Source organism: Dromiciops gliroides, chromosome 2 (assembly GCF_019393635.1).
Source record: "Dromiciops gliroides isolate mDroGli1 chromosome 2, mDroGli1.pri, whole genome shotgun sequence".
Taxonomy (NCBI): Eukaryota; Metazoa; Chordata; class Mammalia; order Microbiotheria; family Microbiotheriidae; genus Dromiciops; species Dromiciops gliroides.
Window position 1 is genome coordinate 249,321,182 of NC_057862.1, and position 144,179 is coordinate 249,465,360.

The 144,179-nt window shown below is 37.6% G+C and overlaps 1 protein-coding gene across 2 annotated transcripts; it reads left to right on the forward strand.

The window, feature by feature from the left end:
• Positions 1-13,383: 13,383 nt before the first annotated feature.
• PPM1A (protein phosphatase, Mg2+/Mn2+ dependent 1A) lies at positions 13,384-78,719 on the forward strand. Of its 2 annotated transcripts, none has more exons than XM_043988136.1 (6): positions 13,384-13,849; positions 60,736-61,589; positions 63,239-63,356; positions 68,070-68,178; positions 70,684-70,741; positions 71,704-78,719. In XM_043988136.1, exons 2-6 carry the CDS (start codon positions 60,756-60,758, stop codon positions 71,731-71,733), a joined length of 1,149 nt encoding a protein of 382 aa, XP_043844071.1. In that variant the 5' UTR covers positions 13,384-13,849; positions 60,736-60,755; the 3' UTR covers positions 71,734-78,719. The 2 variants fall into 2 exon arrangements, with proteins under 2 accessions (XP_043844071.1, XP_043844072.1); XM_043988137.1 differs by lacking the exon at positions 13,384-13,849 and adding an exon at positions 14,188-14,314.
• The last annotated feature ends 65,460 nt before the right edge of the window (positions 78,720-144,179 follow it).

Below are 144,179 nucleotides of genomic sequence, written 5' to 3' on the forward strand. Positions count from 1 at the left end.
ACAGTTGTTTCTTGGTTGCCTATATTCCTTCAATTTCTTTTCTTTTTTGGCTTATTGCTATACCTAGCATTTCTAGTACATTACTAAATATTATTGGTGACAATGGACATATTTGCTTGATCTCTGACCTTATTGGTGAGAGAAAAGAAAAGACTTCTAGTTTATCCCTATTGCAAATTATGCTTGCCCTTGGTTTTAAGTAGATACTACTTATCATTTTAAGGAAAACTCCATTTATCCCTATGCTTTTTTTTTTTTTTTGGGCAGGGCACTGAGGGTTAAGTGACTTGCCCAGGGTCACACAGCTAGTTAAGTGTCAAGTGTCTGAGACTGGATTTGAACTCAGGTCCTCCTGAATCCAAGGCCAGTGCTTTATCCACTGCGCCACCTAGCTGCCCCCTATCCTTATGCTTTCTAGTGTTGTTTTTTTTTTAAAAAATAGGAATGGTTATTTGTACAAAAATATTTATAGCAGTTATTTTTGTGGTGGTTAAGAATTGAAAATCAAAGGAATGCCCATCAATTGGGGAATGGCTAAAAAAGCTGTAGTATATGATGATGATGGAATATTATTGTGCTATAAGAAATGACAAGCAGGATGATTTCAGAAAGGCCTGGAAAGACTTGTACAAACTGACGTATAGTGAAGAAAGCAGAACAAAGAGAACATTGTGCACAGAGACAGCAATATTGTTTGATGAAGAACTGTGAAAGACTTAACTATTCTCAACAATACAATGATCCAAGACAATCCCAAAGGACTATTGATGAAACATACTATCCACCTCCAAAGAAAGAACTGATATTGATGGAACTCAGACTGAAGCATGCTATTTTTCACTTTCTTTCATTTTTTTCTTTTATTAAAGTTTTCATATACAAAATGACTAAAATGGTAATGTTTTGCATATTTGTACAAATATAACCTATATCTGATTGCTTACTGCTTCAGGGAGTGGGGAGGGGAGGGAGGGAAGAAGGGATAAAAATTGGAACCCCAAACTACAAATAAAAATATTTACTACTTTAAAAAATAGGGATGACATATTTTGACAAAAGCCTTTTCTGCATCTTTTGATATAATCATGTGATTTTTTGTTGTTTTCATTATTGATATGGTTGATTATGCTTCCTAATATGGAACCAGTCCTGCAATCCTGGCATAAATTCAGCCTCGTCATAGTATATCATCATTGTGGTATACTGCTGTAATCTTTTTGCTTGTATTTTATTTCAAATCTTTGCATTAACATTCATTAGGGAAATTGTTTTCTAGTTTTCTTTCCCTTTTTTTTTCTCCCCCTGGTTAAGGTATTAAAATAAAATTATTGTAATAGAAGGAATTTGGTAGTATTCCCTATTTATTCATTCAAATAGTTCATGCAATATAGAAACAAATTATTCTTTAAATGATTGGTTGAATTTTTTTGTCAATTCATCTGGTCCTAGTATTTTTTCTTAGGGAACTAATCTATGGCTTGTTTGATGTCTTTTTCTAAGACATAGTTATTTAAGTATTCTATTTCCTCTTCTGTTAATCTGGGCAATTTATTTTTTGTGAATATTCATCCTTTTCATTTAGATCATCAGTTTTATTGGCATATAGTTGGGCAAAATTGCTTCTAATAATATGTTTAATTTCATCATCATTGGTTGTATACTCACCTTTTTCATTTTTGATACTTGTAATTGGTTTCTTCTTTCTTTTTTAAAAATAAAATTAGCTAATAGTTCATTTTATTGTGGGTTTTTCATAAAACCAGCTTCTAGTTTTATGTTCATTTAAAATTTTTTTTAGTTTTATTAATCTCCCCTTTGACTTTAAGATTTCTATTTCAGTGCTTGAAGATTTTTAATTTGTTCTTTTTCTAGTTTTTTTCTTAGTTTCATGTCCACTTAATTGATTTGCTCCTTATCTACTTTTTATTGATATAAATGTTTAGAGATACAAATTTCCACCTCAGTACTGCTTTGGCTGCATCCCACAAATTTTGGTATGTGTCTCATTGTTGTCATTATCTTTAGTGAAATTATTGATTGTTTCTCTGATCTGTTCTTTAATTAACTTATTTTTTCCCATGATTAATTAGTTTCTAACTAATTTTTAATCTATGTTTCAAAGGCCTTTCCATTCAAAGTTATTGTATTATCACCTGAAAAGAGAGCATTTCATCTTTGCATGTGTTTGTGAGGTTTTTTATGAACTAATACACAGTCAATTCTTGTGAAGGTGCTATGTACAGCTAAGAAAAAGGTGTACATCTTTTTATTCCCATTTGGCATTCTCCAGATGTCTACCATATTTAACTTTTCTTAAATTATATTGTAGAAATATTTTATTGACTACTTGCCTAATTTGGGGGGCCTAATCTTACTGGAGGACTAATCTGGGGACTTTTGACTGGCTAGCTATCTGACTGCTATTAACATAGTATGGGCCATTTAAAAAATTTCTCCATACTGCTCCCAAATTGATAAACAAAAGATTAAGAAGCCTCTTAATTCAATAATCAGCGCAGAATTTATTTATAAAAATCAATGTAAACAATAAGGGTTAAGAAATGCAAATTATACAACCTGTCTGCTTTTAATATAATAAGGGCCATTGCCTCTCTTGCCTTAGGGTATGCTCCAGCTTTCTCTAACTTTCACTCTTTTTCTCCTTCACTCCAGCTTCCCTGCTTCACTTTCACTTCTAACTCCAAGCCCCTTTCACTTTGTCGACCCCCCTGAAAAGCCCCTTAGCGTCCTCACCTCTGTTGCCAACCCCCAGGCATCTCTAGCATCCCTTTCTCACTGACCTCTCTAGCCTTCTGGTGTTCTTCTTCCTTGCTCTTAGCCTTTTCTCCATCTCTGTCAGCCCCTCTCTTTACACAGCCTCAGTCTCCTTAGTGTCCTTGTAGCAGCCCCTCTTCTGTCTGTCCTCTTAATCTTCTGGCCTCCTTGTATCCTCCTAGACCTCCGGTGTCTCCCCTTCACTCTCTCCCTCCTGTATATATGTTCCTTTTCTCCCCTAAAACCTTGGGCTCTCTGCACCCCCGCACACGCCAAGCTAATCTGACAGCCACAGAATTGAGATGCTTCTACTCTAGGACACGGGGATCTGTACTTCTTTTTGGGTTGGAGGTTTCGGTGGAAGCACCAGGACCAGGGTAGCTAGGCTTTTTCTTTCTGAACTCCACATGTTCTTCCTCTCTCTTTTGCTAACTGCTAATATACTTTAATAAATGCTTAATGCCCAAAGACTGGTGCTATAAGCTTCTAATTTAAGGCAGCCACACATTAGATTTTAGTCATAGCAATTAGATTTTATTATTTTTTAATTTATTTTTTGTGGGGCAATGAGGGTTAAGTGACTTGCCCAGGGTCACACAGCTAGTAAGTGTCAAGTGTCTGAGGCCGGATTTGACCTCAGGTACTCCTGGATCCAGAGCTGGTGCTTTATCCACTGCACCACCTAACTGCCCCCAACAATTAGATTTTAAACATAACAACCAAATGGTATAAGCATTCCAATCCTTTTTTTAAAAAATAATATTTTTATTTATACTTTTGAGTTCCAAATTTTATCCCTCCTTCCTTCCCCCCACTTATCCCTCCCTGAGGTGGTAAGCAATCAGATATGAGTTAAATATGTGCAATTATGTATTGTACATATTAGTAATTTTGTACAAGAAAATTTGAATGACATAAAAAACCAAAAATGTGAAAAATAGCATGCTTCAGTCTGTGTTCAATCAATTTAAGTTCTTTCTTTCTTTCTTTGCAAGTGGATAGTATGCTTCATCATTAGTCTTTTCAGATTGTATTGCTGAGAATAGTTAAGTCATTCATAGTTCTTCATCAAATGATATTGATGTCTCTATGCACGATGTTCTCTTGGCTATGTTCATTTCACTATACATTAGCTCATACAAGTCTTTCCAGGCCTTTCTGAAATCATCCTGCTTGTCATTTCTTATAGCACAATTATATTCCATTACCATTGTGTATTACAGCTTGTTTAGCCATTCCCCAATTGATGGGTATGCCTTTGATTTCCAATTCTTAGTCACCACCACAAAAAGAGCTATATTAAATATTTTTGTAAAAATAAGTCTTTTTTTCTGTTTTATGATGTTTTTAGTATATAAACTCAGCAGTGATATTGCTGGATCAAAGTACATGCACAGTTCCATAACCCTTTGGGCATAGGTCCAAATTGCTGTCCAGAATGGTTGGATCTTTTCACAACTCCACCAACAGGGGATTAGCATCCCACTTTTTCTACATCCCTTCCAACATCCAACATTTTCCTTTTTTGTCATATTTGCCATGATAGGTGTGAGTTGATACCTCAGAGTTGTTTTAATTTGCATTTCTCTGATCAATAGTAATTTAGAGCATTTTTCATATGATTATAGATAGTTTTGATTTCTTTGTCTGAAAACTGCCTGTTCAGATCCTTTGACCATTTATCAACTGGGGAATAACTTGTATTTTTAAAAATTTGATTCAGTTCTCTATATATTTTAGAAATGAGGCCTTTATCAGAGATACTTGTTTCAAAAATTCTTTCCCAGTTTTCTGCTTCCCTTATAATCTTGGTTACATTAGTTTTGTTTGTGCAAAACCTTTTTAATTTTATATAACTGAAATGATCTATTTTACATTTTGTATTGCTCGCTATATCTTCTTTGGTCCTAAATTCTTCCTCTGTCTATAAATCTGACAGATAGATAAACTATTCTATGCTCTCTTAATTTGCTTATGGTATAACCCTGTAACGATTGGAATAACGCCACCTGCTGGATACTAACTGTAGAAGAGTTCTGCCCATGAAGCGAAGGTCTTTGAGGGCAAGACCAGGAGTCTTGTCTTTGGTATCAGGAAGTGACGCGGACTAGTGGGAGGAGGAAGGAAGAGACTGGCGCGGAGTCTCGGGCTCTTTCCTCTGGACTCTGGCGGAGAAGGGAGCTAGAAATGTGCTCTCCCTTTAATAGATAGGAATCTAGGCCTTTTTCTCTCTCTTTACCAAATTCTTATTCTCCTTAATAAATGCTTAAAAGTCTAACTCTTGCTAAAGCTTATAATTTATTGGCGACCACTCATTAGATATTTTAGACAGTTTAGCTAGAATTTTAGCCCTTAACAACCCTTTATGTATAAATCATGTACCCATTTTGACCTTATTTTAGTATATGGTGTGAGATGTTGGTCTATACCTAGTTTCTGCCATATTTTTTTCCAGTTTTCCCAGCAGTTTTTGTCAAATAACAAGTTCTTGTTCCAAAAGTTTGGGTCTTTAGATTTATCATTTACTAGATTATTATAGTAATTTACTATAGTATAATTTTTACCTATTCTATTCCACTGGTCCACCTCTCTATTTCTTAGCCAGTACCAGATTGTTTTGCTAATTACTGCTTATAATATACTTTGATATCTGGTACTGCTAGACCACCTTTTTTCATAGTTTTTCATTGATTCCCTTGATATCCCTGAGCTTTTATCTTACCAGATGAATTTTGATATGATTTTTTCTAGATGTATAAAATATTTTTGATAGTTTGATTGGTATAGCACTAAATAAATAAATTAACTTAGAGTAATTAACATTTTCTCTATTGTTTAGATCTGACTTTTTTGTGTGAAAAGTGTTTTATAGTTCTGGTCATATAGTTCCTGGATTTATATTGACAGGTAGATACCCAAATATTTTATATTGTCCACAGTTATTTTAAATGAAATTTATCTTTCTAGCTGTTGTTGCTGGACTTTGTTGGTAATATATATATATATATATATATATATATATATATATATATATATATATATATATATATATATATATATATATATATATATGATTTGTGTGGGTTTATTTTGTATCCTGCAATTTTACCAAAGTTGTTAACAATTCAAGTAGTTTTTTAGTTGATTCTCTAGGATTTTCTAAGTACAACATCATATCATCTGCAAAGAGTGATAGTTTTGTTCCTTCATTACCTATTATAATTCCTTTAATTTCTTTTTCTTATTGATATAGCTAACCTTCCTAGTACAATAGAGGTGAGCATCTCAATTCTTAAAGGAAAAATGAACTTACAGAAGGAAATAGTAAAAATATTCTACTGTGTGACCCTGGGCAAGTCACTTAACCCTCATTGCCCCACAAAAGAAAAAAATATATATATATGTTCTAGTGGGGAATCTCAGTTTACCCCCTCAGATCTAGATAAATCTAAACATAAAATAAACAAGACAGAAGTTAAAGTGGTCCCCACACACAGCTCCAAGCTAATTGGCTGGTAGCATTGATTGACATGACTTACAGGCAGTTCTAAGAATAGATGTAACATCTAGTCACATGCTTTCTCCTCAGGGGGCATTTCCCTGGTTCTCACAATGTCTTTCTCAGCAGGGGGCGGCACCCTGATTCTTACATGGTGCATGTGTTCAGTATTAATTCTCATTGTCTATCAAAATGTTGCTTACCCAATTATCTCTTCTTTTTTGGGGGTGAGGCAATTGGGGTTAAGTGACTTGCCCAGGCTCACACAGCTAGTAAGTGTTAAGTGTCTGAGGCTGGATTTGAACTCAGGTACTCCTGAATCCAGGGCCAGTGCTCTATCCACTGTGCCATCTAGCCCCCCCCCCCCCAATTATCTCTTAATTAAGTCAATTTTTGTTTTGCCTGAGACTGATTGCTACCCCTTTTTTGTTTTTTGAAAGGCATAGATAAGGCCTGGAATTTACCACATACTTAAGTTTCCTCTCGAACAAAAAAGGATACTTAGCAAACCTTTTGTTTTTTTGTTTTTATTTTGTTTTTGACTTTTGTTTCTTTTGCTTTCTTTTTAACTCAATTTTGTAAATATACCATTCAACTCTGATAACTTCAAGAATCTATTACCTTGACTGGACTAAGGGTAATGGAATCATTACAACTAAGGATATGGGTGGGGCCATTGGGCCTCAGAAGCTGAAGCTATCACATTTTTTTTTTCAAAGAACCATGGGTTTAATGAGTCTATTTATGGTATTATGTTTTTTTAAAAAAACAAAAACAAAAAACCCAAAGGGTTATTGAATCCTATTGCTTGGTTTGCAAGGCAATCAATGAACATATTGAGTCTTGCCGATTGAGGTTTTATTTCTTTTTGATAAATTGATTATCACTTCAAGTATCTGTGATTGTCATACTAGATAGACAGAAGTACTTAATGTCATCCAGTGGTTTCTACAAACATATACTGTTTCTCTGTTACTAACATGTTAAAGCTAGAGTGGGATGTAGTGAAGATGAGTATTTTTTTTTCAGAACGATCACTGGACTAGGAGTCAGGAGACCTGATTCTATTCTTCTGTCTGTATAATTAATGTGATCTTGGGCAAGTCACTTAATCTTTCTGAGAATGTTTCCATGACTATGAAAAAATGAGTTATTGGGAAGCTAAAGTGAAATAATGTATGTGAAATCCCTTTGTAAACTGTAAAACTGTTATATAAATATAAGATGTTATTGCCTTTTACTAGCTTTTCATGCATGTACAATTGATAAACATGCAAGACATAGTAGTTTCTGAAAGACTGTTAAACTAGCCAATTTTAAACTTTTCTTTCTCTTCCGGTTTAAAATCATCCATGATTTCTGAAGGCTTCCTATTCAGTTTTCTACTTAGATCTACTTGACTAGAGAATTTATCTCTTTGGGGGAAGCTTTTCAAACTCATAAATAGCTTGCCTACAAATTATAGCAAGCTATGAGGTTGTCTGATCTAGGCATTTCCCTGACATTTAGTATGACTAGTGTTTGGCTTTAAAAGAGCAAGATAATGAATATTTTTGGTTCTTTGGTTGTTGTTTTTGTTTGAGGTGGGGCAAATTATAATACCTTCAGATAATTAGACCAATTTGTCAAATTATTTTGTATAGACTCTGTTTAAAGTACTTATTGAATGGTAGATAGGAACGCTTCAGTCAAAACTGTGCTAGGCTTATAACCTAAGAATTAATTGGAACAACTCCCAAGCTGGAGAGCAGAGTAATTGCACTGCTTACTAACATTAAACATGTTTGATGGAAGATTTTGGGGGAAGAGAGTAAGGGCAAGATTAAGATTTTAAAATTTCATTTGGGATTTTGTTTGTTTGTTTGATGGGAAAGGGAAAACATTGAGAGAAAAAAAGATATTCAATTTGAGGTTTCCAAATAGTTCCTTTCCACCTAGAACTTAAGAAACAGGACATATTTTCTTGTTCTTCATCATCCTTTCCATAGGGAAAACAAGATCTGAAAATCTCTCAAGTAGCAAAAATATAAAAGGGTAAGTCATTTGAATCAAGTTATAGATTCTATCTGGTCTGCACAAACTGGTAACCACTGAGCTCACTACATCCAGAAGGTAGAAGAAAAGGAGGCTCCCTGATAAGAAGTTGATCAGGGTGATTCACAATCAAGATGGAACCTGACTTAGTGCTCTTACCTGGAGAAAATCCCAAGGGCAAGAAACTCAAGGACAAAGCCACTCCATTCAAAATCACCCATGTTCCTCCTGCTGCCAGGAAGGTGTTGCCAGTGCTTGGTGGTCAGCAAGCTTGCTTGCTGCTATCCTTTAAGAGTATTCACCAACTCATTCTTTTCAATAAAACCTCCAGCCTCATAAAGAAACAAATAACAACAAAACTGTGCTAGGTCATATCAGAGTAATTTGAACAAAATGTTTATCTCAGATCTTTAAAATTTTTATTTTATTAGGGACAGCTAGATGGTGCAGTGGATAAAGCACCGGTCCTGAATTCAGGAGTACCTGAGTTCAAATCCAGCCTCAGACACTTAAACACTTACTAGCTGTGTGACCTCAGGCAAGTCACTTAACCCCAATTGCTTCACCAAAAAAAAAAATAAATTATTTTATTAACACAATCTATTTTCTTTCCCTTTCACTTACCCCCATGTTGGAGAAAAACAAAAATAAAATCCTTATAATAAATATACATGGTCAAACAAAACTAATTCCCACTTTGACCATATCTCCTCTCCCCCTAAATGTCTCAATATGTCTATGACTTCTCTGTCAGGAGGTGGGTATTATGTTTCATTATGAGTCCTCTGAAATTGTGGTTGGTAATTGTGTTGAACAGAGTTCTTAAGTCTTACTAAGTTGTCTTTTCTTCTCACTTCACTCTGTATCAATTCATACAACTCTTTTCAAGATTCTCTGAAGCCATCCCTTTAATCTTTTATTATAGCACAATAGTATTCCATTCTATTCATATACCATAATTTGTATAGCCATTCTCCCAATTGCTGGACACTCCTTTAGTTTTTAGTTCTTTGCTACTACATAAAGGACTGCTATATCTACCAATCTAGAAATTACTTTGAATCTATGTTGTACATAATTTTCTGTGTACATGCATTTCCCCTAATAAAATATAAGTTCCTTGAAGGCAGCAAGTAATATATTTTTCATCTTTGTATCCTTTGCACCTAATCACAATGTCTAAAATATATGTAGATGTTTAATAAAAGATTGTTGTTTTCAGAAAAGTGGCAAATAATAGGCTAAATTCTGGAACTAAAGATTGTTAAAGTAAAATTTCAAAATTCTTTTTACCTTTTTTTGAAAAATATCCCCCCAATATTTTCCTAAAACAGTATAGAACATTTCATTCCAGAGCTGTAAAATTATTAAATTAAATTTTGTCAACAAATTCCTTGCTGAAGTGCCACCCAATTAATTGAAAATGAACATTAAGCCTTGTGTATTTCTGCTCAAACAGGGGTTTTAACCTGGGGTCCATGGCCTTTTTCTTTTTTTTAACATTTTGATAAATTTATTTTAATATAATTGGCTTTCTTTGTAATCTGCATACATAATTTTATGCATTTAAAAGCATTTTTATGAGTCCACAGACCTTACCACACTGCTAAAGAAGTCTATGACTCCCCAAAAAGGTGAGAACCTTTTTTAAACTTAATTTAAAAAGTTAAAAAACATTCAAATAGAGACTTAGAGGACTTTAAAAATAAGGAATATTCATCCATAAGTATATTACTCAGAAAGCATTTTCTAGTTCTTAACCAAAAGTGTTATTTTTAATAGCTTGTAAATTTCTTGATTTACCATAAATTTTTTTTGAGCCATACCTAAAGAAGGTTCCAGTTTATTGGAAGTATATGGTAGACCAACTCAGGCAAACTCTGAGTTTTAAAATCTCATTTTATTTTTTCCCTTATGCTTGGATTCCTTAATCCTCCTTTCCCTTCTCTGCTCCTCCCTTCTTCTCCTCCCCCCCCCCCCCCCCAGTAATTGTTACAGATTCTCCTAGTATATAAAGGCACTGGATGGGAGTAGAGATTTCATTGCACACTGCTATAATCCTTAGGATTAACAGAAGTGTTGTTCTGTTTTGCCCCATTGATGAAATTACTTTTGTCCGTCTACACTAATCCTGTGCAGTCAAAATTTACCTAATATCACTGACATTTTGTTGCTTTTGTACTTGCCACATTTATATACCTGTTAAAGTGACTTTTCTGGAAAATATGGATGAACAGGGGATTGGGATAGGGTGAGATTTTTTTTTAATCATATAGTAAAAAGTTCATTGGGGGCAGTGGATTCAGGAGTACCTGAGTTCAAATCCGGCCTTAGACACTTGACACTTACTAGCTGTGTGACCCTGGGCAAGTCACTTAACCCCCATTGCCCCACAAAAAAAAAGTTCATTGAGAGTCTCAAGTTTTTTGGGTGGGGGTAGATAAGTATTTAGTACTCATGGTCTCTCTGGTTGTGGTCAATACTTTAATCTTGGAAATAGAAGACCAGAAGAGGAATTTATCAGTAGGGGGGAAACAGTTGCAATTATCAATGACATAGATTTTGTTTTATAGACCAAAAAAAAAATGAAGTTTGGGTTTTATGAGTGATTTTTCCACAATGGCATTTTTACTGCCAACTGGCTCCAGTATCTTGTATAGTGCTCCTTCTAATCATGTGTTCAAAATTTAAATTGGGAGAAGCTCAAGAATCTTGAATTCTTTTTTTTTTTTGGCAGGTGTAAGGAGAAACAATTGGGAAATATGTTCTTAGATGATGCCAGAGCATGAAGATTAAATGGCGTTTCATCTATTTTATTTTTACTATTTGGATTTGGAAACTATCCATTTCTATCACTCTAAGAAATTCTAACCACCAAATAGGTAAGATATAGAAGGTGTTGGATTTATTAAATATTCTGACTGCAATTCACAGTTGGATGATTTTAGGTACTTCTTATTCTGAAAATAGAGGAAACAGGATTGTAATCTTAGGAAACAAATGTTGCCATTAGCTTTAAAAGTAACTGATAGATAATGGGTTGTTTTGATGGAAGGTTAGAGTGCCTAGGTAACAAAGTAGTTTTTAGCAGTAACTGTGTAGCAGGGCACAAACTTACTATAATTGGCAGCTGAGGCAAAATGAGAGTCCACCTAAAATGAAATCATAACCCTATTTTTAATATTTTGCTTATGAAAATTAAAAATTATTTTCCAGAACACCCCCTACTTAAAATGTGGTGTTTTTTTCTTTGTGGCAAAACTTCTTTAAAAAATTCCACTCCTTTAAAAAAATTCCCATTCTGTTATCATATCTGTTATATATGTCATTTTAATGGAAAGGTTAAGCTATTGGCAGAAGAGGGCAAGCTACATTAGTCAATGAAAGCCTATTCTAGTAATGTACTGCTTTTGATTTTTGATTCATTGGCTAACCCTTGTTATTCTATATATTGCTTCCTGAAAATGGGGGGGGGTAGAGTTTTCCACAGGGTTTAGTAGAAATGGGTATTAGTAGAATGCACATGTTATTTCAATTGTTTAGTTCATCCCTAATCCTAAATAGAAGTAGCTGTTATATTTTTGTCCTTCCTTCAGTCTTAAAAATCCACCCTTACTAAACCTCAACACTTTGAAGTCCTTTGTTTCATAGACATGTGACTAACACAAATAGAATTTGGAATTTCACCAGCTCCAGAGTGATTATCTACTAGGAACTCATTTGTGCCCTGTGTGCATACCCAACCAGTTGTGGGTGGTTGTCAGAGAATGAGGGTAGAGGGCTTTGTGTATTTGGAACTTATGAGGAAAACAGTGGCTTAAGCAAAGAGAGGAATGTTCGAAGTTTGTTGTTGTTTCAGTCGTCTGACTCTTTGTGATCCCATTTAGAGTTTTCTCTGCATAGATACTGACTGGAGTAGTTTACCATTTTCTTCTCTAGCTCATTTTACAGATGAGGAAACTGAGGCAAACAGGGTTAAGTGACTGCCCAAGGTCACACAGCTACTAAGTATCTGAGGCTAGATTTGAACTCATGTCTTCCTGACTCCAGGCCCCGATCTCTATCCACTGTGGCACTTTAACTGCCCCATATGAAGTTTAAAGGGGGTATGGATATAGGAGAACTAATGGGCATGGGATGGGATGGAATAGACAAGGTGAGTACCCCTGTTTGGCCCTTTGAGGAAGAACTATTGAGGATCTACTGGGTCAACCAATACCTTGGGCTAAGCAAAAATGCTGGGAGACCTGTAAAATGAGACATTTGTAATTTTAAGTGGGGGAGTGGCTAAGAATTTGTTACTTCCAGACAGAGTTGCTTTTTGGATGACTAGTTAAAAAGTATTTCGTGCCACACCGGTTTGGATATTTTGTATTTATGTTCAGAAAATCACTTGGAAGAAAAAGTGTTTTAAGGAGATCACTCTAGAGGTGTGCATAGGATGTGGGTACAAAGATAAGGTTTATTTGGGTTTCAGGTCTAGCAAGAGATGTGAAGGCCTAGTGTGGGCGGTTACAATTCATGTAGTCTTCATCAGAAACCAAGCTCTGCCTACAACCAGACTTCTGAAGAGCTATTTTGGGACCACATTCTACAGGGCTCAGAACAAAACATGCACTTTCTCAACCACACCGAGATCAGGAGACGATGCTACCGGCCAGGATGTGTGCATGGGGCATGGGGGGGGGGGGTTTGGGGCTGGGGGTGGAATGTGTGCCAAGGTGGGAGCCTTCTCCCTCTCTCCCTCCCCCCCCCCACCTCCCTCCAACACACACAGCGCGAGCGAGCTTATTCTCTCTACTCCCTCGTAGGGTGGCGGCGGGGAGGAGGCGGCGGAGTGAAGATGGGGTAGAGGAATTATGTCATTCCTAACCTGCCCCTCCTCCACCTTACCCTTGCGGCAGTTCCAGCCCAACAACATCCGGGTCTTTCCAGCTGCTACAAGGCGCCGCAGCTGTTGAGGGGGGAGAGGAAGGGGCGGAGGGAAGAAGGAAAGAGGGGGTAGGGAGAAGAGGAAGAGGAGGAGGGAGTGGGGCGTGAACGCGCGTGCGCGCGTGCGCGCTGGAGGAGGCGGAGGCGGCAGCGACATTAGAGGCGGGAGCGCGCTTGGGAGCTAGACAACCAGGTCTCGGTGCTTCCTCAGCCCCGAGCTCGGGGACTCGGCGGCGGCTGGATCGCAAGACCGGGTGGCTGGGGCGGGGGTGGGGGGAGGGGGGCGGAGAGACCAACCCGGGGCCGGCGGGGCCGGCCAGCGATGAATTCGCCGTTTGCTCCCCTCCGGGACCCGCTCCGCGCCTCCGTCCCGATGCCTGCGATGATCTGAGCGTCGGCGAGGGCGCCACGAGCCGGGGTCCCAGACACGTTCCGCCTCTTCCCCCCCATCCCCTTCCCTCCTCCCGGACCGACCCGGCCCGGCCCGGCCCGCGACGTGCGGTGACCCCCTCCCCCCTTCCCTTGTCCCCTTTCCCCCGCCCCTTCTAAGCCGGGCCGCAGCCGCAGCCGCCTCGGACCAGGGACCCGCTTCTTCTTCGGCCGCTTTCGGTAAGCGCCGCGCCGGGGACGCTGGGCCCGGGAGGGGGAGGGCGAGGGCGCTCCGGGGGCTGCGCGGTGGCGACGGCCGCTCCTCCTGAAGGGGGGGGAAGAGGAGGAGGCAGCGGCCTGGCCAGGCCCGGGGCCTGTAAACAAGCTGGGGCGGCTGCTCGGGCACTCCCGGGAACACCCAGCAACCCCACCCCCTTACCCGGCCTCCCCCTCGGAGGAGTCGAGCGGACGGAGGAGCTCGGGAGGCGCCCGCGGGAGAAGCTCGAGGGTTAACGCTTCCTCCTGGGGCGGGCGGCTGGGGCTGGGGCGAGGGAGTGTTTGTGTCGGAGGAGGAGGAGGAGGAAGAGGAGGAAGAAGGGAAGGCGACCCCCCCTCTCCGCCTCTCTCCCCTGGCTGCCTCTTCACCGGCCTCTTCACCCGGACCCCGCAGGTCCTCCCAAGTCTTTGGCTGGAAAACGTGGGCTTGTAAGGACCACCGGCTTTCTTAACTTTTCCCCCCTAAAGGGAGATAGGAAGGTGCTGGGTTTCGAAATGGCCCAGATCCCCCCCTCCAGCAGCCCTGCGCTGAGTCCTCCTGTGCCCCGACTCGTGGGGGAAAGGAGAGAGGTTTTGACTGAGATGATCAGACTCCAAACGTGGGAACAATTTTAACACTGGGGGCAGGAAATATGTATGGCTTTACTTCAGGTAGTTAGTTGATTAAACCATATTTGCCTTGGAATTTGTTTTGGGGGAAGGCTGTAGAGAATATTTAAGTATGGTAAGGTGGCTGGGGAGGGGAGTAGGTGAGTTAGGGGTTAGGTTTTAAATTTGGGTCTGTTTAATAAGGTTTTTAAATTTTGACGATCGGTTATTACACGCTAAACGGGAACCAAGTCTATTAAAATGAATTGTATTGATTTTTCTCTTAGTCTTTAAACCGTGTTCATAGAAAGGGGTGAACGCTTCTTAATGATATACTGTGTAGTTGAAGGCCAGTTGGTGCATCTTTGCATATTTTAAACAAATTGTCTAGGACACTTGCTTGTGAAAAGAATCTGTGTACTCATAAAAACCCATGAGTTTATTAGATTCTGAAAACGTGATCTAGTGAGCACTCCTCTTCCTTCTTTTCTTCTTCCTGTACAAAACACGGTGTTTTAAAAAAAGATCATCAACTACTTTAATTTGAATTTCTTTAATCCATGAAGCCTGCTTAGTTTTGTTCATTTGCCTGCTAATCCCATGGTGAACTGATGAGCAGGATATGTTTGAGAGATGATTTAAAATACAATAGTTAATGCTAGAATAAATTCGTAATTTCCCCCCCTAGTAACAGTCCTTGAGTGGGCTTAGAGATTTCAGAATTTTTCTAAGAAATATTTCTTAAACTTTGCAAGATTTGAACTTTGTAAACCTTTGAAGTGCTGCATAAATGTCAGTTATTAGTATTACTACCATTGAAAATAATGTGCCTAAAAAGCAAAGTGCTTTATATACATTGCCATTTGATCTTAGTAATATGTAGTCTGGTACTGTGCAGGAAATGTGGGATTTGGAGTTGGAAGTTTTGGGTCCAAATATGTGGACAACTTAGAATTAGTGTGATCTTGGACAAGTCATAGGGCCTTCATTTTCCTTATGTGTAAAAATGAAGGAGTTGGATTACATGACTTCCAAGATCCATTCCAGCTCTCTTAATTTCATGTCTTCAGGTTCAGTGAGCTTTATAAACTCAGAAATTTTTAGAGCTGAAAGAAACATTAGAAATCATCTAGTCCAGCATCCTTACTCTGTAGATGAGGAAATGGATCCAGAGAATAGGTTCTTAATAAATGCATGAGAAAAGTGTAACTCATCCAGCAATTTCTCATTAGGTACGTAAGATCATGTGTTTCACTTATTCAGAGGAATACAAACACAAAACTACATTCCTTCTATGATCAGGAATTAATTATAGAATTCTAATGTCAAGCCTTTTTTGTTTAGCTCATACGTATAGAGCACATTTCATAATTTTGTTGGGAATTACCTCAGTTTGTACATTTCAGCAAGTCATAGCATCATATCACTTTTCAATAAAGGTTTCTAAAGCATTAAAGTCATGATTAGCTATAATTTAACATTTTCCACTGTGTTTTCCTTGTATATAGTCTGAGGCCAAAAGAGGTTAAAGTTGGTAAGCCTAAACATATTTTGAGGGAAGGTTGGAGTTCTTTTGTTACCATAATTGCTTTTTTGAAGGATTTTTATATTTCAGGATTATACTTATTCATCCTTCATATATACAAACATATATCCTTTCAACATTGTGTTTCTTTGGTATTATCTCTGGAAAAAAGTATTCTTGTAGAGAACCTTTGCTGATTTTGTTTTCCTTTGGGAAATCTAGGGATATTGCTATGAGAAACTCTTGGGAGGAGGATGGAGGTAACTAGAGAAAAGTTAGACGAAACTACAGGTCTGTACAAGCAATTCACACTTGATAGTTGATATGTATGGCATTACACTACCACATTATAAAAGTTTTTCTGCCAATTCAAGCTGGATCTTGCTTATCTTGACTAGATTTACATATTTGTTATATTTCCTATAATTTATTATTTACTTAAAATATTAAACAAGTAACATATATGTTCATTTGAAGCTTGAGCCCTCTGAATTTGGTATTTGATTTTTCACCATGAAACTAGCCCCATCATAAAAAAAAAATTCAGAGACATTGATTCTGGCTCCTATCTACCTTCAGTACACATTAACTAGTGTCTGGTGGATGAGTGCTGCTCCTGGAATCAGAAAGACCTGAATTCAAATCTTCCTTTACACTACTCCCAGCCTTGTGACCCTGGACATATTACTTAACTTCTATACTTCAGTTTCTTCATCTGTGAAATGGGAATAATAATAATAGAACTTATTTCCCAGAGTTGTGAGAAAACATGTTTGTAAAACCATTTGTAAACTTTAAAGTGCCATACGAATGTTGTTGTTATTATTAGTTGTTCAGTTGTGCCCAACTCTTCATGACCCTATTTGGGATTTTCTTGACAAAGATACTGAACTGGTTTGCCATTTCCTTCTAAACTGAGGCAAACTGGGGTTAAGTCACTTGTCCAAGGGTCACACCACTAGTAAGTGTCTGAGGCCAGATTTGAACTCTTCTGGACTCCAGGCCTGGCATTCTATCCACCTAGTTGCCCATTAATAACTAATTATTATTCCCCTTTATCCATTCTGTAGTTCAGGTTTGATATCCTACTGGTTGTTCCTCATCCAGCACCTTCTTTCTTCCATTTGTACCTTTGCACAGCATGTTCCCCATGCATGGGATGCATGCTGCCCTCCTCCCTTTCAGAATAGCTAGCTTTAGTTTCTTTCAAGACCAAGACTCAATTTGGGCATCATCTTCTCTATAAGGACCTTCCTGACCATAGCACCCTTATTCCCACTCCAGCTGCTTCCTACTCCACATTCTCTAGCACTTAACTTTGTATGTATTTTTTATTTGTATCATTCAAACCATTTATTAAGCTCTTTGCCAGGCACACTGTTAGCCCCTTGAGATGATACAATGCTATAAATGAAACAATCCTTAACCTCAGCATAAATTCAATAGAAAGACTTAACACATTCACCTAAGTATGTACAAATTGAGAACTTTACTTATCTGTATACTTGTTTGCCTCCTCCCTACCCTGCCAGAATGCAGACTGCTGAGGGCATGTACTCTTCTGGTTTTTGTGTTCTCAGTAGGTGATTTATAAATGCTAGCTCATTGATTGACTAGCATCAGCTCAACCAGAGTTGTGTAAGAGTTGAGCAAGAAGGTGAAACAAAGTGTGCCACTGTCAAATATGTAAACCTTGGGTAAGGGGAGAAGTGTAGTAAGGCAACTAGGTAACAAATAAATGGCCTTACATCCTCAAAAGTAACATAATGGAAAAATTCATTCTTTTTTCATCTGAAACCATTTCTATGAAGAAATATTTTAAAACTCCATGACTAGGCCTGTAATAAAGCCAGACTTTAGTTCTTTTAGTCAATTGTATTTATTAATAATGATACTAAATACAAAGATAATTTCAGTCTCAGAGTCCTCACCTCATCCATATGAGATAACCAGATTTTGTTTACTTTAGTATTCATCTTGTTATCCATAACTTAATTTTTTTAATGTATGGAATAAAACAAGAATTTCCATTACATAGTACAATAAAAAAGATGATTGCATATGAAACTGTAAATCTCTTTGTATAACTTACTGTTCCTTTCAAATATACAACAAAATTATCATGTAAATTTCTTTTTTTTTTCTTTCCTCTCCCCTCCTTTCTCCCCCAGATGGCTACCATTAGACCGAAAAAAAAAAGTGTGTGTGTGTGTGTGTGTGTGTGTGTGTGTGTAAAATTATTCTATATATACTTGTATTTATCAGTTCTTTCTCTGGATGCAGATAGCATCTTCATATATCCCTAATAGTTAATTTGGGTATTTATAATAGTCAAAATAACTTATTCGTTAAAAGTCGTTCTTAAAACAATATTGCTGTTACTGTATACAATGTTCTCTTGGTTCTGCTCATTTTACTCATTATTTCATGCAAGTCTTTCCATGTTTTTTTTTTTTAAATCATTGAGCTCATCATTTCTTATAGCACAGTAGTATTCTATCACAGTCATGTACCAAAATTTGTTCAGCCATTCCCCAATTAATGGGCATCCTCGTAATTTCCAGTTCTTTGCCACCACAAATAGAGCTGCTCCAAACATTTCAGAACATATAAATTATTTTCCTTTTCCCCTAATTATCCCTAATAGACTAAATGGTGTTATTACCTGGTCAAAGGGTATAGGTAGTTTAATAACTCTTTGGACATAATTTCAGATTGCTCTCCAAAATGGTTAGATCAGTTCACAATACCACCAACAATGAATTAGTGTCCCATAATACACTTTTGCATCTCCTAGTTTTGTAGTAGATCATCTCATATGCAGTTTCCTCGTTTCTGAGACAAGTAGGAGGATCTAGGGAGGACGAATAAAAGAGGTGTGCTCCTGTTTGTACCTTTTCTAAAATGCATGACACTTTAAATCCTAATAAAAAGGAGGACTGTATCAATATATATTAATTTTTTTAATCTCAGAAAAAATATAAGGACAGTGAATGAGCAATGGACAAATATATCTGTATGTAGGCATCCATCATCTGCCTTATTAATATATTTCTCTAATCCTCTTATTTGTAGTCTGAATTATGTGATCTGAAACTGTACATAATCAAAATTCAGAGCTTAATGCTGTAACTATGTTTAACTTTTTTCCCCAAAAGCCTTCTGAAGTGTAGGTAGTTTAAATACTTCATTTTAAAAATGAAGAAATTAAGGCTGGGAAGTTCAATGGCTTGCCTATGGTCATATATAGTAGGGGCAATGAGGTGGTGCAGTGAATAGAATGCCAGGCCTGGAGTCCAGAAAAAGTGATCTTCCTGAGTTCAGATCTGGCCTTAGACACTTAGTAGCTTGTGTGACTCTGGGCAAGTCACTTAATTTTGTTTGCCCCAATTTCATCTCTAAAATGAGCTGGAGAAGGAAAAGGCAAGCCATTCCAGTATCTTTGTCAAGAAAACCCCAAATGGAGTCATGAAGAGTCAGACATGACTGAAAAATGACTGAACGGTCACATTGTAAATGAACCAAGTTTCATATCTGTCTTTTTTGACACCTAAGTCTATTACGCTTTCCTCTATACTGAGCTGCTAGCAAGAGGCTATGCAGATTTGAAAGACCACTAGATTGACAGAAAACACCTGTTTTTTTTTTCTTTTGAGGGATGATCTTTATTATTCTGTGATGCTTGCTGCCTTTTAAGTGTTAGGGCTACATTCCAACCAATACCATTTGGAAATAAATATTACTTCACTTCTTAATCTAAGAATAATCAGGACCTTTCAACCTTGTTTAACCTAAGAAATCTCTGGAATCTTAGAAAATAAAGAATGGGCTGAATTAAATGCTTTCAACCATCTGTCAGGGAAGTTTTAGAGATTTTTACATTGGGAGGTTGGTTGGGCTCAGGAAATCCAAAGGTCCCTTCTAGTTCTGATTCTGTGATTTAGAGAGCACAGAATTTGTTTTAACTGACTTTTAGAAATAAGAAACATTAATTGGAAAAAAGCTTTACTTAAGAATATTTTGAAATTTCCCCTCCCTCTCTCCCCCAACTCCAATTCATATAATCTTGCTGAGGCTTTATTTTTCATCAGTTAAAGCATGGGATCGGACTACATAATTTCTAAGGAACTCTCCACTTCTAAATCATGATCTTATGCTTAAAATGAGATTTTTTAAATGTAAAAAGTATGAAGTGAAAAACATTTGGCTTTATGGTCAAGTGGTTTTATCTTCTTTCTTTGAAGCTTTTAAAAATGTCAGATTAGGGTTGTGGATTTATGAGAGAAGAAAGTATAGTATTTGATGCTTTATTAAGTACTCTAAAATATAAAGTTTTAGGCTTTACTCTTAGAGGTCTTGAAAGAGAAATACTTAGGACCCACTGTGTGAAAAGCCTTGAGCCAGTCCCTAGGCAGAGGACAAAGGTTAAATAGAAACTACAACCACTTTATAGTCTAATATAGGGATGTGACAAATGCACAGATATCTATCAAACAATATTTTGAGAGTGTGTGAGCCCATTGAGAAAAGGTCATTACTGGCTTGGATCAGGGAAACTTTAATGGAGGGGGTGGCGTGTTTGAGTTCCGATTTGAAAGATTACAATGACAACAGCAATAGTTAGCATTTATGTGCCAGGCACTGTGCTACACACTTTACAAATATTGTCTCTCATTGTCAACCCTTGGAGCTAAGTCGTAGTACTTCCATTTTACAGTAGAGGAAACTCAAACAGGTGAAGTGACTTGCCCAGGGTCACACAGCTGGGAGGTATCTTGAGGCCATATTTGAACACGGGTCTTCCTAATTCTAGGCCAAGAGTACCACCCTTGTACCACCAAGCTGGATACACTAGAATTAACTCAATAGAGGGCATCACAAGCATAGAAAACTGTGATCAAAGGTATAGAATCAGGAAAAATGCAGGAAACTTTTAATGAGTACTTCAGTTTGACTAATGTTGCATATGTAATATAAGAGAGGTCTGAACAGGTAGAGTGATAGCAGGCTATAGAAATTTTTGAATTCTAGACTAAAGTCTGAACTTTATTCTAGGCCAGGGCTTCTTAAACTCTTTTTATTTGTGACCCCTTTTCACCTGAGAAATTTTTTTATGCAAACCCAGGTATATAGGTATACATAACCATTTACTGTTGCCAAATTTTTTTGTAGCCCCTACATTCAGTTACATGACCCCATATGTGAACAAGGCCCACAGTTTTAAGAAGCTTTGCTCTAGGTAGTAATCATTGGGAAGATTTTGAAGAGATTGATTTGATCAGATCTGTGTAGAAGGAACATTGGACTAGCAGGGGTTTGATAATAAATGGATTGCTGGAGAGAATACAGTGGAGGTGCTAGGATCTGTTTGCCTATTCCAATAGTCTAACAAAAACCTTTTGTAGAATGGTGATATTTCCAGTAGAAACTAAGGGATACTCTCCATTGGTTGAAGTCTTGCCTTCCTTCAAAACCTAACTCATGTGCCACCTTTTTCAAGAAGTGTTCCTTGACTCTTCTCTCTTTCAGCTGAATGTAGTCTCTCCCTCATCAGATTTCTCACAGTCCATATCCTGGATCACCACCATACACTTATTTTCCTTGTATCTAAGTTATTAGTGTATATTAAGACTAGTAGAGTAAAACAAGTAGTAATTAAGTGACATTCAGATCCATATTTGACTATAAGGTGTGAGAAAGTCACAGATAACCCTAAAGTTATAACATTGGAGGCAACATAAATGATGGGTTTGTGTGTCTCCTCCCTTCTGCCCCCAAGTACCAGTAGTCATGCATTGTAGTGGGAGAGATACTACTTTAGAGTTATAAAAGATGGTAGAGGTCATTGCATCCACCTCCCTTATTTGATGGATGAGGAGACTAAAGACTGAAGGAAGTTAAGTGACTTGCCTAAGTAGGACCCCATAACAAGTACGTGAGATTTTAACCCACGTCTTCCTGACTCTTAGTCTAGCACTATATCCACTATACCAAGCTGCATCTGACAAATCATGTAATTGCCTTCCCTCCTCCAGAATATGAGGGGTTTGCCTAGATGAATTTTTAAAAGTGAGGCCAATTGGGGTTAAGTGACTTGCCCAGAGTCACACAGCTAGTAAGTGTTGAGTGTCTGAGGCCGAATTTGAATTCAGGTACACCTGGCTGGTGCTCTATCCACTTCACCACCTAGCTGCCTGTGTGCAAATAGTAGGTACTTAGAAAATGTTTAAAATGAATTGTAAAGAAAGTTCTAAGCATTCCTTTGAAACTTGTACAGAGACCATTGTTTAAATTCTTCAGTGCCAATTTTACTGAAAATAATTGGGGTACTTAACCAGGTATTCCAGAAAAAAAATTTGAAGTATGCAGTGGAAATGGAAAGAACGCTGTCTAGTTTCAGTGCTGGAAATGAAAAGAGGTGAAGTTTAGGGGATGACTAACCAGCCAGTACAATTGAATTAGAATAGTGAAGGGATGAGTGATATGAAAAATAGTATAGAACATTTTAAATGTCAGGCTGAGGAGTTTGTATTTTAGGGAATAGGGAGCAATTGGACTTTTTTGAGTAGGGGTGGAATGGTTAGACCTGTGTTTTAGTAATATCATTTTGGCACCTGGAAAGGCGAAGGAGGAAAGGAGAGAGGGATAGATTAGACAGAGGAGGTACTGGTGACAGGGAGACTAGTTAGGAGGCAATTGAAAATCAGTAAGAGGTGATGGGGGCCTGAAGTAGGGAGAGAAGGGAACAGATGTGAGAGAAGTTTTAAGGGTAGAAGCAACAAGGTAGCTGATTAGATCTGGGCATTTGAGGTTGTGAACTTGAGCGTACTCAACAAACATAAAGAAATTGGGGAAAGGAATGGGCTTAGCAGAAAATATAATGAGCTGTGTTTGGGACCTACTGAATTTGAGATGCCTCTGGGACATTCCCAAGTGGAGATATTAGTAATGTATGGGACTGGAGTTCAAGAGAGAAATGAGGGCTAGATATAAAGAACTGGTAATTATCAGAATAGAGATAATTGAATAAAATAGTCATTGATGTGATGACCATCAAGAATGGGGGGGGGGGGAAGGGAGGGAGGGAGAGAGAGAGAGAGAGAGAATTGTAAGGGGCTAAAATTCTAGCTATACTATCTAAAACCTAATGAGTGGTCGCCAATAAATTATAAGCTTTAGCAAGAGTATTTAATTGTTTAAGTGTTTATCAAAGAGCATTAGGATCAGAGAGAAAGGTAAAAATCTAACTATTTCTAAGAGACCCCATCATCCGACCTGCCATGGTGAGGTCAGGAACAAAGAAGGACTCAACACCTCCTGTGAAACTGGGAACATCCCATTCACTCACGCACACACATCTCCAAGCTAATTGGCTGGTAGCCTTGATTGACAGTACCCACCAGCAAACGTCACTTCCTGACGTCAAGGAAAGCCACATGGCTTGCCCTCAGACGCCTTCTTCTCATGGCAGAGCTTTCCTACAGTAACTCTCCAGCAGGTGGCATCATTCCAATCGTTACAGGATGGAACCCAGGATAAAGCCTTCTGGGACACCTACCTACTTGTTGGGAGGAAGAAAATAATCTGGCAAAAGAAACAAACTGTCATTCTAAAAATTCACATCATATTTTCAAATTGGGAAACAATATCTGAGCATCTAGAAAAGTGGTAGGCTTATAGTGTGGTAGTAACTCAGATTTCTGTGGCAAGTTATTGAAGGTTTATAGAAGGAGCAAGAATGCCGTGATAAGCATCATTCCAAGTATGGATAAATTATTAGAGTGTGTATGATGGGAATGGGCTTATGGTGCTTTGGAGAATAGCTGATTAATTTTAGTGCATTTTTGAATCATGGTAGAAGAAAAAGATATGAATTAAAAGATGGCTGTAGGGGATTTGTGTTTGAGACTTTGATTCTCTCTTACAGAGCAAGAACGTCATACATTTCAGCAAGCTTTTCTTGTAGGAATAGGTCAGCTCTTGCTTCATTGACAGCTTATGAAAACTGTGTCTGCCATGAATGGGATAGATTTAGGGTACGAATGAATGTTAACTCTTTATATCCTCCACAAACCCTCAACATCTATATTCCAGACACTGTGCTAAGCACTGAGGATATAAAGAAAGGCAAAAATGTTTCATGCCCTCAAGGAGCTCCTATTCTAATGAAAGAGACAAACATGAAAATGCATCAGTTCATGCAGGATATATAGAGAATAAGTGGAAGGTAAGCTCAGAGGTGAAAGCACTAGCAGCTGGGGAGACTGGAAAAGACCTTCCCTAGAAGGTGACCCTTGACCTGAATCTGGAAAGAATCCAAGGAAACAGAGGTAGAGGTGAGGAAGGTAGAACATTCAGGCATAGGGGAAAGCCAGTGCAAAAGCATGCAGTCAGGAGATAGAGTGTCAAGTACAAGAAGATAATGTGGCTAGATCCCAGAGTGTGGGGAGCTATGTATGGTGGAATAAGATTGGAAAGGTAGAAAGAGGTCAGATATAAAAGGAACTTAATATTTTCCAGCTGTTGTATATTCTGACAATATTACTTCTCTTTTTTTACTACTTGTTGACCAGCCAAGTATTCGTCATGCTCTGCCCCTTCCCTCATCCCTGTAGTTCCTGGATTTTCTCAGATGAGCACACTTTCTTGTGCAGTGCTACTTCGACTGTCTCCTTTTAACTACTTTGTTCTTTTTAAAATAAGTATGCTTCTAGAGCCATATTCCAGCTATGGGCTTCATCTTGCCAAGTCTCAACAGTTCTAACGAAGTCAACTCTATATCCACTTCTTTTCTACTCAGTTACCTTTTCTAATCCGGCTTCTGACCTCAATTTTTACTTGAGACTGTTCTTTCCAGCTGTCTTTTAAATTGCTAAAGCCAGTGGCTTTTTCTCACTTCTTTTCAATCATTCATTCATTCATTCGTTCGTTCATTTATTTATTTGCTAGTGTTATTTACCTTTCTGCTATTCTTTTTTTTTTTGGTGAGGCAATTGGGGTTAAGTGACTTGCCCAGGGTCACACAACTAAGTGTTTGAGGCTGGATTTGAACTCAGGTCCTCCTGACTCCAGGGCCGGTGCTCTATCCACTGCACCACCTAGCTGCCCCACCTTTGTGCTATTCTTACCACAGTTGATTACCACTTTTCTTGTTTGAAACATGGAATCAGAATTGGAAGATCATCTAGTCATCTGGTCCTTTCAACCTTAGTGCTAGAATGTCTTTTACTTATCCATGATAGGTAATTGAATACCTTTAATTTGGCTCATTACTTCATTTCCTAAAATTTCACAGGTTTTTGAGGGTTAAACAAAATTGGAAGATCTATCTTGTTATATCCTATTATAATTCTAAAATAATCTAATCCTATTTTATTATAATCTCTAATAGTCTTTCTATGAGAAACAAATTTGTAAACCTCTTGTAGGATAGTTACTTAACTTGGTGCCCATTAACATTTATTTAAATATTGATACCTATTTTTCAACAAGATTAATTTTCTTTGTAATTGCATGTATTATGCACTTAAACATTATTCTGAGAAAAAGAGGTCCATAGTTTTCACCAGACTGCCAGAAGGTTCCATGACAAGAGTTTCAGAACCCTTGGTATAAAGGAAGGAGTACTGGATTTGGGTTCAGAGATGGTTTTGAAACCTGACCCATTTGCTAGCTGTGCTCATATTCAAGTCAATTTCTTCAGGTGTAAAATTGAGATATTTGCTTTGCATGCCTTACAAGGTTGTTGTGAGGAAAGTGCTTTGCTTCTACATGTTTTCCTCTTCTCTGTTTTGACATTTTTTTCTTCTGCTTATCCCTCTGCCTCTCTGATAGCTCCTTCTTGGTCTCCCTTATGGGATCATCATCTATGTTCTGTACCACTAAGCATACATATATCTCCAGGACTCTGTCTTGTGCTCTTTTCTTTCTTTGATCTTATCAACTCCTAGGGGTTCCATTATTTTCTATGAAGACTCTCCTAAGTCTATCCAGCCCCCATCTATTGTCTGAGTAGCAACCCCACATCCTCAGCTGCCTGCTAGACCTTTCTACCTGGGTATCATCTAGTCACCTCTAGTTTTAACAAGTCTGAAAAAGAAAATCATTATTCTTCAGTTTCCTATTTCTGTTAAGGATAACATGTTTCCACTCACCCAGATTCCTAATCTTAGAGTTATCAACAACTCTTCTACTCCTCATTCTCCCTTGCCCCTCTCCAATCCATTGGTAAGCCTTGTCAATTACAATTCCAAGTCGCTTTTTCCTGCCCTTTCTTTCCACTCACACAGTTATCACACTAATTCAGGTTTTTATCACCTTTCAACTGGACTATTGCAATAGTGTAATTGGTCTCCTTGCTCCTAGTCTCTTCTCTGATCAATCCATTCTCCACACAGCTGCCAAAATAGTTTTCCTAAAAGCTCCCCAGATAATCTCTGATCATGGGTTATTTGTGCTTCAGAATCTTCAGTGACGACCTTTTGCCTCTAGGATAAAATGCATACTTCTTTGTATAATATAAAAACCTTGTACAGTCTGCCTCTAACCTACCCTCTGAGACTTATTTCGTGTTATTCCTCCATTCCTCCTGCTCTGCATGCATCCAAACTGGCCTACTTGCTGTTTTCTGTAAATAAGATTCCATCTCCTAGCTCTGGGCCCCTGTACTTGTCATTCTGTAGGTCATATACTACCTTAATTTTTTTTTTTTAATTTTTTTTTTTAAGTGAGGCAATGGGGGTTAAGTGACTTGCCCAGGGTCACACAGCTAGTAAGTGTTAAGTGTCTGAGGCCGGATTTGAACTCAGGTACTCCTGACTCCAGGGCCGGTGCTCTATCCACTGCACCACCTAGCTGCCCCCATATACTACCTTTATATCTGCCTGTTAGGATCCCTGGCTTCTTTTCAAGTCTAGCTCAGGTGTTATCTTATACACAAAGCTTTTCTCAGTCTATTATATTGTAAGTGGTCTCTCCCTCCTGAAATTATTTCTTGTTTTTAAGACTGGATCTCCCTATCTCTTCCAGGTTGGAAATGTAGGGGCTATTAATATCCTGATCCCACTGCTGATCAACAAGAGCTTTGACCTGGTCCTTGTTTATCCCACCTTAGGTAACTGCTCCCAGAGGTAACTTACCATATTGGTATCAGATCTGGACAACCAATCAACACAACCTATTGCAGCTCAAAACTCCCAAGCTTGAGAGATCTTCCAGCCTCAAGTTTAGCATCACTAGATAGCTGGGATTATCTGAGTGAGCCATGACAAACAACCTCTGAAATAATTTTTATTTACCTTGTATTTTTTTATTCCTTTACATATGTCCTGTACATATATACTCTTTTCCCCACCCCCTCTTATAGAGTAGGCAACTTGAAGGTAGAGTCTGTTTTTCTTGGTTTTGTATCCCTAGTTCCCATCCTTCCAATTTTTTCTTTTATTGGATTTGTGATTTCATTGGAACAGAGCTGCTGGTTAGAAATTCCCTCCACCCATCCACACTGACAACTTAACTTCTCCGCAGTGTATAATCTTAATTAGCTAGGGCACTGAGAAATTGCTACTTACCAGGTTCATACAGCCAGTACAGGGCAGAGGCAGGGCTTGAACCCCCAAGTCTTCTGACTCTGAAGCCAGCCCTCTATCCAGTATACCAAGTTGCTGCTTTGCACATAGTAGGCAATAATGGTTTGTTTTGTTTTGTTTTGTTTTGTCAAGTAGTGTCTGAGGCTGGATTTGAACTCAGGTCATCCAGAATCTAGGGCCAGTGCTTTATCCACTGTGCCACCTAGCTGCCCCTGGCAATAACGTTTTTTTGAAATAAATTAGAAAACGCATTTAAAAAAAAGAAAACAAATGACTGCAGGGTATGTGAATATGGTAGAAGCCTTCTACAAACCAGCAGATTTTCTTAAATATTGATGTGCGAAGTTTTTTTACATTTGGAGGATAAAGTAGACTAACATTGTTGAAGTTGTGCTGAAATGATCGACTTTGGCAGCAGTGTATAAGTTGATCATCAATTGATGTGAGATCAGACAAATTATGTTACCTACTTATGAGGTGATCAGAGTTTGAGCTAAGAATTTATGGTGACGGAAAAGAAAGGATAGTTTTTTGTTAATATTTAAGTTTTTAAAACAAATTCTGAATTTAACAAATACCAAATAAAAGTAGCATTTCTATATAACAAAGTAGAACAGCTAATGAGGACCACACCTGAAATTTTTGATAAATTTGATTGTGTGGAAACTTGCTTTTCTTAAGATTATAATAAATTCAAGGTTACTTTCAAAGCTGTCCTGCTTATTATATTTCCTTCTAAATTGTCTTGTTGCCTCTGCATTTAAAGATATTTTTTCTTTTAAAAAAATACTATTACCCCCACTGTCTCCCTAACTTCCTTGCCTCACAATTTGGGGGAGGAGGCAAGAAAAAACAAAATCCTAGTGATAAACACACAGTCAAACAAAACAAATCTACACAATGATCATTAGATTTTGTTAATGTTTTAGAGAAGGAAGTATTTAAGGCAATATTGGTGTTGAAAGATTGTTCTGATTTTAAAGTTTAAGGGACAGGTGAAATAGTGGCACTATCCATATAATAGGAAGATTGAGGGGGGAAAAGTTTTATTTTTCTCATATTTGTTTCAAGGTGGTGGCAGGTATTTAATTAGATGGCCTCTAGATGGAGATCAAAGACAGAGCCAGGCAAGAAAGCTAGTCATTCCTAAATAAATAGTAATGGAAACCTTGATAACAGGTGAAAGGGGGTGTGGCAACAAAGAAGAATGCAAAGAAGGAAGTATTAAAAAAGTAATTAGGGAAGTAAAAAGAGAACATTTCCCTCCAATCTGGCTTATCTAAAACTTCAGTGTGACTAATACTTTTCAGTGTATAATTACATTTTTTTTTCTTTTCAAAGAAATCTCTTTTTATCAGTGAGGTCTCTTTTTTGGAGACAGTTTATTAACTTAAATGAAAGCCTTTACTAATTGCAGGACACTTTTAAAACAGATTCTTTAATGATAGCTCCTGCCCTCAAGGAATTGACAATATTTTATTGCTAATTACTGATAGGACTTTAAAATTTGCAGAATGCTTTATGTATATTATATCATTTGATGATCATCAAAACAATTTGTCCACATTTTAGAGATGAGGAAACTGAGTCTGAGGTTAGGTGACTTGCTTCTGTTCATACAGTTAGGAAATAGACTGGATTATCTCAGATATTCTTGACTCCAAAGTCTAGTACTTTTATTTTCTACAGAATACTATGTACCACAAGTTAGGGTAGTGAGTGTTGGGGAAAATTCAGATACATCATTCTAGGAAAATTTGAGGAAGAGAGAACATTTTAGCTGGGAAGAATGAGTGAATACTTCATGGAGAAAGTAGCATGAGCTGAACCTTGAAAAATGAGGATTTCAGTAGATGAGAAGACACATACTAGGCAAGGTGATAGGAGATGGAAGCATGTAGAAAAATATAATTTATGAATTAGTTATTACTAAAATATTTTTATTGGGTGGAGGAGGTATACCCATAATAACAACTGACATCTAGTGTTTTATAGTTTGCATAGTGTGTTCCTCACAATCCCATGAGTTAAGTAGTACAAGTGTTGTTATCCCCATTTTGTTAGTTGATGAAACTGAGGCTCACAGAATTTGATTTGCCTAGGCTCGCACAGGTGGTAAAGGCTGAAACCTAGATTTGAAAAAGATTTCCTGAACTCAAAGACCAGTGTTTTTACTTCTACTCTGTGAAGTTTCCATCCTTACTAGGATAAGAGGAGAAAGTATCATGATTTAATAAGTTTGTAATAGGACTATGTATCAGAGGCTTACATCTATTAGCCTTGGCTTTGTGGCTTTATGGACTTTACTGGTCACTTAATCTCTGTGTGACATAGTGACACACCCCTAGGACAAAGTATACACTGAACACTGCTTAAGATTTCAGAATACCATTATACTTTGTGGTGTCATACAGTCTAATCTGAAGAATATTATGGAAAGAAGTTTGTCCTTATAAACATGGTTTTCAGGTATGTTTCCATTTGTGACATGTTACATGCATAAACTGCCTATATTCCCCCAATATTTTTAAACAATCATATGATCATAGCTTTAGAGCTGGGAGTGACCTTAGAGGCCATTTCCTCCAACCCCCTCATTTTACAGATGAACTACTGAGGCCAAGAGAGGTCAATTGACCTGTCCAGGTATTATAGCTAGTAATATGTGGGAGGTAGGATGTCAGGGCAGGTCTTCTTCACTCCAGATTGTTGCTTCTCCAGTATGGGTTTTTTTAAATTTTTAAAAAATTTTTTTGGTGAGGCAGTTGGGGTTAAGTGACTTGCCTAGAGTCACACAGCCAGTTAATTGTCAAGCCTCTGAGTTCAGAATTGAACTCAGGTCCTCCTGAATCCAGGGCCAGTGCTTTATCTACTGTGCCACCTAGCTGCCCCAATTCGTGTTTTTCTAAGTCAATAGGGGGCCTAGAGGGATTTCTCTCTCTCGCTCTCTTTTTTTTGGTGGTGCAGTGAGGGTTACACAGGATCACACAAGCCAGTAAGTGTCAAGTGTCTGAGGTAGGATTTGAACTCAGGTTGTCCTGAATCCAGGGCTGGTGCACCACTTAGATGACCCAAGGATCTTTTTCTATTTGAGTTTGACGCTGCTGTAATTACACCACATTGGAAAACAAACATTTTATAAACTTTTTAACCAGTAGATAAGTCAACAAAAATATTGGTTTGAGATTGTCAGAAGATGAGAGAAATTGCTGTGAATGTTGGAAACCCCCTTGGTAATTTTTAAAGAAGACTAGAGCTACAGTGGCTTAAAATCTTTTCACAGCTGTTGTTGGTACTGTAACTGTTTTGAGAGAAAATAGATTAGCCTTTAGTTTTTCCTGTAACTAGAAACCTCTTAAACTAAATTTAGTTTGGAAATTCTCAGCCAGTAATACTTAAAAATGACTGCACAGTATACTGTAATAAACATATTGAAAGTGGACTCTATAAAGTACTATGACCAATTCAGACAAGAATAACATGTCTGCACAATGTTTCTAAAAGGAACCCAAGACCCCAATTTAATTAGCAGGATCTGTGGATTCTCTCTACTAGTATAATAAAGTTCAGTTCCTTCATACTTTCTCATCCTGTGATGGGGGGGGGGCAATGGGGGTTAAGTGACTTGCCCAAGGTCACACAGCTAGTACGTGTCAAGTGTCTGAGGCCGGATTTGAACTCAGGTACTCCTGAATCCTGGGCCGGTTTTTTATCTACTGTGTCACCTAGCTGCCCCATGATTTTTTAAAAATTATTCTTTTTTTGGGTGGGGCAATGAGGGTTAAGTGACTTGCCCAGGGTCACACAGCTAGTAGGTGTCAAGTGTCTGAGGTCAGATTTGAACTCAGGTCCTCCTGCATCCAGGGCCTGTGCTTTATCTACTGTACCACTTAGCTGCCTGCGTCCTATGATTCTTTTCCATGCCTTTCATAATTTATGCAAAACACAGAAAGTCTTCCTTTGGCTCTTTTAATATCTTGTATGTACCAGTGTAGCATTAGTATTTGTCACCTACAGGTGAGAATAGGCTCTTATTTTTGTTACTTCACTGATGCACTACCTTTTCTAATTATACATATCTTCTGATTATGTCCCTTATGCCTTTTCTCATGTGTAAATCATGTCCAAGCCTCATGCTCCAACATGCATCTTTCTGTTATCCTTTGGTTTGCTTGTAGTTTTGATTTACTATATACATGACATAACTAGGATGTTTTAGAGATGAACTTATGTGGGAGATATCTTATAACAGAAAGTATTAATTTCCAAAATGCAGTCTTGATCTCATCCTTCATTGTGGGTTTTGCTGAGACCTATCCAAAGATTATGTGATTAATTTTTTTTATTAATTTTTAAACCCAAGGATAGAATTTTACATTTGTCCCTATTAAATTTCATTTCATTATAGTTGACTCAGTGTTATAGTCTATAGAGAATTATTTGAATCTTGATTGTAATGCATCAGGTTAGCATTTTCTCTTAGCATTGTATTGTTTACATTTTTGACAAGCCTACCATTATGGTTTTTTCCCCCTAAGCACTGTTTCCTAAAGAATTCTGCCAAAGATCATCTTAAAAATCCAGTAAATCAATCAATAAGCATTTATTAAGCAATTACCATGTGCCAGGCACTGTGCACAACATAATCAGGGGTACAAAGAAGCAAAAGATAATCCTTCCTCTCAAGGAGTTTATAAATGGGGGGATATCTTTTTCCTATATATAGTTTGCATACTTCATAGTTGCTTTTACTTATTTTAAAAGTCAGGACAGGGGCAGCTAGGTGGCACAGTGGATAGAGCACCAGCCCTGGATTCAGGAAGACCTGAGTTCAAATCCAGCCTCAGACACTTAACACTTATTAGCTGTGTGACACTGGGCAAGTCACTTAACCTCAAATGCCTCACACACACACACACACACAAAATAAAATAAAAGTCAGGACAGCTGATTATATCTTGTGACACTTCTCCCATTCTCCAAGATCTTTCAAAGATCTACAACAATCACATCCCTAATTCTTTCAGTACTTTGGGATATATTGAACTTTATGCTACTAGTTGCTCTTTTACTATTCTGCTTAACCTTGAGTTTCAACTCTATCAGTTTCTACCTGATCTATATTTGAAGCTTTTCCAGCTTGGTAAAATAATTCAAGATAGAATTGTGGTGGGGGCAAAGGAAAGATCCTGAGAGAGTCCTTTAAACATCATCATCATCATAACATTTATATAGCACTTAAGAGTTTGCAACACATTTTACATGTGTTAGCTCATTTATTCCTCACAAAACGCTGATGTAGGTGCTGTTATTATCCCTATTTAGCAATGAGGTAACAAAGCCTAGAGAGGTTATGTGTCTTTCCCAGGGTCATGCAGTTACAGCTAATGAATATCTGAGGTGGAATAGTCTAGGAAATATTTGAGGAGGGAAAGAATACTTTGGGATGGAAATCAGGAAAGATTACATGGAGAAAATAGCACTTGAGCTGAGCCTTTAACAAAGATAATTCTTTAATTTAAGTTTGATCCTTTCTTTAAAACCCTTTATTGACTTTAATTTTTATTGGCTTGTGGTTTGTAAAAAGCATGTGCTTAATATTTTTGCCCTTCTGCATTTTGAAGTTTTTATGACCTAACATATGGTCAGTTTTTATAATGGTGCCATGAATGGTTTAGGAGTTTGGGGGCTTTGTTATTGTTGTTGTTGTATTTTTTTTTGTTTGTTTGTTTGTTTTGCAGGGCAATGTGGGTTAAGTGACTTGCCCAGGGTCACACAGCTAGTAAGTGTCAAGTGTCTGTGAGGCCGGATTTGAACTCAGGTACTCCTGAATCCAGGGCCGGTGCTTAAAATACTGTACCACCTAGCTGCCCCTGAGTTTGGGGGCTTTTAAAAAATTCCCATTCATTAATTTCTAGAAATCTATCCTATCAAAATGTTATAAAATGATATTCAGGCCCTTAATTTAAATATCTTTTTATTAAATTTGTTTAGTTCTGAAGGGGACACATTGAGGTTGCTAGCTATTATAGCTTTACCAGCTTTTATTGCCAGCTATTATAGTCTTTTGCTCCTTGCCATTTGTTTAACTTTTCCTTAATAACTTAGATGCTATACCATTCAGTCTATCTATATTAAGTATTGATGATATTACCTCATCTTTGCTTTTAAATTTTTACCTGAAGCATAACTTCTGCAATGTTGCTTCATTTTAATTTTGTGTGAATCTCTTTCACACATTTCTTAACAACATGTTGTTGGATTCTGTTTTCTTAACTCTTTTATTACCCTGCCCTATTTTATGTGTAAGTTCATCTCATTTATGGTTATTTGTTATTCATGATTATTGTGTGTTTTCTTTCTTCAGATTCTCTTATCCCTTCTCTTTTCCTCCTGGCCCCCTCATAACAAAGAATAAGTGTACATGAAGAAAAGGAAAACAATCAGCACTAGTAATCAAATAATTGAATGATTTGTTCCTATTCCTTGTCCAAACCTAGACCTCAGGCTCAAGTTTTTATACTTTCTTTCTCTTTACTCGCTCATCAGAGATAAAGTTTGTTTTACTTGTTCCCTTCTCAAGTCTATACTGTGTGTGTGTGTGTGTGTGTGTGTGTGTGTGTGTGTGTGTGTGTGTGTGTGTGTGGCAGTTGGGTTTAAGTGACTTGCCCACGGTCACACAGCTAGTAAGTGTTAAGTGTCTGAGGCCAGATTTGAACTCAGGTCCTCCTGACTCCAGGGCCAGTGCTTTATCCACTGCACCACCTAGCTGCCCCAAGTCTATACTTTCTGTACATCAGAGCTATTCCTTTTTTCTTTCTTCTCTTAAAACCAGCAAAAGAGGACAAATAATTCCCTCTATGATCCTTGAAGAGTCTGAAGATACATGTCTTTTTTTCCTCCCTGTATTAGAACATAAGCACATCATCTTTTATTCCCTTTCAATTGCTGAAATGTGTTTTTTGCCTTTCTAGGTTTGCATTTCAGTTTCTATTCAGCTTTGGCTTTTTCATCAAGAATTTTTATGAATCCTCTTCTTCTAAAAGTCCATTTCTCTCCCCATGTAGAATTATACATTATTTTACAGTGTAAGTTATTCCTGGTTGTAAGACTTAACCCTTTACTTTTTGGAATATTGTGTTTCAAGATTTCCTTTCCTTTATAATAGTCACTAAGTTCTTTTGGATGGTTGAATGGTTGAAGGCTTTGGATTTTAGACATTCCTTGGTGTTTGTTATATGGAGGTTTTTTCAGGTGATAAATAGACCTTTTTTCATTTTGGCCTCTGTCTATTAGAGCTGAGCAGTTTTCATTGCTTGATGAAATATATTCAGGTTTTTCCTTTGGTCATGGTTTTTTTGAGGTTTGATTTTTTTAAATCCTCTTTCATCCCATTTTCTAGGTTAGTTATTTTTGGTAGTTAGATGTCTTACATTTTCTTCTAATTTTCCATTAAAAAAAGCTTTGATCCATTATATCTTGTCCCTTGGAGTCATGAAATTCCATTTGTTTCATTTTGGTTTTGTTAGGGTTCACTAGTTGGGCAAGGTTTTCTACCTTTTCTTCCAAGCTATTCATGTTCTAGGTTTCCCTTTCCTCCCCACCTTCAGCTTTATTTTCTCTATCTCTTTCTTTCTTTCTTTCATTCTTTTTTTTATTTTTGGTGGGGCAGTGGGGGTTAAGTGACTTGTCCAAGGTCACACAGCTAGTTAAGTGTCGTGTCTAAGGCCGGATTTGAACTCAGGTCCTACTGAATGCAGGGCCAGTGCTTTATCCATTGCTCCACCTAGCTGCCCCCTTCTTGCTTTATTTCTAATAGCCTCTTTTATTTGTTGTCATGTTAATTTCTTCTGGATTTATTTTTTGGTCTTTTCCTGTCCCATGATATGTTTTCATTGTGTTTGGTACCTTCTGTTTATGTATGTTTTCAGTGTGTTTGGGCCTGTTTTCTCTGTAGTCTAGATTCTGATACTGTTCTCAGTGGTTTGATTCATATGAGGGTTACCCTCTGTCTTTATCCCTGCCTGATTTCTCAGCTTCTTTGTGGACCTCTAAGGGTTCACTCTTCAATTGGCTACTTTGTCCTTCAGTCCTTAAGCTGCAGTTGGCTCCATTCCTTGCTCTAAACCTGATGAACTCTAGAATGATATTGGAGATTACTCTTTTTTTGTTTGTTTGTTTTGGCGAGGCAATTGGGGTTAAGTGACTTGTTCAAGGTCACACAGCTAGTAAGTGTCAAGTGTCTGAGGCTGGATTTGAACTCAGGTCCTCCTGAATCCAGGGCCGGTGCTTTATCCACTGCGCCACCTAGCCGCCCCAGGAGATTACTCTTAAGTTTAGACCCCCTATATAGACCTCCTTGTACTGAATCTCTCAGTAAATGAACTGGTCCTGATTCCTGCTTTGTCTCCTAGTGCTCAGAGGAGGGCATGGCTGAGCCTTCTTTCCCAGTTTGGTGACCTTTTAGGGAAAGCTAGGATCAAGAAGGTGACCAAAAAAATGGGGATCAGCTCTAAAATATTGGAATATTTTCAAATCTATACAACTTGATATAGTTGTATCGTAAAAAGGATTCTTTCCTTCACTAAAAGATTCCTTTAAATCAGAGATTCTTAACCTAGAGTCCATGGACCCCCAAGAAATCTGCAGATAGATTTCGAGGGGGGGGGGTGTCTGTAAACCTGGATCAGAAAAAATTACATTTTTTTCCACTAACCTCTAATTGAAATTTAGCATTTCCTTCAGTTAACTGCCAAAGGGGTCCATGACACACAAAAAGGTTAAAAATCTCCTCTAGATACTTATGGTACAAAGAAAGAACATGGAATCTGGATCACTTAACCTCCTTAGGCCTCAGTTTCCTTTATCTTTAAAATTAGGTAGTATTAGATGACCTCTAACACCCTTTCTCATCCTAGCAGGTGATCCATAGTATAATTAAGCATTTAATAAATTATTAACTGTTGTATTTGGTCCATCAAAATAATAGTACTTTAGAATTGGAAGGTACATTAGCAATCATTGAACCCATGCTATATCTCTACAAGAATTCATGATTAAGCATTCCTGAAAAGTAGTCATCTAATTTGATATAGATATACAATAGACTGGAACCTACTGTTTCCCGAGGCAGCCCAGCATGTTTGGGTAGCTTTCATTGTTTAGGTTTTCCCTTCATGGAACCTAAATTATCCTCCCTGTGTCTTTTGCATATTGCTCCAACTTCTGCCCTATGGGGCCAAGGAAAACAAGTTTAATTACAGTTTCACATGATAGCCCTTCAGATGTTGCTCCAATCCTTATTCCCTGATTTCCTTCAAATGATTCTCATGTGGCATGCTCACAGAACCTCCATTATCCTACTTGTCTTCTGAATATTTTCCATCTTGATATACATCCTAAAATATGACACCTGGAATTAAATACTGTACTCTAGATATAGACTGAGCAGAATAGAGCACAGTGGGATTTTCACCTACCTCATTCTGGATCTAAGATTACTCTATAGCTTATCTTAGCTGGTATACCCCTGGCCATGTGTCCTCTGTCTTGTATTTCTAAAATTGACTTTTTTAATCATAAAAATATTTTATTATTTTCCACTTACATGTAAAGATAGTTTTTAACATTTGTTTTCATAAGATTTTTAGTTCCAAATTTTTCTCCCTCCCTCCCCAAGATAGAAAGCAATCTGGTATAGGTTATATATGTACAATCACATTAAACATATTTCTGCATTAGAAAGAAGAATGAGGACAAAAGGAAAAATCCCTCAAAAAGCAAAACAAAAACAAAAGTAGAAACAGTATGGTTCAATCTATATTCAGAATCCACAGTTCTTTTTTTCTGGATGTGGAGAACATTTTCCATCATAAATTCTTTGGAATTGTCTTAGATCATTCCACTGCTGAGAAGAGCTAAGTCTGTAACATTTGATCATCACACAATGTTGCTGTTACTGTGTACAATGTTCTCCTGGTTCTGCTCATTTCACTCAGTGTCAGTCCACTTAAGTCTTTTCCAGGTTTTTCTGAAATCTGCCTATTCATCATTTCTTACAGTATTCCATTACATTTATATACTACAACTTGTTTAGCCATTCCCCAAGTGATGGGCGTTATTCCCTCAAATTTCCAATTCTTTGATACCACAAAGAAAGCTGCTATAAATATTTTTGTACATGTAGGTCCTTTTCCCTTTTTTATGATCTCTTTGGGATACAGACCCAGTAGTGGTATTACTGGGTATGCACAGTCCCATAGCCCTTTGGGCATAGTTCCAAATTGTTCTCCAGAATGGTTGAATCAGTTCACAACTCCCTCAACAATGCATTAGTGTTCCAATTTTTCTCCAACTTCTCCTTTTTTGTCATATTAGCCAATCTGATAGGTGTGAGGTGGTAATTCAGAGTTGTTTTAATGTGCATTTCTCTAATCAGTAGTGATTTAGAGCACTAAAATTGATTTTTTTTAACCTGAGTAGAGAACTGTATGTTTTTCCCCAATAAATTTCATCTTGTTATAGTTGTCCCAATGTTCCTTTGTCTTTGAACTTTTTTTTATCCTAACTGATAGTAAGCAGGCTAGCCATTGCTTTGTGTCAGCTGCAGATTAGATAAAATTACCATCTATTCTTTTCTCTAAGTTATTAATAAAAATCCGCAGGTCAAGAACAAACTTGAAATTCTACTAGCACATTCTTTCCAAGTTGCTATTAACCCATTAATGACTACCTTTTGAGTATAGCCATTTAACTGAATGTGTATAAGTGTGCTATCATCTAGTCCACATCTATTCTTATTTTCACCAAGAATAGCAGGAGAGAATTTGTGTAGTATTTTGCTAAAATCTAGATAAACTAGATACAGTATTCCTCTGAGTTCCATGAGTTACCTGTCAGATAAGGAAGTGAGGTTAGGATAGCATTACTTGTTCTTGATGAATGCATGCCAACTCTTTGTGCTCAGGGTTATTTATTCTAAATGCTTTCTAAACACCCCTGTAATAAAGCATTCTAGAATTTTGCCATGAATAGAAGTCAGACTCACTGCCTCATAGTTGGCAAATTCTCACTTTTGGTTTGAACACTGATGAAACTTTCTTTTTCAGCCCTGTGGCACCTTTAGAAGAGAGAAGTATTAAATGCTTTTTTTTCTCTGTTGGTAAAGGTATTTTCCTCTTCCAGGAGTTCCCTATCCCAGTAAAATTATATGTTTAGTCCCTATTCCCAAATTCTCAAGTATTCGGTGATCCTTATTCTTGTCTTTGCCACGTTTTTACCCACGTTTTTATTATTGTGCCTTCCATTTTTAAAGAATACTTCATTCTTTACCCCATCTTCATTCATTTGTAGGAGGGAGGTCAGCATGTACTTGGAGTATAGATAGTTACTTGGCTGTCACATGCTTTATGCTGCTCATTCCAAAATTTGCCCAGCCCTCCATAATTTTTGAAAGTATGCTCCTTAAATCCCCTTTCTTGTGACTAGTTCCTATATCTTTCTTTCAAATGCTGTCTTCAGAATTTGAAGATTCCACTTGAAGATCTTTCCATTGTGATCCTTTTTGGCATGATCTCAAGTGCCTTATCCAACATGGTTGCTGCTCTCCACTCATCTTCATGTTGTCAATGTACTTTTAATAATGCTTCATATAGAATTGAGCAGGGGGCGGCTAGGTAGCGCAGTGGATAAAGCACAGGCCCTGGATTCAGGAGTACTTGAGTTCAAATCTGGCCTCAGTCACTTGACACTTACTAGCTGTGTGACCCTGGGCAAGTCACTTAACCCCCATTGCCCTACAAAAACAAAACAAAACAAAACAAAAAAAAAGAATTGAGCACACCATTCTATGTGTTATCTTCCAGGACAGGGTTTAAAAGAAACTTAAGTCTAATGAATGAAAATAAAGCTATTGTGAGGTTGCAATTAAATGAAAATGCTACAATGAATAAAAATTTGATTTACAGATTGCTTTTCAGAAATGTCATATTTACAAGGTTCAGTCAAATTTAATTCCATCTTTCCATAGAAATTAGTTAAATAGACAAAGAATCTTAGAATTGGTGTGGACCCTAGAAAACATTTGCTCTAACTCATTTTACATATAAGGAAATTGAGGCTCAGAGATTTTAGTTCATTTTGCCACTAATACAATACAGCTAGCTCCCCAACTAATGCGTAGAGCTAAAGAATCCCTGAAGTGGTTGCATGTATTCAGATTTGTACTTCTCGAAGTTATAATTGGAAATTGATTCTAGCCCAATGGAAATATGCAATGTACATTTGAATAATTCAACTACATCAGGGGATTCTTTGTTCCAACTAATCTAGAATTTATCTCTATATAACTTTAGGCAAGTAACTTCAATGCTCTGGGCCTCAGTTTCCCATGTGTAAAATGAGAGGTTTATTACTATGTTTACCTGGGTTGCTGCTGTAGGAGAGCTTTCACAAGTACAAGTTAGAGGTATCAGACAAAACTTTGCTGTGGTTTGTTGAAACATATGGAATGAAATCTTACTTGGTGTATTACTCTCTAAATGAGGTTAAACTGTATTTTCTAAAGTGAAGTACACCTTGTGCTGCCAGTGCCTTCTGATTCTGAGTGCAATAAACGTTGATTCTGATCGTAGAATTCTGTGGCTTAAATACTTAGTGCTGTAAAAGTCATGTCTCCGGCCTTTCTGCTGTTCTTTCAGAAAGTTGATGTTTCTAGGCTTGAACTTCAGGGACTAGAGAATGTCTACAATCAAGGTCTGTTAAATCTTAAAGCCAGGATTAATCTGTCTGTGGAGTTTTTATAACTGCTTCAGCTCTAAGCTAGTGACACAGCTTATTCTGTACAAATAGATAGCTTTTGTTAGGGAATTTTACTTTATCCCCCTTTCTTTAAATTGAAAATAAAATCAGCCTTTACTTTTGAAACATTCTTGAGTTGATTTAAATGAAAACCCTTTCCAAGTATTAGTGCCAAATTTTTCAGGGGGGAGGGGACAGGGCAGTGAGGGTGAGTACTGTATCTTCTTTCATCTCACCCGTTAGGTTTTTGTAGTCACTTAGCTAAATTATAAAATCATTTTTGAAAATATTTGTCTGTTTACATGTTGAGTTTAAGATTGTGTTACAAATGCAAGTTGTGCTTGTTTATAATAATTTTCTAATCTTCATTTATTCTGTTATAAAGTATAGACCATTGGTTTAGGCTCTGTAGGAACAGTGATTTTTTTGAACTTAAAAGATGCCTAAAATATTAGTACGGTATTTCTAACCAAAGTGCTTATAGAATGAGTCTTCTCATTCATCTTTGCTTGTTTTCCTGCAGAATTTGTAGGTGACAAGTTGTTATACTGATATCCTAATGCTGATGAAACAGATTTGAAGGGAATATTCATATTTTATAGTATCATGTTTAGAGCTAGAAAGGACTTTGAAAGGCCATATAGTCCAACCCTTCATTTTACCAGATGATGAACTTGAGGACCAGAGAGATTAAGTAACTTGCCCAAAGTCGCAGCAACAGATCCAAGATTTGAACCCAGGTCTTATTATTCTACATGGATGCTGGGGATTTTTCCCATAGGCATTATTTCCAAGGTCATCTCTAGCTTGTCTTCAAGGTGATTGAATTGCAGTGTGGGTACAGTGGAAAGAATATTGAATTTGGTCTTTAGAACCTCGCTCTGCCACTTAATGTACTGGGCCACCATTTTCTCATCTATAAAATGAGGGAGTTAGACTTAATGGCTTCTCAGCTCTACATCTGTACTTCTATGACCTTAGAAGGCATCAAGTCTTACTCCTTCGTTTGACAGATGAAGAAATTGAGGCCCAGAAAGCAAAGTAAATTGCCCAAGGTCAAGTAGTAAGCTGCAGAGATGGGATTAGAATCCGTGTTCTCTGACTCCAGAGCCACTGATTTTTTTTAAACTGACCTGTGATGTTCCTTCTAGCTCTAAATCAATGATCTGATGAACTCTGAATAACTAGTTATATGGAAATGAATTTATTTAGGGGCTGCTAGGTGGTGCAGTGGATAGGACACCGGCCCTGGATTCAGGAGGACCTGGGTTCAGATTTGGCCTCAAACACTTGACACTTACTAGCTGTGTGACCCTGGGCAAGTCACTTAACCCTCATTGCCCAGGAAACAAACAAAAAGAAATAAATTTGTTTAATATCATAAAAAATAAGTGTTCATTGTGGAGGATTTCTTAGGTCCTTTCTCCATTTCTGTTATTTTCTCCTTAGTTGGTAACTTTCCCAGGATATTTTTTTAAGTTTTCCTACATAAATATCTAAAAACAATCCCATTAATAACTTCAGATTTCTCATTTTCACTTTTACAAATTCCTTTACACCTTGGATTCTTAGCCTAGGTTCTTTGAACTTTAAAAAAAAATTTTGATAACTGTATTTCAATAGAATTTGTTTCCTTTGTAATAATACTATATATTTCATTTTATGCATTTAAACATAATTCTGAGGTGTCATGGGGCTTTACTAAACTGCCTTAGGAGTTCATGACATTAAAAAAAAAGGTTAACCCCTGCTGTCTGATTTGTTGATATATTATTTGAGGCTTGGGGAGAGAAGAGTGTTTGAGGTTCTATGATGTGTCATAGACTATTAGCATAGTGTTTAATAACACAGTATTTAATTACTATGATAACTATCGTTTTATTTTTGGGGGCTATAACTTATAGCACCTATCTAGGTTTTTCTCATTTGTCAATAGTGTGAGATTTTCCGCAAATGCATGATTTCCAAGTAATACCTATTTGAGATTTTTTTCCAGATGCCTTATTTCTAAGATCATCCCTATTTTAATCTTTTATGCCACTTAGTAATTTCACATTTCCTTTATTTGAAAAGGAAGTGTGATCACACTTTAAAATGTTACTTTTTAAAACCTTACCCATCAGCTAAATGTTTTCACATACATGAGAACTGTTTGAAGTTCTTGTGCTTGCATGTTTTCTGAGCTCTACACTGAAATTTATATATTTTTTAAAAATAGCATGTATAAGTTAACAAAACATAACTTTCTAAGCAGTCTTACTTTTTAAACTTTAGATATTTACATTTAGGAGATTATAGCTATGATTTGAATCATTTATTACTATATGTATGTGTGACGAAGATGAAAATCGTTTTTTAGTTGGCTTAAAATGTAGTTACTGCATAAAGGTATATTTAGAATTATGACATTAAAAATATTAGGAACCATACTCTTAAAATGCTTTAATTTCTTACAAGAATAAGCATTTAAGCATATGAACAAAAACAAGTTTTAAATAACTCAATTCAGTGATTTGTAAATATGTGTGTATGCATATACATATATACATGGATATGTAAATTTCAGTTATTTACCTTTCAAAACAAAAAGCATATATTATTTTTAAAAGGTGGTAGAGTTATCCCATATATTTATCACTCATTTGTTGCTGTAAAATGTCTTGATTTATTTGCGTAGATGAAGTTGTGCATATTGTTCTTTTGGTTATACTTTTTTCTGCTCTAATTCTTTCCATATTTCTTTGAAGTCTTCATAATTGTAATTTCTTTTGTTACAGCAATCCTTTTTAATTTTAATTTTTTAATGGGGCAATGGGGGTTAAGTGACTTGCCCAGGGTCACACAGCTACTAAGTGTTAAGTGTCTGAGGTCACATTTGAACTCAAGTACTCCTGAATCCAGGGCCGGTGCTATATCCACTGTGCCACCTAGGTGCCCCTGTGTTGCTGTTTTTTAATGGGTAAATTTTGTTTTCTGTCAATTGTACCTGTAAGGTATAGGCCTAGTACTTAGGATCCCTGGGTCAAAGGCTATAAATATTTTTGTAACTATGTTGCTTTCCAGAAAAACTATACCAGCAGTGTTTTAGATGGTAAAAATTTACAAAGTTGAGCCAACATTGAGTTCTACTGTCTCCTGAAATCTTTGTCTCTTTGGGTATAAGGTGAAAGAGTTTTAAACATTTTTATTTTTCTGATTATTAGTGACTTTAAACCTTTTTTTCAAGTGGTTGTTGATAGTTTTGACATCTTAAACTCGATGTATCCAAAACCGAACTTATCAAAAACAAAAACCCCTCCCCTTTTCCTCATTTCCCTATTACTTTCTTTTTTGTTTTGTTTTTGGTGGGTCAATGAGGGTTAAGTGACTTGTCCAGGGTCACACAGCTAGTTAGTGTCAAGTGTCTGAGTTTGGACTTGAACTCAGGTCCTCCTGAATCCAAGGCCGGTGCTTTATCCACTTCGCCACATAGCTGCCCTTCCCTATTATTTTCGAGGGTACCACCATCCTTCCAGTTACCCAAGCCTTCAGCAACCTAGGTTTCATCCTCAATTCCTCACTCATTTTCACCCTGCCATAGCCAGTCTGTTGCCAGGGCCTGTCGTTTTTACTTTTGCAACATCTCTCACATATACTCCCTTCCCTCCTGACACTGCCACCACTCTAATGCAAACCCTAATCACCTCACACTGAGGGTATTGCCATAATCTGCTAATTAGTCCCTCTGGCACAAAACTCTCCCCATTCCAGTCCATCCTCCATTCAGCTACCAAAGTGATCGTCCTAAAGTGCAGGAATGACTGTCATTCTCCACCTCCCCTCAATAAATTCCAGTGGCTGCCTAACATCTCGAAGATGAAATGTAAAATCCTTTAGTATTCAAAGACCTTTGCTCCCGTAACCCCCCAACCTTTCCATTCTTCTGACACTTTACACCTCAGACTCTGAAATCCAGTGACACTGACCTCCTTGCTATTTCTAGAGCAATACATTCCCTCTCTTGACTCTGGGCCTTTTCACTGGCTGCCCTATATGCCTAGAATGCCCTCACTCATCTCCACCTTGTATCTCCCTTCAAATTTCACCTTTTCCAAGAAGCCTTTCCTAATTTGTTGATTTATCTCTAACTTATGTCCTATATATAGCTTGTCCCTGCATAGTTGTTTACATGTTGTCTTTCCCAGTAGATTGTAAGTTCCTTTGAGAACAGGGATTGTCTTTTCTTTGTATCCCTATCACTTAGCATAATGCATGGCACATAGCTGTTGCTTAATAAATATTTATCAACTTGATAAATGTTCAGATCTCTTTATTCTATTAGAGAACAGGTGTTTCCCTTATTCGTGTATATCAGTTTCTTGTAGATTGTGTCATACTTTCATCAGAAATGTTTAATGTAAAGATTCCCTCCTCCCCTCCCCCATAATTCCATATATCTTTGCTCATTCTGGACACAGAAAAAAATCTTAGAAGATGTTTTATTTTTATATAATTAAATTTTTATATTTTTTTAAGTCACAGCTGTTTTGGGAATTTTTTTCCATCTACAGTTATGAAAGATACAACATTCCATTCCCCTAATCAGTTTCTTTAGAGCTATAATCATTGAACAATTTTAGGCCAAAGGGTGAGGGAGGAGAGAACCAAAGGGTTGCCCTTTGGGGGATTAATATTTGTTAATGCTTTGGTTTTTAGAATTCTTTATGTCTCACAGTTAACTTTTAGTTAGCTGCTGTTGTTAATATTCTATATATATGTAAATATATATAATTTATAATTGGGTTACATTTATTATAGGAAGTAACTTAAAATAAGTGATTTGTACCTTATCTGTTACCATTCCAAATTTTCTTTTAAGCCTCCCTCTCCCATTTCTCTCAACTAAAGATCTTGCCTTGCTTCACTGAGAAAGTTGAGGTCAGTGGAGCTTTCTTTTCTTTTCACCTCTTCATATCAGAACTCCTTGACATTCCACATTTCTCTCCTCCATTTCCCCAGCTTCTGAAAATGAGATGGTTCTTCTCCTTGCCAAGATCAAATCTTCCACACATACCCTTGAGCCTATCCTTCCTGTCATCTCTAGCAGATTACTTTATCAATCATCTCCCACTCTCTAATCTTTGACCTTTCCTTATTCAGTGGTTCTTTCCTTACTGCCTTCAAACATGCCATTCCATCCTTTAAAAAACTGTCATTAGAACCTACCATTCCCTAAACGTCTCTCCTCCCTTTCTCAGTCAGCCTCTTTGAAAAAGCTATCTGGGGGGCGGCTAGATAGCACAGTGGGTAAAGCACCGGCCCTGGATTCAGGAGTACCTGAGTTCAAATCCGGCCTCAGACACTTGACACTTACTAGCTGTGTGACCCTGGGCAAGTCACTTAACCCCCATTGCCCCACAAAAAAAAAAAAAAGCTATCTGCACTTACTGTACTACACTTAGACTTTTGTCACTCACTCCTCAACCCATTGCAATCTGCCCTTCCAACCTCATCATTCAACTGATGAAACTACTCTTTCCAATTTAATTGGCAAATCTGATAGTCTTTTTTTCAGTCCTTACATCCTTATCTTCTCTCTACAGTTTTTCCCACTATCTTCTCCTCCTGGTTACTCTTTCCTTTTTGGACTTTTGTGATACTGCTCTTGAGTTTTGTCTAACTGAGTTTTTCTTACTCAATCTTTTTTGATGATTTATTTTCCAGATCCCGCTTCATAACTATGGGTATTCTGTTGGCCCCCTCCTTTTCTCTCTCTGCACTTTCTTGGTGATCTCATAAGTTCCTGTGGGTTTAATTGTTGTCTTTATACACAGGACTTTCAGACCCAATTTCTCATCTGAACTTCAGTCCTGCATCACTAACTGCCTGTTTAGTGTCCCAGAGACACATCTCAATCTCAGCATGTTTAAAACAGAACTCATCTTTACCCCCAAACCCATCTTTCTTCCAAACTTCCTTATTTGTGTTGAAGGCACCATCATTCTCCTGGTCTCCCACATCCATAGCCTTGGTATCATCCTTGACTCCTCACTCTCCCTTACCAAATCTTGAAGTTTCTATTTCCCTTTCTCTCACATATGACCCCTCCTATATATTCACACAGCTACCACTTTAGTTCAGCCCCACAGCACTTTGTGCCCAGATTATTGGTTTCCATTCCTCAAGTCTTTCCCCTCTCCAGTCTGTACTACCGACAAAGTGATTTTCCTTAAGTGCCTCTTACTGAACCTACTCAATGAACTACAGTGGCTCCCTACTCATTCTAGGATAAAATATCTTTATCTTTTAGAAGCTTTCACAACCTGGCCACTTTTTTCAGCATTATTGGACTTTAATCCCCCTCTCCTACTTTGTGATCCAGTTATACTGGTCTTCTTTTTGTTCCTCATCCATGACATTCCATCTTCCATCTCTATTCCTTTGCATTGGCTCTTTCCCATGCTTGGAATACATTCCCTCCTCATCTCTGCTTCATAGAACCCCTCTCTATTCTAGCACCACCTTCTCCATGAAACCTTTTCCAAGCTATCAAAATGCCCCCTCTCTCATGCTATGTTATATTTTACTATTTCCATATATTGTTATACTTTGTATATGCAAACGGTTATTTTATATAAGTGGACAATTCCAGACTTTTCTGCAGACGTCTTTGTAAAGCAGTTTGCCCCCAGAAATGAGGAAGGGAGGCAGGAAGAAAACCATGCTCTGTGGAGGGAGGGGATAGGCACAATATTATTCAAGGACACATGAAGGACAGAGAATTGAGAGGAAGAGCACATGGTAGCAGTGGGGATGAGGGTGCATGTGGAATCCAGACATAGACACAGACAGGAGAGGGTAGGCAACAAGGTGGGGCTGGGAACAGAGTTGGTACCCCAAGGGACTGGTGATGTAGCACTGGTGGTCCCAAGCCCAGCCCTCATTCCAGTTTCACTTTGTCCATTCTTCTGCTTTCACCTTTTTTGGTGCCATAGAGTGCAGAACCTAGAGACAGGAGCAAAGAGAGAGAGCACAGTTCTGTACAGTAAAGTTAACATAAATGTATGTTTTTTAATGCAGATTTCTTTCAGAATTCATTATATAAAGTTGAATTTGTATAATGCAGTAATGAACTGTATGTACTTAGGAATGTAAGTTTCTTGCTAGTAGAGATTTTTTGCATTCTTTGTATTTGTAGCCTCAGCACCTCAGTACTGGATAAGTACAATCATATCTGGTATGTTATGTGTTTAAGTGTATGGAAAAAACACTGCTTTGGAGTAAGAAGGCCTTAAGTTCTGCCTCATGACTGTATGACCTTTAGGCATAAATTTGGAGATGAAAGGGACTTTAAAGCTCTTTAATCCATCCATTGCATTGAAAGGAAGTGACTTGAGAAGGCTCACTTAAAAGCAAGTAGCAGAACCAGGATTTAAAACCCTTTGACTCCAAATCCAAGACTCTTTTTTTCTATTGTAGTTTACTTAAAGAAACTGAGGCTCAGAGATGTTATCTGTCAGTGTATAATACTTACATTCCCTTCCTAAAAGGGTGGTTTTGCACATCAGATGTCAAGTATATTGTAAACTTGAATGAACTGTTTTAAATTTCAGCTATTGTTAATTGGTTCTGACTTGGAGCTTTACTTGCAATCTAGAATTCAGTAAACAGTACTCATTTTATAGTACATATTAAACTATGTGATAGAATATTAATATTGTGCTATGGATTGTTCAGTTTTCATTTTAGAAGTCTGTACCAAAACTGTTAATTTTTGAGCAACTCTTGCTATCTCTTCACTGACAGACCTGCGAGTTGAAGGGCATTTTTTATTTTAAGGGATTTTGATGTTCAGTTGGGCTTAATATCGAAATAGTAACATTAGTGTCTCATGGGTAGGTGTCGACTGTGAAACAGCTGGGCAAAAAAAGGATGAAAAATTAAATTTAAATTCTCTGAACATGTTGAAGTTGAACCATAAAATTAAATGAAGTCTTTTGACATCATTTCCGCTTCTATATATGTTTCTATCACTCAGTAAGCATTTTTTTTTTAAAAGCTTACTATGTTCCAGGCACTATGTGAAGTTCCTGAGGTACAAAGAAAGGCAAAAACAAAAAACAAGCCCCACCCGCATGTGTTTTCTTTTGGGGGCCAAAGGGGGAAAAGTACCTCAGTTTTCTTATCTATAAAATACGTGAGGGGCTGGATAAGATGGACTCTTAATGGCTTCCTAGCTCTAAGTCTTCTGATCTTTAAGGTTCAGAATTTAACTCAATTCTGAGCTTAAGCTTTCTAGACTCTTCTTGGCAGATGCAATTTTGTAGTGTGAGATTTAAAATTGGATACTAGAGCATTAATCTCCCCTCTTTAACCTTTCCCTTAATTTATCTCCCATATCAGTAAGGTAAAGAAGCCTCTGGTCTCTAGTTAGAGCTTTTATTGTTTGGTAGTTACAAGGTGATGTTGATTAGAGGGATAGGAAAGTAGAAATACAAAACAAATAGTCTTAAGTCTAAGCTTAGTCTATATTCTATATAAAACTCACCCCAAACCCAAGACCACCTTTGGGGAGGAGAGCCACGTCAGGCACGTGCTGCTAACAGCGAGCCGGCCGCGTCCAACTCCAGTCAGCGTCTGTCTGTGTGTCGCCAGTCCTGGGACCAGGAGAGCAGGAAAGAGATCCCACTTCCGTTCTCTCCTTGCCTTTTAAGCTTGCACCCCGGAAGTGGAGTGCTTAGCAGCCGGGTTGGCGTGCGTAGCCCATGCACGGCTGTTGGTCTCTTCCCGGAAAGGGTGGTCCTTCAAAAACTGGCGTCTTTCCGTATTCACTAACCGACTGTTAAAAACTTTTTACCACAGTAGCATGATCCTTTGTTCATGTTAATTTGAGCATTTGGTAAAATTAATATTTATTTTACTAATCTATTTTTCTTGCCTTTTTTGCAACATGCCTAATAGACATGTTTCACATCATTTCACATGTCTAGTAGATAGCATATTTCTTGCCTTCTCAATGGGTGGGGAGGGTCTGGAGGGAGGAAGAGAATTTGGAACTCAAAATAAAAAAAAATGTTAAAAATAAATAATAATTGTTCGGGGGGGGGGGGGGTTGGGTTGTAAGGTGTGGTGGGTAGTGACTGTGCTAGCCCCAGAACCAGGGGAGAAATGTGCTGTAGAAGACAAATGTATGCCTTAGTTAGTTGTTACCTACACCTCAGGAGTATAGGAGATGTTCAGGAAGTCTAGCATTTCTGGTGTGAGGGCTTACCATCCCCTTTTCAGGGCTGCTCATCCACCTTTGGTGTCCACCTGATTTACCAAGCTCTTACCTGTGGCTACAATAAGCTGTAGCGTGTGCAATGGCCAAACCCCAGTAAACCATCTCTGAAGACAGGCTAAACCAGGTTGAAGGTGACTCAAGCCTGTTGGTGAGTTTGGGAGATATCTGCTCCAGGCAGGAAGTGGGCAGATAAGAACAATTTGTTCTAATGGCCATGAAGGTGGCTGAAGGGGGCACTGTGGAGCACTTAGAGCTTGGTCAGCCACCAAAGACCATGGTTACTGACTGCATCCTGGGCCATCATCTGTTGTCTTGACTTTTGTCTTGCCACTGGACTTTGACTTCGGAAAAGAGAGTGAGGCTAAGGATTTTGTGAAATTCTGCCTCTTTCTAATCCAATTCATGAGCAAATTAAGCCATCACTCTGTGGTGTTGCTGGTCCTCATCAAAAACAAAGGACAAATAACCTCCAGCTGAGATTCAGTATAATAGTCTCATGTACAAGTTATTCTTTTTAAAATAAACTATAAGATTTTCATTTATCATTGATCTTATTAAATCTCCATTCATTTACTTAACAAGGATTTCTAAGTACTTTGAATAAATGAAAAAGCATTTAAGTACTGGGCTAAGTGTTGGAGGTACACAAATAGAAAAGTAAGAAAGTCCCTCCCCTTAAGGAGTCCATGTTCTAATAGGAGGGATATTATATATAACTATAAATGTATATATTTATATGTATATAAAATGTATGTACACATAAATATATTCACCACACACATGGTTTTTGTGTATTTATATGTATACATATGTTTTTTTAATTAAATTAAATTTTTTTTGCGGGGCAATGAGGGTTAAGTGACTTGCCCAGGGGCACACAGCTAGTGTCAAGTGTCCGAGACCAGATTTGAACTCAGGTCCTCCTGAATCCAGAGCTGGTGATTTATCCACTGTGCCGCCTAGCTGCCCCCTTTATACATATGTTTTATATTTAGAATTGAGGTAAATTCTGAACCTAAGAGGTCATAAGACTTAGAGCTAGAGGAGACCATAAGAATTCACTTTGTCCAACTTCTTCATTTTATAGATTGTGCTAGCAGTCAGGAGGATCAGGAAAGGTCTTGTATAAAGCTAGAAATGAATCAGACTTGGAGGAAGATGAAACTTCTAAGAGGAAGAATAGAATGGAACTGAAAGATGAAATGTTATGTGTAACCAACAGTAAGAAGGCTAGTTTGGGTTGATAGTATGAAAAGAAGTGATGTGGGGGCAGCTAGGTGTTGAAGTGTATAAAACACCAGCCTTCAATTCAGGAGGACTTGAGTTCAAATCCATCCTCAGACACTTGACAATTACTAGCTGTGTGACCCTGGGCAAGTTACTTAACCCTCATTCTCCCCCCCCCCTCCCCCCCCCCCCCAAAAAAGTAGAAGAAATAATGTGTAATAAGTTGGGAAAGGTAGGATGGAACTATAAATGTTTGAACTAAATTGAATTTAACCCACCTTTCCTCCAGTTTAGAAAGGTACCCTCCTTTTCCTAACATTTTAGTATTTGAGCAAATCCATGTATATACATGCCATTTAAGATTTTATCAATTTTGATCATGTCTTTTTCCTTTCAAGACTAAAAAGTTCAAATCCCTAGTCTTTCCTATACTTTTTATATTTAACATATTCAGGATCTCTTGTTCACAGTTGTCAGAACTGAAAAGGATATTACAGAATTATCTAGTCTAATTCCCTCATTTTCCATATGAGGAAGTTGAATTCTTGATATTTGAAGAGATCTTCCTCAGGTCACACACCCATGTATTAAATCATGCTCACCATACTGAAGAGCCTATCTACCACTTGGTTTTTCATTCAGACCTTTGAGAGATCTCCTGCCATGTAGTTTTCAGATATGCATTTCACTACTAGGAATAATTTAATGTAATGTTTACAGAAAATTTCACCAGCCTACTTTCTCTTTTGGTTCTTTTTTTTGGGGGGGGGGCAGGCAATGGGGGTTAATTGACTTGCCCAGGGTCACACAGCTAGTAAGTGTCAAGTGTCTGAGGCCGGATTTGAACTCAGGTACTCCTGAATCCAGGGCCGGTGCTTTAACCACTGCGTCATCTAGCTGCCCCTTGGTTCACTTTTTAGAAATTATTGTTATTTTTACTCTATTTAGTTGTTTATTTGTTTGGTGGTTTTTTGTTTTTGTACTATTCTCCTCCTCCTTTTGCCCTGTTTCACATCCCCCAATTTTTCATGTTCATCTTTATTGTTGTAACAGTGAGTTACCATGTTTTTTAGACCTATTCATTAAATATAAACTATAGAACCACATAGGCTTATTATAGCACCAAAAGAGAACTTAAAGAATCAACTGATCCAAACCCTTCATTTTACAGGGAGCAAACTGAAATCTAGAAAGGTAAGTGACTGAGCCAAGGTTATGTTAAGTGAGAGCGGGGCATCTAGGTGGTGGGGGCAGCTAGGTGGCGCAGTGGATGAAGCACCGGCCCTGGATTCAGGAGGACCTGAGTTCAAATGTGGCCTCAGAACCTGACACTTACTAGCTGTGTGACTCTGGGCAAGTCACTTAACCCTCACTGCCCCTTAAAAACAAACGAAAAAGAAGAAATGTGCCTCTTTGCACCACCACCACCCCCCCATACACACAAACCCCTTCCCCCCAATTCTAGTTCTTTCTAGTCTTCCCTCCTAGTTCTTTTGGGAATTAGTAAAATCTTATTTCCTCTTCTTTGGTAGTCCTTGAAATTCTTGAAGGTGGCTATTATGCACCCTCTGAATCTTCTCTTTTCCAGTTTAATGATCCCTCATTCTTTTAGCTCATTTCCATGTGGCACAAACTTGAAGTCCTTAGGTTGATTTTTACCTTCTTCCTCTGCATTCTCTGCAACCTATCAATGGCCTTTATCAAATATTGTACCCAGACTTATAGTCCAACACATTTTCCAACATGCTGCATTTATTTCATTCTCAAAGTTGATGCTACATTCAACTGTAGTAGAACATGGAGACTGTGTGGACCTGCTAAACATAATGATGTGGTTCACATTTCTTTGCCTATTCTACCTTACTACCAAGTGACTAGCTCTAGGGTTAGGGATGCTGTATGTGGCTGTGGGGACTGAGTTTTTCCTCATCATGAAGTTGCCCAATCCACCCAGGGACCAAATCTGTTACCTTGATCACACTACATCTTAATCCACAGAACTAATTGGCCCAGATAGTCTTCTATATGTGCATCATATACATCAGTTAATGCTTTTATGATTTAGCAACTTTTAACTTATTTTCTCCATCCAGTTTTCTTCCATAGTAGCTTAATTTTGTTGTCCTACCTACCTCTCACCTTACTTGTTATCACAGAAAACATGCATCTCTTGCCTTTAAAACCAAACACTTGGGGCAGCTAGGTGGCATAGTGGATAGAGCACTGGCCCTGGATTCAGAAAGACCTGAGTTCAAATCCAGCCTCAGACACTTGACACTTAACTAGCTGTGTGACCCTGGACAAGTCATTTAACCCCAATTGCCTCACCCCCCCACCCCAAAACAAACAAACAAACAAAAACAAAAAACCCACCGAGCATAAGGAGAAAATTATAATAGTACATATTCATATGTCACTTTATTTCTTCACAACAAAACTGCAAGGGCCTTTTGTTGGATTAGAACTCAGGTTCTCTAACTCTAAAGCCAATATTCTTTCTATTGCATCATTCTGTCCCCAGGGGAAAATAAGGGAGAGAAAACATTTTATACAGTCATAGGTCTCACAACTCTTGTGTAAGGGGCTAAAATTCTAGCTAGTCTGTAATACCTAATGAGTGGTCACCAATAAATTATAAGCTTTAGCAAGAGTTAGACTTTTAAGCATTTATTAAGGAGAATAAGAATTTGGTGAAGAGAAAAAGAAAGGCCTAGATTCATCTGTCTATTAAAGGGAGAGCACATTTCTAGCTCCACTCTCCACCTGAGTCCTCACAAAAGAGAGGGAGAGAGCCAGCCTGGCTCCTTCTTTCATCAGCAAACGTCGCCAAAGAAAAGCCACATGGCTTGCCCTCAGGCACCTTCTCCTCATGGCTGAGCTTTCGTATATTAGCTCTCCAGCAGGTGGAGTCATTCTAGTCGTTACATTTGATAAAGTCATCTCCCCTTATCTTCTCTGTCTATAAATAGTCACCTAAGATCATAGAATTTAGAACTCGAAAGGACTGTTATAGCTATCATAGTTCTATAATCCATCCCCATCCCCCTCATCTAACAGATGAAGAAACTGTGGTCCAGGGAAATGAAATTATTTTGCTATGGTCATAAAGATATAAAGAGCAGAGGCAGAATTTGAATCCAGATCTCCAGTTAAAATGCTCTTTCTGTTATGTTACAGCCCAGAGTAGTAGGAATCAAGTGTTTTAAAATGAGATTCCACAATTTCTCTTGGTAATGTTGTCCTATATAGCTCACCTTAATCTTTGAAGCTTATTTCTTCTTGCTCACTTCTTGGCAAACAGGGTAGTGAATCACCATTTTCCATATGATATTCTTTCTGTGCTTTATACATGGATGCTCAATGTTTGTTGTTTTAGATGTGCCTAGTTCTCACCTATTTCTTCACATTTAATTATTACTCTTTTACTTTCTAACTCACAATTAGAGCCTCGATGTGTAGAGCAAATAAATCAGGGCTTACTATGAGAATAGGACATTATTTTCTGTTTAAAGAAATGTTTTATTAGTATCTGTTATTTTTACATCATCAGCATTTCCCACCATATCCTTTGTCCCACTCCCTCCCAGAGAGCCATCTCTTATAATAAGAATAAAAACAGGAGGAAGAAAAAATAGTTCTGTAAAACTAACCAACTTATTGAGGAATATCTGAATTATATGCAGTGTTCCATATGATTCCCCATCTCTGTAAAGAATGAGGAAAGAAAGCATTTTCCTTTTTCTCTTTTGGGGCTGATTGTCACCAAAATTCCATAGCTTTCAGTTTTAGTTATTTTGTTGTTATATGTTGTTTTCCTAGTATTATTTACTTTGAATCAGTACATATCTTTTCATGTATGCATTAATAAGGATAATTACTCATGTATTAATAATGATGATGATGGTTAGCTAGAATTTAAATAGCACTTTCATGCTTACAAAGCATTTTATGTATATTATTTGATTCTCATACCAGCTTGGTGATGTAGGTTTTATTATTAATTCTCATTTTACAAATAAGGGAATTTGAGGTTGAGAGGTTAATTATAGTCCAGGATCACACAGTTCGTTAAGTAGCCGAGGTAGGATTGAAATTCAGGTTTTCCTGATTCTAAATCTACTCTGTCCACTATAAAATATTCATTATTCTTTATAGCACATTTACTTTACATTCATGTATCACAGTTTATATTTAATCATTTCCTATACAGTGAGCATCTCCATTTGTTTCCATTTTTTTGCTACCACAAAATATGCTGCCATAAATATTTTGGTTCTTGTCTCCCTCTACTATTTCTCTTGGTAATCCTGTCATCTCCCATGAGTTTCAAATTATCACCTCTTTACAGGTGATTCTCAGAGCTATTTATCCAGCCCTAACCTGTCTCCTAAGTTCTAATCTCTCATCACCAACTATCTCTTAGACATCTTGAACTGGATGTCCAGTAGACAATTTAAACTCAACATATCCAAAAGAGAATTTAGTATTTTTCTCCACCCCTTCCCCCCACTATCTCATCTTGCTAATTTCCCTATTATTATATCATTTCAGGCCCACACCCTCAGTGCTGCCCTCTACTTCTCTCTCATCCTCATGCTGCATATCCAATCTGTTGCCAAGTCTTGTTGTTTCACAGCCTTCACATCTATTGTATACATTCCTTTCTTTCTGCCCAGAGCTGCCACCTTAGTCCAGGCTGGTATCACCTGCAATAACTTCTTGGTCTTCCTGCATCAAGTCTTTCCCCATGCTTACCCATTATGAACTTAGATATCAAAGTGAGCTTTTTAAAGTGGATGTCTAACTATGTCACCCCCCACCCTATACTAAGTAAATTCCAGTGTCTCCCTTTTACCTCCAGCATCAAATATAAAATCTTTCTATTTGGCTTTTAAAACCCTTCACAATCTGACCCCACTGATCTTTCCAGTCTTCTCTCCCATCCACTTACTCTACAATCTAGTGATACTGGCCTTTTTGCTGTCCCTCTGACATGACCCAGTCTTCTTTGTCCCTCATGCCTGGAATGCTCTGCCTCCTGGCTTCTCTGACTTCCTTCTAGACTCAAATGCTGCCTTCTGCTGGATTCTTCTCCTGGTCTCCCTCTTCTTCCCACCCACCCCCCATTTCTAGTCCCTTCTCTCTCAAAAAATCTTCCCTTTACATCATATATATCTTCTATGTACCATATTTTTTGATGTGGTCTTCTTAAAGGCAGAGACTGAGTTTTTGCCTTTCTTTGTTTGTATCTCTGATGCTTAACGTGTGCGTGTGCACACACGCACACACACAGATATGTTTTTTTGGTTTTTTGGTTTTTTTGTGAGGCAGTTGGGGTTAAGTGACGTGCCCAAGGTCACACAGCTATACGTCAAGTGTCTGAGGCTGGATTTGAACCCAGGTCCTCCTGAATCCAGGGTCGGTGCTCTATCCACTGTGCCACCTAGCTGCCCCACAGACATGTCTTAAGTGCTTTATAAATACTTATCAACTGACCAAGTGGAATCTTTCTTTTTGTAATTGATCTCCTTAGAGTATATGCCTATAATAGAATTTGTGTTGACTAGTATCAACATTTTTGTCATGCTTTCATAATCCAAATTGCTTTCCAGAATGATTGAGCCAATCTACAGCTCTGCCTGTTTATCCACAAACCCTTCCAACATGGACTATTCATATCATTTGTCATTTTTGCTTATTAGTGACTTAGAACATACTTTCAGTGGTTGTTAAGAGCTTGCAATTCTTTTGAGAACTGTGTCTATTGGGGGGATGGTTTTGGATTTTTTTTTTTTCTTTTTCCCTCACACCATTCTTGATGATGCACCACATTTAGTTGATCTTTTTGGCTCTAGCAGTACAAGTCCTCAGGGAATAATCTACAGTGGTCCATAGGTCTCTTTCCCTAGGTCATCATAATATTGTCTCAGAGCCCTTCATTTTAATATAGTTATATAGTTTGGATTTTTTCATTTTTGTATGTATGATTTGAATTTTTAAAAAAATTTCTGTGTGTTGTCATACATGTGTCATATTAAAGTTTATTTAGTGCATTTCAGTACTGCTTTACTCTCCTTATTCAAATTGTTAAGAGTCTTTCTGTAGTCTCTCTTTATGAGTTTGTCTTTCAGTACCTTGAAGAGTTTAGTATCATCCACAAAGTTAGAAATTTAGTTCCTTCCTTCAGATAATATATTAAAGATATGTAAATAAGACAAACCCTAACATTAACTCCTGAAGAAATCTGCCATTTAAGCTTCTTTTCCCAGATAAGGGGTTTGTTTATACCATACCTTTGTTTTCTATCTTTAATAAATCTGTAACAAAATATACTCCCCATTCCCCCCCAAATCCCACAGGAAGCATAATTTCCAATAAGTGGTTAACAAGAGTAAAACACCCTACCACACCTTTTATGCTTTGAACAACTTGTTTTGAGTTTATATAAAACATCTCCCAAGTTATTATATAAATCACTGTTATTAATCTTTGTCTAAATTCCCTCAATATTCCCAATAGGGGAGGGAGAGGATAAGGCCCTTAATTAAGTTAAATGATATAGTAAGAGTATAATGTAAAGACCTTTGGGTCTTAATTCTAGGTCTGCTACTAAGTAGTACAAGCTTTGACAAGCTTCTAAGGAACCAAGGAAGGCAGCATAGCTTGGCTTATATACCAACGAATAGTCTGAGTTCAGGTGGTGCTGGTGGTTGTTGGGTTCTCTGTTATTGAGTAGCTTTGTAATCTTGAATCAATCACTTCACTGCTTTTCAATCATTCTGAATAAGGAAGTTAATGGTTCTTAACCTGCTGCATATGAATTTTATTTTTTTGAAAACCATTTTAATGTCCATTATAGAAAGTAATGTCATTAAACATAGAGATGAAGGAGTAAGTATCCAGGAGGGAGAGGGTGGTCAACTATATCAGGTACAGCAGAGAATTCAGGAAGAATTTGGACCAAGAAAAGTCCAGTGGATTTGGCAGTTAAGTGACATTGGTCTTCATATCTTCGGAGAGTAATTTCAGTTGAATGATCAAGCTGGAAGCCAGATTGCAAGGGGTTTCAAGGTGAAGGAGAGGAAACCAAGGCATGTTTGTTGATGGAGCTACTAAATAGGGAGAAATTACAGATAAGAAGTGGGAGGGGTAATTGTGGGGGCAATCTGTTAGAGAAGGGGGATAGGTTAGCAGAACTACCTCGTAATTAATGCTGTAATAAAGGAGAGAATAGAGGATGTTGACAAGGAGTTTTGAGATATACAATAGGAGTGATGTCCTCTATTTTCTCAGCAAATGATGAAGTAGGTTCTTGTGCTAGGAAGAAATCATGAACCGGAGTAGTGTGAGAGACTTGAAGAAAGATTTAAAACAGCTGCTGTGGGGAATGCTATGGTCAATTAAGGAAGCATAAAAAAATCATTGCCTAGCATTATTGAAAGGGTATGGAAATGGGAAAAGGCATTCACACTTGTCTTTTACCCATTTTATTTCGCCCTCAGATCCTCCTTTTCCAAAATGTTTTTGGATTCCAGCTCTTAGTACTACTCTGTTCCTTCACACACCCTTCCTTTCCCCACCCTTGTGAAACCATCACTGATCTGGCTAGGCACTATTAGACCTGGGAGATTATAAGTTGGTAGCTTCTGTAGGATCCAAGTTTCTTTGCTGATCAGTTAGATCTGGGAGCCCAACCGTATGTTTTACTGATGAAGAAACTGTAGGGCAGGGCTGACCCTACAAAAAATTGTAGAGTAGGTGAAGTTTTGTTTTTGTACCTTCCCAACTTCCATTACTATTTATACCTAATTAACATGAAGCATAATTATTATGCATATCATTAAATTGTATTAATTTAGTGTTGTAATTAAATAAAGCTTATCTCATCATGGTTTGAATATATGTGTATATAGGTTTTTCATTACTTATGTGATGTTTAAAATCTGTGATGTCTAAAAAAATCTAATGTGTGGTTGCCTTAAATTAGAAGCTTTAGCACCAGTCTTTGGGCATTGAGTATTTATTAAAGCATACTAGGTATTAGATGGAGTTAAGACCTATCTAGCCTAGAGTTCCAGCCTGGTCTGGTTCTTCAAGTCTTCCGCCATGAGCCTGCTTCAACCATGAACTGTCCTCAAACTGAGTGTAGAAGCTTTTTATAGGTCTGGACCAGAGGTGGTCCTTACACACTGCTTCAAGTTGGCGTTAGCCAACTCCATTGGTTCACTGGACTTGAAGGTGGTCTTGAGTTGAGTTCAAAGTCCTTAGCTTCTGAGAACAATACCTCCTTAAAGGCAAGCCAGGTGTGGTTACAATCCAATTAACTTGAAGTAGGCTAATCAGCAAAGTCAATCACTCTCACTTAATTCAATCAGTTTAGATCGGTGGGCCTTTGAGTATCTGCCAAATCCCATTATTTTCTCACACTTAAAATAAGAAATTGGTGAATTCCTATTTCAAAGCATTTTGGGGGGGGGATGAGATATAAGTATCTAATTAAAACTGAATATCAGAGCCAACTCTTAACTTTCTATGAGTGTAGTTCATCACTACTCAATTCATGGTGCCTAGGCAGAGCAGTAGAGAAAGAAGAGTAAGAAAAGGGAATTTCCTGTACCCCACTCATCACCCAGGTTAAGTAAAGGGAAAAGAGAAGAGGCTTAATGCTCACTAAGGGATGATGTTTTAAAGTTGGTAGGATTTGAACAGACTAATGGAGCTACCACCAAGGAATTTTATCCTAATACTTACATTCAATAAGCTTATCTTCCTTGTTAATTTTTAGCAAACAAAAGTTAGGGTTTTCATCATTAAATGCCTTTGTCTGTTTCATTGAAATGTGTCTTTTTCAGCATCTTTGGTACTTCAGAGGGAAAGTTAAGAATTAACCCCTGTGGGTAGTTAAGAATAGCACATAAATTAATAATATGACCTATACTTTTAAAAGAAAATTACTATAATACAATTAGAGTATGTCTTGTAACTTTTTAGTTGGCTCTCCTTTTTCTTGTCAATAAATGCAGATATTTGTGTATGCATATATATACATTTTGTGGTTGTGTGTATATGTATGTGTTGGGGGGAAGTGTTTTAATTGCTCACAAGGTCTAGCTCAGTTGATATTGGGCCCAAAATTGCTGTCACAGTCTTCTCCGCCTTGGCTAGATGAAATTTGAATACCATGGGGAATTTAACATGTTAGAGTTTACAACACTGTCTAATAATATTCTTTGGTACTAGAGGTCTGGGATGGATATCCTAGTCAAGCCTCTGAGGCAGCAAGAGGCAGATGGCATAATGAAATGGAAAGAACACTGGACCTTGGTTATCATTCCATTAACTAACTGTGTAACCTTGGGCAAGTCACTTAACCTACCTACTATTGATTTTCCTCATCTGTGAAATAAGGAAATTGTACTAAGATGATCTCCGTATCTAGTAATCTGTAAATTTGGTGCTAATTTCCTACTCTTTTAAATGCTTCTCACCCCCTCCCAGTCATGATTGATCAGAACCACTTCTATAAAGCCATACATAACATATCTCTACTTTCCTCCTCTTTGATTTTTTTTTGGGGGGGTGGGGCAATGAGGGTTAAGTGACTTGCCCAGGGTCACACAGCTAGTAAGTGTCAAGTATCTGAGGCTGGATTTGAACTCAAGTCCTCCTGAATCCAGGGCTGGTGCTCTATCCACTGTGCCACCTAGTTGCACCCCCCTCCACTTTGATCTTGAGGGTTCAGATAAGGAACATTGTAGTTTTATACCACAAAAGAGTATAAAGACCCAATCAGATTTAAAAGTTTCTTTGCAAGAGCAGTTATTTGATAAGTATCTTAACTGTATTTTCTCTTCTTCCTCAGAACTAAAGCATCGAGACATAATGGGGGCATTTTTAGACAAGCCAAAGATGGAGAAGCATAATGCCCAAGGGCAAGGTAATGGGCTACGTTATGGGCTAAGCAGTATGCAAGGTTGGCGAGTTGAAATGGAAGATGCACATACAGCTGTGATTGGTTTGCCAAGTGGACTTGATGGATGGTCATTCTTTGCTGTGTATGATGGGCATGCTGGTTCCCAGGTTGCCAAATACTGCTGTGAGCATTTATTAGATCACATCACAAATAACCAGGATTTTAAAGGATCTGAAGGACCACCTTCTGTGGAAAATGTCAAGAATGGAATCAGAACAGGTTTTCTGCAGATTGATGAACATATGAGAATAATATCAGAGAAGAAACATGGTGCAGACCGAAGTGGGTCAACAGCAGTGGGTGTCCTGATTTCTCCCCAACATACATATTTCATCAACTGTGGAGACTCAAGAGGTTTACTTTGTAGGAACAGGAAAGTTCATTTCTTCACACAAGATCACAAACCAAGTAATCCTTTGGAAAAAGAACGTATTCAGAATGCAGGTGGTTCTGTAATGATTCAGCGTGTGAATGGCTCTCTTGCCGTATCTAGGGCACTTGGAGACTTTGATTACAAATGTGTCCATGGTAAAGGTCCTACAGAGCAGCTTGTCTCACCAGAGCCAGAAGTCTATGAAATTGAAAGATCAGAAAAAGATGATCAGTTCATCATCCTTGCGTGTGATGGTATCTGGGATGTTATGGGAAATGAAGAACTCTGTGATTTTGTAAGATCCAGACTTGAAGTCACTGATGACCTTGAGAGAGTGTGCAATGAAGTAGTGGACACCTGCTTATATAAGGTAGCTAGATTTTTAAAAAGAGAGAAGCTATTTCATGTCATCTTAGTTATAACACTATTTCAGTTTAGAATGTGTGGCTCTCAGAAATTGTTTTTAACACAGTTGGGGACAGTTATCACCAACTGTTGTTTACATTTCAAAACAGTGTCAGTAGAAAAAAGTATAGAACCATAATTTGCAGCAGTGAGAGCAGTGTGTTTGGTTCTTAATATCTATATTTATTTAGGCTTTTTAATCATCTGTAAAAGCAGTACTTATCTATTCTGATATAGTATGTGTTTTTTTAATCATGCAAAAGCAAACCCGTATAATTTTTTTGGAGCTATTAACATACAGAAGCTGTATGGTGTAATGTTTAAACTATTGGTCTTAGAGTCAGAAGATTTTGGTTTAAGTGCTCCCTCTGAAATATACTGACTCTGACTCTGGACAGGTCACTAATTTTTTAGTGCACCCAGGCAACTCTCCAAGAACATAGAACACCACATTGGTGGAGAGAGAATTTCTTCATCTGCAGGAAGTTCCCTATCCTGATGAATTCACAGGTCCAGACAAATCAAATACACATAATACTTGCTCTAAATTGATCTCTGCTCTGAAATACTTAAACAGCTAATCAAAATATTAGTATTAGTTTGATTTCTAAATAACACCTAATGGTGTAGATGAATATGCTGATTGGTTTTTTGGGGGGGTTTTCTGCATTTGATACACATTGATATTAAAAATGTTAGTATAGCAACAACTTGAACATACTTATTTTGGAGTCAGGATTTGAGTTCATATCTTAACTTAGTGACTGCAGACATGTTGCTTAATTTCTTTAAGGTCTCTATTCTGTTTAGAAAGTTGTCTATATGTAAATTACATTGCTCCCCATATCTTTTGAAGTATTTTCAGGGGTATTCTGCCCTAAAATAACACATATTCTTGTATGAAGAACCATTTTTCACATGTAACAGAAGTGAATGCTTTTATTTTAAAATAATGATAATTCCGATGGGAGAAGTCTCATTGTTGAGTACACTTTCTCTTTATCAAAAAAAAAAAATTGGCTTAATTAAAATAGATGTGTTTTCCAAAACTTAAACCAGTCACTTAAAAAGTTGTAAACCAAAAAAAAAAAAGTTGTAAACTGGTTTTTCAGTTTTTAGTCTCTGTCATCAAATTTTTAACCTCAGTACTTTGTAAAGCTGGCTGCAACTTTCAAGCAGGCTTATGGTAACATATGTCTACAAAAAATCTTCGTATTTATATGGGATTCTACATCAAGTCTTGTTATAATGAATACTAATAGGCTAAGTTCTTTTCTGATAGTAGAGTTTTCCTGAAAGGAGTGTGAAATTTTCTTTTATCAGCTATTGTTTAAAGTAAGTAAGCCATCAGTAGGAACTTAGAAATTTTTTTCATTATAACATTTTTTAAATGACTAGTTTTAATGGGATTTAATCTGTAATATTTTTTGCAATGTCTCTTAGGATGCTTTTGAGAGGAAAAAAAAGATTGCTGATGAGTACACAGAATAATTTACTTTCTTTGTTTTCAATATTGACATAATAGTAAAGTTTTATGGAGTTATGAAAAGATTACAATTGGAGGGAGGTTACAAAGGAAACCAGAATATTTTCTCAAACTTTTTTCTCTCCCAGGGAAGTCGAGACAACATGAGTGTGATATTGATCTGTTTTCCAAGTGCACCAAAAGTATCACCAGAGGCAGTGAAGAAAGAGACAGAGTTGGACAAGTACCTGGAAAGCAGAGTAGAAGGTGGATCATTTAAAAAAAAATAAGTAACTTTATTAGAAAGAAACCCTACAACAATGAACCTTTACACATGTTAGCTTTTAATTAAACCTTTAAGTGCTATTGATGTCTAGTGTACATCAATGGGACAAGGCACTTATGTAGTAGCCATTTAGATGTATGCTATATGTCCTTCTAAAATAACGCTAGAAATAAGACCACAAGCAGCTGTGACCCTGGAAATTGTTTAGGATGCTTTTTTTTTCTTTTTGAAGCTAAAGATGTACATATTTCAGAGTTCCTTGTGAATTCACTGGCAGGAATAACTCAGTAAAAATCTGATTTTTGGCATGACTTAAGTAAAAAGCAGTAGGTGAATTATGAAGATGGTAATTTAAGTGCCATTTCTCTGTGAAAAGCTATGTACATTAATAACATTTGGCTCAAGTAAGGCTGTGGTTTTTTATTTTGTTTTTGTTTTGTTTTTTTAAAATAATTTTAAGGGTCATAGCTTTGTTACTAAAACTCCAGTTAACCTGCAAGTGCCAATATATTTTAAAGTATGTCTATGTTTCTATTTCAAATTGTATTTCAGGGTTTCATAGCAAACCCATGAACTGCCTGACTTTATTTTTATATATATATATATATATATATAGATAGGGTCTCTGCCTGGCAGTAACATAAGTGTTTGTGTGCCTTATATTTAGTTTGGTGGGTTTTGTTTTTGTTTTTGTTTTTAAGTTGAAATAAGTTGGGATTTCAGGTGCATTTTTGTAATATAAAATTGCAAATGACTTTGAGACCACTAATGAACTGTTTGTAACTGATTAGTGCCTTTGGATATATAAAGAATCTAAATTTAGTTCCCAAGAACACATATTACTGCATATATGCAATATAGTGTCTGGATTATAAATTATCCTCTAAGTAGGTAAACCACTTACCTGTATGGCAGTGTAAAAAGGCCATTTGGAATCCATTATATTAATCACTTGCATGTTAAAGGCCTCTAATAGCATGTAAGCATTGATATAGTACTATTCTGTTAGGTTCTATTACGTCTACGTTATGAAAATTCTTATGCACTTTAGTTTCATTTTCTTTTTTTTAACTTTTCAAGATTTAAGTATAGTTAGTTTGTCATTTTAATCATTTAAAATTTCTAATATTATCCAATTTAAGGCTGCTATTTATCTTTATTGACTACCTTATTCCTTGATAGCAGTAAATAATATGTGTGCACTGATTGCTAACTCAGTAAGTAGTTCTTGACATATTCCAGTGAGTTCATTTCCTCACCAACAAGTTCCTTGGTTATTAAAAAATCAATAAGTATGCTTTATTCCTAGGTAATGTGCTAAACTAACATTAATGGAAAATACTCAAATTGAAATCAAGTCACATTGATCTGAATCACTAATTAATGGGAAGAGGGAACTAAATTATAAAAATTATGTACTTATATATAAGGAATAATGTCAGATTTTACGTCATTGTCTCTTTTAAGGGAAGACCAGAATTTTGTTCATTTGTTCCAAGAAAAAACCGACATAAGCACTTCAGTTTTAATGAAGTGTAGACAAATTTTAGATATACATTGCTACTTTCCCTTCATTGTTTATTTTATTTCAAAGTAAAATGACCAAATATTCACTTTAGTTAGATATTTACATGCTATAATATTAGATCTTTAGAATTGTTTTGTTGGCACCTGAGAAATACTTTGAAGTTTTTAAAAAATTGCATTAAGTTTAATAATGTTTTATTATTAAAATATAGATTATTTTGTATTCTAAATTAAAATATCTTCTACTGAGGATGAGGCCAAAACTTTAGCTACTATGGCAAAAAATGCAACTGCTGCTACTTAAAATGAATGCCTTAGAAAGAATCATATTATTAAAACTTGAAAGAAAAGTAGAAAATACTAAAACATGTATGGAATTATTAAATCAACTTAGGTTAGAAGATAATTTCAGGGTGGTATTTGGCATGACACAGAGGACCTGAGTTTAAATGATCACTTCTGTCACTGATTACCCATGTAAATTTCGGTAAGCCATTTAAACTCCCCTTGACCACAGTTTCCTCTTCTGTAAAATGGAGATGGGGAACAGCTTGGACTAGATGGCTCCTTGAGGTCTCTTAAAAGTTCATTAATTTTTGTCAGAGGAGACAGTTTGAAAAGTAGAAAATTTCCTGTGTCTTTTATTCTGGTTGAACAGAATAAATTAATCTTCAAATCCAAAGCATGCATTAGAAACCTTTTCTGGCATATTCTAACAATTGCTATGAAATGCTAATATTCATTCTAATTACTTGGATGAAACTCTGTGGGCATCTCTTAAAACATGAGAAAATAGTTAGAAATAGGTTTTCAGAAAGACTTCTGGGCTTTCCTTTTTTTTTTTTTAACCATAATCTTTGTTTCTCCTAAATAATGGTCCTAGCAGTCAGCTTTTTTTGTTGAAAATTAACTTTATTACCAGAGTTACAATAAATTCATGAAAATCCTCATTGATCTTTTAATCCCCCCAGTAAGTTTAAGTGTTTTTTTGTTTTTGTTTTTTTTTTTGTAAAGTTTTGCATCTTTCTTGTTGTGAAACCAGGGTTGTTATAATGCTTCTACTCTAATTTCTAGGCCGATACATTGGACATTATTATTGTTTTTATTTAAAATGCCTTGATAACTCTGAATAACTCTGCCTCAGCTTTGGGGATATGATGGGAAATATCTATTAATATTCATGCTAAAAGGAATATTCTGCAGCACTAATTGCAGTGTATATTTTAGGGATTGGGATTAAAGGGATGCTTTTTTAGAGACTTCATTCCTGGTTTTGCTTTTTAAATTAAAAAAGAATTAACAAGGTTCATATAGTAGTAAGTGTCAAAATAAGTAGTCTAAGTTTTTCCACTTTGAATAGAGAACCATTAACCCTGTTTTTCAACTTTATATTTTTAGAACTTGTTTGTTTTACTGTATTTTTTGCACTTTATAACAAAAAAAAGGGATACAAGTTACATTGAAACACAGGTGATCTTTTTCCTTTTTATTACTGAAACCAACAGAATGGTTCAATTTGTCATCAGTGTTATTCAGATTGTATCTATAGTTATCCTTCTAAATAATTGTATTAATTTAGTGGAGTCTGTATGTTAAATGTACCAGGTTGTGAAATTGTTTAGCTTAGGAAACACTAAATCTATTTATTTTTGTACAGCAGAATTTTAGCATTAGAATTATGTAGCTATATTAGATGTTAAAGATTATACAATAAAGGAACTTGGCAAACCAAATCTGAGCTCTTTGCTTTTTATTCAGATTTAAGAGTGATAGAAAATTTTGCACAATAAATGTTAGATGGTAAAATTTTGGCCTTTATTCTGAAAGACAGTTCACCACTTAAGTAATGTGGGTTACTGAATCTGGTGATACATAGAATTCTTCTAAAATGTAGCCCTAGTGCTAGGAGTTTTCTATTTTGATCTACAAACTTCATCTGATAAAAGGAAATAAAGAGCTTTTGTATAAATGGCTACTTTCAAAGGTTTTCCTCACTTGGCTAAGAACTGAGATATGAATTGTTTTTTCTCACAAGAACACTGCTTACTAAAAGAGAAAATTTATCTCTTGAAGAAAACTTGCAAAAATATCTAGTGTCTTTATATAACTGATTTAACCACTATTAATATGTAGTTGAATACATATAACACATTTGATATGGATACACATGATACCTTTGGCATGGTCCTGCCTTTATAGTATTATTAGTAATCAAAGTGAACACTTAAAGAACATGTTTTAAGAACTTATTGTACAATCCTGTGTACATTATTTTTCCTTTGGCATTCTGTGGTACAAGTTGCAAAATATATGCGTGCCCACATTGTAACAAGACATATCCCTTAGTATACCCATTATTGGAGCATTTGATGATGAGTATTTTTAGTTTATTTTTATTTGAGTAGTATAAGAAAATTGCCTTTTAAATTGGGCCGTTTTCACACCAAACACATATTAACAATGGAAATGGCATATATCTGAAGCTCATTCTTAATTAGCCTTTCTATACCTATGTTACAAGAACTTGTGGCTTGTGAAATCATAAATTGTCTTTAGATGAAGCATTAAGGGTGGCGTTTTAGCATGTATAACCTTGATTTATAAGGTTAAGATGGGTGCATGCTGTTTAATAGTGTAACAATTATTTAAGTATCAAATGGTTATGGCTCTAAGAATATGACCAAAAATTTTTAAGGAATTATTTCTCTGATTTTTGTAACTTTAAAAACTCTACTGTGCAATGTTTTTATTTACAGGGCAAAGTTCAGTAAACATGTTCCAGTCTAAAGAGAGGAGTTGGTCTACTCAGAAGTAACTAGTTGACATCTTAAGAAGGATGTTCCTCCATTTGTAAATAATACCCCTGCTTACGTAATATGCCAATTTAACATGAAATATTTGTGTATTTTTCTACTTTTAATCTTGATCACTCTTTAAAATTAATCTAGAAAGTAACAGTTCAGTGCCTTTTTCTTCATGTCATTTTCTGCATTTAGTTACCATAAACTTTCAAAATTCATCATGAATTTCTTCCTTTTGGCACCAGTATAGAAAACCTCAGATGTGATAAATGCCATTTTAAAAAATATTAAGCTATCTTTGATTGTTTCAGTCTTTTAAAGTTCAATGTGGATAGCACTTACAAAAAAAGTACTTCTGATTCCCAGAAATCATAAAGAAGCAGGGCGAAGGCGTACCAGACTTAGTCCATGTGATGCGCACATTAGCAACTGAGAACATCCCAAACCTCCCACCAGGGGGTGAATTGGCAAGCAAGTAAGTTTTCAATTTTGTATATGTTGATCCATGATTGTAGTTTAGAAAATATTTTTGGTAGACAGTTGTCAAGATGGCAGTTATGTTTAAGATTGATTTAATTTGTCAAGTGACACAAGTGTATACGTGTATAAGATTTTTATGTAGCCTTTGATTTGGGGTATTACCAAAGGCATTTGTTATTTGATGAAGCATCACTTTACAGGGTGTTTTGTTTTGGTTTTGACACTTGCCACTTACACTGGAGAATGTGGTCATTTGTGACTCAAATGATGACCAATTTTTAAGTATCATTTGAGATAATATGTCTTAATGGTCTTTCTAAATTAAAATAAAGTATTATTATCTTATGGTTTTACCAACACCTTGAAGCTTACTATCCCAGGATGAGTCTCTTCACTTGTTTGACTGTTTCTTTCCATTTTCTCTGGAACCTATTCAGATTGTGTTTTCAAAGGCTGCAGGTTTTTTCCAGGTACTTTCACCAGTGGAATTGAACTAACTTAAATAGATATTTAAGGGCCCAAATGGAAAATTCAGATACCAAATCTCTTTTATCTAAAATAGCTTCCATATAAATGGACACAACAGGATGCATTTAACTCTCATCTGTATCCTCTTTTTTCTATGCATCTTTCTGATTTCATTAGTTTGTAAAACCCTTCTGTGGGTCCTCATTGTTGAGAAAACCTGTCTGGTACCACACTAGGTTTTTTTCTGCCTTTTCTCATGTATTTCCATTTCATGTATCCCATGCTCCAATTAGGGCTCTGTACATGCCCCACATTTTGCTGCCGTCATTTCTTTGATCATGTTCCCTGTGCCTAGAATTCTTTTCCCAATCTGCTACTTGTTGACCTCCTTCCCATTTTTAATGCCTAATTTCAAACCCTGTAATAAATGCCAGCTCCTCCAGGAAGCCCAGCAGAAGCAGCATGTTGCAGTGGACTGAGCAATGGATTTGGAGTCAGAGGAGCTGAGTTGGAATTCTGGCTGTGTTATTTATTATCTGTGTGACTTTGAGCAAGTCACTTGATCACTCTGGGCCTCCTTTTCTTCATCTGTAAAATTAGGTGGTTGGACTAGAAGATCTCAGAGATCCCTTGCAGCTATAGTCTATGATCCTGTTATCCTTCCTGTTCCCTCTAAGTCAGTCATGACTTTTCCTGCCTTGGACCTGAAATAGCATTTTATTCACATTTTAAAAAAAATGATATATTATTTGGTATGCTAGTTATTTGTGATTTATCACAACCCTTCACACTCCCCTATATTTTGCAGAAGGGCAAGTACTATGTTTTACCAAGGTTGCTATAGCTTCTTTAGCATCAGGTACAGGGATGGGTTTACTGAGCAGGCAGGTCTGTTGAATTGACATCTCAGACTTCTGTATTTGGTTTTGCTCCATAGTTTTGACTTTCTGTTCAGGTATTAGCAATGTGCCAAAGGGATCCAAATGATAACTTCTAGATTATTTCTCAAAACTTTATAAAAATGATTCCAAAATACATTTCTTAACATCATTTTAAAAAATGCTATTATTGTGAATTTTACATTACTGTAATGAACAACTCTTTATTTGAAAGAAAAATTAGCACACATTACTTGGGTTCCTGTTTCAGAACTGTTGCTCCCTCTTTTCAAATAATTTTTAATCTACATTTTATTGGAGCGTTTGAATTTGAAGATTTTTCAGGAGTTTTTCACAGTTTGGATAATTTTTATACCAGTCGTTTACTTTATAATTAAATATGCAAAAAGGGCAATTGCCTATTATTTTGGCCCCAGCTTAAAAGAGCTCAGGAACTTAAATCTAAAATAATATTTAAACATTATTATGTTAAATTTTGCAGCTTTGGGCAGCACAGGGAATAGGATAGACTAGAGTTAGGAAACTCAGTTCAAATCCAACCTCAGACACTCACTAGTTTTGTGACCCTGGGTAAGTCACTTAAGTCTATCTCAGTTTCTTCATCTATAAAATAGCATCGATTTATGCTAATAGTATCTATTTCCCAGAGTTTTTGTGAGGACAAAATGAGGTAATATCTTTAAAGCTCTTTGCAAACTCTTAAAGCACTACATATAAATGCTAGCAATGATTAATTATTTCCAAGCCAAACTAACATGGAATTCACTGCTGGTAAAAGTTGCTACTATACCACAGAAACTGTAAAATCACTCCTAAACTCTTAAGATGGAGTATATGCATCTTTACTATTTCTCAGCCTTTCCCCCTTTTAAGAATGGCATACATTGTAAGAATCATGGATTTCTACATTTGTAGACTATGTTTACTTCAAATACTAATCTGTGGTACTGAAAATCAAGTGGCCCTTATTTACTAAGATTAGAAAGTAGAAGATTGTGCCTAAATGTAAAATCATTTGCAGCATTCATAATATTCATGCCATTTGTTTTTAACATGAAGCAATGGGTTATTGAGCAAATGTTTGATTTGCCAAAGAAAAATAATACATTTCTTCTTCTTTTTTTAAAATTTAGGCGGAGTGTAATTGAAGCAGTTTACAATAGACTGAATCCTTTCAGAAATGATGACACTGTAAGTACTGTCTTCGCTCCTCCTGCTACCTCTTCCCCTGCTCTCTAAATGCATTTCCTTCCTACCTGTTTTTGCAGAGCTGTTCACTGCACCCATTCTCTTACACACACCCCTGATTGATTGCTCTGAATTCTGCTTGCTTTGATCTCTGCCTGAACAACAGTTCTAGTGATTGAGGACATAATCATGGTGAGTGGCCACCTCTCCAAAAAAAAAAAAAAGAAAGAAAGAAAGGAAGTCTTTGTAAATTCTTCTAGGTTTGTTAACATCCTTGATTACATGCCTTCTGAATGTTTATTTCCCCCATGTAATTTTTATATTTGGGAATAACATCTTTAACCTAAAAATGGGCATTTTGAGTGATTTTCAGTTTTAAGTAAATTTGCACATGCAAATATTAAGCTATGCTCACATTTTTTAATAATGTAGTACAGTTTTCAAATACCAGAAATCTACACATTAGCAAACCTCTAGGAGTTTTTTTGTTGTTATGGCATTTTTATTTTTTTTTTTTAATGAAGACTTAAAAAAATAATATGGTTCAACTTTATTTCTCTCATCTGTGAAATGAAGGAGCTTTAGACTGAGGTATCTTCCAGCTCTAATATTCCCCTATTTATAATCAGATTACATTATGATGTTTTTCAGTCAACATTTTATGGCTTTACTTTAGGTCTTAATTTTTCATTACATTGCTAAGGTTTATAAAAATGGTGGCATGAAGAGAAACTATAAGGTTTAATTTGGGGATCAGAGTAAAATTACTTATCATCCTTTTAGTTTATAAACCTTTGATCCAAATTCAACTTCTTCCCTGATGTTATTTATTACAAAACTATCTGGTGTAGAATCTGACATAGGAATCTCTCTTTTTTTTAACCTTTTTCTTATCAAGATTATACAGAAGGTAATACATTTGGCAACTCTAGGCCTTAAAAAGTACCTTTTTTTCCTTCATAAAGGACTCTACATCAGCTGATGATATGTGGTAAAAACTTCTCATCTAGCCTGGAGTTTACCTTCATCCTCCCAAGGAAGTACACCCCAACTTCACTGAACCTTCTTAACATCCATCTTCAATATAAAAGAAGGGGATACTATAAGGGTGAGCAAGATGACACCACAGAACCACAGCAGTACAACAACTAGCCCAGAACTGATCTTTTTTTTTTTTTTATAAAATTGAGATTTATGTAAACGTGATTTCAAACCATAATTCATATTGTAAATCAGACTTCAGCAATTTTTGTTGTATGATTTTTTTTTGGTAAAGTGCAATTGTCCTTGTACAAAATGCTCATATTTAATTATGAACTGCTTTAAAAATACCTATCAAAGTTTAAAATGTTTGGCTTGTTGTGTGATGCAACAGATAGGTGGGTAGCCCTTTAAATTCATGTTGTGTTTTTGGATCTGGGGGTGGGGGTGGGGGGAAGCGGCAACCTGGCCAGTGAGATGCTCAAAAATACACATGATTATGAATTTCAAAAATCTTAAAGAGATGAACATCCATGAAGTTATTTCAAACACCCTTAATTTTCTTGGCAGTGGGCTAGCATAAGAAGTGAGCTAGTTCATTCATAAACTCTTTCAGGATGTTTTTTTCCTTGTTGCCGCTTATTATTGCAGGTAATAGTGTATTCATAAGAATATTGATCTTGGGGCTAGAATGCCTTGATTCTTTGCACCTCTTTTGCAAGTCCTTACATTAAATAACTAATTGATAAGGAACAGCTTCCTACATAGAGTAGGAATCTGTAGCATTTTTACTATCATGATTGGCTGGGCCTGCTGCTGTTCCTAGTAAAATATTCTGAACTCCATTTTATCAATAAAGCTTGATTTTAACAAACAAGACATTTAATCATGTATGTGTAATTCCTCTTTTCCCCCCTGCCTTTTAAAATGCCGTGTCATTGTAAATGAGGGGTTTCAGGTATGTAGACATGAAAACCCATTTTTAAATGGACCAGTGTTGCCCAAGGCATAGATGGAATTTCTCCCCCTCCTTTAGATGGACTAGAGGTTTTAAGTCACTATTATTCCTTAATCTGTTTTAAATGGGTTTCTTTCAGACTGCCTCTTTTTCATTCAGAAGTGCATCAGCTTTAATGAAAATGTTAGTTGAAGCCTGACAATCTAACACTATGATGTGTGTGAATGTGTTTGTGTGTTTTAATTGACCCACTTATTTAGAATACTAGTGGTTAAAAATACATATGTGATTTGAAATAGAGCATGTTGACCACATTTAAACACATTTAAACATTGATCACTTAAAAATAACTTTGAAAAGATAAAGAATTATAGATATCAAAATAAAATTACCTTATTTTAGGCTTACCTTCTCCCTTTAATCAGATGAAAGTAAGTTTTCCAATCAGTCATGTTGACAAGCTACTGTTTTGTGCTCTTTTGTATTGTCTCTTTAGGTTGAGAATATTGTATTATTAGTATGTAGTTTTAATTATTCAATAGGCAGACTTCTTCACAGGAAAGTCATTAAAATGTAAGATTTAACCCTTCATCTAATACAGAATCAAATCTTGGTGTAAAAATGTGATATAATGCTATTTACTCTATTTGTCTTTCCCCTAATTTGGAAAGACACATAAGTGTGTATATATACATGAATATGTAGCCTTAAAACTAATGCAAGGTTAAAGAATATTGGATAAAGTAATTTAAAATGTCTCAGATTTAAGTATAGCTAATATACCAGCAAAATCCTTCTTTTCCCTCGTGTGTTAGGGTAATTAAATGTAGTTTGTCTTTCTGTATCCTGTATCAGCATGAATGAAGAAAGTGTAAGTACTATTTGAATTTATAAGTTTAACATAATTTGGGTTAAAGACCACTTCCTTTTAATGTCTAATTCCATTGTAGAATGGTAACTTTCATAATGTCCTAAGTTATGACTTTGTACTCCTTATACAAAATTAATGTTTAGTTAATATGACCAGTGATTTTTGACTACCAGGTTCGTATATACCAGTGTAGAAAGCTGAACTCTTCTTAGGACAAGCCTGTTTTTTACTGTGTAGACTAAAGTCTAGTTCTAGAAACAATAAACTTTGAACTGGACTACGGAAATTTTTGAGATGTAAAATCTTAATCATATGTAGAAGAATTATGGCAGAAAGCCATATTTCAAATCATAAACACAAAGTGTGTCATAATGAAATTTATTTAACAGCCATTTGAGTGGCCCTATTTAAAGAAAGAGAACATAAAAACATTCTACTGTTACAGTTGCCAGTGTTTCTCCTAGGGCTGAAGGTGAAAGAAATGTCTAAAATAATTTATTCTGGCTTTGTATTCAGTACTTACTATGGTCTGAGAACACTGAATCGATTATCTGTGAATAAACACTGCCATGCTAGGTACTAATTTGATTATGAAAAATACATGCAGTGAGTGTGTATACTTTATTAGAGCAATGAACTATATGTTTTTGCTATATTCCCTGAAAAAATATTAACCATACTTTTAAAAGGCACTTTTTTGCACCTTTGTTGTGTATTTCATTTATTGTACCTATTCAGTTTTTGTTGTTGTGCTAAAAACTTTAGCACCTCAGGGGCTGTGCCACATATTTTTGAAGTGTCACGTGCTATTTCCCTTTTGGGAAAAATTCTTGTGTGGTAACAGTGTTGTAATGTGGTATTCCAAATGTACTTTGATTTAAATGTTCTAATAGAATGGACCCAATTTACCTATTTAAAAAGGAAACGGCATGTTGTATAGAAATCCAGTTTCATTACAGATATGTTCCCTTTACCTAACTTGGCTCCATTGCTTTGTCAATTTTTGTGAGTACTGTCAGCCAGATAAAATGTCTTAATGGTTACTTTGGGGACATGTACCTTTTAATAGGTAACTGTTTAATGTTCTAAGCAGTTTTCAATATTAACTTTGACTTCTAGAAATCAATATATATTCTTTATTTTATCAACTCAGCATTAAAGATTTATTAAATGAAACTTTTATTTTAGTTATAAAATATTGTGTTGACCTGATCTTGTTGTAGCATTAAGAACCACTTCAGAAATTGCTCATTTTATTTCCTGATTTCACATAAGTAAAAAAAGAAATTAGGATTTTAAAAAGAAGTGAATGTATATACTTAAGACATTTTGAATTACAAGTGGGTTTCATTCCTATAATACAATCCCTTTGGTGGTATTTTGTACTCTATCCACTAACATAGCCTCCCAGTGAATATTTATTGAACTCCTTGTATGTGCTGGGCACCATGGAGGATTCAAACAAGCCCTAACCATAAGAAGCTTTTAGTATAGTAGAGAAATTTAACTTTTGTGTGTGGCTTAGTGCTACATGTCGATCAAATTAAGCCATAAAATTGATATCATTTGCCCTTCATTTTTCCTCTTGGCATCTTTTTCTATCCTTCAGATTGAAATCCTGTTTTTTAAAAAAAGTTTGTGCTCAGCATAGGGATCTGACATTTGGTATGTTAAATATTAAGCTTGTTCCATGTAACTAAAATTATATAGCAAACCTTTCAGGAAGAAAATCATGAATCACTTGGCCCTAAAAATATGTTTAGGGTTTGAGTTTTAATTTTTAGTTCTGTCAAAATGTTTTCTACAGCTAATCCCATCATTAATTAGCAGCTCAGCGTCAGTGTTCTATTCCTTTTCAGCAAAGTGGCTGTTTGTGGCTTAATTGTAATTTCACTTCCTCTAATTATTAAACATATTTATTTAGGAATTCATTATTTTGCCCTATTGTGCTTTTGAAAAAATGGGTATTTGTTTTTTAAGACTAAATGGAAAAGTTAAACTAGAAGTTTAAAGCTCTGATATTTTCATTTCCAGTTGTACAGTATTACTATAAGATATGGTATTAGTACAAAAGGTTTCATGTAAATATATCAGAATATAAAAACTGTTTCAGGTTACATAGTTTTATGTTTTCAGGGGTCCCAATAGCCTTCTTATAGTACAGCTTTGCAAACATTGCTGGGGGGAAGGAGGGGAATGACCATTTTGGTTGAATAGCAGTGATCCAAATTTCTAATGGATTTATTTTCCTTTAGGTATTGGGAAATTTCATGATTTTCTTTATCCATAAAAATTTATTGTAATAGTTAATAACCTGAAAATTTGGATATCTGATTCTCCATTGTGTCTTTTAGTCATATGCCACCACAGTATATATCATCCATTTGTGTTTGTTAAATTGAGGGCCTTCTTTTTTAAAGTAAACATTATTTCAGAGTGCTAGAAATAATTTTTTTTTACTTTAAATATCTTCCAAATTTCTAGGTATGGCTTATTGGGATGCGAGGAACTGTTCTCTATTAAACTACAAGTAATTCTCAAGTATTCTGAAAAATAAAGAAAATGGAATTTGCCCTTTTCTGCTTCACTATCAAGTGAACATTTTCCATTTTTATTGACTTTGGCATAGCTACATTCTTTCCCTTTTACCTACTTGCTATTTTAAGCTGTTTGCTCATGGCCCCATGAAATTTCTAGCAAATGCTTAGATGAAAGTGTTCATTAGGACAATTTTAGCTGACAATGAAACTACATTGACCACTTAGACTTTTATTTCATAACTAAGAGAAAAAGACGTGGCTTATTTGATCAATTTGCTGGGTATGTGAGGAAGAGATAACAATGTTTTCCCTTGTCCCACACAAAATGCTTCATCCTTCACTGTTTGGATCTAGTTTCTCTTCCTTTAATTTTATTATCAGACTGAAACAGGCCAATTTAGTTTTGTTTGACTAAGAATGCTTGGTGTTTAGTCTCATTATAATGAGGGAGGACATATTTAAAAGTGTTTGAATGCCTAATAAATTTGAGGGGTCAGGGTCTGAATCTGATTTCCCTGGGGTGGAGAACTCTCTATGTGAAAACTGCCACCACTGTTACAGACTTCTCCACAACTTTATAGTCTCAGGTAGTTGCTTGGGATCATTGACAGGTTACATAATTTGTCCATTGTCCTCTTTACTGCTAGTTTGTGTTAAAAAGACAGGAATTCAACTGGGGTCTTCCTGACTCCAAGACCAGCCCCTAGCCATTGATGGCACCATGCTGCCTCTTATTGAAGGATACGTTAAAATAGGATTAAAATAATGGAAAAAGTAGATATGGGACGTCAGGAGGGGTAGAGATGAAAAGAGTGGGCCTTAACTATTTTAGTAAGTATTATAGGTCGGTGGAGTGGGGGTGGTAGTCCCATTTCGAGTCCTAATGTTGCATCGTGTCAGGAAAATCCAATCTTAATTTCAACCAATATCACTTTTTGCTGCAAGAAATACTTAGTGATAAAAGTTAATGTTCCATCAACATGGAAGTAACTTTTAAAAGAATTCTATTAATGTAGCCATTTATATTTTTTCTGAACTCATCTGATAAAAATAAAATCAGTGTTTACTATAACTCTTTTATCTTTTACACTATCACTACACCAAAACCCTTTAATGATCCTAATTCTGTGGGTCATTTCAATTTTTCTGATAATTGCTTTCTCATCAATTTTAAAGTGTAGAAAAATTATGTAAAGCCTTTTTGTTCTTTTGTACACAAAACCTTTTGATCATCCAGGTAATTACTATTTAATAACCTATTTGCAAATATGTGTAGTATTTTTTGAAGCAAGTTAAATTTGTGTACATAGTTGGTTCTACACCTACTTTCCTATAATTTGGTAATTGCAGGTATAATCAGTGAGTGCCAAAAATACCATATGCATAGTATATTTATTATAGTGGTATTGTATTATTAGATATTTACATATATATTTACATGTGTATAAAACAAACAAGAAACCCCAAACAACCAAACCCAACAATAATCAGAACACAAACTGAACTCAGTTTTACATTAGGAAGGTTTAAGTTTGGGGGGGGTGGTTAAAGGAGAGTTGCTTGGAGGCTAGGAATTTAGGCAAAAATCTGAAATGTAGAGTTACCTTCTGAAAATAACTAATGGCAGGGTTTTGTTCTGCAGAGCAACATATACCCTATAAGTTTTTTAAATTTTGCATTGTAAGTGTTGAAAGGTGAGGGGAATGATAACGTTAGGACTAATCTCCCTCCCTCCCCACTTTTTTTTTTTTTAAGAAATGTAATCTTTTTCTAAGAAGATTTGGCCCTGGAAACTTAACTGACAGAAGATTAAGTGGAGTTTTAAAAAAAGATTTATAGTAGAAATACTGATTCAAATAAGGCACATATAATGTAGTGCTTCCTGTGCATACTTTATTATCCACATAATTGTCAAAGGTTCACTAATTTTTTTTTTCTTTTAACCCTTGGATGTTAGGAGACTAGATTTCTGGTATTCATCTCATTGCTGATGTTAGAATCCATTAAATATTATGCATCTATTCAGGCCATCTCAGATTTCAAGGTATGATAGATTAAGTACTAATAGAGAAGAAATTGATATTGTATCTAACATTTTAAGCCACTAGCCTAGGGTTAATGGCATTTCTTCCACAATGTGTATCCAATAAAAAGGTTTGACTATTAACTGGTTTGGATTTTTTGTCACTGATTGGATGTTTTGATTAATTTTGACCCATCTCTAATTAGTAGAAGTCCCATTTGTATGCATTTTGAAGTAGAGAAATCACTGCTTTCTCACCCTTTATGAATTCTAGTATCTTCGTTGGAGAAAATTACATCTTATCTGTAGTGCCATGCAATGCTGATTGTTTTTAGCTCCTAGAATAATATTCAAATTTTTTGTGAAATGTAATTTTCCCCTTAATTTGTATTAATATTATGAATGAAGACATGTAAGCTTAAAAGGCATGTTTGCAGAATACTTAGCTTCATTATAAAATTTATAATTTTGAGACTAATATAAAAAAGCAGAGCTATTTTCCTTAAATACAATGTATAATATTCTCCACAGTGATTACCCACTATTGCAGTTTATGTGATCCAAAATTTGTTTACAATAAGTTCAATAAATGTATATTTTGTACTGTGTACCAGTTTCTGGTCCCAAACAAAATGTGTGAATTTAGTTTCTAACTCTTTAAGATATACTTTTGTTTGGACTCCGTTGAAGAATTGCATTAAGCCTGTGAATGGTTACAGATTGTATATGGGAAATGGGACTTAGAAATAATTTATAGTTTGCCAAAAAGTGGTGCCACTAAATAATAAACAGGTAATTGCATAATGTGTGTGTATTTATGATTGTTTAGTTTTGTATAGAGCACTTAAATATGAAGTCATTACCACTGATTTTAATAACTTGTTCTAAAGAAAAACCTGGATTACTTGAAATTGGCTTTAGATGTATATGTGGAAGAAAGTATTGAGCATATTTCTTTCTTAATTAAAATTTACATAGTTTTCTTGTTCATTGCTTAGCTTAAAGGCAAATTTGAAGTTTATCTTAGAATTACAATACTTCTTTCTTTTTGGTCAGGATCTATATTTCATTGTTATGGAAAATTACCAGTATTGAAGTCCTCACTCATTGTCAGTTCTTTAATACACAACCTAGAGAATTGCTTGGGAGCACTCAGAGGTTAAATCACAGAGTTAGTGTGTATCAGAGGTAGTACTTGAACGCATGTCTTCCTGTCTCCACAGCCAATTCTCATTCCTCTCCATGTTAAGCTGCTTTTCCCAATTATGTTTTTGTTTGTTTTTTTGTGGGCTAATGGGGGTTAAGTGACTTGCCCAGGGTCACACAGCTAGCAAGTGTCAAGTGTCTGAGGCCAGATTTGAGCTCAGGTACTCCTGAATCCAAGGCCAGTGCTTTATCCACTGTGCCACCTAGCTGCTCCCCTAAGCTGCTTTTCATATATTTGGAAAGAGTTCATATTTATAAGCAATCATGGATAGCCTAGTTCAAATCAGTTATCTCTTATAGTATGAAAAAGCTACAAAAAAACTGACCAGAGCTTTTAATAAGCAGGAAGACTAACAGTTTCTTGTGGGAATAAATATTTTTTCTTCCTCAGCCTTCCGGGAGGTGAAAACTGTCCAAAATGAAATACGTAGAGTGGGAATTTGAGAAGCTTATATACTCTCCTTCAAAAAGAACAGTTGGTGAGATGGGGTCTGTTCAGTTTATCCCTGATCAGCTTCATAAGTCAAATAGTTTTCAACAATTACTTATGCCTTAGCTAGGCTTAAGGAGAAAAAAAAATACCCCAACATATAAATTTTTTTTTTTAATTTTAGTGAGGCAATTGGGGTTAAGTGACTTGCCCAGGGTCACCCAGCTAGTAAGTGTTAAGTGTCTGAGGCCGGATTTGAACTCAGGTATTCCTGACTCCAGGGCCAGTGCTCCATCCACTGCGCCATCTAGCTGCCCCCCCAACGTATAAATTTAAAAGATTTTATTTATTATAATATATATTTATATATTAATTCTGCCTGTAATCAAGTCATTAATCTGTATATCTGCTTCTGCAAATGGTCTTAGAACAAATGAAATTATGGATGATAAATATGAAGCACTTGGAGCTTCTTAGTTTTTTGCTGTATGAATTTATGTAGTTATCAAAGTAGAATATGAAGTTTTATTTACCCTGATGATGAAGCCTGATAACTAAAGTAATAGAATAATGTGATATTGGTAGGATGAAATAGAACAAAAAGGTATTCAGTCAATCTAGAGTTGATTTTCCCTTAAATAGTTTCCATTTTTTTTATTCCTCTAGCTTTTCTGTAATTTAAAAAAAATATTAGTGGTAGGAAATCATTAGAATTTTTATTTATTGCCATTACTTTAAACTTCAAGATAGTTTGATACCTATTGAGTGTCTCTATAGGGAGCCACTCTTTCTTCACTTTTTCCCTATCTTCATTTATTAAGTAGGTTGTCTATTAAAACTCTACCTTAAACAAGGGTTGAGACTGGGAATGAGGAACTTGAAGGCTAAGAGAGAGGACTGTGGATGATGCAAAGTTGTATTATGCAAGGAATGGAGGATAGGTTTAGGAAGAGTAAGGCATGAAGGGGGGTGAGGGCAAGAATCTTCCTCTGCTGCCATTGTGCAGCAACTTCTCATTTTAGATTTACTTTATCAAAATTGACCATCCTGTCCAAGCCGCAGTGACTGTTGTAGACCAGCCCATAGAGCATTCTTCTTTCTCAAGGAGTTTAGCACCTGGCTCACTGAATTCCTCTCCTTCCAACTCCTGCCTTTCTATGAGGGAACTTCAACACAAATGATGTGTTCCTCAAATTCCCTAACCTCCTGACTTAAAATTCCTTAACTTCCATTCTGCTTCAGCTACACACAGGAACAAACAACCTGTATCTCACCACTACCCACAAGTGTTATAATTCCTAAATGAAAATTCTTGACACTCTTCTTTAACCATCACCTCATGTCATTTTATATGGGATATCTCCCATCACAGTCCTGTCATTTTATATCTCCCTATATCTCACCTCTCCTAAGCTTTCCTTCACAGTCTCTAATACATTAATTCCTCTTTAAATTCTCCTGGACATTCCCTTCCTTTCTACAGTTTCCTGGTGACCTCCCAGCTTCCATCTATATGTAGATGACCCACAGATCTATGTATCTGCTTCATTCTCCCACCTGAGCTTCAGTACCACACTACCTGTTTGAACATTTCAAACTAGATGTTCAGAATAACTCAACATGTCTAAGACATAACGCATCCTTTCTCCCATATTTCTTCTTACCCCTGTCTTACCAATTTCCTGTTTCTGTCTAGGGTACTACTCTTCAAGTATCCTAGGTTTATAACCTTGTTGTTGTCCTCAACCTCTCACTCTTCCTCATTGTATATCCAACAAGTTACTGAGTCCTTGATGCACTTGGTTACCAAGTCTTGATGCACTTATCTTCATAGCATCTCTTCCTCTTATCCTTCTCTCTCCCCACTCAACAAACATCTTATTTCAAGCTAGACTATTCCAAGAGCTTTCTAATTGGTCTCCCTGGCTGATTTTTTCTCCACTCTGTCCTCCACACAACTGCCAGTGATTTTTCTCACATACATGTTCCTAACTATTTTTCTCCCATCCTTAATAAGCCACAATAGCTCCCTGTTGTCTCTAAGATAAAATAGAACTTCCTCTGTTTGACTTTTAAAGACCTTCACAAACCTGGCCCCAGTCTTTGCAACTTCATTGGACATTACTCCCCCTCTTGAGATCTAGCCAAATTGGACTTCTCTTGGTTTCTAACACATTGGACTCCCATCCCCATACCTTTCACTGGCTTTTCTACCCATATTTAAAAATTCATACTTTCTGCAGTGCTAGCTCATAAAATCCCTTTCTTTAAAAGATAACTGAAGTATCTGTTTCTGCATGAGTCTTTCTTGACTCTACCAACTACCCCTTCCTCTTTAACCAATTTGTGTGTGTTTGTAATTATTCAGGGTCCTTTGTGTATATGTCCCTGCTTCTCTATCATCACAATGTACATTCTTGAATATAGTGATATTTCGTTCTTTCTCTTAGTATCCCTAGGTCCTTTCACAGTGCCTGGCACTTTATAGACATTTAATGTGTGCTTGTTGATTGACTGTCATCTTGGTTTGCTGAGTTGCAGTGGGAGGAGTATGTCGTGGGAGTTGAGCAGATTGAGCAAACCAGGAGGTTAGGTTTTTGAGCAAACATATACATTTGTAATGAAATACTAATTATAAAGGCAAGATTTAGGGAGTAGAGGTTTGAACTGTGAGCCAAGCACGAACTCTCCTTGATAGAAGGAAGAAGAATGATGGATAATAGCCTTCAGGATATAGATTGGGTGATAATTTCCAAGAAGTGATGATGACAAAGGGGTTGTGTAGAAGTATCAATGGAAAATTCTGACTCTGCCTTTCAGACCAATGTGAGAGCCTCTATTATAACCTTAAAAGAAGGGGTACTTGTAGTACTTGGAAGTTAAATCACTTGTATAGAGTTGTACATTTATTACTCTGGTAGGCCTTTGACTTAACCATTACCCTCCATAAGTTTAGTTTTCATAGGACTAAATAAGAACTGATTTTCTCCCAAAGTCTTGGTCATTGTCTGTTAAAGAAAGAAGGTATTGGTGAGCATTTTTGTACTGTAGGTTGGATAATCCAAAAACTCTCCATAAGCCTGAAATCCAGGACAACTAGTGGCACAGTGGATAGGAGTATCTGGACTTGGAGTAGGAAAGACTCATTTTCCCAAGTTCAAGTCTGGCCTCTTACACTTATCTAAAGTTGGCATGACCCCTGGGCAAGTCACTTAACCTGTATCTATAAAAATGAGCTGGAGAAGGCAATGGCACCCACTCCGTATCTTTGCCTAGAAAACACCAAATGGAGTCACAAAGAGTCAGACACAACTGAAACAAATGGACAACAACAAGCCTGAATTTAATAGCTATAGATTCCTAAGCTTGTTGTGTAGCTGCACTTTTAACTAAGTAGTAGTTTATCTAATCATACTTTTTAAAATATACTAGATAGCCATTTGAATTATTCAGACCAAAAGAGCTTCCTTGGTAGTTTTTTTTTATCAAAGTTAAAAAAAAATTGGGGGCAGCTAGGTGGGGCAGTGGATAAAGCACTGGCCTTGGATTCAAGAGGACCTGGTTCAAATCTGGCCTCAGACACTTGACACTTACTAGTGTGACCCTGGGCAAGTCACTTAACCCTCATTGCCCTGCCCCCCCCCCCAAATTACAAAATATTTTTTCCCTAATACTTTCCCAAACTAGTCCTCTTGAATGAATGAAAAGTCCAACTAAATGCCTGATGCTTCTTAGGCATCATTATATATTCTTCCATGTATCTCCTTAGTCTTATAATCCTCTATGTTAATCAGTGTGTATGTTTTAGAGGGGAAAAAAAACCCCACCCAATTTAATTTGTTCTCTTTTACTGATATTTAGACCAATGTCCATTTTGCATTGGCAGAAAATTTTTTGTAGTCTTTTGTGATATTTTCTTGTGTTTTGGGTGTAGCATTATTTCTTTTTTTTTTTTTTTTGGTGAGGCAATTGGGGTTAAGTGACTTGCCCAGGGTCACACAGCTAGTAAGTGTTAAGTGTCTGAAGTCATATTTGAACTCAGGTCCTACTGACTCCAGGGCTGGTGCTCTATCCACTGCGCACCTAGCTGCCCCAGCATTATTCTTACAACTCATAAATAATGTACTTATGAAGAAGGCATTTCAGTAAAGAGAAAATTCTTAATAAAACTGGGATTGTCAATAATGGCTACTATTTTAACAATTTTACTGTTAAGCTTAGAGAAGTCATCATACTACTTGGACAATAAGAACATGCAGTAAATGTTCAATGTGACCAGAAGGAAAATGAAAAAACAGAGGAGAATGTGAATGAAGGAAGATCAGTGGAAGTTATTAAAGTTTATCGAAAACATTATATAATTAAATGAGAGGAAGTTATCTTTGATATGTTGCTAGAGCATTGGAACTGTCCCAAATCCTAACACCATGCTTGAAGAATTCTCTATATGTTATACTTGGTAATGCAGTTATACCTGGAGTTTGGGGAACTCTTGTTTTAAGTGACAATCAAAATGGACATAAGATTGCACTTGTGTACTACTTTTAAATCTTGAATACATCTAGTTCATTTCCTTCATTGCCCTTAGTTTATATTTACATTGTGCTTTATATTTTATTTATACAACCTTATGAGAAAATTTGGGGCCTTCTGAGTGACAATACAAAATAAAGTGAGAGCTACAGAGCTGTATTTCCTAAGATGGTCTAACAATTAAAAGAATTTTCTAAAGGGGTTAATGATGATTTGACTGCCCTCTACCCCAGGACTCTAAAATGAAATTGGTATTGTTATTGTACTATTAAGTCATAAGTCAGGGGTCTTTGAAACTCTGTCCTCCCCAGTTCTCTGCATCTGGGTACTAGAATAGTGCTACTGCGTGTCTCCATTTGAAAAAGGATCTTTTTCATTGTCTCTTTTAAGATGTCTTCAGTTAGCTTATCCTATAAGTTTTTCAGCTGTTCCTGTTACCTGAAGTTATTGAATGAGTTCGCACAATAAAGTGTTTTACAAACTTTAAAGCACTATATTAATGTTGGCTATTACTATTATTATTTTCTGAAGTGATTAATTAATCCAACTATATCTTCATGGTGTTCCCCAAAAAGTAAAATTCTTTAGCTTAGATTAGGGGATACATAGAACCCACCCGTTGATTTCCTTCCTTGTCAAGAGACAGCCAAAGGAAGGGCTAATGGATAAACTAAACTTTTCTACCTGACCATCTTTAGTTACCTGTTTTTTATAGGCAGTAGTTTAATATTTGGACACAGCCCCTTGGCAACAATCTTTCAATACTGAACAAATACAGTGAAATACATATCTATTCCCAGGGCAACTTGCTAGACTTCTTTCTGCTTCTTCTTCTTTTTTTTTTGTTTGTTTTTTGTGGGGCAATGGGGGTTAAGTGACTTGCCCAAGGTCACACAGCTAGTAAGAGTCAAGTATCTGAATTCAGATTGTGAACTCAGGAACTCCTGAATCCAGGGCTGGTGCTTTATCCACTGTGCACCTAGCCACCCCTACTTTCTTCTTTTTTGATGGGATGAAAGGGGAACCAGGGTTAACCTTTATGTCAGTACTAAAATGTGGCTGATAATTGGAGTTTTAGAACCAGAATTCAAATCTCAAAATGTACCCATCTGCTGCCTATATGACCTGGGACAAATCACTTTTGCCTCTCTGGTCATTATTAGTTTCCTAATCCATAAAATGGGAAGAATGTCAGAAGGTCCACTCCAGTGCTAACTATGACCCTAGGATTCAGTTTGTGAGAATTTCTTTATTCATTTTGCATATGAGGTCTTGATCACATTTGCCAGTAGGGATTCTGTAATCAATTTCAGAAAGTCTGAGGTCATTGCATTGTAATACACCCTCAGGCTTCCCAAGGATTTGTGTCATGTGCTCTAACCTGATTTTAAAAACATGTAATTGAAATTCTGCTGGACTCTCTGCAGGATGGATGGCATAATTAAATATATTCTTAATGTATGTTCACACAAGTGTTTATAATTCAATAAGAATCTATATCGGCCAAGGCTTCACTTCCATTTCTGACCTTAGAATTATTTACCTGCCTCAGGATCAGATGCTATTTGGCATCTAATAATGCCTGTGCACTCCCCACCTAATGGCCTCCAGTGCTCAAAAGAAGCTTTCTAGAGAAGGGGGTCTCTGCCACTTAAGGAAGAATGTGACACTGAGTTATGATTGTTTAATTTTTTGCCTAAACCCATTCTCCTGGCATTTTAAAGGAAATTTGGAAGTATATATTTTTTAAATATAGTTTCTCAGAACCTGAAGATCCTTTTTTTTCCGTGATTCAATACCTCTTTTTAAAAAAATTGTAAAGCTAAAATTTCATAATTTGTGTTAGCTCTGAAAAATCCTTATTATAATCTCTGTGGCTTTTCTTAGATATTTAAATAGGAATCATTTTTTGAACTTGGACTTTTCCTTGTTTTACATGTAACAAGAAAGAAAGCAAAAAAAGGAAGGTGAGGAGGAGAGAATTGATTATATGATCATAGGATTTCAAATTGGAGAAGAATTAAGAAATCTTTTATTGGTTTGTTTAACCCTTTGTTTTATAGAGAGACCCTGAAGTTCAGGAAGTTAGTACTTTCCAAAGCCTCATAGGTAATAGGATCTAACCTTGAAATCCAATGATTTTCTAAAATACTATGTTATGGGAAAGAGGATGGGAACTCTTAGGTTTTTTAAAATTTAAAATTAGTATTTCTTTTAATTGAAAATAATTCTCTTATGATATAATGAAAGATAAATACAAAATTTAAAATGTACCTTGTGAACTTTAGAAGCCATGTCATTCACATGTATCACACCATTTCCTTCCTATTAACTAAAGAGTTATTGGGCAAAAAAGAATTCTGTTCTTAGCCCAGAAATCTGTTAGTGTAGCCCTTACTGAGGCAGTCTCCTCTTCTTTCTCCTCCAGGATAATTGGAATTGGGGAGGGAGTGGTGCATGGCAATAAGGGTTAAGTGACTTGCCCAGGGTCACACAGCTAGTAAGTGTCAGCTGTCTGAGGTCATATTTGAACTCAGGTTCTTCTGTATGCAGGGCCGGGTACTTTATCCACTGTGCCACCTAGCTGCCCAATAATTGAGATTTCACTATCTACTCCCTGTGTGATTTGCGTTCTTGAGATAGATATTACTGGGAAGAACTAAATTATCCCAAGGAATAGCTCCTTCAGTATCCTGAGACAAGAGACACCAATAATCTCTACTTAACTCCCTCTGATTTTTTCTGTCACCTAATAGCACCTGGATTATCATTTCTTAGTGGACTAGCAGCTGTTGATAGAGCATTCAGTTCTCTATTCAAAATTATTAGCTACCAGGTATTCAGTGATCTGTTGTCCCTTTTTTATGTGAGATTCTTCCATCTTATTAACAAGTCTTGTTCATTCTTTGTTCTTGAAGAGGATCATGACACGGCTATCCCAAAGTGGAATGGGGCTACCTCAGCATGGTAGTGGAACCCTCAACCAAAGATCTTCAAGCACAGGCTGAATGACTATTCATCAGCTATGCTACAGAGCCAAAAGAAGTCTGTCTCAAATCTAGCATAATGTGATTCTGATTTTGTGAATGATCTGACTTTCACAAAATTTTATGATATTATTAAAAGATGAAACCATGAGGGATGAGTGTAGTGGCAGACAAACTCATCACAAAGCAAGTGGAGATGAGACTTCCTTCTTGATGCATGACTTCTGCCTTATGATGATTAATAATGCCCCCTATGTGACAGATGAGACTGATATTGGGAGATCAGAATCGACTTGTTACCCTCCCCCTTTCCGGAATTCTTCCAGATGCCTTCATTTCACACAAATCTCAAAGAATTTAATAGTTGGCGAGGACCTCACAAGGTATTGGGTTCAAACTGTTAAGGGCTAAAATTCTAGCTAGTCTGTCTAAAATATCTAATGAGTGGTTGCCAATAAATTATAAGCTTTAGCAAGAGTTAGACTTTTAAGCATTTATTAAGGAGAATAAGAATTTGGTAAAGAGAGAGAAAGGCCTAGATTCCTATCTATTAAAGGGAGAGCACATTTCTAGCTCCCTTCTCCACCAGAGTCCAGAGGAAAGAGCGTGAGCCCAAGCGCCAGTCTCTTCCTTCCTCCTCCCACTCACCTGCGTCACTTCCTGACACCAAAGAAGAGACTCCTGGTCTTGCCCTCAAAGACCTTCGCTTCATGGGTGGAACTCTTCTACAGTAAGTCTCCAGCAGGTTGGCCTCATTCCAATCGTTACAAAACCCATACCCAAAAGAAATTCCTACTATAACATGCGAGACAAATGGTTGTCTCCCACTGCTTGATGTTCACCTATGAGGGAATACCCACCACTTCAAGGCAGACCATTCCCATTTTTCAGTAGTTCTAATTTTTAGCATTTTTCCTGATATCAAGCCCTATTTGCCTCTTTTTAAGTTCTATCCATTACTTCTAGTTCTGCCCACTGAGGTAAAATAGAATAAGTGCTATTCTTCTGCCAAATAGCCTTCAGATACTTTTTTTTTTTTAAGCGAGGCATTTGGGGTTAAGTGACTTGCCCAGGGTTCACACAGCTAGTAAGTGTTAAGTGTCTGAGGCCAGATTTGAACTCAGGTACTCCTGACTCCAGGGCCGGTACTCTATCCACTGCGCTCACCTAGCTGCCCCCCTTCAGATACTTTTAATTCTTCAGAATTTTCCAGGCCTAATATTCCCAGTTTCTGCAATTAATCGTCAATTTGGAATGGACTCAATAGTTGCCATTCTCTGGCTGATGCTTTTATCAACGTATTTTTAAAACTTGTATTGAGAACCCAAAACACAATTCTGCATGTGGTCTGAGTAGTGCAAAATAACAGAGGGGCTCCCTTGTTTCTGGAAGTTATGCATCTGTTAATGCAGTATAAGATCACAACTTTTTGACTATAATACAATGCTGAGTCATTGAGCTTGTAGTCCATCGAATTCCATACATCCTTTTCAACAAACAGCGGTCTAATTGGGTCTCCCCCAACCTTTATGAAGTTTCTTTTTTTAACTCACATATAAGATTTTACATATTGAATTTCACCTTTAGGTAAAACTCATTGCACTGCTTAAGAAGATCCTTTTGGATCCTGTCATCCAGTGTTTTAGCTCTCCCAGCTTTATTGTGTTTGCAGATTTGATGATCTATGCCTTTATCTAGATCATTAGTAAAAAAAATATTAAATAGTACAGAACCAAGCAAGTCTGTGGGGCAATCTTGGAGACCTTCTCACCAAGATGACATTAAACCATTTGAATTCTGGCCATCTCACCAATTCTAAAGCCATCTAATGTTACCCTGTAGTCTACATCCATCTTTTCCACAAAAATAGCAGGAAAGACTTCGCAAAAATCTTTGCTAATATCTAGGTAAACCAAAACCCAATGTATTCGCTGGGATCTTCTGCCTTAGTCCTGTCAAAAAAAGGAATAGGAGATTAGTCTGGAGTGAGATGTCCTTGTATGTAGCCACGATGAGCGTTGCTTCCTTTGCTTTCCTAGAATTTCCCTAGGAATCGATCTAAATCAGGCTCTCACTGCCTTAGACTTAGCAGATTCTGTTCTTTTTGAAAGTAGGACCTTTCTCCAGGCCTGTGTAACCCCTTCTGTTCTCCATGAACTTTAAAATGTCACTAACAGTGGTTTAGTCATCCTCTCTTAAAATTCCTTCAGGTACTGAGGATGTAGTTTATTGAAATCATTGAGAGGAATAAGGTTCTCTCTCTTCCTATCTCCTTACTTCTTACCTTGTGTTTCAATACCCCGTTAAACAATTCTTGACTGTTGTTCCCAATGTAAAAGTCATTCTTGATAGAGAAAACAAGCAAAATAAATGCAGTTTTGCTTCCTACCTGTGGGTGGTTTAATCCCTTTTGTGATTCTCCTCTTCTAATGTGGCTTAAAGAAAAACTTTTAACCCCGTTTTACTCTCACCAGTCTCCTTATTCTCAACTTTAATACTCCAGCCACTATATTTCATGGGGGTCATGCTATTTTTTTTTAATCCGTGTGTGTGTGTGTGTATTATTATTATTTTTTTGGTGAGGCAATTGGGCTAAGTGACTTGCCCCAGGGTCACACAGCTAGTGTCAAGTGTCTGGGGCTGGATTTGAACTCTGGTCCTCCTGAATCCAGGGCCAGTGCTCTATCCACTGTGCCACCTAGCTGCCCCTTTATCCATATCTTTTAAAAACTCTTGTTGGTGAGTTCCTCACAACCCCAGAATGTTTTCCTTGAGATTCTACTATACCTTTTGTGTTGACTTCCCTTGTAGAATTTTAGTCCATGGGATCTTACCTGTCTTCTCTGAACCCTTTGAAATATGCTTTCCCAAAATCTAGGGTCAAGGATTGACTACACCTATCTCTCTTTATCACAAACTCTTAAGAGGGAATAATTAGGGGCAGCTAAGTGGCGCAGTGGATAGAGCACTGGCCCTGGAGTCAGGAGTACCTGAGTTCGAATCCAGTCTCAGACACTTAACGCTTACTAGCTGTGTGACCCTGGGCAAGTCACTTAACCCCAATTGCCTCACCAAAAACCAAAAAAAAAAAAAAAAGAGGAATAATTACTTCTCCCCAGGTTTACCCCAGAAAACAATTTCTTCCCTGTTAATAAGAATCAAATCTGGATACAATTGCCTCTTGATGGTTCCTTCTTGAAGACGAAAATTACTGTCAAGGTAAGATGTTATTAGCTTATCTGCTTTTAGCAGTGTGAGAGAAAAAACTGCCTCCAAGTGTCCAGATAAATGAAATTTCCCATTACTAATACAGTTGCATGCCCCTGGAGCCCAGGGCTTGTTATTTGTTTCCCTACATTGCTCATTATTTCTGCCCTGATGGTCTGTAATATGCTCTGATGACAAAACAAAAACTACTATTTCACCTTCCATTCATTTTCATCCAAATGTTCACCCTGCTTGCTGTTGGTTTCTGTATTTCTTCACGTCAGTTACCTATTTATAGTACTTCCCAGCCCCAAACCCCCTAGGCTTATCCCTTTCGATTATGAATAAGGTTTAAGCATCTGGCAGAAGATTCAATTATGGGTTTCACCCTAACAATCTCAGTGATATTATGAGATCAATTTACTTCCTTTCATTGTTGTTGAGTCATTTCCTTCATGACCATGACCCCATTTGGGCCTTTCTTGGCCAAGATACTAGAGCAGTTCCTTCTCCAACTCATTTTACAGATTAGCAAACTGAAGTAAATAGGGTTCAGCGACTTGCCCAGGCTTACACAGCAAGCAGGTGTCAAGGGCCTAATTTGAATTCAGGTTCTGACTCCAGGTCCCATTGTTCTATCCATTGTGCCACCCTAGCTAGGAACTCAATTTTCTTTTCTCTTGTTGCTTCCACTTTGGATATTTGTGTTTTATTACTGGCTTCTTTCTTGGATTTCATTTCTCATGAACTTTTCGATGTCTCCAACTTCAGTTTTTCCATTTTTATTGTAGTTTCTCTATTCTCTCATCCCTTTTAGTTATAAGTCTTTTGATTAGATTTACTAGATATCTGGCAAGTATATCCTTATCAGTTTTCCTTCATTTTGTGCTTGGCCAGGAAGAATCTGCCATCTATGTTTTAAGTTGTGGTCCAGAAGTCCAAACCCCATTCATAGACACTACTTTCTTAGCCAGCTGTTCATTTTCCAAACCAATTTTTCTTCTACACGGTTGCCTTCCATTGACTGAGGAAAACATAACCTATGCTTGCCATATGGTCTTCATTTTCTTCCCCAAGACTGCATAATCTTTAACAATATTTTTTGTGCTTCTTCCAGCCCCATTCCTTCTCCTTTGAATCTTGATGGTTCTCTGTTATATCTTTGATATATGCCCTGAAAAGACCACAGAGCTTTGTTATTGTTAGCAAATTGAAAAATAGCTGCCTCAAGTGTCCCTGAACAGGGAATCACCAACCATCACTACTTTTCTCTTCCTGATAGCTTGTGCTGGTGCTATATCATTCTTTGCAGAACAAGTCATTGCTTCCTTCTCAGAGTATCCCCCTCCCTCCTCTTCAAAAAGAATCTCAAATCTGGTTTGTTTGGGGGTTTTATTTGTTTGTTTGTTGTTGTTGGTTTGTTTTTTTTTCCGGGGCAATGACTTGCCCAGGGTTACACAGCTAGTGTCACTGTACCACCTAACTGCCCCAGGTTTGTTTTTTTGTTTGTTTTTTGTTTGTTTGTTTTTGGTGAGGCAGTTGGGGCTAAGTGACTTGCCCAAAGTCACACAGCTAGTAAGTGTTAAGTGTCTGAGGCCGGATTTGAACTCAGGTCCTCCTGACTCCAGGGCCGGTGCTCTATCCACTGCGCCACCTAGCTGCCCCAGTTTTCCCTTTTATTTATTGTGCTATGTTCTCCAACTGTCTGACAAGTGCTATCCCTACATTCACTTCAGATTCACCCCCCCCCCTTTTTAAAAAATTCAATCCCTTCTTCCATTATCTTCATTATCTATACTCTTCATTATCTTCAAAACCTGGCATGTGGACATTCATTCCTCAAGTCCCTTTACTTTCTTTTCTTAAAGGAAGAAGCATAGCTTACACTTGCAGCACAGCTAGCAGTCACTTGGCTACTGTGTCACTGTTCCCTGTGGAAAACATTTCACCCTTTGTACACATGACTACAAAAATTATCCATGCTCTCCATACTCATTCATATTTTCAGCATTTTAAAAACTATCATGGATTTTTACACTTCATCCCTAAGCATCTCATTAGGTTCTTTATAGCCAATTATCACCTAAATAACTTGACAGCCTCACACAACTTGCCTTTCTTAATTTCAACAATTCCATAGCTACTATAAATACTATAAACTCCTGTGCCCTAGAAGCAACCTCTGTGTTTCACCAAATTTGCCCTTACCAGCAATAAATTATAAATTTCCTTCTGCAGCAGTTTACTCCACACACCTTTTCTTTTATTTAAAAATCCTCTTAAAGTCACTATTCCCTAATCTTCCTTAATCATCCCCCGTCCTCCTTCCAAAAAAAGGAGGAGGAAGCTGGAAATAGAATGTGGACTTGAAGAATGTACTTACACTTTCCTCAATTTCTCCCCAATTCAATTTTTAATCTTCACAAGTGCCAACTTTTTTAACCCCTTCATATTCCCTATAAAATTTCCTCATGTCCTCTATTTGTCCCTACCTTCTTCCCACAGAAGCTAGATGTAGAAAAAGTCTAGACAATCGTCAGGGAAGGAGCAAGCAGAAAACCTTCTCAATCCTCTCTCTCCAATTCCCTAGTACAGTGAAAAGAGCACTGAATTTGGAGTCAGGAAGTATAGCTCTGATACCTTTGTGTCAACAAATCACTTCATTCTAAGTCTGTAAAATGAAGAGAGAGCTGGACTAGGAAGATCTCTAAGGTCCCCTTCCTGCTGTGTGTATCTGTGATCCTCCTTTATGGAATACCTGTCATGTGCTAGGAAGACAAAAAAAAGACTCCTTAGGAGCTTATAGATTGATACTTTACAGTTAAATAGAGTTTTCATTTAATTCGAAATCTAGTTTCTGATTTGTATTAGCTTTTCTTTCCTATTCAAATTTTTTTTTTTTTTTAGTGAGTCAATTGGGGTTAAAGTGACTTGCCCAGGGTACCAAGCTAGTAAGTGTAAGTGTCTGAGGCATGGCTTTGAACTAGGTCCTCCTGACTCAGGGCGGTGCTCTATCCCACTGCGCACCTAGCTGCCCCCTCCTATTCAAATTTAACAAACATTTACTTGTCTGTTGAATAAGTGTTTGATTCCTAATTTGTTTTATGGTGACTTTTTTTTTCTTTCTTTTTTTTTTTGACATTTTTTTTAAAGCCACTCAAAAAGCATTACTCAAGGTCATGCATCACTTTGATAATTTATGCTTAAGTTGTCATGGGATCCTTGGCTTCACAGACAACATGCTCTCAAAGTGGAGCAACTTCTATACCAAGGCAATGACCTGATATAAGGTGTGATTAAGCACCCATGTAAAAATGTTTATGTAAGTTAAATCAATAATACATTTTTTGCTCTAGGAATTTCATTTTTATAAATAGAAATTGCCCTGAATAAAAAGCCAAAAAGAAGACAGTTATTTTTTTTAAAAAAGGGCAACTATAGCCTATACTGATGACCTTCATGGATAACTCCTTATGCTGTTATTTGCATCTGTTGAATGAGAATTTCAACCAATGTATTTAAGATATTAAGTTAAACTTACCTCCCATTATTTTCAGAATGAGAAAACCACTCACTGTAAAGATTATAAATTATAAATTATAAATTCCCTCCACCCCCTTTTTAAGAAACTTGGAATTGACATGCATAGCTAATAAAAAGGACCTTTGAGACCCATTTAAATCCAGTCTCTTCCTCTTATAGATGAGGAGCCTAAGGTAAAGAGAGATGATCCAATGCCAACTAGTGCTTTTTAATTAGTTTGAAAAAAAAAAAAGGATGACAGTTCATTTTTGAAGAGCTTAGGGGGATATTTAGGAAAATGATGAAACTTTCCCCCTATCCCCCTCAATGATTAGGGCTGGAGAGGTGGAGGTGTGGGCACAGCTAGGTGGCGCAGTGGATAAAGCACCAGCCCTGGATTCAGGCGGACCTGAGTTCAAATCCAGCCTCAGACACTTGCACTAGCTGTGTGACCCTGGGCAAGTCACCTTAACCTCATTGCCCCACCCCCCCCCAAAAAAAAGGAAAAAAAAAGATTAGGGTAGTGAGAAAAGGGTGAATGGGGGGTAGGAATCACCAAAAGTAGAGTCATCTCAGTCATCTCAACTGGCATTATTGCAACCCAGGATAATTAGTCTCCACTCTTGATTACAACAGAATTATTACCACATTTTATTTTACTTTTACAAAACACAGTAAGGTCAACCTGCTTGCCTTTTCTCTTGTTGATAGTCTCCCTTATACAGATACTGACCAAATTTTTTTTTCCTGTCTCTTTCTTATCTGTAACCCCCTTCTCTATACACAACCCATGTCCCATTCCTATAGGGCATTTCTGTCAGTTGGTTAGTTAGGCACTGATAGATTTGACCCCTTTTATTAAGTCTGCATTATCTTTTTTTTTTTTTTTAGTGAGGACAATTGGGGTCAAGTGACTTGCCTAAGGTCACACAGCTAGTAAGTGTTACGTGTCTGAGGCCGGATTTGAAACTCAGTTACTCCTGACTCAAGGCCAGTGCTCTATCCACTGCGCCACCTAGCTGCCCCTGCATTATCTTTTTTTCCTTTTTTTTTTTTTTTTTTTGTTGCCATTATCTTGAGTTAAGTTTTGGTACTTCAGTGACACTGAAAACAATGTGGATTCTATTTTGTGGTAAAGTAATCCTGGATGCCTCTGGAGCTAAATGTATTTAGGTAAAACAGATAACAGTTCCTATTACATTATACTGTCCAAAAGTTATATTTCCATAAAGTATATTTCCTTTAAATTTTAAGGTCTAAGTGTAGGCTTTCTTTTTTTATTATTAAATTGTCTGAACATGGTTGTGAAAAAAAAATCTGACTCAAATGAGACCTGTGGCCTTGGGAACCTTGTTTTCCCTCTTTAAGGACAGGCTTTCTCATGGTACTATCAAATGTTCTCTGATGACTTCAGGATCTCAGTAAGTTTCTGAATATTTAAAGTCTCGGCATTTCTGATGGTATCAACTATTTTGGAGAACCTGAGAAAGTTTTTTCTAAAAGACTATCAGAAGATTGCAGTTTGAGGTCTTAATATATTCCATTAATTTTTTTTTTTTTTTGGTGAGGCAATTGGGGTTAAGTGACTTGCCCAGGGTCACACAGCTAGTAAGCATCAAGGGTCTGAGGCCGGATTTGAACTCAGGTCCTCCTAAATCCACGGCCGGTGCTCTATCCACTGTGCCACCTAGCTGCCCCTACTTTTTATCTCTCCTGTGTCTTGCAGGCAATTCTAGCATTTCTCATCCTACAGAGCAAGATGCAGCAATAATGCATAAATCTTTTCCTTGTACTTTTAAGTGAGGCAGTTGGGGTTTAAGTGACTTGCCCCAGGGTCACATAGCTAGTAAGTGTTAAGTGTCTGAGGTCAGATTTGAACTCAGGTCCTCCTGACTCCAGGGCGGTGCTCTATCCACTGTGCCACTAGCTGCCTCCTTGCACATTTTAATCTTTGTTTAGAAGGCTTTTTTTTTCCAGAACAATGAGGGCTAAGTGACTTGCCCAGGGTCACACAGCTAGTAAGTGTCAAGTGTCTGAGGTTGGATTTGAACTCAGGTCCTCCATGAATTCAGGGCTGCGTGCTTTATCCACTGTACACCTAGCTGCCTCCCAGATTTTTCTTTTCTTTTTCTTTTACTTTTTTTGTTTTGGTGGGGGCAATGAGGGTAAGTGACTTGTTCAGGGTCACACAGCTAGTAAGTGTCAAGTGTTGAGAGCATTTGAACTCAGGTCCTCCTGAATCCAGAGCTCGTGCTTTATCCACTGTGCCATCTAGTTGCCCCAGGCTTTTCTAATAGTAAAAACCAAAACAAAAATAACTTCGTATTTAGCCCTTTGAAGAATGTTTAATTTTATTATCCTTTGGTCACTTCATTCATGGACCTTGGTTAACATTTATTAAATTCACTTATCAAAGCTTGTATTGGACAAGATCTATGCTTTGAATGTTATTTGGCAGGGCTAAAATGGCCATTTCTGGCTGTATGTATACCATGCGAGGAATGTACCTCCTGCATCACTTCTGTCTCTTGGAATCTTGGTTTCCTTCAAGATTCAACTTAAGCATCACCTTCTTCCTCCCCAGCAACTACTGTACTCTCCACAAAACTACTCTGAATCTACTTGGTGTCTGTTATGTTATCTACTAATGTATCTGTTCTTGTTAGAATGTAAGCTCCGGAGGGCAAGAATGTTTGTCTTTTGTCTTTGTATCCCCCAACGGTCAGCCACAGTGCCGGCACATAGGAGATACTTAATTTGATTCAAAGTAATCATAAAAGAAGCTGGGTGATGGAAAAAAAGTCTGCTCTCACCAAAGAGTAGCTAGAGTGAATTTTCATAGTTCTTACATAAATAACAGTTAACATATAAGACTTCAAGTTTGCAAAGCACTTTACAGATACCTCCTTTGATCCTCATAACTACTCTGTGAGGGAGATGCTATTATAAGACCCACATTTACAAATGAAAATGCAGATTTTCAGAAGTAGTAACTTAATAGGTCTCTTGAAAGTAGGAATTGTTTCAAGGTTCCTGGAGTTTAGTAGGTGTTTAACAGATGCTTATTGATTGCACACAGGGGCCCTTAGCTAATAAGTACAAGATTCAATAATAAGGGCAAAATTCAAACCCAGCTCCAAGCCCAGTACTCTATATACTATGCCCAAATTTCCTCCCCTTTCACCCACAACATACTACTACTAAATATCTTATTACTACCCTTGTCTAAGGGGTACACCTAGCTAAACAACCATAGACTATTAGAAGTGAAAGGAACCTCAGAAGTCATTTAATCTTAAACCTTCATTGGGGGTGGCTAGGTGGCAAAGTGGATAGATCACAGGCCAGGAGTCAGGAGGACCTGAGTTCAAATCTAGCTTCAGACACCTGACACTAGCCGTGTGATCCTGTCACACAGCAAGTCACTCAAGCCTGATTGCCTCAAACATCCAGGACCATTTCTAGTCATCCCGATGTATATTTGCCACTGGACCAGATGGCTCAGGAGGACAGTGAGGTGGTGACTTTGCACAGCCCTTCCTCACTTAAATCCAATTCACTACAAGTCATGACATCACCCCTTTGTCATAGTCCTCTTGGAGAACGAAGGACAAACAATAACATCGTACAGATATATTTGGGGCCCAGAGAAATTAGATTAACTTGTTCAGCATAACACAGCTAATTAATAGTGAGTGAGGACTAGAACTACAGGTTCTTCTGACTCTAAAACCCATTATTTACACAGTTGATGAACTATAAAATTGGTAACAACTCTTTAATTATTTTTAAAGAACTTTTAATATTTGCTTGTGTAATTAACTCACCTTATATTTAGCCTTTTGTTAGATGTAAAATATTACATATGTTAATGCAAATTTCTCATTCTTCTTTGCTCAAAGAAGTTCCATGCCCTACCAAATGGATGGTTTTATCAGGTGTGTTGCAAAAGTTTTTAAGTACAGTTTTTAAACTAATAAGTTTTTTTTTTGGGGGGGGGGCAATACGGGTTAATTGACTTGTCCAGGGTCACACAGCTAGTAAGTGTCAAGTGGTTAGAGGCCAGATTTGAACTCAAGTCCCCTGCATCCAGGGCCAGTGCTTTATCCACTGGCCACCTAGCTGCCCTCTAAATTATTAACTTTATAGTGTGACTTTTTTTTTTTTTTTAAGGCTTCTGTTATTTTCAAGACTGGGTCTCTCTCTCTTGACCATGTAGAAGGGCTACTCATATTACTAGTCTCCTCTCTGATCAACACAAGATGAGCTTGGTCATGCTATGCTCCCCAACCCTGGATGGTTCACACCCTCCTTAGGCAACCTGGTGCTCTGCCCTCTTTTAGGGGGTACTCACCATATTAATGCAAGATTAATGCAGGCACCAGATTGGCTTAACCCACTGTAATTCAAAATTCTTCAGTCAAGAGATAATTCCCCCAGCCTCAGCATCCCTAATAGCAAGGGATTATAGACGTGCCTCACCACACTGGCTCTTTTGAATGATTTTTTTTTTTTTATGGGGCAATGAGGGTTAAGTGACTTGCCCAGGGTCACACAGCAAGAGTCAGTGTCTGAGCTGGATTTGAAACCTCAGGTCCCCTCCTGAATCCAGGGCTGATGCTTCATCCACTACCCTACCTACCTCTCCCCCCTCCTTTTGAATGATTTTTGATGAATTGTCCTAGAAAGACTATCCTGGGATCTAACTTTAGATCTGGAATAAATCTCAGAGACCAGCTAACCAGATCTCTTCATTTTACCAATGAATTAATGAGGCCTGGAGAGGACAGTATCTTACCCAAGGATTTGAATGAGGTCCCCCTAACTTTAAGTCCCAGCATGCTTTCTACTTCCTTACACTGCCTTTTTGAGAATATATGCTTTTCCTAACAAATTCCTCTGGGAATCAACACTTTGAAGGTTAAAGGTAGTTTAGTTTTAGCCCTGAAGTTGCTTTCCTTCACTGTTTTAAATAATCTGTTTTCTTTGGGCCTGCTCTCACATTTATTGAATTTAGTTCCTACTTGTGCTTAATTTTAACTGCAAAAGTAAGTTATAAATGTGTGGGTCAAGACTTTTAGAATTTTCAAAGTAAAATTTATGGTTCTCTGACCAGGCAAAATTCCTCAATAAATTAATTAATAAAAAATTCCTTAAGAAATTAATATTGCTGTGTTTTGATCCCAGACCTTAGTATCTTATGCTATTGGAGGGGAAAATGACTTATCTTTTACATCCCAGTGGCTCATGAATTTGCCTATAAAACTGGACTCTTTAAGGAATAAAAGGTGGTCTTTTGGCGCTTATGGTCTAATCCAAAATATAACAATTACTACTTCAACAATTATCCCCTAAGTAGGAGAAAAAAAGTCAGACACAGAATTCATTCAAGCAGGACTTGACTCCTATCATTTTTCTGTTTTGCAATGTTCAATGTGGCTCTGTGATAAGAAGAGCCAGTGTACAAACAGAAACCGTTCTCCCCTCCTCCCCAAGCATGGTTGCTGTCAATGTTTGACCAAAAAACTGTCTTCTGCTTTTCCCCGTTATGACAACAGGAGAAATCGTCTCTCCATAAAAAACATATCTGAGGGCAGCTCAGGTGGCACAGTGGATAAAGGCATTGGCCTTGAATTCAGGAGGACCTGAGTTCCAATCAGACTCAGACACTTACTAGCTGTGTGACCCTCATTGCCCCGCCAAAAAACAACAAAACTCGAGAATCCAGGTTTTCACATTTCTAACTACTGTAGGGTTTCTATCTCCTTTCAGCCTTTCTGGTGTATTTATAGGTCTTTTCAATTGCAAACACATTTATCATGACGACTTGATGAAATAGGAGGATGCAGCTACATCACAGATTAGGTTGGTACAATCCTAAAAGATGGGGGGAAAATATCTTCGCTGGAGCATGTTCAATCATCCTACCAATATTACCTCCTTTAACTCTACTTCCAACCACAAGCCCAACGGAGTTCTTCCTTGGTCCCTGGAAAAAAGCAGCATCCTTTTCTGTCCAGGTCCCCAGGTCCATTTCCCCTTGGTCTTGGTTCAAAACAGCTCTCCCCGTGGCCACCTGACCTACTTGGAATGAAGATTTGGAGGGAAGGGATGCTGCTATAGGATGATCCTAAAATAGATGAACAGTAGCCCCTATTCTTCCTTTTAATATTTACTCATTCTTTGTAATTCAGCCTCAGACACTTATTAGCTGTATGACCTTGGGCAAGTCTCTGTTTCAGTTTTCTCAACTATAAAATGGGAATGATAATAGAGCACTTATCTCTCGGGGTTGCTGTGAGGAATAAATGTGATAATATTTGTAAAATGCCTGGTACATAGTGCTATATAAATGCTAATTTTATTCTATTTAATCTATCTATTACCTGCTATTTAATACATATTCATCATGTGGACCACCCAGGCAATGTCTAGAAATAGTTTTGCAAATACCCACAGATCCTGGTACAGTGGAAAGAGTATTTGCGATCAGGGGGACTTGGGGGTTTTGTCCTGGGTTTGCCTCTATATGTGTGACCTTGGGCAAGTTATTTAATCCCTTTGGGCTTCATTGTGCTCAGCTAAAAAAATGAGGGAGTTTTGATGGCCTCTGAGGTGCCTTCTAGTTCTAAAGCTATTGATGCCTGTCATGGTAGGAATCAGTGACTGTGTCATTACTTGGAAACTGGGGCCTTTTACTATTAGGAGCTTGAAGATCCTTTGGGTGGTCTAAGAATGGGTTGAGGGGACAATCCAGTCTTTGACAGTGTGAAGCTTGGGAGTAAATGTATTGGATGGAAGAGATAGAATTCCTTTTTTTATTTTTAAATTTCTTTTGTTTTTACCTCACCCACAATTTCCAATTATCCTCTCCCTCCCAGAGAGCCTTTATAAACTTTATAACAAAGAATAAAAAAAAAGAGAAAACAGTTTAGTAAAACCAACCAACACTTGATTAAGCCATGTCTTATATGTAGTGTTTCACACCCATAGGGCCACACTGGCCTCTGCCCAAAAGGAAGAGAAGTATATACTCATATCTCTTCCTTGAGGCCATTTTTGGTCACCATAATTACACAGCATTCAATTTCTATTCTTTCCCATTGTGTTTCATCGTGTGTGTTGTTTTCTAGAGTCTGGATGAATGGAACAACAACCTCCTTGGGGTATATGCCTGGCAGTCCATGCATACATTATTAGAATTTTTCCCTTCCCCCAAGAGAGAACTTCTGTGGGATTGATAGCTATTTTCTACGGGGACATGGAAGGGATTAAGACAAGTAAAATCAGGCATGGAGAAACTTCTGGTTGAGGTGGCAGTGAATAGGAACAGTTCAGCCTAATTCCCACACACACACTCCAGATTGAATAAATCAGATTGAATAATGAGTAAGATATGTTGGGGTGGCTAGGGGGCACAGTAGATAGATTGCTCCATGCTCCATTTGCACCCTTATGCCCCCACAAAATTTACCAAGAGTAGCTGAAGATCAGGAAGATGAGTTCAAATCTGGCTTAGACACTAGGCTGTGTGACCCTGAGCAAGTCAATTTAACCCTGTGTGCCTCAGTTTCCTCATCTATAAGATGAGCTGGAGAAGGAAATGGCAAACCACTCTAGCATCTTTGCCAAGAAAACCCCCAAATTGGGGCAGCTAGGTGGTGAAGTGGATAGAGCACCAGCCCTGGAGTCAGAAGTACCTGAGTTCAAATCCGGCCTCAGACACTTAATACTTACTACCTGTATGGCCCTTGGCAAGTCACTTAACCTCAATTGCCTCACTTTAAAAAAAAAAAAAAAGAAAACCCCAAATGGGGTCACAAAGAGTCAGACATGAATGAAATGACTAAGCAAAAACAAAAACAAATAGAAGCTACAGTAAGTACTTTCATCCAGGTTAAGTTGAGGGCCCTAAGGATAGGTCTTAGTCAGAGGAGCCCAACACTGAAAAGCCTTCCAGTGAGGAAGCCCATACACAAGGTACTAAAAGACCAGAGTGCTCTAGGGAGGAGGCCTTGGTCTATTTAATCTGGACCAGATGTAGGTGTGGCCTCCAGCAAAGCTCCCACTGAGGGACTGCAGTCAGCTTCAGGGCTCTAATAGTCAATGACACAAATCACCCCTCAGAGCCTTGAAGAGCTCAACACTCTATACCTAGAGGATACAAGTAAACCCATGACCTAGGAGCACTTATATACAGCAGGCACCAGCTGAAAGGAGGGCCAGCTTTGGGATCCCAGATAATAAAGACTTGGAACCCACCATGCCAATCAAGTGGACAAGAGCCCTTTGGTCCTGACCAAAAAAAAAAAATCCAACTCAAGTAAAACTAGAAATATGAATAAAAGAAAGTTTATGGATCCAGGGATGTCTGGGATGGGAAGGGGTGGGGAGGGAAAACCTAAAGGAAGAGAGTAACTCCACAGAAATTATGGACAGAGTCAGATGAAAGTATGACTTGTTCCCAAAGTCTGTTAGAATTCATGGAAGACATAAAATAAAAGATTTTTTTAAAAAGACTACACATGAGAGTTTTAGAGGGGAAAAAATAGAATAAATAGCTTCTTAGAAGCAAGGTACCAAATCATACCCAAATGACAGACTCCCTAAACATTAGAATGTTCCAAACAAATCAGTGACTCCGTGACAATAAGAATTATGAGAGAAGAGAGAAAATACACACACAGACACATGTATAAAATAAAAAATGATTGACCTAGAAAATAGAACAAACATGAAATAATCATCAGACTACCAGAAAACCATAACACCCCCCCCAAAAAAAACCCCGCAAACCTGGATACCATACTTCAAAAAAAAAATCATAAAGAAAAACTGCCTAGATCAATAGATCTAGAATTGTAAAGCAAAGTAAAAAAATAAATTCACTTGTCTCCTACAAGGAAAACTCCCAGGAACATCATAACCAAAATCCAGAGCTTATAACTCAAAAGATACTGTGTTATAGCCAACAAGAAAGAGTTTGAGAATGAAGCAACCACAGGAAGAATTTAAGAGGTAAACAAATTGGTTACATTGTTGTTGTTTTGTACTTCTTTCTCAAAGAGGACCATGACATCAGGGTAATGTCATGACTTGCACTGGATTGGATTTAAGTGAGTGAGGGCTGTGCAAGATTACCAACCTCACTCTCTCCTGAGCCATCTGGGTCCATTGGCAAGATATACATTAGGATGACTGGAGATGGCCCCCAGATGTTTAAGGTGATTGACTTGTCCAGGGTCACAGAGCTAATAAGTGTCTGAGGTGAGATTTGAACTCAGGTCCTCCTGACTCTAGGGCCAGTGCTGTATGAAATGTGCCACCTAGCTGCCCGCTAATTCGCTATGTATAATGCAGACATTCCAAAGAGCATGTTCCAAAGATGGATCTCTTTAGAGTGGGCCAGGAGGGGAAGGGAAAGGGAATTAGGTATCAGACAGTAAAGGCATTTATCAGCTAGGTAGTGCAGTAGATAGAGACTCCTTAATTTAAATCTGGCCTCAGACACTTACTAGTTGTATGACCCTGGGCAAGTCAGTTAACCCTGTTTGTTTCAGTTTCTTCATCTGTAAAATGAGCTGGAGAAGGAATGGCAAACCATTTTAGTATCTCAGCCAAGAAAACCCCAAATGATGTCATGAAGTTAGACATAACTTGAATGACAACAAACAACTATTTTTTAATAGAAAGGGATGTAGCTTGTCAGTTGCATTCCTGTAACACAGGATCTTAATCTGGCTTGGGTGTGTATGTGTGAATTTTTAAAAAACATTTATAAATGTTTCAATATATTTGGTTTACTTTATAACTCTTTGTATTTTATTTTATGCCTTTAAAAACAATGTTCAGAGAAGGGCTTCACCAGACTGCTCGAGAGGCCCAAGATACACCAAAAGGTTAAGAACCCCTGCATAACAGATATGACCCTAATTTGCACATTCTTCTTTGTTTTTTAAGCAGTTAGTGGGGGAAGGCCAAATTTCTCTGGAATGTATTTAAGAACTGACAAGGGGGTTAGAATAAAACTATTCTAAGCACCACCTCCGTAAGAATTAGGAAGAATTGTTTAGTCATTTTAAGTCATCCGATTATGACCCATTTAGGGTTTTCTTGGCAAAAATACTAGAGTGATTTGCCATTTCCTCCTCCAGCTCATTTTACAGGATTAAATGACTTGCCCAGGATCACACAGCTAGTAAGTGTCAAAGCTAGATTTGAACTCAGATCTTCCTGATTCCAGGCCCAGGACTCTATCTACTGCTTCTCCTAGCTACCTTTAGAGAGAGTGGTGGTTTTTAATTGTATTCACCTGAGGAACAAGAGCTTTCCCTCCCCTTGCTCCATGCTCCATGCACCCCTTATGCCCCCACAAAATTTACCAAGAGGTAGCTGAAGTAATATTCAACTTGGAAGAAACTACTAATGAGCCAAAATTGAACCCATCACAAGAGAAAGACAAACAGAATATGATCAGGAGTACTCTTTGTGATTCCTTACCAATGTGAATGAAGAACTCCATTCAGAGACAGGACTGATGTTCCTGCCTACCCCTCCAAGCCCCAAATGATCAGTACTAGAATCTTGAAGTGACTGGGGAAATGAGGGAGAAATTCTCCATGCATGATGCATGGAGTAGGTCATCACTGACCATACAATTGAGATAATCCCATTCACAGAAAACTAGAGAAGAATCAACACATATTGTCAGGTGTTGACTTGAGGTCTCCCTTTAAATTCTTCTGTAATTTACGTAATTCCTAATTCCTAAATTGTGTTATTTCATGACATCTTGAAAAATTATGTCCTCCTTTATGAGAGAATACAGCTTGGGGGGAAAATGCACGTGGAACTCCTTTCCTAATGTGGCCAGATGAGACACAAATGCTAAAGTTTCTCTTCTTGCGGTAAATTGCTTAATTCAACCTTTATCTGAAAACAAATGATCATCCATTCTCCACTTGAATACCACCACTGATGAGAAACTGCAAGTACTCATAAAACCAGTCCTGTTCCACTGTTGGAGAGCCCTTTATATGCCTATCCACATCTCTACCGTGTCTGAAAGGATATTCAGACAGACTAATTATTTGGTAGTTTGTCCTCATTGGGACAAAATCTACCTCCCTAAAATTCTTCCCAAGTATGGCAAGTTCTTCTTCTCAGTCCAAAAAGACTAAGCCTTATCCCCTTCTATCCATCAAGAATAATGTATTAAGCACCTACTATGCGTAAACATTGGCTGGATATATAGTATAAAGAATTTTTAAATCCCTACAATGAACTTAATGGGAGAGACAGTTATTACATATATTAACAAATTCAGCATGAATATAAGGTGAAAGAGAGAAGATAATATACAAAAACCTCAAAAGCAATGAGCCCTATCTTTTGGGAAGAATAGAGCCCTGTGACGCCTCATCATGCGCATCATCATGACTCCTCCATAAAAAGATGCCCCATCCTCTTTTAAAAATTTTTTCATTTATTTATGGTTTGGTGAGGCAATTGGGAAGTAAGTCTTAAGTGGCGGAGGTCGGATTTGAACTCAGGTCTTCCTGAATCCAGGCCAGTGCTCTATCCACTGCACACCTAGCTGGCTCCCCCACCCCACCCATCCTCTTTCAATGGAGAATTTCATGATTGATGCACTCAGTACTGGTGAGAAGGACTGACCAGTTCCCCATTATGCAAGTTCTACTTTTTTTTTTTAAAGCCTTCTTCAAGCTTTCATAGAGTAGGTGGTTGGGTTAGATCCTGGTGGGTGACCCTAACTGCTCAGTTTCTCAGGACCCTTCCAATCACTTTGGCTACTACTCAAAAGAGATTGGAAGGTCCTGCCAGAATATTTGAAATTTCTTTGCTACCTTCCAGACCTGCACACCCCACTCTTACACTTTCCGTCTGATCTTAAACAAGTCATCCTGACTTCTCTAGACCTTAATAAATTAAGGGATTGGAATAGTAGATTTCCAAGGTGTTTTTTTTTTTAACCTCAAAAATTCTGTGACATCTGTGACTTTTCCACCTCTTTTTTCTGTTCTCTCCTGCTTCTACTAAGAAACTACCTATTTGCTACTTCCCCATGAGATGCTGTCTGAGGACTTTAATTTTTCTGTATAATTTGTTCACCATCATAATGTATAAAATGATTAAAATACAAATTGATATCCCTTAGGATTTGACCCTGTAAGCAGGCTCAACCAGACACATGATACCTTTTGTCCAGACTGATTCAATGAGCATTTATCAGGCATGTACTATGTGCAAGGTACACAAAACAAAAACTGGTCCCTGCCTTCAGGGAGCTCTCATTCTACAGGTAAGTTTACATTATAATTTGAGGAAATGGGTAATAGCACTAATAATAACTAAGGGGACAAGGAAAAACAGCTCCACTTGTCAAGGGTTTGAATGTACATATAAGCAGGGAGATAAGCCTTTATTAAGGACCTACTACGTGGCAGGTACCATGTGATTGGGCACTAGGGCTACAAAGTCAAAAACTAAAATAGTCTCTACTCTCGATGAGACAACATCCTTCTGAAGGGATGTAAAATGTGTACATACAAGTATATATGGATTTAGTAGCTTTAAAATGCACTAAGACTTTGGGGATTCTCTGTATAGAATAAATACAAAAGGTAGGGAGGGAGAGTACTAGCACAATCTCATCCTCTTGTTCAGTTGTACAAACACTAAGATTTTTAAACTGAGCAATGAAAAGTCTTCTCCAATCGTCTACTTTCTCCTCTCATCAATTTTCTGCAGTCTATTTGTTGAAATTCAAGACCTATTGTTGCTCTCAGCTATGGTGGAAAACACAAATCCCTTGATGAGGCTAGTTTCATAAGCAATGTCTTCTACTTTTTAATAAAGGAGTGGAGGGGTTAGTCGTGAGAAAAAATATATAGAAAAGTAAATAAGTTTCCTGGCCCTCAGAAGTCATCTTGGACTCCCCTTATTTTTCAGGTGACAAAACTGACACAAAGAAATGACTTTCCCAGGTCACCCAGATATTCTGTGTCAGAGGCAAGAAGCCAGAGCCTCTGATTCTGAATCCAGTGCTGTGCGCTGCCTTATCAGGCTTAGACTTCTATGTTCCATTGTCTTAAACTTAATGGAGTTTAATTATCTACAGCAATGTGTCCTGAGTGCCACTGGTGAGCACTGATGGTCGGTAAGCAGCCATGGGAAGGGACCGTTGGTCTCTACCATCCCACACTTCATTCACCTTTTCACAGAGACAAGCCTCTGTCCTTGAAGAATCCTGCAATTAACTATACAGTCACCTGGGACTCAGAGCAGTGTATTTTTGTTCCTTGGATAAATTCCATTTCCTTTTCATTGTCTCATGCTGTTTGGTGATGTAACACAACACTTGGAGGATACTTTTAGAAGGAAACTTCAGTGCTGGCTGGCAAATTACCACTCATGGTTCCATGAATGGGAAAGTCAAAGGCAATGGTTTGATGAAATACACTTGTATAAATAATTACATGCTTGGAGTGGGGGCGAGGTGGGGAGGAGGAGGAAAAGGATTTAGGGCAAGTGTAATGTCAAGTCATTGTTTAGGACTGGATCATAGGGGGATGTGGGGGGGGTTGGAGCAGGGGAAAAATGTGCTTTTGAGGACATTGCTTAGACAAAACTCCATCTCACCCAATTCTCCAATCTTTCTTCTTCCCTCTTACTTTTCCCTGCTTTGGTGCTCTTGTTTCTACTCTTCAAAGACGTTTCTTTGTCTCGCTTCCTGAAGGAGTGCCAGATGATGAGTCAATTTGAGGAATGGAAGCCATAATGTTTCTTGAAAACCCATATACATTTCTTCTTCAGCCATGTCCTCTGATCTGTAAGCTAAGAGATTACCAATAGCAATCTAGGAGGTTATTCTGTCAACACCTTGAATGAGAGATTTTTGAGAACAGACATTATTTTAAACATTTACTATATAATATGCTGAGTTACAGTGATGGCCCCATAAAATATGCCTGTTCCAATATTTATTTTCCCATTAAGATTGCTTTAAACAGATAATAGCTAACATTTATATAGTGCTTTCCTTCATAAAATGATGATGAAATAATCTCTAACTACTCTTCCATTTACATGTAACAATAAGAAGCCCTGCAGGGCCCAGTGGGGCTAGGGTACTCACCCTCTCCCTCTTCATTGAAGGGTCTCTTTCAGCTTTGGACCTGTTCACATGGACTGGGTTCAATCCGGGGAGATCCTTACTTCCAAAGAGAGAGGAGGGAGATTCGTCTACACTTTCTGTTTCTTATACAAATATCCTAGAACCCTAGATAAAGTTATTTAAAGCTTAGGTTTCACTTATGCAGTCTCCCCAAAAGTGGAGAATAGAAAGGTATTTGATATACAATATAAATCAGGAATAAGACAGCTCTTTATTTTCTACACATAAAAGAAATGCCTAATAGGGGCAGGTAGGTGGCACAGTGGACAGAGCACCAGCCCTGGATTCAGGAGGACCTGAATTCAAATTCGGCCTCAGACACTTGACACTTACTAGCTGTGTGACCCTGGGCAAGTCACTTAACCCCAATTGCCTCACACACACAAAAATGCCTAATAAAGGACACTTGAAGTAACTGATAACTATTGTTATACTCTTCTGGCATATACAAGACATGAAACAACTTGACTAAATCAGCATTCATTTCACATTTTACCTTGACTCTGCTCTTTCAAATAATTCCCTCCGGGTCATGTCCTTCCTACAATCTCAGTTGGGGGGTGGGACTCCTTGCTAATGGTCATCTTATCCAAGAAACAATGTCATTTCCTAGACTCCTTGTGCCAGTCCTGACACTGACTGAGGGACCCAAGAACTTCAACCTTTTGAAGTTCTGCCTCCAAACCTAGAAAACAGCCATCTCACAATCACAGTTTGGTCACCTATGCTTAGGAAAGAAACACAAAACAGAAAAAGGCAGCCTGGGACCCAAGGCTCAGGTCCAGGCTTAGTGCCTAACTTGAATGGAAGCAGAAGTTAGGATATTATTCCTAACTGGTATATTCTCTCCATGCCCACCCAAACCCCTGACTTTGAAAGAATTGCTGGGAAGGTGTGATTTTAAGTACAAAGGGGTAGAGACAGGGTTGAAAATTTAAGTTTATCACAGGCGTGGATAGTGAAGTTTAACAGTTGAGCTAGACTTAAAAGTATAATGCAAAGTAGGGAGTGATGTAGACCAAATGTTTTAAGATTATTTGAGAGGAAGAAAGAAGCCTGTCAGGGTGGGGAGGATGAGAAGGGGAGATAGGGGAAAGCCACATTGAAAAGATAGCATGGGTTTGAAACTTTAAAGGAAAAGAAATATTCTGGAAGGCAGAGATAAGAAAAGTTGACACTTCATACTAGGAGGATGGCTTACAGAATACACAGAAGCAGAAGCAGTAGACAAAGTCAGCTCACTCACTAGAGTGGATTATTCAATTGTCAGTAATCATTTACAATTTGGAATTGGTAAATGCTACAAGTTAGGGCTTGTCGTATTGTGTCATTTGGTTGTTGAGATTTAAGAAAGGGACTGATAAAAATGTTAATAATTAAACTTAAAAATGTGTTGTGCTGTTGGTGGAATTGTGAACTGATTCAACCATTCTGGAGAGCAGTTTGGAACTATGCTCAAAGGGCTATAAAACTATGCATACCCTTTGATCCAAAAATGCCACTGCTAGGTTTATATCCCAAAGACATTCCCCCAAAAGGTGGAAAGAACCTATTTGTACAAAAATATTTATAGCAGCTCTTTTTGTGGTAGCTAAGAATTGGAAATCAAAGGGATGCCCATCAAGTAGGGAATGCCTAAACAAGTTGTATATGATTGCAATAGAATATTATTGTGCTATAAGAAATGACAAGCAGGAGAATTTCAGAAATGCCTGGAAAGACTTGTGTGAACTGATCGATAGTGAAGAGGACAGAACCAAGAGAACATTGTACACAGTCACAACAATATTGTTTGATGAAGAACTGTGAATGACTTAACTATTCTCAGCAATACAATGATCCAAGACAATCCTAAAGGACTCCTGAAAAAGCATACTAACCACCTTAAGAGAAAGAACTGATTGATATCTATTGAATACAGACTGAAGCCTGCTATTTCTCTTTTTTTCCCCCTTTTGAGTCTTCTTATACAAAATTAGTAATATGGAAATGTTTTTCATAATTGCACGTGTGTAACCTACATCTAATTGCTTACTGCCTCAGGGAAGGGGGAGGGATGGAAGGGATAGAATTCAAAACTCAAAACTTTAAATAAAAATGTTTTTAAAAAATGTGTTGTATAGAATTTTTTCCCTAGACAGCATGTTGTTAAACATCTACCAGCACATCACACTGGCTATGGGAAAACTATCCAGTAGCAGTGGTTTGGCTAGAATATAGAATATGTAAAGGTGAGTAAAGCTGGAGAGATAGATTATGGTGCCAGACTCTGGAGAGTCTTAAATGTTAGACTAATAAATTTGTATTTTATCCTGGAGGGAAGAGGGAATTCTAGAAGGTTTTAAGCAAGTGGTCTGAAAAACAACATGCTCATGAAAAGACCTTAGTTTAGAAAACAGGTTAGTAGAGGCATAAGTTTAAATCCTGCCTTGACATTTACTTAGTATATGAATCAATAGCAAATATTTCAACCTCTCTGAGTCTGTTGTTGTTTTTTTGTTTGTTTTTGTTTTTGGGTTTTTTTGCGGGGCAATGAGGGTTAAGTGACTTGCCCAGGGTCACACAGCTAGTAAGTGTCAAGTGTCTGAGGCCGGATTTGAACTCAGGTACTCCTGAATCCAGGGCCAGTGCTTTATCCACTGTGCCACCTAGCCACCCCCTGTTGTTTTTTTTTAAATCTGTTAATCAAGGGGGCTGGACTAGAATGCTACTAAGGCCCCTTCAGTCTTTAAATTTATGAGCCTATGATTCTATGATATGTACTCTGCAACTAACCTTAAAGTGCTTGATAGAAACTGTTATGGGGAAATGGTTGGTGTGGGGGTCCTTAGGAATTCCTCTTTAAAGAATTATACCCTCTTACAAATTCAGTTAGAATAAAATAATATTTTATTTAGGCATTAGAGAAAGGAAACCAAGAGAAAGCCCTTGGACTTTTCTCATGGGGGGATGGGTTCTGACTTGGTTTTCTGAGATACTAATCTCCTAAAGGAGGAGAAAGGCAAATACTTTTATAGAGGACCTATGACAGAGGGACTGATGGGGTGATCATCTGACTATGGAAAGTTCCCTTTTGGGGTTGGGGGAAGCTGGAATGAGGGGAGGTGGTCCTGACTTCTAGAGTTATCTGTCCTGTAGGCACCACTCAAGCAGCAGCCACACCTAATGGGATTATCTTCCCAAGGGATGGGGGAGACTGGAATGAAGGGTGGTGGTCTTAGAATTAACTGAGTCCCAGGTGCCGCTTATCTCTTTAGGTGTGTTTGTCCTTTGGTTTAGCTTCTCAAGGAAAAGGTTCCCTGAGTTCCCCCAGAAAACTTGAGGTACCCCAGGTCCACAACAGAAACCAACTGTTATTATTTAACTGGGTATCTGTTATTGCAGAGCAACTCAGCCATATTGCATAAGGTTTATCCCCTCAAAGCTGACTACCAAGTGGTGACTTATTTTCGCTACAACAATTCACACACACACACACACACACACACACAAATTGCAATCTGTCTTGGTTGAGGGTGTTCATTAATGAAATCATGGGACCTCAAATTATTAAAGCTTATACCAAACTGACTAGGGACAGTGACAGTTTTTATATCTTTAGTATGGGGAAGTTGTTGAGCATAGAATTGATGAAAGTTCCTCAAAAGCCCGTCACTCAAATGAGTTAACATATGCAGAGCATTATATAAATGCAAACTAGTATTATTACTAGCCATTAAACTGCTTCATTTTAGGAAACTCCCTATTTTGCTCAGTCTGTGTTTCAATCAATGAACATTTATTAAGCACTTACCATGTGCCAGGGCTTTGTGCTAAGTATTTGGGATACAAAGAAAGGCAAAAGACAGTCCCTGCCCTCAAGGAGCTCAAAGTCTAATGGAAGAGACAACATGCAAACAACTGTTTACAAACTAGCTGTCCACCGTGTACACTGGAAATAATAACAGAGGGAAGGCATTTGGATGAAGGGGGATCGAAAAAGGCTTCCTGTAGAAGGTGAGGTTCTAGCTCAGAGTTGAAGGAAACCAGAAGGCAGATGAGGAAGGAGAGCACTCCAGTTCTGGAGCCCCAGATGCATCTAAAAATGTGACTTCTTATGCTTCTTAATTATTCAGTCGTGTCTGCATGGAGCAAAAGCAGACTGGGGAGACTGTGGTGCTTCTGTCCTTTCTGGCAACATGACGTAATTTTTATCATGCTCTGTTTCTTCCTATAATCATTAAGTCAATCTAATGCAGCCACACAGCAGCCAGTGTGGTTTTCCCTGGGGCGGAGGATCCAATGTCAGTATAGCAAAATACAATTCACATTGAGTTGGATGCATTAAATCTTTTTTACTTAGGGTCTTGTCAAAAAACCCCACACCAATCTGCTATCCAGTGTCCTGAGAACCCTTGCCCAAGCAGTTGTACATATGTACCAATCACAGAAGGGGCTAGCACCCACCGCTTAGGCACCATGGCCAAGGTCAATGTCAACCATCTCCTAAAACAATAGCAAAAAAGGATTATATCAGAATCTGACCTTTAAAGAATCTTCTCAAAAAAAAAAATGCAACAGCTCTGGATTCAGGACGATCTCAGTTCAAATCTGGCCTTAGACACTTGACACTTACTAGCTGTGTGACCCTGAGCAAGTCACTTAACCCTCATTCCCCTGACCCCCGCCCCCACCCCAAAAAGAATCTTCTCTTTAAAGGCTCAAGTTAACCACAACAATAAAAAAGGAAAATGTGTTTCTCACCTCCCCCCACCCTTAACTTTTTTTTTTCTTTACACATACATTCTAATTGAAACTCAATGAAAACATGAACATATGGATTGTGGCAGCAGATGTTTCCATGGCTTATTAAAAGCCCAGAGATTAAGATCAGGGACACAAATGGAATGAAGAAATATTTTCTAATAAAAGTAAAAAAGAAAATCCTTGTTCTCTTTAGTAGTTTAGATAAATCAATCTCTTCATAAAGCAATTAGTCAGCTATGTGGTATAGTGGATAGAGTGTTGGGGTTAGAACCAGAAACACCTGGGTTCAAATCCAACTTCAGATACTTATTAGCTATATGACCCTGGGCAAATCACAACTTCAGTTGTTTCATCTGTAAAAATGAGGATAATAAGAGACCCTATCTTCTAGGGTTATTCCAAGGATAAAATGAGATAACATGTATAAAGTGCTTTGTAAGCATTAATTATTACTCTGTAATTGATTAATTAAGGGCCCATTCAAAAAGAAATCCAAACTCAAAGAATTAGCCAGCACATTGCACAATACCACAAAAAAGAAGAAAATTCTTTGGATTGTGGTCTATTTCGATCTCTACCCAGCCTTTATGGTATTGGGTTGAAATTTCAATAAGATTACCAGTGAAACAGTCAGAACCTATAAGAGAAGTCCCTAGAACATTGTTTCCCAAGGATCTTGGGTTGAGAAGGCATTTCTCACAGGGAGAAAGTCCCCAGACTTCATTTCCCATGATATCTGGGTGCAGGGCAATTTGATCACAAGGGGAGAACTCTCATAAGATTCTTGAAGAGGTTGTTCAGTTGTTGACAGTGACTCTTTATGACTCCATTTGGGGTTTTCTTGGCAAAGATACTGAAGCGGCTTGCCATTTCCTTCTCCAGCTCATTTTACAGATGAGGAAACTGAGGCAAACAGGGTTAAATGACTTTCCCAGGGTCACTTAGCTCACTAAGTGTCTGAGGTCAGATCTTACTCCCAGCCCTGCACTCTACCCACTGCATCACCTAGCTGCCCCTGCTAGAAGAGGTGGGAGGTTTAATAAGTGAAAACACTATTATGGTAAGAGTTGATGAACCAAGGCTTCAGTTGGTAGAAACAAACAAGCATGGTAAAGAGACGTGCAAAACTGTTGTGGCATCTTCAAGTCTAGGACTCCTGGCATAACTCTGAGAGTTCCAGACCTTGACTTTAGAAGAGCCAAGCCATGTGGCTCCCTGCCTGGATAGAATTGTGATGGAGATGGCATACCTGAGCAGATGCACTCCCAGAATCCACCATTTTGGTGATGTTTTGTCTTTAGAAACTTTTAAGGAAAGGAAAGGAAGTTTATCCATCTTGTGTAGGAGGAATTGCTACTGGAGAGTGGAGGTCTATATGACTCCCTAATCCTCTCCTCTGGTACTCTGCTGATGGACAATGGAAATGGAGATGCTTGCTACCCACGTCTTTTGGTTAGAGGAGGAAGAGACAGAAGGAGGCACACGTCTGATCTGGCTTCACGTCAGCACTCCTTTAGTCTCTTTGCTTTTCGATCAGGTGGCTTTGTCCTCCCCTCCCTCCTACCCCCCACTCCCACCGACGCATTGTCATGTATATCCTGTGTCTGATGTAAATACAATCCAGCAGCAAATCAAGTTATTGTCTGATGTGATTAATTCTGGTGCAGGTCGAGATTCGGGATGAAGTTTTAAACACTTTAGACATATGCCCTGTGTCATCACAGGCTGGGGTGAAATGAGGAGGGACAGTTTCCAGTGGAAAGAAGAGCCTAATATCCTCTGTTGTTTGAGTACCTTTTCAATGTTGTGCTGGTGAATTCATGAATATCTGTTGTTCCTACAAGGGGAAACCTTTTCTCAGAAGATGAACCATTGAATGGGAAAGATTGCATTTCATTAAAAAAAAAGATTTTATGACAGAGAACTATATATTTCAGACTTAGCTAACATAAGGTCTTGAGACAAACCTAAGCCTGGCCTAAGCAAAATTAGTTCCTCTTCTCCCTACCACTCCCCCCCCCACCCCCACCGTGTGTTTTGTACTCCTTTTAATACCTTTTTTACACATAGCATGCCCAAAGTTTGACTACAAATGGTCATGCTACACAGGCACATAAAGGAAAAGCACAGTTCCTTCTTCCCAGAAGCCTCCAAAACCAAGTTCAATGAGATATCCCCAAACGGATTAATTCTGAATAGCACCTGCTTGAATCTCCCATCTCCAGGAGATGCTATGCAGGCATAGAATCCAGGAATCCAGGATTACATTAAAAACATCCCTGGGGGCAGCTAGGTGGTGCAGGGGATAAAGCACTGGCCCTGGATTCAGGAGGACCTGAGTTCAAATCTGACCTCAGACACTTGACACTAGCTGTGTGACCCTGGGGAAGTCACTTCACCCTCATTTCCCCACCAAAAAAAAAAAAATCCTGCATCCAAACATCATTTAAAGGCTCCATCTAAGAAGGCAGTGGGTACAGTAGAAAGTGTGCTAGCTTGAGAGACCCAGATTCAAATCATAGTTCTCACAATTACTCTAGACAAATCAATCCTCTATTAGCCTTGGTTTCCTCTTCTGTAAAATGGAGTTAATGACTCCGCTGCTACCTCAAGGGGGTGTAGTATATGTAAACCTTAAAGTCTTGTATAAATTGTGCTAACACTGTGAGCTTTGATAATCTTTATAATGTTCTGTCTCCTGTTCTAGAGTCATGGTAATATTTTTCCAATAATTCCATCCTGGGGAAATAATGATTTGGAATTAGGGCCCATAGCATTTTCCTTAAGAGCAAGAGAAACCAACACTGTGTGACATATAAAAAATTTGAGAGACATCATTTTTAGGTAATTAATTTGATTAATTATGGCTAGAAAGTAATTAATTTATTAATTTGGCCATCTCTCATAAACCAAATGCCAATTATAGTGGTTTCTTGATACTTATATGCCCTTGGAAGGGTAAATGTCTCCAATAGGCAATGATCAACTCCGATTGCTTAACAATTAGGGAATGAATATTATAACGAGAGGTGGACCTATCACTGAGAGTACCCCCACAAAGGGCAATCTGGGGGGGGGGGTCACCTCCACTCAGACCAGCCAGACAGAACAAAATGGACTGGATTCCACCTAGACTAAAATTTCTTTATCTTTTGATCAGATCCAAATTTTCCCAGTTGGGTGGGGTCTGAACAAGATTGAGGAGAATGTTAAATCCAATCTCATTATCAGTCCTATTCTTCAGGGGCCAATTTGACCCAGTAAAGAATGAGGACATAGGAGGGGGGAAAATACTGGATCTCCCCAATAGTAAATGGTTATTTATAAAAGAGAAATAACTGTGTCACAGGCTTCTTACCTAATCTCAGTGAAAAACATCAATTTTGTCTCATACCTTTTCCTGCAGGTTTAAATTCTAGGAGACACGGGGGCAGCTAGGTGACACAGTGCATAAAGCACCAGCCCTGGATTCAGGAGTACCTGAGTTCAAATCCAGCCTCAGACACTTGACACTTACTAGCTGTGTGACCCTGGGCAAGTCACCTAACCCCCAATGCCCTGCAAAAAAAAAAAAACCAAAATAAAAAATAAAAATAAATTCTAGGAGACACTCTACACTGCTGAATGTTTTGAAACCCCTAAATTCTCCCTGCCCAGTAGCTGATTAATTTCCATTAAGGGCAAAGAAATTTCCTTTTCATGTTAGCAAAGATGGCTTGAGGTCCCTTAACACAAGATCATAGGAATATAGAGATTAAGTTATAAGTGAGAGTGTGTGCTGGTAAATGTTTAACAAACAGCTCTATGAAAAAAAAATATGGCTATAGCACACTTTGTGTGTGTGTTTTGTTTTTTGGTGGGGCAATGAGGGTTAAGTGACTTGCCCAGGGTCACACAACTAATAAGTGTCAGGTGTCTGAGGTCAGATTTGAACTCAGATCCTCCTGAATCCAGGGCCAGTGCTTTATCCACTGAGCCACCTAGCTGCCCCTTATAGCAGACTTTTAAGTTCCACCTGCATTATTAACATTTTCTCTATCACTTTTTCAAGGGTAGAAAAATCAATGAAATAATAAATCAAGCCCTGGTTTGTAGTATTTGCCAATTTTTGAAGTCTAAATGCTCACACTAAAAAATACAATCTGGTTCCAGCACAACCCTGGTTATTAAGGACCTTAGAGATCATTTAGTTCATTTTACAGATGAAAAAACTGATGACCAGAGAGATTGAGTGACTTATCTAAAGGTACACATATAGCAGAGTCAAGATCTGAACCAAGGTACTCTAATTCCAAATCTGTGTCTTTTTCTATTATGGGATAAGATATTACTAAGCATGGAGCTTTAGGCAAAACCCAGGTTTGCTACTATGGGACACAGAAATGGCATGGGGAGGGGGGGTGCAGCTAGGTGGCAGAGTGGATAAAGCACCAGCCCTGAATTCAGGCGAACCTGAGTTCAAATCCATCCTCAGACACTTGACACTTACTAGCTGTGTGACCCTGGGCAAGTCACTTAACCCTCATTGCCCCACCAAAAAAAAAATGTGATTGAATGCCAAAGATGGGAAAAGCAGCTAGCTTAGACTAATGCCTTTGGTTCTCTTTGAAAATGAAGGATGAGGGGTAGCTAGGTGGTGCAGTGGATAGAGCACCGGCCCTGGAGTCAGGAGTACCTGAGTTCAAATCCGGCCTCAGACACTTAACACTTACTAGCTGTGTGACCCTGGGCAAGTCACTTTACCCCAATTGCCTCACTTAAAAAAAAAAAAAGAAAGAAAATGAAGGATGAGTAAGAGCAATGTAGGATTAGGCCCTGCTACCTATCTTCCTGAGTTTGGGAAAGTTTTTTGTTTTTGTTTTTTTTAAGCAGAGAGAAAGGGCCAGAGAGAGTCCACAGTCTCCTTACTCTTATTCCAATGCTGATCAAAGTCCCACTATAAGAAGATTTTCTGTATAAATATACTAAATAGTTCTTCGGGCAGTTTAAGCTCATTTCAACTCATTTTGAGAACAAATGGCCACTCGTCTGGGAAAAAAAATCTCTCAAAGAATTCAAAGATAACTATTTAACAAACCCCCCCTTTTTGTGAGGCAATTGGGGTTAAGTAACTTGCCTAGGGTCATACAGCTAGTAAGTGTTAAGTGTCTGAGGTCAGATTTGAACTCAGGTCTTCCCAACTCCAGGGCGAGTGCTCTATGCACTGCACCACCTAGCTGCCCCTAACAAAACTCTTTTTCAGGCTTCCCTTCTTCGGGCTAAGGAAGCTTGATTCTTTTAACCTTTTCCTCATTGTTCTTACTTTCCATTTCTTTTTTTTTAAAGATTATACATGTGTAGTCACTGAAAATATATTTCCATATTACGTTGTAAAAGAAGACAGACCAAAAACAAACAAAACCAACACCAACAACCCAAGAAAAATAAGAAAGTAAAAAAGTATGCTGCCATCTGCATTCAGATTCCATCAGCTCTTTTGCTAGCATCGGACAGCATTTTCCATCATACATCCATCAGAATTGTCTTGGATCATTGTATGACTGAGAAGAGCTAAGTCATTCACAGTTGATCATCATATGATATTGCTCCTGATACTAAAGAATTGTGAGGTTCAAATTGAAATCTTTCCCCCCCTTTATTTATTTATTTAGAATTTTCCCCACCTTACCTGTAAAAACAAATTGTAACATCTATTTTTAAAATTTTGTGTTCCAAATTATTTCTTCCTCCCTATCCCCCCTTAAATATAATTTTATTTTCCAAAATATAAGTAAAAAACAAATTTTGACATCAATTTTTGTTTTAATTTGTGTTCTGGGGCAGCTGGGTGGCACAGTGGATAAAGCACTGGCTCTGGATTCAGGGGGACCTGAGTTCGAATCTGGCCTCAGACACTTGACACTTACTAGCTGTGTGACCTTGGGCAAGTCACTTAACCCTCAGTGCCTCAAAAAAAAAAAACCCAAAACTTTATGTTCCAATTTCTCTTCCTCCCTCCCTACCTACAAGAACTCAAGCAATTCAAATATTACTTTCCATTTCTTGAACCAGTTTTTTAAAACTTCCACTGAACTTCATATTCTTCCTCGGATTCTTTCACTGAGGACTCCAGAAATGCATGTATCATCTCATATGGGTCTGGCCCTAAGAATGAAGGGCAATTTGTTCTTTCTGGATACTTTTACGGAGACACAATTTGATGGATGTAAGTAACTCTCTCCACCAATGCAAGTTCTCTGAAGTTCTCATCCCATATTTTTCCACAAAATCCTCCATAGAACACCTGCCTGATGTGCAAATAGATCTCCCTTTGTTATTTTTTCTTATTAGTACTCCTAATAAGTACGCAAGCTGCCCGATCTGTCTTTCCTTTCTTGATAGATGACTGGCCCACCTCCTCTTCTGGTTACATGTCCCTTTATATTGTCTTTTCTACCATGTTTCATGTGTACGCCATTGTTGCATGATGCTGCAATCTACTTATTCCCATTATGCATCTTTTCCTTCCTCATTGAACTATATGTGATTGTCATTCTTCTGAGATTGCATGACCTGTGACCACAGAGCATCATGGGGAGAATATTTTGGTTAAAGAATTAGCTAATCGGGTCAGCTAGGGGGCGCAGTAGATAAAGCACTGGCCCTGGATTCAGGAGGACCTGAGTTCAAATCCGGCCTCAGACACTGGACCACTTACTAGCTGTGTGACCCTGGGCAGTCACTGAACCCTCATTGCCTGCAAAAACAAAAATAAAAACAAAACAAAAAAAGAGAATGAGCTACCTGTAAGCAATCAGGAACCTGAGCTCATTGAAATAATTGAGCTCATGGAAAGCATGGAGCAATTTTCCAACTGAGAAAATGTATTCAATGACCTCCTCTTACTCATTTCTGTGCCTAGCACATGGTGTATCTCTAGTGCCTATTCAAGAGGATGGGGCAATATCATTCTTCATCTAATTTTGTTTACTGGATGGTTAGATCAGCAGTTCTCAAAGAATTGTCCAACTGGGGCTTAAACTTTTTCCACTCACAATCCCTTTTTGCCCAAGGAAATATTATATGACCCTAGGTATATAGGCATATAAAATGGTATACAGAACCGTTTACCTGTTGCCAAATTTTTTGTGACCCCCACACTCAGTTCAAGAAGCTAGGGTCTAGGGATCCCTGAGGATTTCTTTTCTTTCTTTCTTTTTTTTTTTAGAGAGGCAAATTGGGGTTAAGTGACTTGCCAGGGTCACACAGCTAGTAAGTGTTAAGTGTCTGAGACCGGATTTGAACTCAGGTACTCCTGACTCTAGGGCCAGTGCTTTATCCACTGCACCACCTAGCTGCCCTCCCTGAGGATTTCGAGACTCTTTCAAGGAGTCCTCAAGGTCAAAACTATTTTCATAATAATACTAAGATGTTTTAATTTCTAATATGGTAAATATTGACAGTATAAACACACATGGTAAATATTGAAAAAAATAACACACATAAACAAAAGCTCTTTGAAGTGTCCTCAATCATTTTTAAGGACTATAAAGAGGTACTGAGCCCAAAGTGTTTGGGAACTGCTGAGTTAGACCAATTCATCTGGATACAGTTAAAAGTGAGCTCAGATCATTATTTGTGTTAGAAGTAAGGATTAATGGAAAAGGGAAGGTTCCTCATGTCAGTTTCAATCTAATAACGTAATAACATCTATCATACCATTACTAACCCTTCCTAAGCAGCAATAAATATGTTAGGCAGTTAGGTGGTGCAGTAGAGTGCTGGACCTGGAGTCAGGTGGATCTGAATTCAATGTGACCTCAGACACTACTTAGCTTGATCAAGTCACTTAATCTCAGTTTCCTGACCTATAAAATGGGAGTAATAATAGCACCTACCTTTCAGGGGTTGTTGTGAGATAATGTTTGTAAGATGCCTTCATAGTCTTGGTCTGTAATGAGCAGTATATAAACACTTGTTGTTGTTGTTATTATTATTACCACCTTTTCACCTAATAGCTCATATACCTTCTTGCATCTCTCTTTCACAATGACTAACCACCTGCAATAAATACCATGATTCCTGTGTACTTAAAATGAACTCAGCTGAATCAAAAAGTTGGGTTAATGTTATGAACCATAAAATCAACAGAACCCTTGACATTCAAATATCGCCAGAATATGGAAAATTTGAATTTCCACTTTGATGTTTAGACTCAGGACTATCACTACTATTTAACATCATAGTCAAAAGCATAAATAAAATAAGACAAGAAAATTGCTATTGGCTGAGGAAGCTGTTTTGGTTCCTTTGTCCATTATGAGGAGAGGCTTGATGAATCCGAGTGGCTTTTTCTACTGAGCAGCCTCTTCATTAGAGTTCATTAGCAATCATAAGAGCAAAGGAAAGTTGTAGTTTTGTGTCCTACTTGCATTATTTTAGCTGATAGATCCAGAAAATGAATCATGGGGGCAGCTAGGTGGTGCAATAGATAAAACACCGGTCCTGAATTCAGGGAGGACCTGAGTTCAAATCCGATCTCAGACTCTTGACACTTACTAGCTGTGTGACCCTGGGCAAGGTCACTTAATCCTCATTGCCTGGCAAAATACATAAATAAATAAATAATTAAAAAAAAAAAAGAAAATTAATCATGATACCTGAGTCTGAATCACAAATGTTTCCTTCCCAATTTACACTGCACGTTTTGTAGAATGGAAATATAATTCAGTACACACCTCACAGATTCCTCTATTTGGCTGAGAAGACTTCAAGCCTTCTCAATTAATCACCTGCACATAGGCCCAGTGCTGACAGCAAATCTTGTGTCCTAAGCAGAGCTCAGGCAAATGGGAAGGAAGGAGAACTCAATTCTAAAGAATAAGCAACATCTTTATTGTATGGAAGCCTACTTGTATGAAGGGGTATTGGATGGAGCACCAGCCTGGAGTCAGGAAAACTTATTTTCCTGAGTTCAAATCTGACCTCAGACACTTACTAGCTAGCTATGTAACCCTGGGGAAGTCACTTAACCCTTTTTACCTCAGTTTCCTCATCTGTATAATGAGCTGGAGAAGCAAATGGCAAACCACTCCATTATAATTTGCCAAGAAAACCCCAAATGGGGTCATGAGAATGCACGATGACTGAAAAATGACTCAATAACAATTACTTGTATAAAGAGAGTGAGAGTAGATTTTTAAAAGTGGTGTCTTGCCTTAAATAACCAACACAAAGTTATTTGCCAGTGGAGAGCCTGTGAAGTTATGATGTTAGATATTTAAACACAACAAATGGCTATTTCCTACGATACAAGGATTGGAGAAAGGAACAAAGAAATCTCCACAGTTTCCATAGTTAGCAGTAGACTGTGCCCAAGCTTTTGCTTGGAAAAGTGTCTTAGGGATTAGCCAAGTGTATGGGTGGAGTGAAGAGCCATCTCTACTGAGAATCACTCAAAATTCAAGTTTTGATAATAGTGAATGGTAGGAAAGAACATGAGCAGTTGGGCCTTCTTCAGGAGAGCAGCAGTGGTGAGACAAATGAAATAAATTTTTTTCAGCCAAAGTTAACTCTCATCAATATTGGCATACAGTTGAAGAACAAAGAGTGGGTGGTCCCAAGGCAAAATTTAATTATGTGTGACCATCCTCATGATGCCAAGATACTGAGAAGAGCTTTAAGAAAGATACTTCAGGGGGCAGGTAGGTGGCATAATGAATAAAGCACCAGCCCTCGATTCAGGAGGACCTGAGTTCAAATCTGGCCTCAGACACTTGACGCTTACTAGCTGTATGACCCTGGGCAAGTCACTTAACCCTCTTGCCCTGCAAAAAAAATATAATGATTAATGTTTAAAAGTTTCAACTGAACATGGCAAATTTTCACTCCTTCCTAATTTGAGATTCTATCCATTCTTTTATTTATTTTATTTAAAATTTTTTCCCCAATTACATGTAAAGATATTTTTTTGAGTTCCAAATTTTTTCCCACCCTCTCTCTTTCCTCCTCCCTCTCAAGGCCAGCAAGCATTTGATATAGACTTATACATTACAATCATGTTAAACATATTACAGATTAGTCATATTGTAAGTGAAGAATCAGAACAAAAGGGGGAAAATCACAAGAAAAAAACCAACAAGAACAATAACAAAAAAGCAACAACTAAGTGAAAACAGTATGCTACAGTCTGGCATTCAAGACTCTATAGTTCTTTTTCTGAATGTGGAGAGCATTTTCCACCATAAGTCTTTTGATTCTATCCATTTTTGATGGCAGCTATTTCAAATCTTTTCTCTCCTCAAACTCCCCACACTCCCCCCCCCCCCCCGCCCCGGGCTTCTCAGATGAGGTCTTTGCTCACCCTTTGCTAAGAAAATAATTTTGAAGCTATTTGTCGTGAGCTCCCTTTGGCTCCCCTCTTCATTTCCCCAATCCTTGACATGACCCTGCACCATTTCCTCCTTTCCCTCCAGTTTCTGATGAATGTCCTTTTCTTTGCTAGATCCAGCCCCTCTACATGTACACTTAATCCCATCCCCACCCATTAGCTCCAGCAGACTGCTGCCAATTCCCATCTGTGCTCTTTCTAAGCTTCAATTTCTCCCTATCTCTTGGTTCCTTCCTGCTGTCAGTCAGTAAATCAAGAGGCATTTATTTATTAAGTACCTAAGGTGTGCACTGTGCATAAAAATATGCTGGGCATACAAAGAAGGGAAAAAACAATCCCAACAGTCCACATTCTCATGTGGGGACTATAATGAATGTTACTAGCCTCATGCAAGATATATACAGAGTAAACAAAAGGTGTAAACTCCCTGAAGACAGGGACTTTTTTCTTTTATCTTTGTATCTAGAGTGCTTAGCACCCAATACCTGGTACATATTACATACTTAATGAATGCTTATTAATTAATTGATTAATGCTTATGATTAAATCTGTGAATCAACTAATGATAATTATGCTTTGACTTTATTGGGGTATTGTACTAGGTGTTGTAGTGAATGCAAAGAATGTAAGGTACTGTTTCTATTTTTTGAAGAACTTATTATTTATAGTCCTTGAATTTTATTAAAATGAAATGGCTTCAATCAGTAATGAACCCTGAAGATTGGAGCAATTACTCTACAATCAGGACATGGTTTTTCACCTGAGGCAATATTTTTTAAAAGGTAGGTTTCTCTTTTATATTTCTCAACCACATATAAAACTTTTTAACATTTATTTTTTAAAATTATGAGTTCCAAATTCTCCCTATCTCTCCCTCCCCTTCCCCTTCTTGAGAAGGTAAACAATTTGATATAGATTATCCATGTGAAATAGTGCAAAACATATTTCCATATTAGCCATGTTACCAAAAAAAACCCATACAGATATTTAAAAAATCAACCCAGGGGGCGGCTAGGTGGCGAAGTGGATTAACACTGGCCCTGGATTCAGGAGTACCTGAGTTTCAAATCCAGCCTCAGACACTTGACACTCACTAGCTGTGTGACCCTGGGCAAGTCACTTAACCCCCATTGCCCCACAAAAAAAAAAAATCAACCCAACAAGATAAATAAGAAAGTTTAAAAAGTATGCTTTGATCCACATTCAGACTCTATCAGTTCTTTCCTCTGGAGTTAGATAGCATTTTTCCTCATAAATCCTTTGGGAATTATCTTTTTAAAAAGGAATTGTTGGGGCAGCTAGATGGCGCAGTGGATAGAGTATACCGGCCCTGGATTCAGGAGTACCTGAGTTCAAATCCGGCCTCAGACACTTAACACTTACTAGCTGTGTGACCCTGGGCAAGTCACTTAACCCCAATTGCCTCACTAAAAAAAAAAAAAAAAAGGAATTCTTTTCTTTCTTTTCTTTTTTCTTTTTTTTGGTGGGGCAATGGGCTTAAGTGACTTGCCCAGGGTCACACATCTAGTAAGTGTTAAGTGTCTGAGGTCGGATTTGAACTCAGTTCCTCCTGACTCCAGGGCCAGTGCTCTATCCACTGCACCACCTACCTGCCCCAAGGAGTTGTTTTCTTCAGTGGATTTTTCCAATTTTGACCAATTGCTTTTTTTTTTTTTTAGGCAATGGGGGTTAAGTGACTTGCCCAGGGTCACACAGCTAGTAAGTGTCCAAGTGTCTGAGGTCGGATTTGAACTGAATCCTGAATCTAGGGCCGGTGCTTTAACCACTGCGCCATCTAGCTGCCCCCAATTGCATTTTTTTAAGGAATTGTTTTCTTCAGTCAACTTTTGTGTTTCCCTTTCCACATTGTTGACTCTTTTTTCATAATTCTCTTGCATAACTCTTATTTCTCTCATTTTGTTTCCCATTTTTCTTCCACCTCTCTTGTTTGATTTTTACAATCCTTTGTGAGCTCTTCCATGAAGACATTTTGGTCTTGAGACCAGTTGATCTTCCCCTTTTGAGCTTCACATGTAGGCATTTGTCCTCTTCTGAGTTTGTGTTTTGGTCTTCCCTGTCACCATAGTAGCTTTCTATGGTGGGGGTTCTTTTCTGTTTCTTACTAATATTTTAGCCCATTTCATGCCTTTTAAAGTTGAGTTCTGCTCCTGGGGCACAGGGGGCACTATCCCAGGTTTCTCATGCTGGGGATTAGGGGACCGATCACTGGCTTTCTGCACCAGGGACTCAGGAGCTCACAGCTTGTTCATTGTCCTGGGGTGGCCTGGCCTGGTCAAGCCTGTTGTGTAGGGGATTACCCAGCTGGCAGTTTGCCTTATATGTTAGAGCTGGAGGCCTCAAAACTGGCCTGCTCTGCCACTAGCCTGCTGAGCCAGTATTGAGGAGTCTCAGCTGCCAATCTGTGCTATGGCTAAGAGCCTCCTGCTGGCTTTCCCAGATACCATCCATGCTCTCCTTTTAAGAGACTGACCTTTCTTGAAGTCCTTTTAAATTATCTTAAGCTGGAAGATTGTTTTGCTTCTTTTTTTGTAGGTTCTGTAGCTCTGGAATCCATTTAGAGAGTTGATTTAATATTGTTTCTGAGGTAAACTTGGGAGAGCTCAGGCAACTTCCTGGCTTCTCTCCACCATCTTGGCTCTGCCTTTAGTCTGGAATTGTCTTAGATCATTGCATTGCTGAGAATAGCTAAGCCATTCATAGTAGATCATTGTCCTTTTCATTTTTAAAATTTTATATCTTTGGGATATAGACCTTGTAGTGGTATTGCTGGGATAAAGAGTATGAACAGTTTATAGCCCTTGGGCATAGTTCCAAATTGCTGTCCAGAATGGTTGAATCAATTTACAACTCCACCAATATTGCATTAATGTCCCTATTTTTCCATATACCCTCCAACATTTGTCATTTTCCATTTCTGCCATATCAGTCAATTTGATAGGTTTGGAGTGGTAGCTCAGAGTCATTCAAATTTGCATTTCTCTAATCTATAGTGATTTAAAGTATTTTTTATATGACAATTGATACCTTTGATTTTTCTTCTGAAAAATGCCTGTTCATATCCTTTGACCAAATATCAATTGAGAAATGGCTCATATTCTTATAAATTTTACTCAGTTCTCCATATATTCAAGGAATGACGTTTTTCACAGAAACTTACTGTAAATCTTTTTAAAAAAAACAGTTTCCTGCTTTCCTTCTAATTTTGGCTACATTAGTTTTATTTATGCAAAACCTTTTTGATTTCATGTAATCAAAATTATCCATTTTATATAGTGTAATGCTTTCTATCTCTTGTTTGGTCATAAATTCTTCCCTTCTCCAAAGATCTGGCAAGTAAAATTTTTGTGCTCACCTAATTTACTTATGTTATCACCCTTTAGGTATAAAACATGTGCCCCCTTTGACTCTCTCTCTCTGTATATAAGTGTGTGTGTGTGTGTGTGTGTATATAATTTTTAAAAAGTGAAATGGTCTATACCTAATTTCTGCTGAGGCTATAGTTAAATTAGGAAAAGACAATGCACAATATATTTGATATTTTAGAGAATTTTTGAGCTGGAAGGATTCCAGTTTAACTGTCATTTTACAGATGGTCTGGGAAGGCTGTGACTTTGCCTAATGTTACACAGTTGTTAGTTATAAAGTTGGGATTTGAACCCAGGTTTCCTGACTACTAATCCAGTGTTCTTTCTACTATGCAATAATTTTTATTATTTTAGCAGTTAATTCAGAAAAACTCATAAAATTTATCAGCAATAATGAATTCTGCCTGGCACCCCAAAAGTGTGCTCTACGTTGGATCGTGACATAGAGGCATAGAGGCATGTTGTATTGAAAGATAGAAAGGCATAGTGGATGGTGTATAGGACTCAAATTAGAAAAACGTCCATTCAGACTGTGCCTCTGACACTAATTGAGTAATTGTGGTCAAGCCACTTATTAAATTTTAACTTTCACTTTCCTTTCTACAAAACAGGAGTAATAATACCAGTGGTACATATCTCTTAGGGTTGTTGTGAGGTTCAATTGAGATAATGTATATAAAATGCTTTGTGAACTTTAAAATATTCTGTAAATGTCAGTGATCATTATAGTTATGACTTGTAATGATTGACAAACATACACAGTTTGGACTTGAACTTAGGAACACTCTAGTTCAAACTGTGAGCCCAACTGTAATGATGCTGAGGGAGCATGAAGGTCAGAGTAATTACCAAGATACTTGGAAGCTTCCTACTATAGGACAAAGTTCCTGTGGATATGAATTAGCAAGGCACAGGTCATTACAAGTGATTATGCAGAGATCATAAAGCTTTTCTATTAACTTATATAAAGAAGGAAGGGAGGAGGAAGGGAGGCAGGGAAGGAAGGAAGGAGGAAAGGAAGAAAGGGAGGAGGGAAGGAGGGAGGGAATGAAGAAAGGAAGAAAGGAGAGGGGGAAAGAAGGAGGAAGTGTGAAGGGAAGGAGGGGAAAAGGAAGGAAAGAGGGAAGGAGGGAGGGGAAAAGGGATGAAGGAAGGAAGGAAGGAAAGCTTGATCAGATGGGGCTGTGAAGAGGACCAAAGCTAGTGCCCATTTCAGTCAGTCAATGAATAGCATTTATTAAGGGATTATTACTCTGTGCCAGTGTGCTAAACATTGGTAATATGAAGAAAGGCAAAAAACCAAACTAAAACAAACAAAAGAGTGCCTGCCTATCCATTCTAATGGAGTAGACAATATGTAAATGACCAAATATATAAAAGAAATATACAGAGTCGAAGGAAGGTGATCCACTAGTCTTAAAAGAAGTCAAGGAAGCTAAGAGGTGGGAATGAAGAGGCAGAACATTTCAAGTCATATTTCTTCTCTTAGTATTCATGTTGGTCTTCATTCTCCCTCCACTTTGGGTAATCAGGAGATAGCTGTTTTACTATAGGTACCTCTGTGGAATACACTGTTTTCATTATTTCCATTATAGATAAGTAGTTGGAAAAGTCAGGCAATTACAGAATTTGGGGAATATCATCTGATGGACTGTGTCACCCCATTGGGAAAATTGAAATACTCATGAGTTATGTTTTCAAGGAAACAAAACAATGGGTGTTGTTAAATAATATCTTTATAGAATCTCAGAACAAAGAGTGAAAAAAAGTCTTTGAAAGATTTTTTTTAATGATGTAGTATTTTTCTCTTCAGTGAGGCTAAATTACAGTACACTTCACTGCATGTATTCTAGCATTTTCTTCCAGTTACAAATGTTCCTTTATGAATTCTTCAGGTAAAACAGAGGCAACAGAATCAAGTGATATTTTATCAATTTTAGCCTTTCATTTTTCTATTAATGAACCAGATCAGACTTCATCTTTGGGTAAAACAAACAGTTTGAATATTGATTTATTCCTAAATAGAATATTTTAACAGCATTTTTCTAAAAAAGCACATAAGATCCTTCTTCCTTTTAATCTTCAAAGATTGATTTATAAATGCCTTGTGGCATTCTGAGTAGAGAAACGTTTCCACCTTAAAAAGCTGAACAGAACAATCTTTAGAGATGACATTTTCCTGTAAAGCTTGACTGTGTGTGTGGTGGAATCACACACTGAAGAGGGAACAAAGCATTTTACAGAGTAATAGATTAACTAGTTATCTGTATTGTTTTCATCTGTAGACATCAAGAGAAAGGCAATCAGAAGAACTACTTCCTGCCATGTCCAAACACTAGGGGGCTCCAATGTCTCTTCTCTGGAATTCACAAACATCAAAGATGCAAATAAATTGCATAGGGGGGAAAAAAAACCTGGTGATTTTTTTGCAATGCCACACTGAAGCTAAAGACAGAGATGAGAATTAGGCTAGTGGGAAAGTACCTTGTGACTTTTGTAAATAGCAGGAGTGAGAAGATTTTTGCTAGCTCTAGTGTTTCTATCATCTCCCCTCCCAGGAAGGGCTCTGTATAAACCACCATGGGATAAATAGATCTAGCCTATTTTTCAAACTCTTTTGGTCCCTATAGCTTCAATATGGACAATGGAAGCATTTTAAACAAATATTCCCAAGAAAAAATGTTTTGGAAGACATAGTGTGGCATAGAGGATAGAGTGCTATATTTGGAGTTAGGAAGACCTGGCTTCTAATTCTGTCTCTGACATTTTCTAGCTAAATAAGAGTCATAATTTCTTTGAGTTTTAGGCACCTCTCTCTCTAAGATTAGTAGAGAAATAGGTGGAGTAAATTCCCACACTTATGAAATCACAGGTCCTTGGATATTGGCAAATTGGGAAAAATAGATCAATCAGCATGTATTTGCTATGTCTTACTACAGAGACAGTGTGGCATAGTGGAAATAATGGTGTATTTGGAGTCAGAGGACATGGGCTCAAATTCAGCTCTTCCACTTGATACCTGTGTTATTTTGGTCAAATACTTGACCTCAGTTTTTTCATCTGTAAAATCTTATGGTCCTTCCATCTCCAAGTCCTACAATCCTATAAACCAACACTATACAAGCTGCTATAAGAGCTAGAAAAAATTATAAAATGTGGTACTATCCTCAAGGAGTTTTTCATCTATCTGGGGACAAACAACACTAGCATGAACCAACTGGAGGGAAAAAAAAATGAGCTAAATGGTGTGGTGTGTAGACTCAGAACACACGTAGGTGGCGCAACAGACTTTGGGTTGGTCTATTGAGTCAGGAAGACCTGAGTTCAAATATGATCTCAAACACTTGCTGTGTGACCCTGGGCAAGTCACTTAACCTCTGTTTGCCTCAGTTTCTCGACTGTAAAATGGAGATAATACTGACACCTACTTTCTAGGTTGTTGTGAGGATAAAATGAGATAATATTTGTAAAAATGCTTGACACAGTGCCTGGTAAATAGTAGGCAGTATATAAATGCTAGCTATTACTATTGGGAATGCAATAGACGTTCAGAGAAGGAAGAGGTTAATGTTGACTTGAAGAGTCAGGGAAGGCTTTTTAGAGAAGACAGAGATTCAAATTCAGCCTTAAGGGAGGGGTAGATTTAGATAGACATAGAATAAGACAGAGAGAACATTTAAGGTTGGGAAAACAGAACAAGTAATGAATATGTGTACAAAGTATGTGTGTAGGAATAAGAAGGAGACTACCCTGATTATATACTATATACATGGACTATTTTTCATATTGCCCATGCCTAGCACAGCACCTTGCACTTAGTAGGCACTTATTTGACTAGATAAGATTATTTTTATTGGAACATATGTATTTGGGGAAACAAAACTGGGGATAGGACCAGATTATTAAGGATTTTGAATGTCAGGTAGATGAGTTTGAATTTAATTTAATTAATAAACAGTATGGGCCCACAGTGAATTCTTGAGCCATGAAGTAGTTTGGTAAAAATGATATTTTAGTAAATTAATATGGTACCAGTATGCAGTATGAACCAGAAAAGACAGAAGATATGGAGACTAACTCTAAGAAATGTCAAGGGTTTAACAAAGTAAAATAGAAGAACAATTGTGTTTATGTCTAAGTTACTTATAATAACAAATAAAAGTCTATTTCCATTTGATTGTGCAAGAAGACAAAGGCATATGGGAAATAGAATTATTTTTATATATGATAATTATATGCATACATGTATGCACACATATGTGTGCATATGTGTATTGTGTGTATGTGTATATATGTATATACATTTTCATCCCCTATTTAAATTTCACATTCGAGCTTTGTAAACAACAGTTTCATGACAAGCTTGCTTAGATGAGATTTACTTAAACAAGGTTTAGGTGCCATGAAGTTGGAATACAGACTCTGGACTTCTTATGTTTGTACAGTGTCAAAAGATAAGTATAGTTAACACCTTGTCAATCCAGAGGTCACTTCAATAGAGACCTTACCTATCTGGAGAACAGCCAAGAACTTAGGAGTGGCCAAAAAAAAAAGTCCCTACAAGTAACATTGGATGTTACAACACCATTCACTAAAATTATGTAGTTCATTCATAGAGGAGGTCCTTCTATCCCTCACTGAGAAACTCTCTACTCTTATTTTACATACAGTTCTCACTATCTGGATCATCTGCCCTCAGGGAATTAGAAACAGAAAATCAAAAGGGAAGTAGGCATGGAAAGGATTGGAAGAGACAGACAGAAACATGGTCTATTGCACACAAATCCAAGAGATAATACATTGGTTTATGTAGTGCTTTAATATTTATAAAACATTTTACATTCATTAAAAATTTGAACTTCTTATTTTTAAGAAGTTCAAGGGCAATCAAACTGCATATCCTTTGACCCAGCAATCCCACTACTAGGTCTGTATCCCAAAGAGATCATAAAAAAAGGGGATAGGACCCACATGTACAAAAATATTTATATCAACTCTTTTTGTGGTGGCAAAGAATTGGAAATTGAGGGGATGTCCATCAATTGGGGGATGGCTGAACAAGTTATGATACATGAATATAATGGAATACTATTTCCTAAAGCATTTTAGGAAATGATGAGCAGGCAGATTTCAAAAAAAACCGTGGAAAGACTTACATGAACTGATGCTGAGTGAAGTGAGTAGAATCAAGAGAACATTATACACAGTAACAGCAACATTGTGCAAGGGTTAACTATGACAAACTTAGCTCTTCTCAGCAATGCAATGATCCAAGACAATTCCAAAAGACTCATGATGGAAAATGCTCTCCACATCCAGAGAAAGAACTATGGAGTTTGAATGCAGATCGAAGCTTACTATTTTCACTTTTCTGTAGCTTTTCCCTTTTGTTCTGATTCTTCTCTCACAACATGACTAATGTAAAAATATACCTAACATGATTACACATGTTTAACCTATATCAGATTGCTTGTTGTATTGGGGAGGGGTTCGAGAAGAAGGGAGGAAAGGAGAAAAAAAATTGAAACTCAAAATCTTATGAAAATGAATGTTAAAACTATCTTTACGTGTAATTGGGGAAAATAAAATACCGTTTACCAAAAAAAAGAGAACCCTATGAGGTTCTGACATTATTATCCCTATTTAATATAAGACGAAGATAAAGTGATTTGCTCATGGTCACATGGTTAACAAGTATTAGACATGGGTACCTATCATTTGGGGAATGGTTAAATAAATTATGGGATATGAATGTAACAGAGTACTATTATGTTGTGTGAGGGAGATTTTCCCCATTAGTTATCTACATGATTTCAGTCATTCCTTATAGATGATAATGAATTAAGAGAAGTTGTAAATGTTTATATATATATATATATATATATATATATATATGGGGGTGGAGCAATGAGGGTTAAGTGACTTGCCCACAGTCACACAACTAGTAAGCGTCAAGTGTTTGAGGCCAGATTTGAACTCAGGTTCTCCTGAATCCCGGGCTAGTGCTTAGTCCACTGAGCCACTTAGCTGCCCCCTGTCCTCTCATATATTAAAGCATCTTCCTATACAAGTTTGTGGTTAGGGTGGACCAATCAGGATAAAGGTCAGATTCCCAAAATAGCTACCCAGAATTTGCTAAGGACCAATCAGCACTGGTAAAATAAGATGTAAAGCAACATCCTGATTAAAGCATTTAAAGCCCATCAAATGGCCTCAGAGTGATGTAATTATGTGATAGTTTGCCACAGATGTCCCTTTCTAAATCCATAGATGGGTTTTCTACTTCCACAATGTGAGATATGACATTGCAATTCTGTATGCTTTGAGTTATATTCCTTCGCAACGAAGGAATTGAAGACCAATATATGAGAGGACACAACTATATATTTGCTTATTGCAGAAATAGCTAACTGCATTCATATTGCTTTAATCTTGTTGACTATACAGGTATAAATATCCCTTCTTCCTGAGCCTTGAGGTCTTTGGGTCCTAGGCTTGAGACTGACTTTATTGTGAGACCTTATCCTTTTCTCAATTAACCCATTTTCTTTGGCTTGGAGACTTTGGTTTTTTCTTTGTCTAACATTGGGACTTTGAAATTTTCACAACAGTTGCAAGAAATGATGAAAGAGATGATTTGTGAGGAACCGGCTAAGTTATGTGTGAACTGATACAGAGTGAAGTAAGTAGAACCAGAAGAACAATTTATAGTAAAACAACACTGAAGAAAAAATTTTGTAAGACTTATGAACTCAGATCAACATCGATTAATTAAGATTCCAGATGTCTAATGATAAAGAATCCTACCAATTTCCTGAGAGAGAGGCAATGCAGAATGAGACAATTTTTTAAAAACATGGCCAATAAGGGATTTTGTTTCACTTGACTATGCCTAATTGTTACAAGAATTTGTTAGTTTGTTTGTTTTCAATAGGAAGAGGTGAGAGAAAAAATAAATGCTTGATAATTGAAAAACAATAAAAATTAATTTTTAAAAAGTAGACCTGAGCTTTGAACCCAAGTTTTCCTAACTCCAAGGCCAACAACTGTTTCACAAGACGCTAGCTAAAGATGGAATTTAATTGTTTATACAAAGTTGTAGATGCCATGTTGTTGATGAGGGTGAAGATACAAAAAATATAAGAAATAGATATGACAACTAAAAAAAGCACAAAATCAAGGCCATTTAGTGTGGAGGCAAGTCACACCACACAGTTTAATGGTTTCAGGTGCCATTAACTTGGTTATAGCATAGTGTGAGAATTGAAGACTCTGAGGACTCAAGCAAGGCCAGGGTCTAATTGCACGATTCACCTTTGGTGAAGATGGTGCTGGGTTTGAGTCAGAGAACCAAAATTCAAACCCTAACTCTGTCACTTACTACCTAAGTGACCTTGGACAAGTCACCTCTCTCAGCCTCAGTTTCCTCATCAGCAAAATGAGGGGGTTAAACTAGATCAAGAGTTCTTAACCTGGTGGTCCATGGACCTGAAAGGGGGACATAGATAGATTTTAGGGGATATGTGTACTTGGATGGGATAAAAATTACTTCTTTGTTTTCACCAACCTCTGGCTGAAATTTGACATTTCTTTCAACTGTGAATTTTAAAAAATATATTGAGAATAGATTCATAAGCTTCTCTAGACTACCAAAGGATTTTGATGATATGGGGGGAAAAGGTTGAACACCCCTGGACAATGTAATTTCTAAAAAAAACTAAGATTCTTAAAAGAGTTCCTAAGGGAAAGGAGCATTTGGTGTGTAAAAGAATGTGTTTCAATTACCTGGGAAATTCACAGATATGAAACACCTTATTCTTAGACCATAGTACCATAGATCTTGAACTGAAAGGAACTTCAGAGGTCATGTGATAAATGAGATGAAAAGACAGTGTGGTATAAGGGTAAGAATGGGAATCAGGAGACCCTAATTCAAGTCTGGACTCTGGCACTTGCTGTCTATGTGAATTTGAGTCAATTACCAGAGTCTAAGATTCTTCATGTGTAAAATGGAGATAGCCCATCTCACAAGATTGTTGTGAAGGAAGAGACATCATAATGGATCATATGAGTGTGGATTACTGTTACTCTATTAAAATTGAATAGGGGCGGCTAGGTGGCATAGTGGATAAAGCACTGGCCCTGGATTCAGGAGTACCTGAGTTCAAATCCAGCTTCAGACACTTGAAACTTACTAGCTGTGTGATCCTGGGCAAGTCACTTAACCCCCATTGCCCTGCAAAAAAAAAATTGAATAAAAGGAACTGAAAAGGGCATCCTTTTTAAAAAGTCCCATTACATAACTCTGCTTTTGGAATTTTTATAAACCAAGTTGGTGAGTCAGGATTAAAATACTAGGGAAGTAAAAGGGCCTACAGAACTGTGAAGGTCATTTTTGGTAAATATTGACCAGTCAAGTCTTTATTCTCTTTCTGGATAATCCCTTATTTCAGCTGGCCCTGTATTCCAAAGAAGTTATCTGCACCCTAGTTATTCTTACCCCAACTTCACAAACTTAGCTCACAACCATGCTCCCCCTAGACTGCTTACCTTCATTAGGGTTCCAGAAAGAAGCCTTGCTCAGTTTTGGGAACATAGAGAGCTAGAGTGAAGTCAACAAGACCTGAGTTCAGATCAGATACTTCCTAGCTGTGTGACCCAAAACAAGACACTTAATTGCTGTCTGCCTTAGTTTCCCCATCTGTAAGTGGGGATAACAGTAGCTCCTGCCTCCAAAGGTTGTCAAAAAGATAAAATGAGATGATACTGGAAAAGCTCTTTATAGAACTTAAAGAATTATATGAATTATTATTATTATTTATATTAGTAATATATAAAGTACTATTAGTAACTCTATTAGAGCCCAACAAAAGGGTAGGTATGGAAACCAAATCAAAGGCTGCATAACTAGAAATAACTTCTGCTAAAACTGGGTGATAGCCAAAGGCTCTCTGTTTGCAATTTGATTGTCTACAAGCTGGGTTTTGGTAATGCCTGGCAGATGAACTGGGACCAGTAAAGCCAATTACAAATTGCATTTCAATTGCTTCTTTGACCCACGTGAAAATAGTCCTTTCTTCTCACCCTGGGAAATGGACAGCTAATATAATTTTGCCCACAAATAGACACCGAACCTCAATGATAAATAAACAAACCCAGAATTTTAATCAAAATTCCCTGCCACTTAGCTGTCTAATCCCTGGAACATATTTCTGCTCTTGTATCCATAACCATCATCAAGTAGTATTTATGAAATGCCCACCTCCATGTGGCAGAATGTTAGGCTATTTCCAAGTATGCAAAACTGCATGAGCCCTGTCTGCTGAGAGCTTGCAGTCTAAAATAAAACCTTATTCCAGTCTGGAACTAAAATTCCATTTCTAATCCAAAATATTATTCTGATCACTCTCAGGTATTCTTTTTATTTTTAAATTATGTTTTATTTTTTTTTTTGCCTTAATACTATTTTGATTTCCCACTATTCACGCCATTGTGCAATTAAGCAAAAGCATTCAAGACAGAGACTGTCTCTGAAATGGATAATAGTATTCTATCCTCATTGTCCCCAACTTTTCTGCTTTCAAGGGAAGAGGTATCAGGTGTTCTCAAGAAAAAGAAAAAATATTTCCTGGCCTAAATAAATTGCTGATGGAGGGTGAAGACTGTCCCTTCAATACATTAAAAGAATCATGACTTTATTGTCATGGGATCTCACTCTACCAACATGTAGACATACAACAAGCATTTGTTTAAAAAGTACCTACTGTGTGCAGAGCCCTGGGGAGATGCAAAGTTGAGATAAGATACTGTCCTTGAATTTAAGGAGCTTAGAATTTAGATAGCTAGATGGTTAAATGATAAGCAAAAGAATGAAAAAGCATGTATTCAATATTTCCCATGTTCAAAGCACTGTATCGAATGCTAATGAGAGCTCCTATTCTTAAAGAGCTCACATTCTAATAGGGAATGACAACCTATACAGAGGAATGTTGTCAAAGGACAGGATGATTGGCTTGGAATGTCATGGGGAGGCTGAATGGAGCTATCAGGGAGCTGGTTAACACACCATTTCCATTGACTCATCAGTGACTGTATTTGATTATGGCATCAGAGATGGAAAATGGTGGTGGTAGTATGGAGTACATGGGTGCTTGCTGGGAAGATGATGAGAAGATGAATAGAGGGCAGTGTAAGCATGGCTGGAACCAGCCTAGGTAAAGTGGTCTGTGAGAGGCATTCACCAATCAGTGTAGTATGAGTGCCAGGGTGGGGGTTCCAGATTTTAAAGGATTAAGCTCTCTAGATCATAGACTCTTTTAGTATTTTTTTCCAATTACATTCATTTTTGTAAGACTTTGAGTTCCAAATTTTTCTCTTTCTCTTCCTTCCCTCTCCTACCCCCTCCACAAGACAGCAAGCAATCTGATATAGGTTATAGAATACAATTATGTTAAACATATTTCCACATTGTTGTTGTGGAACAACATGCTTTGATCTGCATTCAGACTCTTGTAATGATTGGAATGATGCCACCTACTGGAGACTTACTATAGGAAAGCTCCACCATGAGGAGAATGCCTCTGAGGGCAAAGCCATGCGGCTTTTCCTTGGCGTGAGGAAGTGACGTTTGCTCATGGGTACTGTCTATCAAGGCTACTAGCCAATCAACTTGAAGAGCCTCCCATTTCTGGGAGGGACCCATGAAGTAGGAAGCAGACACTGGGGAGGAGTTCTCTTTTTTTGGTTCCTGACTTCATCATGGCGGCAGAGGACTAAACAGAGGAATTGAGGAGAGGACTACACAGAAGAGTTGAGGAAAGGACTATACAGAGGAATTGAGGAAAGATAGGATTGCCAGGCTGTAGGAATTCTGTTCTCAATCTTTCTCTTTCTATCTTTCAATAAACCCTTAAAAACCTAAACTTGTTTTATCAGTGATTTTTGTCAGATTCCCCCAAAGCTGGGGGAACAGATTAGGACCCACATTTAGAATTTTAAATTAAACACTCTATAGTTCTTTTTTTCTGGATGTGGAGAGCATTTTTCATCATGAGTCCCTTGGAATTGTCCTGGATCATTGCATTGCTGAGAAGAGCTAACTCTATCACAGTTAATCATCACACAATGTTGCTTTTACTGTGTACAATGTTCTCCTGGTTCTGCTCACTTCACTCAGCATCAATTCATGTAAGTCTTTCCAAGTTTTTAAAAAATCTGTCTGGGGCAGCTAGGTGGTGCAGTGGATACTGGCCCTGGATTCAGGAGGACCTGAGTTCAAATCTTCCCTCAGACACTTGACACTTACTAGCTGTGTGACTCTGGGCAAGTCACTTAATCCCAATTGCCTCACCAAAAAAAATCTGCCTGCTTATCATTTTTTCATTACATTTGTATACTACAACTTGTTCAGCCATCTCCCAATTGATGGGCATCCCCTCAATTTCCATTTTTTGCCACAACAAAGAGAGCAGCTATAAATATTTTTTGTACATTTGGGTCCTTTTCCCTTTTTATGATCTAGTTGGGATCAAAGGGTATGCACAGTTTTATAGCCCTTTGGGCATAGTTTGATTCAGTTCTCTCTATATTTTAGAAATGAAGCCTTTATCAGAAGCACTGACTATAAAAAATTTCCTCTCTTTCTGCTTCCCTTCTAATCTTGGTTGCATTGGTTTTGTTTGTGCAACCCATTTTTAATTTAATGTAATCAGAATAATCCATTTTGCATTTCATAATGTTCTCTATCTCATCTTTGGTCATAAATTATTCCCCCTCCATAGATCTGACAGATAAACTATTCCTCCCTCTTTTAATTTGCCTATGGTATCACCCTTTATGTCTAAATCATGTACCTATTTTGACCTTATTTTGGTATATAGTGTAAGATGTTGGTCTGCACCTATTTTGCCATACTATTTTGCAGCTTTCCCTGCAGTTTTTGTCAAAGATTAAATTCTTATCCAGAAACTGGAGTCTCTGGGTTTATCAAACAATAGATTGCTATAGTCATTTACTACTGTGTCTTGTGTGTCTAGTGTATTCCACTTACCCACCATTCTATTTCTTAGCCAGTACCAAATAGTTTTGATGGTTGCCACTTTATAATATAGTTTTAGATCTGGTACAGGTAGGTCACCTTCACTTGCATTTTTTTCTACTAATTCCCTTGATGCTCTTCAAGTCATGTATTATTATCTCAGATTATAGAAGTAAGGTGAATGGAGAGAAGATGGATGGGGGGTATGTATTCAATTCAATTCAACAATATTTATTAAGCACCTAATATATTCAGGGCACTTTTCTAAACCCTGGTAATACAAAGACAAAATCAAAACACTCTCTGCCTTCTAGGAACTTATATTCTCCTGGAATGCATGCCATGAAAGTTTTAATAATGCCTCCACAGAGATGTTGGATACTGTTACTGTATGTCTAAGAGGGAATAGAATCTTGGTATACTTTCATTTCTAGAGACTTAACTATCATAGAAAAAAGGAGAACTCTTCTGAGAGACTGAAAAGGAGTCTGAAGAGACATTTTGAAAGGGCTGAGTTTAACTTTCATTTTGTGGAGAAGACAACTGGAGAGAATCAAATCATGGAAATATAGTTCCAATGTTGTTGCTTTAAGCAAGAGAGAGAGAGAAGAGAAAGCCTATGAATGGATTCTCTCATCATGGATTTTTTCTTGTTGTTTGGTCAATTAGTTGTGTTCAACTATCCATGTAGACCAACTATCCATGGGGTTTTCTTGGCAAAAAGTACTGGAGTGATTTTCCATTTCCTTCTCCAGTGGATATTTTATCAGGCAATCAGAGATGGAGTGACTTGCCCAGGATCACATAGCTAGGAAATATCTGAGGCTGGATTTGAACTCAAGTCCTCCTGACTCCAAGTCCAAATTTTTAAAAGGCATAGAACTGGGGGGCAGAGCTAAAATGGTGGAGGAGAGACTGTGACTCCCATAAGGTCCTAATGAACCCATCCACTCACCCCAAAATAATGCCATGAAACAACCCCTGGAGCAGCCTAAGTCACATAATAACAGAGTGAGACTATTTTCCAGCCAAAGATGGCAACTTGGATCACCTGCTGATTGGGCTGAGATAAGAGCTCAATGCAAGGTCTGGACCCAGCAAGGAATAGACCACGCTTCCAGCACCTCAGAGTCTTCAGTGCCAGTAGCTTCTTCTGAGGCTCAGCTCGTGGACCAGTGAGGGGGTTTTGCTGGTTGGTCAGGGTGAAGTGGCTGCAGTCTCTGCTAGAGTTGGGGTGAAGCATCCTGGTTCTGAACCAGTGGGCCAAGTCGAGTGGTGGCAGCCCAGTGGAGGAGGGTCACAGGCATACCAAACTTCTGACGACAGAGAATCAGATTTCAATCAGACATCGCTTCCGGGTTGAGTAAGCAGAGAAAGCAGCAGACAAAAGAAAGCTTCTTTGGGGGAGGGGTAGACCAGAATATACCCTCAGAAGAAGATAATACCAAAGTCAAAGCTCCTACATCCAAAGCTTCCAAGAAAAATATGAATTGGTCTCAGGCCATGGAAGCACTCACAAAGGACTTTGAAGAAAAGTAGTAGAGATAAAAGGAAGATTTAGAGAGATGGAGGAAAGAATGGAAAGAGAAATAAGAGTGATGCAGGAGAGTCATGAGAAAAAAAGTCAACAGCTTGAAAAGCCAAATGGGAAAGGAGATACAAAAGCTCTCTGAAGAAAATAATTGCCTAAGAATTAGAGTTAAACAAATGGAAGCTAGTGACTTTATGAGAAACTAAGACACAGCAAAGCAAATCCATTTGAATAAAAAAAAATAGAGGGCAATATGAAATATCTGTTTGCAAAAACAGCTAACCTGGAAAATAGATCCAGGAGAGATAATTTGAAAATCATTGGACTACCTGAAAACCATGAACAAAATAAAAGTTTAGAGATCATCTTCCAAGAAATTATCAGGAAAAATTGCTCTGATATTCTAGAAGCAGAAGGTAAAATAGAAATTGAAAGAATCCACTGATCACCTCCTGAAAGAGATCCCAAAATGAAAACTTCCAGGAATATTATAGCCAAATTCCAGAGATCCCAGGTCAAGGGGAAAATATTGCAAGCAGCTAGGAAAAAGTAATTCAAATACTGTGGAGCTACAGTAAGCATAACACAAGATCAAGCAGCATCTACATTAAAGGACTGGAGGGCGTGGAATATGATATTCCAGAGGGCAAAGTTACTGGGACTACAGCCAAAAATCACCTACCCAGTAAAACTGTGTGTAATCTTTCAGGGGAAAAATGGGACTTCGATGAAAAAGAGGACTTTCAGGCATTTGTGATGAAAAGACCTGAACTGAATAGAAAATTTGACTTTCAAATACAAGACCCTAGAGAAGCATAAAAAGGTAAACAGGAAAAAGAAATCATAAGGGATATTAAAAAATTAAACTGTTTACATTCCTACATGGGAAGATAATACTTCTAACTCATAAGATCTTTCTCAGAATTAGGGCAGCTGAAAGGAATATACTTAGACAGAGGGCACAGGTGAAGGGATGATATCTGTAAAGAATTTATTTTTTGTTTATCCTTGTTTTCTGTGGGGCAGGCAAGGTGGGATGACTTATGTCTGGGGCCAGATATGGCTTCAGGGCCTCCTGGGTCCAGGGCTGGTGCTTTGTCCACTGTGTCACCTAGCTGACCCATGATGACATCTTCAAAATAAAGTTAAGGGGCAAGAGGAATGCAGTGGAAGAAAGGGAAAGGGAGAGGTGGACTGGGGAAATGTAGCTTACATAAAAGAAACAAGAAAAAGCTTATGGAGTGGAGGAGAAGATGGGGAAGGAGCAGGGGAGTGAGTGAACCTTACTCTCATCAGAGTTGGCTCAAAGAGGGAATAACATACACACTGAAGTGGGTATAGTAAAATATTGTACCCTGAGGGAAAGTGGGAGGGGAAGAAGCAAATAAAGGAAGGGCAGATTGGGGAAGGGGGAAGTAAAAAGCAAAACACTTTTGTGGAGGAATAGGGTGAAGGAAGATAGAAAATAGAGTAAATATCAAGGGGAGGGAATAAGATGGAGGGTAATATAGTTAGCACTAGTAACTGTGAAAGAAATAATGAGCAGGATGATATCAGAAGGACATATGAAAAACGCAAACCATCAACAAAGGAACAACTGATGGTATCTAAATACAGATCTAAGTATAATTTTATTTATCTCCTCTTTCTAAAGGTATTTTGTTGAGGGGCAGCTAGGTAGTACAGTGGATAAAGCACCGGCCCTGGATTCAGGAGGACCTGAATTCAAATCTGGCCTCAGACACTTGACACTTACTAGCTGTGTGATCCTGGGCAAGTCACTTAACCCTCATTGCCCCACAAAACAAAACAAAACAAAACAAAAAACCATAAAGGTATTTTGTCTATTTTCTTTCACAACCTGACTAATGAGAAAACGTTTTGAATAAATGTACATGTATGACTTGTATTGAATTCCTGTATTTCATAGGAAGGGTTGAGGAGGGAGGGAGGAAGAAAACTTAGAACACAAAGTTTTAAAAAAATCAATGTGAAAAGTTATGATGAGCAGGAGGAGTTCAGAGAAACCTGGAAGGACTTAGATGAACTGATGCTGACTGAGAGGAGCAGAACCAGAACGTACATTTTGTGATGAACAATGGTGATAGACTTGGCTCTTTTTAGCAGTGCAAGAGTCCAAAACAATTTCAAAGAACTTTGTGATAGAAAATGTTCTCAACATCCAGAAAAAAGAACTGTGATTTATGAATGCAGATTGAACCATACTGTTTCTACTTTTGGACTGTTTTTTCCTTCTCCTTTGAGGTTTTTCCCTTGTGCTCTGATTCTTCTTTTACAAGATGACTAATGCAGAAATATGTTTAATGTGATTGCACATATGTAACCTATATTAGATTGCTTTCTGCCTTGGGGAGGAGAGAGGGAAGGAAGGGTGGGAGAAAAAATTGGAACTAAAAATCCCATGAAAACAAATGTTGAAAACTATCCTTATATGTAACTGGAAAATAATAAAAAATACTAAAGAAGGAAAAACAAACAAACAAACAAACAAAAACCACAAGAGGCAGACAACTGAGAGAGATGGGTAACATATTTTATGTTTGAATCAAGTTCCAAAGAAGTATATTGGACTAAAATCTAATAAAATAAAATTCAATAATGATAAATGTAAAGTCTTATACTTTTAGGCTAAAAAAAATCACAAGTACAGGCTGAAAGGACAAATAGCTAGACAGTAAAAAAGACCTAAAGGTTTTAATGGATCACAAACCCAATATGAGTCAACAGTATAATATGATTGCCAAATAAGCTATTGTGATCTTCCACTGAATTAAGATATATCTTTTTTGGCAGGGGAGTAGGAGGGGCAATGAGGGTTAAGTGACTTGCCCAGGGTCACACAGCTAGTAAGTGTCAAGTGTCTGAGGCCATATTTGAACTCAGGTCCTCCTGACTCCAAGACTGGTGCTTTATCCACTGCACCACCTAGCTGCCCTGAAGATAGATATATCTTACAGGAATAGGAGGTGTGCTGGCACACACCTATAATCCCTTCTTTTGGAGAGGCTGAGGCTGGTGGATTGCTTGAGCTCAGGAGTTCTGAGCTAGGGATAAGTGCAACACCATTATGATGAGCCCTCAGGAGTTGGGGGTGGGCATAGCAGGGAATCAGGCTGCTTAAGGAGGATCAAACCAAACCCTGGCTCAAGGAGGAGAAGGTCAAAGATTCTGTGATGATCAGCAGTCTGGGTGGGTCCATGACTGGCTGCTTCACTTCCAGCCACAGTGAAATCAGGAGACTTAATAAAATAAAATAAAATAAGGAGTTGGTAGTGATTCTATACTCTACCCTGGCCATACCACTTCTCAAGTATTGTGTTTAGTTCTAGACATTATTGTTTAAGAAGGATATGGTTAAGGGACAGCTAGGTGGTGCAGTGGATAGAGCACCAGCTCTGGATTCAGGAGGACCTGAGTTCAAATCCGGCCTCAGACACTTGATACTTACTAGCTGTGTGACCTTGGGCAAGTCACTTACTCTCATTGCCCCGCCAAAAAAAAAAAAAAAAGAAAAAAAAAAAGAAGGATATGGTTAAAGACAGGGCAACCAGGATGGAAAAGGGCTGGAGCCAGGAGTGTTTAACATTGATAAGAGAGACACAGAAGGGAACATCATACATAGCTGCCTTCAAGTATCTGAGGGGCAAATTAGACTTGTTCTGTTTGGACCTAAGGGGCAGAACCAGAAGAAATGGGTGCAAGTTACAAAGTGGCAAATTGAGGCTTCGTGTCTGGGACAAAAAGCAAAAAGAAACATGGAAACTTCCTAATAATTAAAGTTGTGTATAAGTAGGGTGTGCTGCCTCAGGAGGTGGTGGGTCCCCCGACAAACACACTCCTTCACTGGAGGTCTTCAAGCAGAGGCCAGATGTGTTATCCTTTTGGAACATGCTTAG

Coding starts and splice junctions, on each gene's coding strand:
- PPM1A (XM_043988136.1), top strand. CDS start 60,756: ATGGGGGCATTTTTAGACAAGCCAAAGATGGAGAAGCATAATGCCCAA. Junction 63,357..68,069: donor CCTGGAAAGCAGAGTAGAAG/GTGGATCATTTA, acceptor TCTGATTCCCAG/AAATCATAAAGAAGCAGGGC. Junction 68,179..70,683: donor GGGGGTGAATTGGCAAGCAA/GTAAGTTTTCAA, acceptor TTTAAAATTTAG/GCGGAGTGTAATTGAAGCAG.